Here is a 125,122-nt window from a genome sequence, read left to right as displayed (position 1 = left end):
CTGCTACATTTTCAGAACTATTGAGCTGTAAGAGGTTGTGTGTCATCCACACCTTTATCTCCTCTGGACTGGCAGTGAGTGTGGAAAATGATGATGATAGTGATGACGATGATGACCGAAGATGTGTATCTGTTTTCATGTAAAGTTGTGGGTCACTAGCATTGCATTGAAGTGTGATTCCAAACCGGCTGATAAGTTGGCCAACAGGGAGCAGGTACAGTGTGAACAGAATGGGTCCAAGCACCGATCCCTAAGGAACCCCACAAGTGACGTCTGAGTCCTGAACTTTGAGCTTAACACAGAAACATATTCAGTTCTATTAGAGAAGTAGGATGTGAACCAGGTTAATGCAGTATTACTGAGTCCAATGGTGTGTTGTCACCTGTTGAGAAGGATGTGGTGGTCAATAGTGTCCATGCTGCAGACAGGTCAATGAGGTGTTGCTCTTAGTTGTGATTTTGCCACTTGTGCTTGCAGGGAAATTAATTCCTCTTTTTTGCATCTCTCTCGTCCAATCTACAAATCTCTCAGTCCCCTTTTTTTCTTCTTCCTTTGGGACCTTTTTCTGTCATCTAGTCAAGGTGTCAAATAGTACCGACCCCGAAGAGCCGGGTTTACATGTTTTCCACTCATTGATCATTGTTTGTGACATATTTAGATATTTTTACACGTGTTAGTCAGAATGGGTGAATGGCTCAGTGCCCGAATGGTAGGACTCGTTTCAAGAAGCTTCTACACAGGCTCTAAATTCAAATTTATACTTTGATTTTTACTGATCAGAAGACATCTGAATTCAGACAACTTAATTTAGCTTGTCCAATGTGCAGAAATTTCACATATATTCATATATAAGAGGTTTTCTGCTCACCTTTTTTTCGGGCGCCTCGAATTGTCTGAAAAAAGGGTCCCCCTCGATCGGCTCCGGCAGTCCTCCCTTGGAGTCAGCCAATCTGGGTCACGGCACCAACTGTTAGCCCGATTCTTTTATTGGAAGCCCAAGAACAAGCTGGAGTAGTCTTAAATTAAACAAAGTATTTATTGGAGGTCACAGGTCAAGTATCAGCGCTGGACTTGGAGAGACAGAGTTCTCGCATGAAATCCGTCCGACCAAGTCCCGATATCCGGAAACATTTCATATTTATGTTCACCTCAGAGGTTGTACCTACATTTGACGACGTATCATTGAACATTTACTAGTGATGTGAGAAGGCCATCCACCATCTTCGTCATGTTCTTTGGATGTGATAAACGATGTGTGTGTGTGTGTGTGTGTGTGTGTGTGTGTGTGTGTGTGTGTGTGTGTGTGTGTGTGTGTGTGTGTGTGTGTGTTCGTGAGTGTTGTTTCAGGCGTGCATCTACTGTACCAGACCTATCTGTCCTAATAGAGACGCTTTATCTGACCCAGTTATTTTATCCCACTACGTCATCTTAAAGTCTTGGACATACATTGCTTGTATGAGCAGTGTACACGTACAAACTAGGAACATAGAATATTTAGTGAACTACAGAATATGAATACATAAAGTCTAAGAATAAAGCAAATTTATAACAGAGGACAAGGTGGAAAGGTGAACCTGAATCAGCTGTCATTAGCAGGTATTTGGTGAATCTGATCCATGCTGTTTCTGTGGTGTGAATGGAACAGAAGGAAGACTGAAATTTATCAAACAGGCTGTTGTGTGAGGTGGTCCTGAAGGTGGGCAGCATCTACATTTTTGAGAGAAATGGGTGGTATTCCAGGGACCAGTGCAGGTGACGTAGAATCCTATTTAATCCTACCGAACGCAACCACCGTTTGGCGGATGGGCACCGTGTTCCTGCCCCGTAGTGCATCCCTTGTCAGCCGCTTTGGTTGGCTACCAAGGACATTCCTTTGAGGTCTACCTCGAAGAAACTGGCTAAGTAAACCTAAACACATTGGTCGCTTCAAGATAGACTCTGTTATCAACCCCTCCACTGTCTGCCTCAAACTCCTGGCATCCATGCGCATCCATCCTACTTTTCATGTGTCTCTAATCAAACCTGTGTCTTCAATCATCGTTTTCCTCATTCTGGATTCCCATGCTAAGGACTAGCCTTCTCTGTGGAGTACATGAAACCTAGGGACCAGTGCATTATTCAGTTTTCTTGTCTGGACATTCCATCTCAGTGTTCCCTGACCACTCGGATCTTCCCCTAGTTTTCAACGACGTTCCAGTCTTAACTTTTACACTCTGTGTCCGCGTTTGCTCTTGGGTCTTGTTTTTATTTGTTACCCCACTCCAGTAGACCCTAGAACTGGTCCAGTAGAGTAAACAGTGTGTATTGGTGATACATATGCTGCAGAAGTGCAAAGAAGCATTGAAAAGCTTATTGTTGAAATGTCAGACGTTAAATTTCGCTAGCCATTTGATATTCAGAATTCATAAAGCATTGATGGTGAAACTTTATATATTATAACTTCCTTGCAATGTTTTAATTCAAAATTTCAAAGCAAAAATCAATACATTTTCATTGATGCTCTAATCCTGGACATGTCACTGAGAAGGAGCGTCTCTGCACTCCAGATGTTGAACTGCTGGCTGTGAGCTTCTGTCCATGTTTTCTGCTGAGAGAGTTACCTGCTGACGCTGTGTGTGACATCATCAGGTGAGCTGTTGCTAAGCTACAGAAACAACAGCCCAACCCACTGATGGAGACCTCTGAAGGTCTCTAACACACCTTCCTCTCTGCTACACTTCAGCTTTCTACATGTTTGTTAACTGGTTCATTTTATTCTATTTTGTTAACTATCTAAAACAATTATTAATATTGCAGCAGTATAATTTCGCTTTGGGTGATTAATAAAGTGTTTTTGAATGGAACTAAACTGAATTGAATTGTTTTAGAAACCTATTTTACATCAAGGCTGGGGTCATAATGGGCTAAAATTGAACTTGGTCAGTTAAGGCTTCAGATGTGAGGAGAAATATTTTAAATTCTGTTCTGCATTTGACAATGTGTGAATAAAGTAAAAATAATCAAATCTGACCTCTTCTGCTAACTTTTGCCTTGCCAAAGCATTTTAGATCAGCTGCAGGCTTGCTTGTTAAAGATTCAGCCCGTAAATAAAGATCTGCAGTCATCCAGTCTGACGGTAATAAATCTGTGGAATAGTTTTTCAGCACCACTGAGACAGAACACTCCTAGTTCTGGTTATATAACACGGGTTAGATTGTGTTACAAATGTCCCCACCTGTGTCATACTCCATCATTGTGTAAAACTTTTTTTTACTTTCTGTCTTGTCTTGAGTATGGTCCAAAAAGTCGACAGAAGATATAATCTTGTCTCTTGACTATATTTACAGTGCTAATATTGACACGGCTTACACTTGGGAAAACAAAGATACCCAACCTCAGCAGACTTCCTGTCTACTATGTAAATGTACCATGTAAATGACCCCAGAGATTTGCTGATTAGAAAAGATTTGTCAAGTTTAACTTGTTTGGACAACTTAACTCATAAGAACAAGTGAAGATTAAGATCAGATTTATTGTCATGTAGTGATACCCAAAATGTGTCCTCTGCTTTTAACCCATCCAGGTTGGCACCTGTTGACACACACACACGCATGTGCTCATAGAATAGAATAGAATAGAATAGAATAGAATAGAAAAATACTTTATTTATCCCCCAATGGGGGAAATTCAAATTCGTCAAGTAGCTCAACATTTTTTTAAATATTTACAATGATTGTATTAACAACAATAAAACAACAATAATAATTCTACTACTAACTAAATAATAATAAATGACTAAATGGCAAAATAAACAAATAAATAAAAATCAATCAATCAATTTGAGAAGAACTCAGCAGTCACTGTTATAAAGCCTTATGGCTGTGGGAACAAAGGACCTTCTGAACCTCTCAGTCCTGCAGCGCAGAGAGATCAGAATCAGAATCAGAATGCCTTTATTGTCATCATACGTGGTATAACGAAATTCAAAGCCACCAAAAACAGTGCAAAGAGTGCAAATATAAAAAAATATAAAATATAAAAATATATAAGTAATTTAAAAAAAGGGAGGATGTAAGGTGCACAGTTTTTTACGGTACTAAAATAAATAGAATCAAATAGGGTGTTAGTGGTAACATATGAAAAATAATTAAATAAGGTGTTAGTAGGTTCAAGTATGTGGATGTGGATGTATTGCACACAACAGAGTCTGGTCATAATTTGAATATTGCACAAGAATTGGGATTGTCCAAGGGATGATCAGTGAGTGTCAGAGTTTAGACTGGTTATGCCTTTGGGGAAAAAGCTGTTTTTAAGTCTGCTTGTCCTTGTCCTGATGCACCTGTAGCGCTGCCCTGAGGGCAGCAGGTCAAACAGGGCAGAGCCAGGGTGGGAGCTGTCTTTGGAGATTGCCTTGGCTCTGCTGAGGCAGCGGAGGTGTGGAGCTGCCGAACCATACTGTTATGTAGTATGTCAGCAGGCTCTCGATGGATGAGCGGTAGAAGGTCAGCAGCAGGTTGGAGTTGAGGTTGTGCTTCCTGAGAACTCTCAGGAAGTGTAGCCGCTGCCGAGCCTTCTTGATGATGGCTGTGATGTTCTCTGACCAGGAAATGTTGTCAGAGATGAGTACGCCGAGGAATTTGAACGTGTGGACCTGTTCCACGCGCTCGCCATTGATGTAGAGGGGGGCTGTGTCAGTGCTGTGCCTCCTGAAGTCGATTAAGTCGATGAGCCTCTCACTGCAGCTGCTCCTCTGTCCTGCAGGATGCTGTGGAGAGGATGTTTATTATTCTCCATCACAGAATCTAACTTCCTCCTCATCCGTTGCTCCACCACAGCACTGAGAGGGTCCAGCCTTCTGCCTACAACAGAACCAGCCTTTTTCACCAGTTTGTCCAGGCGCCTACAGTTTGTGTCTGTAGTGCAACTCCCCCAGCTGACAGCAGCATAGAACAGTGCACTCTCAGTGATGGTGTGATAAAACATGCACATCATATCACTGCAGACATTGAAGGACCTGAGCCGTCTCAGGAAAAAGAGACGGCTCTGGCCCCTCCTGTACACTGATTCTGTTAGCAGACCACTCCAGTTTATTATCCAGCACCACCCCCCGGTATTTGCAGGTCTGAACAGTCTCTATCTCCCCTCCATCAATGCAGACTGACTGGTATGGGGTTTTAGATCTCCTGAAGTCCACCACCAGCTCTTTGGTTTTGGTGGTGTTCAGGAGCAAACAGTTATTTTTGGTCCAGTCAGTAAAGGCCTCCACAAGGTCCCTGTACTCCTTCTCCTGTCCACCATGCACACATGCCACAACAGCCGTATCATCAGAATACTTCTGAATGTGGCAGGACTCTGAGTTGTACCTGAAGTCTGATGTGTACAGGGTGAAAAGAAAAGGAGCCAAAACAGTACCCTGCGGAGCCCCAGTGCTGCATTCCAGTGTTCCAGAAACACATTTCCCCATCCTGACATACTGTGGTCTGGCAGACAAATAGTCTATAATCCATGATGTCAGGGAGGGGGCCACACCCATACCTAGAAGCTTATCTTTCAGTATGGGAGGCCGTATGGTGTTGAAGGCACTGGAGAAGTCAAAGAACATGACTCTCACATATGAACCAGGCACATCCAGATAAGCATATGCCCGATGCAACATGTACAGAATCGCGTCTTCCACTCCTATGTGTTTCTGGTAGGCAAACTGGAGGGGGTCAAGAGCCTCAGCAACCTGCAATCTCATGCGACAAACAAGGAGTCTCTCCAAGGTCTTCATGATATGAGATGTCAGAGCCACCGGTCTGTAGTCATTCAGCTCCACCGGTTGCCCTAATTTGGGCACCGGTATGAGACAAGAAGTTTTCCACAGTACTGGGACTTTTTCCATCTGAATGCTCATATTGAAGAGCCTCTGAAGAGGGACTGCTAGTTGACCAGCACATTCCCTCAGAAGCCTTGGACAGACTCCATCTGGGCCTGAAGCCCTCCCTGGCTTAAGTCTCCTGAGCTCAGCTCCAGCCTCCTCTATAGTTAGAAACAGAGGTTGTAGCGGAGGGATGGCGACAGGAGTGATGTTGCTATCAACCATAGAGATGGGGGTGGGGGTGCAGCTGGACAGAGGAGAGCTAGTGGTGGGAGTTGCTGCAGAGGTGGAGGAGCAGCTGGACCGAGGAGGCCAGGCGGTGGGAGCTGCCGCACAGATGGAGGTGTGGCTGGGTTCAGGAGACCAGGCGGTGGAAGCTGCTGCAGAGGTGGAGGTACAACTGGACAGAAGAAGCTTGTTGGTGACAGCAGAGGTAGAGGTGCAGTCAGGCGGAGGAGGAGGCTTGGCGATGCAGGTTGCCATTGAGGTGGAAGTACAGCAGGGCAGTGGAAGCAGTATAGAGGAAGCAGCTGTAGTGGTGGGGGTGGAGGGAGCAGCAGCAGAGGAGGGAAAAGCCACACTGTCAAACCTGTTGTAATAATGGTTGAAAGTATTGGCTCTGTCCACATCACCTTCTACAGACTGAGAGTTCTTCAGTCTGTATCCAGTGATGGTCCTCATGCCCCTCCACACCTCTCTGGTGTTATTGTTCTCCAGCTGTCTCTCCACCTTTTACTTGTACTCCACCTTAGCTCGACGTAATCTTTTTAAGCTCCTGTTGTACACTCCTCCGCCTTTCTCCATCCCCATTCTGGAACGCCCTCTTTTTCTGGTTCAGGAGGTCTTTGATGTCACTGGTGATCAATGGTTTGTTATTTGGATAGCACCTTACAGTCCTCACTGGAATCACAGTGTCCCTACAGAAGTTAATGTAGTCTGTGATGGTGCTGACCCTCCTGTCCATGTCAATGTCCATTTCATCTTCCTCCAGCAGTACAGCCCAGTCTGTGACATCAAAGCACTCTCTTAATGCATCACTCGCCTCTGGTGACCACTTCCTGAAAGATCTGGTAGTAACAGGAAGTCTTTGTACACACGGTCTTTATGTGGGTTGTAGATAGACCATGCTGTGATCAGATCTACCCAGTGGTGGAAGAGACACTGTCCTGTAAGCCTCCTTCACATTAGCATAGAACAGATCTAATGTCTTTTCTCCACGTGTTGGACAGTCCACATACTGTACAAAGCCAATCAGGCAGGAGGATAGAGAGACGTGGTTGAAATCTCCTGTGATTGCAATGAATGCCTCAGGATGCTGGGTCTGTATCCTAGCAACGGCGTCATGGATGACGTCACACGCCGTTACAGGTGCCGCCCTCGGTGGAATGTAAACAACGATAACGACTGTGTATGGGAACTCTCTGGGCGCATAAAATGCACGGAAACCAACTGACAGCAGTTCGATGTCTGGACAACAAACCCTCTCCTTAACGGTCACATTGCGGGGGTTTACCCATCTCTGATTAAAGAACAGTATAACACCCCCGCCTTTCCGCTTACCGCTCGTACTCAGGTCTCGATCCGCTCGTACGGCTGTGAAGCCGGGTATGTCCACACATGAGTCTGGTGTGTTGTTGTTCAGCCAGGACTCAGACAGACAGATCAAACTGCTCTCCTTATACAGCCATTGGTTCCGCACAAGCGCCTGTAACTCATCACACTTGTTTGGTAGCGAGTTAGCGTTTCCCATAATCACCGAGGGCAGATGTGGTAGACTGAATGACTAGTCTTACAATTATGGTTTACGCCTCTAGGGGGAGCTACCTTCATATGTTAATGCTACACTTATGGGAACAGGATTAACAGAGAGAATAAGAGAGATCAAGCCACGGGCTTAAAGGAACAGTTCACTATTTAAGACCTTGAGTCCCAGTTCCAGCTTGTTTATCAAGAATAAGAAATGAGGAGACCATTTTCACAACAATAGCTCATTTCTATCCATTTTGGCTGTTTTCGCTGGTCCATCCTGCTGCTACAGACAGGGTTCCATTGGGCACTCTGTTCAATGTCCTTAAAACAATACTAATGTTAATTTTAAAGAAAAGGTCAACTCACCGGGTGGTTAGTGGTATTAAAAAAAAAAATGTCGGCGGATTTTATGGTTTTCCATCCGTGTAATCCGTGTTCTTTGCTGTTCAGGAACTATTTTTCATGCTAAATCACGACGCACGTAAACATCCGCTCTATATTTGAGTCTGAGGCTCTAGCCCTGGCGCAGTGATCTGACAGTGAAAGTGAAAGTGAAAAGTCTTCCAAACGGAATACAATTGGATTACAAAATGCTAAATAAAGCAAGAAATAACTTTTATTTCGCAACGCAATTTTTTTTGGGACACAGGAACATCCACGAACCACCCGGTAAGTTGACCTTTTCTTTAAAATTAACATTAACATTAACATCAAAGAAGGGTTAGGACGGCTCAAGGGTGTCACTGCGAAGATTAATGTGGACAGTGTAGCAGTCACAGTGCCGTGTGGATTAAGAGTTTTTCAAACTTTGACAAAACCAACATTCCTGTGGGGGATGTTTACGTATGTGGATATAAACCAGATCTTCATTTTCTTTCCACAAAGGAAAAAGAGACAGAAACTGCCTAATTTACGTTAACCTTCTACCCTTTTGAGAGTTTTTGGGGAGTCGAACTCGCAACAGACGCTCTCCATAAATTGGGATAAACTCGAATGAACAAAGAACCTCTCTGTTGGAAATGTGGGAGACTTACTATCTTATCTTCACCATGAATCGAATTGACATTTTAACACCCTCTCCCACCAGAGAAAGAGACCAGATGGCTACATACGAACTGAGAAGACTTCACTAAGACTCACTTTTAGTCGAATCTTAAAACTATATTAAATGTGTTTGATAACCGTATACAATTTCTTTCAGGTTTCCAGCTTGATCACAAGACGCATCTAGAGACAATTTGTACGATTCTGGCTTAAATATTGACAAAGAACTGATTTTGGTGGAAAATGCCCAACCTGCCTGATGGAACCACATTGCCCCCTAGTGGTCTGCAGTGTTGATTAGTTGAACATTTAAATCCCAGAGGACTCAGTAAAATGGACAAGATATATGCAACAATTAACTTCTAACGATGTCCCTTCGGTATCTATTTGGTATTTGTTTAGTGTCCCCATTGTTAACACAGAAAATTAACATTGTGTGGTTCACTATTCATATGTCACGATTTCATAGATATTCATCTGAATTTTGAAAGTCATAATCATCAATTACGTTGTGTGTTATTTTGATGTCTTTATATTACAAGTCTATGTTATATCTTTAATCTGCATATCTTAACAAGATGTGGTGTTTTCAGAATCACCGAGACAAATGTTCTATGAGACAGAGTAATGGAGAAATAAGAGTTTCTTTGTCTCATCCAGAAATCCCCACGCAAAACAGATCATCTTACACAGTTCAGGCATATCATTGGCTGAAAGAGTAATGTAAGCTTATGTCACGCCCCGCCTCCGAGAGTCAAAACCCGGAGCCCGCGAAAAACACACTCTCTCGCTCTCGCCCTCTTGCTTCTAGTTTTTGTTCCAGAAGAGTTCCAACCCAGAGTTTCAGAAGGAGATTTGAGCAGAGAACAGTTGCTCAGAGAGATTTGGAGATGGTTTGAGCAGAAGAGAAGAGCTCACCAGAGTTTGGGAGTTTTCCCATAATCTCAGGAGAGAGCGGAAGGACGTGAGGATGAGCGATGCAGAGGACGACCGGAAGGAAGCCCTCCAGAACCCAGTGAGACCCCGGAGAAAGACACGAACAAAGATAAGAACAGAATGAAGTTTTCCTACCCAGAAAGCCAACTCAAGCAACCTTTTATTAATCTTCTGTGAACTTAAGTTCACTTCATCAGAGAAGCAACGGACCCACTGACACTCAGAAGATTCGATCATCTAACCACAGCCCTCGGCACCATCGTTCCCGTTTCCCGGTGAAAAGAAGCAACTGAGAAGTCCGCTAAAGTCAGCCACCACAACCAGGAAGGCCCAGAGAGCGGAAGAGAAATCCCCTTGGACCCCCGTGGCCGCTGCCGTGTTCCGAGCTGACTAAGCAGAACTTCAGCACAGTAAGACCGACCCGTTTTCACCTTAAAGTGGGTTTGATGGATGTCTCGAGGCTTTCACAGAATGATACATTAATCCGAAATGTCAGTATTTAGCGTCAAATAGTCAGCCAACCTATTTGAATACATCCAGTATCTCCCATTCCCCATATTTTATTTTCCATTCACTAAGTGTTTTATATAATCACCCATATTCAATGCATCTCCTGTTTGTTTTAAAGGTTCATGTTTTGGTCATATCATTTTAATAAATAGTTCATATATCTATATATATGTTATAATCACAGATTGTGTCGTATGCTTTCTTTACGTAATGTCTGTCCAACCAAACGAGAACTTCACGAAAGTAGCGAGATATGAGACTGATTATTAATTGATTATTAATTGATTATTAACTGATAATTAATTTAACATACCAGGATCGTAATATTTCAACAGTTTTCCTACCTGACTGTAACTAAAGTTAAGATAACGGTAGGTGGTGCCCTTAATTCGAGGTTTAAGATAAATCCTTATATTTGATATATATAATTGCCCGATAACGCTACAACAGGGAGGCCCAACCACGATTCTGTAAACCCCGACCGGTTCCCTATGCAGTCAAGCCACTGGTCGAAAGTGAGCTACAGAGGCTCCTGGACGACAAGATAATCGAGCCAGTGCAGGTTGCAGAGTGGGCGGCGCCCATAGTCCCAGTGCGAAAACTGGATAGCTCCATTAGAATATGTGGGGATTACAAACTCACTGTCAATAGAGCGTCGCGGGTGGATCAGTATCCAATTCCCAAAGTGGAGGACCTTTTCGCACAGCTGAACGGGGGGCAGCACTTCACGAAATTAGACATGAGTCATGCATACCAACAGATAGTCCTGGAAGAAGAATCCAGAAAGTATGTAACCGTGAATACACACAAAGGCTTGTTTACCTACACACGCTGACCATTCGGAGTAGCTTCCAGTCCTGCTATATTCCAGAGAAACATGGAGGGCATCTTAGGAGGAATTCCGAATGTTGCAATTTATTTGGATGACATACTTTGTACAGGCCCAAATGAACAAGAACACCTGAAAACGCTGAAGGAAGTACTTCAAAGGTTGGAGAACAGCGGCCTGAGGTTGAAACGAAGCAAGTGTGAGTTCATGGGAAAAGAGTTGACGTTCCTAGGCCACAAGATCAATGCCAGTGGTCTACACCCTCTGACAGACAAAGTGGAAGCCATCGCGGAGGCGCCTGAGCCACAAAATGTTAGTGAGTTAAAAGCTTACCTTGGCTTGTTGAACTACTACCATAGGTTCCTCCCGAAGCTCTCCACGCTGCTGGCACCGCTACATACCCTGCTAAGGAAAGAAGATAAATGGTCATGGGGGGCCCAGCAGCAGAAAGCATTTGAAGAGTCGAAAGTGCTACTTCAGTCCTGTAGTGTGTTAGTACACTACGACTCAAACAAACCACTCATCTTAGCGTGTGACGCATCGGCCTACGGTGTGGGAGCCGTACTCTCTCATCGTATGGCGGATGGCTTGGAGAGACCCATAGGGTTCGTCTCAAGAACTCTCAGTGCGGCTGAGAAGAACTACTCCCAGTTGGACAAGGGAGGCCTTGCGGTAGTTTTCGGAGTGAAAAAGTTCCATAAATACCTGTATGGGAGGCAGTTCGCGATAGTGACTGATCACAAGCCACTAATTTCACTGTTCAGTGAAATGAGAGCCATACCCCAGATGACATCTCCGTGGATTCAGAGGTGGGCAGTCACATTAGCAGCGTATGAGTACACCATCATCTACAAGGCGGGCCGGGACCATACGAATGCTGACGCGCTGAGTAGGCTACCCTTGGATGGGGAAGAGAGAGCACGCCTGAGGAGGAGGAGAGAGTGCTGTTGTTTGAAGACATCGGCGTGCCACTGGTGAACGCACAGAAAATTAAGAAGTGGACAGACAAAGACCCTGTGCTAGCGAGAGTGCGTGAATACATCTTGCGAGGCTGGCCAAAGGTGAACAGTCCTGAGTTCATTCCATACGCCCGACGCCAGGATGAGCTCAGCACCCAGGAAGGATGTATCCTGTGGGGAGGACGTGTTGTTGTTCCACCACCTGGACGCAATGCCTTACTGAAACAACTACACCAAGCACACCCCGGCATCACTCGAATGAAAGGGTTGGCAAGAAGTTACATGTGGTGGCCAAACATCGATGCAGAGGTGGAGGCGCTTGTGAAGGCGTGTGCGACATGCCAGGAGAACCGGAACAGTCCTCCAGTGGCCCCATTACATCCCTGGGAAGTTCCTGATAAACCATGGAGGAGAATCCACATCGATTATGCGGGTCCATGGATGGGAAGAATGTTCCTGATCATAGTGGATGCGTACTCAAAGTGGATCGACGCATATTCAGTGAGTAGCTCTACATCTGCAGTTACCATTGAAGGTCTTAGAAAGAGTTTCAGTCAACATGGCATACCTGAAATCATAGTGTCAGATAATGGTACCTGTTTTACAAGTGAACAGTTCCAAGAGTTTGCTGAAAAGAATGGCATACGTCACATCACGACTGCGCCATACCATCCTTCTTCTAATGGCTTAGCCGAGAGGGCCGTGCAGACGTTCAAGTCACTCGTGAAGAAGATGGCAGGAGACTCTATTGAAACTAAAATGTCCCGAGCTCTGTTCAGCTATCGCATAACACCCCAATCTACAACTGGTAAGTCACCAGCTGAGCTGTTGTGTGGTAGGAAGTTGAGGTCAACTCTTGACTTAATACATCCAGACTTTAGAAACAGAATACATGACAAACAAGAGAAACAAAAAAGTTATCATGACATGCATGCTCGAGTGAGAATACTTGGAGAAGGAGACTTGGTCTACACACGCAACTTTGGCTCAGGACCAGCCTGGGTACCAGGAGAAATAACAGAGAAGACAGGCCCTGTGTCATTCCAAGTTACTTTAGGTAATGGACAAGTTGTGAGACGACACATCGACCAAGTACGTGGTAGAAGCTCCACACCACCGGCGATGACAGCAGAGGTGTTGCCTGACATCTCGCCTGAGGAAGACGTCGCTGAACCACCACTTCAGGTAGTACCTGAGGTAGCCGTCTCCACTGATTCTACTGGCAGCACTGCAGCAGAAGCAACTGTGGAGCAGCCTGAGCCTTCACCTGCAGTTGACTCACCAGCTGTGAGAAGATCTCAGCGAGCCAAGAAAGCTCCAGATTACTTAAAGGACTATACTTAGGTTAGTAGTGAGTTCCCCAGCCACAGGACAAGAATGCGTCCTGGAACCTCACTGGAATGCGGTAGTCAACCCAAATTCCTAGTTAAAAATGTTATGTGTTGTATGTATAAAAAAAAGAAGAAAAAAAAGAAAAAGAAATGATATGTATGACACATGTGTAAAAAGATGTTATAAAAAAAGTAACTGTGATAGTTAAGGGTTAATTGGGAGTTCCAGGATGTTTAGTATAAAGGTCTAGTGTAAATGGCTAGTAAGTGTAATTAAAGTAGTTTAATCTAGAGGGGAGGAATGTGGTAGACTGAATGACTAGTCTTACAATTATGGTTTACGCCTCTAGGGGGAGCTACCTTCATATGTTAATGCTACATTTATGGGAACAGGATTAACAGAGAGAATAAGAGAGATCAAGCCACGGGCTTAAGACGTACATTAGTTGTTGTGTTATGTTGAAGAATAAATGGCACGAAGCCAAAGAGACACAACCCCAGTGTGATTATTGCTACACGCCACCGTAGGATATCACAGCAGAAAAGGTTTGTACCTCCACCTCCTGTTGTGCCTCTTTGCCTTTAGTTTCGCTCCAGCTCTGCATCCACGGTACAGCTTTTTAAGCTCGGTCGGAATTGGATGTTTAATTCCGCGTCCAATCCTTGACAGTGCCAACAGTTCTTCTCTTGTGTACACTGCTTTAGTAGTAGTGCACATTGTCAAAAAATTAATTAAAACAAAAAAGCAGATCAATAAAAACTAACTAAAAATGTTTAGATAGAAACAAAAAATGAAAAATGACAAATAATCATATAAACGATGAGAAAAATTGAGAGCTACACAGACTTGCTGCCGATAAGGTCGGCGCATAGCAACCGTTAATATAGAGACAGATACCATACACTGGAGTGGAGCAGCAATTCACAGGGTACTGCACCCCCAGTGCCTTGTTCAATTCAATTCAATTCATTTTTATTTATATAGCGCCAAATACAACAAATGTCATCTCAAGGCACTTAGATAATAAAGTCCAATTCAACCCAATTGGAATTCAATTAATTGTAATCATAATTATTCATAAAATAATCCAATTCGTTCATATAGAGCCGATTCAAAAACAATTTCCTAGCTAAGGAAACCAACAGATTGCACTGAAACTTGTTCACCCCTCCAGCTATTTCACCAATCTTTTTGAGTGGTGAGAGTGGAAATCAAAACGCCAACCTTGCGGTTATTGGGCAACCCACTCTAACCATTGAGCCACGGCCGCCCAGGTCAGTCAGTCATTTTTCAAGTATGACGGCTTAACCTGCACCTCCATATAACCCATGTCATACATAAGGGATACCATCTGGAATAAACGGTTGTTTGAACGGTTAAAATGCACCGTCTCTGTTGTTTCCTGAATTTTTAAAGATTATACAAAAGACAAGACAGCAAACACTTTAGTGACTTAGTCATGTTGAACAATTGTGCTTTGAGATGCATTTATATGAAATATCCGTTCATACATCCATCCCTTTTATATACCTGCTCAATGCAGGGTCATGGGGAGTCTATCCCAACTGTTGAATATGAAGAATGTTAAATATTAATTCAGTAGTATTCTAATGACTTTGTACACAGCATACAAAGTTCTTGGGTGAATTTGTTACCACCAACAGTTTCGCTCATTGGATGAAAATTCCTTTACATGGTGAAACAGGAATAAGCTGGAGGGTTTAAGAAACATTTGCTAAAGCTGTGACACAGAAAGCCTGCCTTGATGAAGTACTTCTGTATTTTTGATAATAGTCTCCTGTAACATTCAAATTCATAGGTTGAATAGTAATAAACAAATGAATGAATAAACAATAATGATCTTCTGTAGTGTCCTACACCTTGTAAACAAAGACAGCTATACTGCAACACTTACACTAAGCTGTGATGTGGGTCTGCAGTAATACCACCTTAAAAAATAAGCACACTAAGTTCTTCACCTATGCTTGCATACAAAACCTACAGTTTACAAATCATATCAGTACATGCTGCTCCCACACGCTTCCCTGTTCGCATATTTATTCATATTAATCACAGTTAGTGTGACAAAGAAAATAATCACTCTGAATGTTAAAACTGCAGGGGATTGTGGGGTGGAATTACGTCCTTTTTGACTATAGAAGTTAGACCAGTGTGTCTAATGATGAAGAAGTTAATGAAGAAAGCACCAAAAACTCCTTTTCCTTCCTCTTATCATGACTGACATCTAGATACTTCCAGGTCATTTCACTCCATTTGGAGCTTTCCTTTGAAAAACAAAAGGAACTATTCAAGTGGACCCAATGTGTGTTATATGTGAGAACAGTCCTTTTAGGTCCTTACTGTCAGACTGGAGGCTCCATCTAGTGTTATGATGGCACAACAACATTCAGTCCTGCAGGAGGTTGACAGTCTGATTGGTTTCATGACTCCAAATCAACTGATAGTACACATTCTTGTCTCATCAGCGGGTACTTAACCTCAGGTGTGTCTGCAGCTCACTTTTAATCACTTTGTCTGTTGTTTGGTGCTTTGCTTCTCCAAGTTCTCAGTAAGGTAAAGTGACTTTTTATTTTATTTCATCACAATTCAAGAAAGAGAAAAATGCATATGAAATAAATGCTTGACTTTTAGGGTGGCAAAATTGTTATGAGCGCCATCGTGCCATATTGCTGAATCATTGTCCTCAAATTATTTTACAACTAAATTCCACAGAAGTCTCACTGACAAACTGAACATCCGAGCCCTGAAATCATATTTGTTACGACAGTATTTCCAAAGTGTGTGTACGATGGAGGATAAAAAACAAGACAGTCGTGACAAATTCTATAGATAAAGAAATGGTCTTCATCTACCCCCCCCCCCCCCCCAATTTAAAACCTCTTTCTGTGCTCCTGTATATCGACAACTTATTCGACAACCGTTAACCTTCCTGATACTGATATGTGTCCTAAAAGTAACAAAGTCTTCTGTAGAGCTGTAAAGTTCAAAGTTGAAAAGGTTAGATTACTAGACTTTTCCTTGAAATGAACCCAGATCCATGAATATGCAGTGTTCCCTGCAGAAGACCGCTAAAACAAGTCTATGCCCTACAATACCAACTTGTAAATGTTGGCTTTATTTAGCCATACGTCATTAAAGTGGAGCCTTGAGTCTTGTAGAAATTTATATATCAGAATGGCAATATGTTTGCTAATGTACTGCTATTGTTAGATAAACTTTCAGTTTCTAGTTCGATCTCTCTAATTAGGTTAGTCCTGTCTGAAGCCCTGGCTGAATCAGTGCTCTAATACCATCAACAGAATCCCACAATAATGTTTATTTTATTTTTTTAAATGTCTCTCCATTTTTACATTCCTGTATGCAGTTTTTGCTGATTCATGCAGATGAGGGGGTCTGTCTTTGAGCATGTCATGGGATGTTTGCTTCACTGCGGAACTACAGACTGGAAGTGGGGAAGGCTAATTGCACAGCTTTTTGTTCAAACTGTACTAAAACCTGTACTTTAAGCAGACCAAGGTAGTGACTGAGGACAGATGAACTGCCTTAGTCTTTTGAATTGACTAGCATGCAACTCCAGTTTGCAGTCGTATGATGTAAAACTTTTTAATAAGTAATGATGATCCATGGTGATGGATTTGGTATAAACTGTGCTGTCCAAGCTGAATGTAATCTTGTTCAGCCACTGTCCCAGGATGAGCTAATGTCTTAATTGTAAGTGAGTAATTGTAGTGTTGTGAAAGGGTATCAGTTTTGCATTTGAGAAATGAAGTGAACATTGTAGATATTTTGCTGCCTTTGTGGCTCACAGGACCTCAGTCCACTCTTTCACTGGCCTGAAGCCACAATATTCTGCAGGCTGTGATCCTTTAGGAATTTTGAACAATTTCCATCTGTCTTTTTGGTGATGCGTAAAGTTAAGTTTAGTTATTACTGTTTAGGAGATCAACTCTGCCAAACAAACCAGCTGCTTTCTGCCCCTAGTTGCATGTACATCCCTGTGATGACTTTTCACAGGAACCTATTTGCAGTGCATCTATCTGTCAGCATGTACTATTTTTGCCAGTTCTGGTATCCTTTTATGAAGTAAGATCTCTGCTCCCAGATCAAAAAATAAGTGAAAACCTGAGCCCATGATGACCCCCCCCCCCCCCCCCCCCCCCAAGAAAAACAAAAAAAACAAACATGTTTTTATTGTGTAGAGATCATCGTCTTGAATCTTGTGTAGCCAGAAAGGTCCACTTGAGATACCACATCTCCTGTTCCAGGGGGTCCTGGCCTAGAATGAAGCAAAAATACATTTTTCAAAAGGAGTTTTGAATAAGACACTTTCAAATGTAACATAAATTTACTAAATGCAGGATAAATGACAGATTTAAAAAAAAAAAAAAAAAAGAAATGAAGAACTGATCAATTAAATGGTATGGTAAATATGCAGGGATGAAAACCTAAAATAAATGGATACAGATGAAAATTAAAGCAGAAATGTGAATCCATGTTTTGTACATCCATTTTTTTTCTTTGTTGCATTTATTGACAGGGATTTTATTAATCCATTCATATAGCTTTGTATTCAATCTGATTGTAGCTGTTTCAGCCATCCCATAGACCGCTCCTATCCTGACATTACACAATGGAGTCTGTCTCCCTTCCCCTTTTTTAAGGTTGAGAATGGCAGCAACATTTAACAGACCTGGCACAGCTCTTCCGGGACCTGATGGGGGACACCCAGACTCTCGTATTAGCAGTGGTGTGACAAACTCTGTGCAGCAGGATCCAGGTCCACACGATTCTAGCCAGGAACCAGGAGCATCATTATCCCAGCCACAACATCCTTTCTTTGCCAGGCCTGTCTTCTATGTTCATGCTCCACCTCCACCACCTTTCCTCCAATACCAGTGGCCTGTGCCCTTCTCTTATAACCCCTTCGCAGGCTTTCCAGGCATGAGTGAGTTGTGAATCTTAAGAATGTCTTCTTTTGTAGTTCAGGATGTGCTGTAACAGTCAATCTTGAAGAATACTGTACCTTTTTTTTTTTTTTTTTTGTTTTTAAAAGGTGAAGGCTAAAATTACTTACTGTCAGCTCATTTTCTCATTTCTTTATTTTCTAAATGGCGGTCATCAGAACAGCTTATAGTATAATGTCCCTGTAGAGGTGTCCAAACTTAACTACGGATTTATAGAGTGGTATCTATTCTTTTTGCACAATGTTTTTCTTGAACAATAATTTGTTTTTGTTTTTTTGTTTGTTTGTTTTTTTCTCTCTATTTAGGCTATGGTATGGTCATGCCACCTCCATTCCCCCCGCCCCAATTCATGGAGGCTCCAGCCTACATTCTTCCACACCCTCACATTCAACCAGTCGACTACAGACGTTTTCTCTACCCACAGGTCCACACTCACGGTGCACTGCAACAAAACCCAACCCAGACCCGCAGAATTCGCCTGCCTCATACTGCCCCTGTAACAGAAACTGTGAACTCAGAGGTCCAAACAGAACCGACACAGAGGGGCACAAGTGTGTATGATGGATGGCCACCAGCCAGCTCGGATTCTGGGCAAGGAACTGCCCCAAACTCTCCATGCTCCCCAGGCTCCAACTCCCAAAAACAAGCCTCAGTTGAGGTTGTGAACTACAAGTTCCCAGACAGTGATGGAAGAAACACCCAGGTTAATGAGCCCTGCACAAGTGGCAACGTCAAACAAGGCTTTAAGAAACTTCCTATAGCGACAAATGCAGTTGAATCCTGTACAACAGCAACACAAGATGTGCAGGTGGATAATGACAGTATTGGTCAGGAATCCCCCCATATTCCTCCTTGCAGAGACAGCCACTGCAGTATGTGGTTGGCAAGTTCTCCAGATAGCGTGGTTCCTGTAAGTAACTCATCTCAGGAGGATGGGGTCTTCAAAGAAAGGCGCATCTCTGTTCCTGACATTCTCATGAGTTGGGGAGGTGGCACACCACAAACAATGTTAAAAGTGACAGACAGGGAGCTGCCTCAGAGTAATCGCCACCAATCTTACAAACCAGAAGAAGAGCGCAATGAACCTGTTAACCAGTGTTCAAAGACCAAGAATGATTTTGTGGTGTCCGACAGCACCAATGTCAATGATGGTATCACAAATCCTAGGGACGGTGAAATGCTCTTCAAGATCCTCAGACTGCATTGTCCTGTTCATGAGTCTTTTTTGGAGTCGAGAGAAGATGAGCATGTAGAATTGGCTGGTTCTGAGAGACCCTCTTTTACCTACAGAGATGAACTGCAGTATTCACCAAACACCAAATTCACATACAATGAGAAAGAAAGCAGTGATAGGACAGATCCATATGACGATAGGACGGAGAGCATTCTTTATAAAATGCCTTTTAGTACCTGTCAGATGAAAAGGCAAATGAATGAGTCCGTTTGGTCTGTGGAGTCTCTAGCCCCCTTTATCCCCACCAGAGAGTGGCTGTTACAGAATGGTATGTTTGGGACTGAAGTGAAAGAGATGATGGAGGAAGCTGAAAATGTTGAACCGTCAACCAAAATTGACAACCCAATTGTTATAGTTGGTAAGGAAAGGAGGCATGGTTGCAGATTTCCCTCATTTGACTCTGTTCCAATGTCAGAAAGCTGGCTAAATTTGAATAAGCTAGATGAAGGGGAAAGCCCTCCAAAGAAGCCAGAAATGGAAAGTCAAATCCCTGAAATAAGTGGGCCAGAACAAGGCAAGTGCATGGCTCCCTTAAAAAAGGATGCCTCATGTTCCCCAACTCCACTGCTGGACAAAATTGTATCTACCCCTGTTGATGAGCATGAAAATGGGTCTTCTGAACCAGAGGCTAATCAAAACCAGAACCAGGAATCGTTCATCGTAAATGAGCTGCGGGAGAAAAACCTTTGCTCTCCTGAGGAGGTAACACTTCTTAACTCTGCAGCAGAAGAGATTATTTTATCAACTGGCCAGCTGATTCCCCAAAATGGAATGGATACTGATGTGGATGGAGCTTCACTAACTACTCAGAAGATGGCTCAAGTGTCGCTATTAAAGGGAAATTTAGTGGACTGTGGTATCCAATGTAATAAACTACAGGAACGGAAATGTTTATGTCAGGAGCTGAGCAGCAGCACGGGACAAAACGGAAAGCAACCTTTTAAATATTCAGGTTGTCTGATTTATTTATTTTTAATTCAACAATGGATGTTTTGTCTCTGCCTATTCAGTATCAAACTGTGTAATGGAAGTACAATTTGTTTCATAGATGTGAAGAAGGCAAACAATAGCTCTGCTGAAACATTCTGCATTGGTGGACAAGTGCAGAAAAAGAGGAATGGTCAGTGGCGAAACAGAGGTCAAGGTAATGCTAATCCATCAGGTGAAGTTTGTTTCAAATTCCTGCAAACTGGAATTAAGAAAAAAAAAAAAGCATGTTGTCATGCAGAGTGTTGGGCAGAAGGCGCACTCTGCATTAATTTGAAAGAAATTACCAGTGGGTTTTCTGCCTTTTTAGAATATATGCCGCCATGCATGATGGGCCAGAAACTATCGGTTTTCTCAACCATAACCATATAGTTTTTGATGCCTGAGTGTAACCAGTGACTTTTTAATGTGTAAATCTCACTATGCACTTTTTAAATGCCCAAACTACAGTGACTGAAAGTGGATGTAAATGGTGACAGCCATTTTCATGTCCACATTCATCTTAAGGAAAAAGTTTCATGAATTTGAGACTACTGAAAATGACAAAACCTCTGCTTTGGCAAACGTTTCTGCTGTGAAATAAATCAAAGATGGTCTCTTCTGAAATGACTATTGTTGGCTAATGTCGGTGTAATTTATTATTTGACTTGGTGTGATCAGATTAGTTCCCAAGTGTATAACTCTCAAAGACCTTGGGTCTTCCTAAGGTCCAGCTGGAGAAAGTAATGGAAATATTAGTAATGGTCTGGCCTCTAACTCTAAAATGACATTGTTTTTCTCCAGTGTGTCCGAGTAGCAATCTAAGCAGCACTTGAAAATTAATACAAAACTCTTTCTTAAATCAAATTGCAATCAAGTCCCTATCAAACCCAGAAAATGTCTAATAGGTTTTGTCTGGGTCCTTTAAAAACACTGCTTTTATCTGCAGAAAGGCCCAGCAGCCAACAAGAAATCTACAATGGATCCAGCAAACCAGGTAAATCAAAAGGTGAGGATGGCTCTTTCTGCTGTGTCCTAGGATGGTGGGCATGCTTCAGATTTCACTAGACTGTGCCAAAAAAAATAGTGTGGGACGCCTATAGTAGGTGAAGGCTTTATTTTTTCTTACAGGTGGAAATGGAAGGAACCCCCGACACTGATTGCTGATCAATTCCTACAAGTCTATTGGTTTTAAAGAGTGAATTTGTCAAAATTAAAATCTATGTAATATTTATCATGTCATTTGTTACATTTCTTCAAATAATAAAGCTTTAACAGAAGCTAGATGATTCCCCACTCTTCTTTTTCTTGTGAAAGCAGACCTCAGATTTCTGGGGGGGGGGCAAGATACCCCACACTTAACATGTTGTCAGATGTTAAGACTGTCAAGTTGACCTCTGGAATTGAAGACAAGCACTCCGACGAATATGAGAACATTACCAATATCATCAAAAATATGGAAGATGCCATTCAACCCCCACCAGTAGTACATGACTCATGGTCCTCTTGGCTAAAGTCTTGGGGCCAAGGATGGCCAGCATTGTTTTTAACAATGATAATCCCATATGTGATGATTTTCTTTTTGCTCTGCACCTTCATTCCGTGTTCTTTGAAATGGCTAACGCGCTCATGAAAAAGATGATTCATTCCTCCACATATGTTCATGTGAACGCCAATAATGCTGATCAAAATTCCACTTCTCTTCACATTCCTGACCCCTGTCATTACCACAGCTCAGACTCTGACATTTTATTTTTTTTATTTATTTTTTTTTAAGTTTTCTGTTAGTGATTAATAATAATCAAAAGGGAGAATTGTAATGGTAAATTCAATCACCAAGTCTGCACATCAATTATGTTTAACCATTTGTCTCTTAACACCCAGACAATAATTGTTTTAAACTATTTGTCTTTTAATTATCAACGAGACCACATCCTGTATCCTGCTCCAAAGTGTGGTAAGGTGGCGGTCGAACCACACACACCCAAAGAACAAAGCCCCTTCCTCAGGTATAAATGTTTTAGCTTCCCTGATAGGTGTGAGATTGACCTCTCCTGCAGAGGAAAATAAAGACGTGGCCGGCCGGCAGAAAAAGAAAGGTCTCTATTTGATTTCTCATCAGAGGTGATAGGAAGGTAAGGAAAACTTCCACGACAATTCATAGTTCATAATTCAACATTTTGAACTAGTTCATAGTTCTCTTATTTTTCTTCTTTTTTTAAATATTTTGATGTGAGGGCAGCACGGTGGTGTGGTGGTTAGCACCGTCGCCTCAGAGCAAGAGGGTTCCAGGTTCAACTCCCGGCTGGGGCCTTTCTGTGTGGAGTCTGCATGTTCTCCCCGTGTATGCGTGGGTTCTCTCCGGGTACTCCGGCTTCCTCCCACTGTCCAGAAACATGCAAGTTAGGTTAATTAGTGTCTTCAAAGAAATTGTCCTTAGGAGTGAGTGTGTGTGTGGTTGTTTGTCTCTGTGTGGCCCTGTGATGGAGTGGCGGCCTGTCCAGGGTGTACCCCGCCTCTCACCCTGTGACTGCTGGGAGAGGCTCCAGCCCCCCGCCACCCACCGACGGATTCATCGGGTATAGAAAATGGATGGATGTTGGTGTGACCTATTACCCTCAGAATATGTGGCTGTTTCCCACTGCTAGAAGAGTCTTTTTTAATGAGGAATTATTAAACAATCTGAGGTAGGTGTAGCAGTCACAGTGCCGTGTGGATTAAGAGTTTTTCAAACTTTGACAAAACCAACATTCCTGTGGGGGATGTTTACGTATGTGGATAAAAAACAGACCTTCATTTTCTTTCCACAAAGGAAAAAGGGACAGAAACTGCCTAATTTACAACAACCTTCGGCCCTTTGAAAGTTTTTCGTGGAGGGGAACTCCAACAGACGCTTGCCATAAAATTGGGATAAACTAAAATGAACAAAGGATCTTTCTGTTGGAAAAGTGGGAGACCTCAATATGTTATCTTCACCATAAATCGAAGTTGACACTTTAACACCCTTTCCCACCAGAGAACCGACCAGATGGCTACACACGAACTGAGAATGCTTCACTAAGACTCACTTTTAGTCAAATCTTAAACTGTATTAAATGTGTTTGATAACCATATACACGTTCTTTCAGGTTTCCAGCTAGATCACAAGACGCATCTAGAGACAATTTGTACGATTCTGGCTTAAATATCGACTGAGAAATAATCTTGTTGGGAAAAGACAAACTCGCCGATGGAACAACATTGCCCCCTAGTGGTCTATATTGTTAAATAGCTGAACATAAGGACTCAGTAAGATGGACAAAATATATGCAACAATTTAACTTTTAACGATGTCCCTTCAGTATCTATTTGGTATTTGTTTGGTATCCCCATTGTTAACACAGAAAATCAACATTGTGTGGTTCACTATTCATATGTCACGATTTCATAGATCTGGTCCATCTGAATTTTGAAACTCATCGTCTCTATTATGTTGTGTGTTATTTGATGTCTTTATATTGCAAGTCTATGTTATATCTTTAACCTGCATATCTTAACAAGATGTAGTGTTTTCAGAATCACCGAGACAAATGTTCTATGAGACAGAGTAATGGAGAAATAAGAGTTTCTTTGTCTCATCCGAAATCCCCACATAAAAGGCTGAGTAGATCATCTTACACAGACACCCAGGCAGACGTCACCACAGTTCAGGCATATCATTGGCTGAAAGAGTAGTGTAAGCTTACGTCATGCCCCGCCTCCGAGAGTCAAACCACGGAACCCGCGAATCCAAACAGAGATCAGAAGAAAGAAGAAAGAGGACAGAGAAGAAGGAGATTTTGAGCAGAGCAGAGAATGGATGAGATCACAGTTGCTCATGGAGCAGATTAGATGTGATTTTCAGTTGTTCAGTTTCTCAGATCTGGAGAGATTTGAAGAGAGCGGAAAGATGAGAGGATGAGCCGTGCAGAATACGACAAAAGGGAGGAAGGAGATGGCAGAAGGACCCAAGGAAGAAAGACTCGAAGAAAGAAACAGAATGAAGTCTGAAGATGCACGTTTTTCGTGTTTTTGTTCGTCCATCGCCATCCATGTCCCTTTTACGTCGCACACTCTAACCTCCGCCGTTACACGCCACCATCACCTTTTCCTACCAAGAAGCCAACTCCAAGCAACCTTTTATTAATCTTCTGTGAACTTAAGTTCACTTCATCAGAGAAGCAACGGACCAACTCTGACACTCGGAAGATTTGATCATCTAACCAAAGCCCTCGGCACCATCGTTCCCGTTTCCCGGTGAAAAGAAGCAACTGAGAAGTCCGCTAAAGTCAGCCACCACAACCAGGAAGGCCCAGAGAGCGGAAGAGAAATCCCGTCGGACCCCGCGTGGCCGCTGCCATGTTCCGAGCTGACTAAGCAGAACTTCAGCACAGTAAGACCGACCCGTTTTCACCTTAAAGTGGGTTTGATGGATGTCTCGAGGCTTTCACAGAATGATAAATTAATCCGAAATGTCAGTATTTAGCGTCAAATAGTCAGCCAACCTAAACTATTTGAATCCAGTATCCCTCCATTCCCTTTTTTTATTTTCCATGCACTAAGTGTTTTATATAATCACCCATATTCAATGCATCTCCTGTTTGTTTAAAGGTTCATGTCTAAGATCATATCATTGTAATAAACAGCTCATATATCTATATATATGTTATAATCACAGATTGTGTCGTATGCTTTCTTTACGTAATGTCTGTCCAACCAAACGAGAACTTTCACGAAAGTAGCGAGATATGAGACTGATTATTAATTGATTATTAAATTGATTATTAATTTAACATACCATCGTGAGATTTTAACAGTTTTCCTCCCTGACTGTAACTTAAAACAAGTTAAAATAAAGGAAGGTGGTGCCCTAAATTCGAGGTTTAAGGTTTATTTGAGACAGTGAGAACGTCTTATAAATCCTTATATTTGATGCATATATAAATGCCCAATAACGCTACATAGGAAACAAAGGATGTACCTCAAAGTGCAAAACATTTAAACATATTTATCTTTTCATTGTCACTTTTCAATTTTTTGTGAATGTATTTTTTCCAGACTATTTTGCCCAAAGAAAAAGGAAAAGTTCTAGAACTTGTGTCATAAAAGTGCATTATTCAGCCCAAATGAATAACTAAAAAACAAAACAAAAAAAAACACCCAATAACTTAAAGAGTCAGTCAGAGTCCAAGGCCATGGACAGTGCTACTACTTTCCAACCAGTGAGTGAAAACACCTTAACTGAATGAAGAGCTGACACTGGTTACAGTCCACATAAATAACTAAAATCATCATAATAATAATCATTAATGGGAGCTGACAACAACGGAGCTGCTACTGTACGCTGTTATTTGGTTTTGGGCGGTAGAGGATTTGTTTTGGCATGCTGTTGCCATGTCTTTTGATTTCTTAGTGACTTGGGTGAGATTTTTCCCACCTGGATCGTCACTGACCTTGTCAAAGAATTATTTCAAGTGATCATAACAAGATGCTGTATTAATCATTGAAGCAGAGTCTGAGGTAGTGCTAGTGCCTTCATTTGATTTTGCCTCCATGCTTTGCAATTTGATGACGCATGCGCTGTGCGACTCTGTGGTGGGCGGTGTTGCCAGATTTGGTGTTTTCCCTGTACATATTAAGGCCTGTTTACGGTGTCTTCTTGCCGGAATTTTGCCTGGTATGCTCCATGGAAATCTGGCACTCTTGAAGAAAGTTAAACTGTGAGAGAGCACCGTTCACAAATGCCAGAATGAGCGCGCTCACAATAACGTTCGTCAGGCAGAAATACAGTACGTTCAGTTCACGTTCACCCAAAATATGAACGAGTTCATGAACTCGTTCAGGCAAAACACTCTCAGCTTTAGCCTCTAGTCGAAGTGAGGAGATATCTTCACGTAGTTCATTTGTAAATCATCCTTGTTTATTTTTACAGCAGATAACAAATTGTCCCGAAGACATCGTAGTTCGCTCTATAGTGTCTTCACAAAGATGGAAGAATCTTTCTCGGGCCCTTGTTTAGCCTCCGCCATGTTGCTGTCATTTCCCAGTGTCTTTTTTTGCTGGCATTTCAAAGGTTAAGCCACTAAGGTACAATATGTCACAAGATTATCGTCGTCTGTCTGGTCTAGTTGGTATAAAATCAATCATTTCAGCGGAGCTGCCCTAACCTGCTGCTCACTCCATTGGCCAGAAGTGGAAGTCCCGGGAGTTTCCATTTGAACCACCTTTGGGGGGTTGGACAGAAAATCCCTGCTTTTAAGATTAAGATCATTTATTTGTCATGCATACACACAAAATTTGTCCTCCACTTTTAACCCATCCAGGTTGACACGCACACGCACACATGCACATGCACAGGGTCACACACTCATAGCACCCGGGGAGCATGGGTCTTCTGTCGCTCTATTTGCCCTGAAGGCAAACTGATGAGAGTCCAGGTTCTGTGGGACATAGGGCAAGTGATACTCACTATTTTTTTCACAAGAGCCACATTGGCAGAGCAAAATCTAGGGAAGAGCCACTTTTACGACAACATACTAAGTCCCCTTTTGCAAATATGCATTTCTACATAAATATAAAACATCCCACAAAAAAAGAAACAACACAGCCAATACATTTTCAATTCAGACCATATTTACCCTAATACTGGGATGAGCTGAAGCTGGCGTGCATGTGCTTGACTTTCTTCATGTTGTATTTGTAGTTTGTTGTTGTAATCATAGTGAGACATTTAAGATGAGCATGGTTTTTATGCTGGTTTTTGCCCTTTTTTAATTAAAAACCGATCCATTGTGCTAGCGGTCCAAGGAGCTAGCGTGCTCTGCGGTCAAGTGTGAGGTGGTTTAAGCGGGCTGCGTTGCCAGGTTTAACAGTGCCCCCTTTAGGAAACACCATTAAGCCTTAATTGATACTTAATAAAAATACTTAATACTACAAAAACGCAAACTTAATACTTAATACTGTGCAGTATTCGCTGTATGTTATTTGAAAAAATGTATTGTTATTGTTACCATATTGTTATAAGCTACTATGCGAGTGCGAGCCACAACTAAAGCTTGAGGAGCCGCGCAATGAGTATCTCTGGACATAGGCTTTAATTTCCGCAGGATGAGCCTCTCGAAGTTGATGACAACAGACCTTAGGGTGAAGGGTCTGTAGTTGTTGAGACACTTTGGGGCAGATGACCACCAGACAACCAAATTAAAAGATGACTAATTTGCAAAAATAATTCCTGTCTTCCTGTCTGAACAAATGTATCACTTGGAGTTTTTCAAGGCTGGACATCATCAAAGTTTGAACTAGATATTTGCAATTTCCTTTTTTACCCAAAATGAACAAAGTTCATTTTTAAAAGAGTAAATTATATTGATCCATCTTGTGACCCTTTGAGATTAAGGTTGAAGGTGGGTAGTAATAAATGTACATTTTACCAAAAAGATATTTTCAGCTGCTGTACTGTTAAAGGTGGGGTAGGGGTTCTTTTTCTGGAGCATTTTTTTTTACATATTGCTTGCAATACTCTTCACACCCCCATTGCAACCAAAAGTTTTAAAAGTTTTGACACAAAAATGAAAAGTTTTAGTGGCCTCTAGAACGTACAATCTAGGAAAAACACTATCCAATCATACTGAATGGACCGTTAACGATGATTGGATTCTGATGCGCCTATCAAACTGCAATCTGCTCCTCCCTCCCCCTCCTTCCCCCTGTGCGCGTACCCTGCTCCGTGAACGAATTACGTGTCCAGAAGCTTGGCAGGAAGCTAAACTAGAGCCAGCTTGGCTAGCACCTAGCATTATTAAACGTATAGTTAGCTAATACTAAATATGGCAACGATCGATGCTTGCTGTCAGAACAGCGCTCGTGCACCTTCGTGCTCGTGCGCGTTCATGTACTCTAGAGGCGTGGCTTTGGGGGGAAAGTGAAGAAAAGGGTTGGGACTTTTGACCTGTGTATTTTCAAAATGCAGCTTCGCTGGACTCAAAATCCAGGATCTCCTACCCTACCTTTCACTCTCTTTGGGACAGGGTTCATGTGGGGTGACCTTTAAAGAATATAGTAACTGTGTTAGATTAGAAATTGCTTAAATTACGTGTTTCTTTGCTAAACAAAAACATTACATTTTTGTGTGATAATCTTTTTATTATTGGAACATTTATATGCATTAGGGTAGATATTTAAAGGTTGCTCCAATTTTTCTGTTATTTATTCAATTCAATTCAAATTCAAATTCAATTCAATTCAATTCAAAAATACTTTATTTATCCCAGAGGGAAATTAAATGTTGATGTAGCTCAATTAAATCAAGGAGTTATTATAGCAGGAATGATTTCCTGTAGCGGTCCGTTTTGCATCCAAACTGAAGAAGCCTTTGACTGAAGAGACTCTGTTTTCTGATAACAGTCTCATGGAGAGGATGTTCAGGGTTGTCCATAATTCTCTTGATTTTATGCAAAATCCTTCTTTGCATTATTGTCTCCAGAGGTTCCACAGTCGTCCCCAGAACAGAACCAGCCTTCCTTATCAGATTGTTGAGTCTTTTTAGGTCCCTGGTTCTGATGCTGCTGCCCCAACAGATGACGCAAGAGGAAATGACGCTCTCAACAACAGACTTGTAGAAGATCTGCAACATCTTGTTGCAAACCTTGAAGGACCTTAGCTTCCTCAAGAAGTACAGTCTGCTCTGTCCTTTCTTGTAGATGGCTTCACTGTTGTGTCTCCAGTCCAGTCTGTTGTCCAGATGAACACCAAGGTATTTATATTCCTCAACCACCTCCACTTCTTCTCCCATGATGGAAACAGGGTTTGATCTGACCCTGTTTCTCCTGAAATCTACAATCATCTCCTTTGTTTTGTTAACATTCAAGATGAGATGATTGTTCCCACACCATGCCACAAAGCGGTCCACCAGCTCTCTGTACTCAGCTTCTTGTCCATCTCTGATACACCCGACAACTGCAGACTCATCTGAATAGTCTGACTTGTACTGGAAGTCTGAAGTGTACAGAGTGAAAAGGAATGGTGAAAGTACAGTCCCCTGTGGTGCTCCTGTGCTGCTGATCACCTAATTAGACACACAATTCTTTAGTCTGACAAACTGTGGTCTGTTTGTCAGGTAGTCATTAATCCAGGTGATTGTTGAGGCCTCCACCTGAGTCTTCTGGAGTTTCAGACGAAGCAGATCAGGCTGAATTGTGTTAAATGCACTGGAGAAATCAAAGAACATGATCCTCACAGTGCTACCTGCTTTGTCCAGATGACAGTGGGTTTGTTGAAGCAGGTGTATGATAGCGTCTTCAACTCCAACTCCATGGCGATAAGCAAACTGCAGGGGGTCCTGATATGTGCTGGTTTGCTCTTAGGTCAAGCTGAGGTTGAAAAGGTGTTTCAGAATCCCACAGAGCTGCTCTGCACAGGCCTTCAGGACTCGGGGGCTGACACCATCTGGACCTGCAGCCTTGTTCCGGTTCAGTCTCTCCAACTGCCTCTTCACCTGACTTCTAGAAACAGAAAAGTGGGAGGGGGAGGCAAAGGGGACAGCAGCATCTCCTGATTTGGTTGAAGACAAACTAGTGGAAGCAGAAGAATCCATGACTGAGGTGGAGGTGGAGATGTTACAGGAAAGCTGTGGGTCAGAGGAGGGTGGGATGTCTCTTTGGCTGGGAACAGGAGGGGAGGATGGTGAGCTTATTCCTGAACTGAACCTGTTGAAGAATGTGTTCAGCTCATTTGCTCTGTCCAGACTTCCATCCATCCGATCCTCCCTCTGCTTGAGGCCTGTGATCTTCGTCATTCCTGACCACACATCTCTGATATTGTTCCTCTGCAGTTTACTCTCAAGCTTCTTTCTATACACCTCCTTGCTCTCTCTGATCTTGACTTTGAGCTGCTTCTGTATACTCCTCAGTAACTTCCTGTCTCGCTCCCTAAAGGCTTTTTTTCTTGTTCAATAGTTCCTTTAGCTCACTGGTGATCCAGGGTTTGTTATTAGGGAAGCATCTCACTGTTCTGGTGGGGATGGTGTTGTCCACACAGAAGTTTATATAGTCAGTCACACACTCAGTCATGGCATTAATGTCCTCTCCATGTGGCTTACAAAGAGAAATCCAATCGGTTGCATCAAAACAACCCTGTAAGGCTTCTTCAGCTTCCTGTGACCACTTTCTAACAGTCCTTTTTGTGACAGGTAGTCTCTGGACAAGGGGTTTATATGCTGAACAGAGAAAAACAAGGTTGTGATCTGATTTACCCAGGGGAGGTCTTGATTTGGAAATGTATGAATCCTTGACATTTGTGTAAAACAAATCCAATGTCTTGTTTTCTCTGGTAGAGCAGCTGACAAACTGTTGAAAAGTTGGCAGTGTAGCAGAGAGCGAGGCATGATTAAAATCACCAGATATTGCCACAAAAGAATTGGGGTGTTGTGTCTGTATCTTAGCAACAACGGAACTGATGACATCACATGCAGTGTCGGCAACAGCTGAGGGTGGAATGTAAACAGCCACCAAAACAACACTGGTGAACTCTCTTGGCAAATAATATGGACGAAAACTTACTGCCAATAGTCCAATGTCAGGACTGCAGAGACGACTCTTCACAGTAACATGTCCTGGGTGACACCATCTGTTGTTGACAAGCACTGCCAATCCACCCCCTTTCCTTTTCCTGCTACTCTTTAAATCTCGATCTGCTCGTACAGTCAGGAAGCCCAGCAGAGAGACACTGGAGTCGGGGATATGATCCTGCAGCCATGTCTCAGTAAAACACATAATGCTACATTCCCGATATTCTTGCTGAGTCCTTGTCAAGGCTAGAAGTTCATCCAACTTGTTAGCTAACGATCTTACATTGCCCATGATGACGGATGGCAGAGATGGTTTGAACTTCTTCTTTCTTTCTCTCCTCTTTGCTCCTGCTCTGCATCCACGACGCCTCCTTTTCAATTCCAGTGGGATTTCTGGCTTCAGTTGTCGAATTATTTCTGCTTTTCCAATGTTAATCAGCTGCTCCCTGTTGTAAACCACCTTGTTGCTATGGTTATGCATCATAACAAAAGAGTAAAATATACAAAAGTATTGGGAAAAATCAATCCAGCTGCACAGCATCCAAGGCAGGAAGGAACAGTCCAATAACAGGAATGAAATTTAGAAAAAAGAATAAATCTCAATGTGAGGTACAGAGCTACTCCAACGTGCTGCCACCCTCAGCAGCGCATTCTAGAATGGTTTAATGGTTAGAATGGTTATGAATGATTTCAAAGGTTTCTATTGAGAATGAGGAGTTGTCGTCATAGTACAGAGCCCCGCCCCTATCCGCCATGTTGGCAGAATGCTAGCGAGAAAACGCCATTCTCTCCGTTCGTTTACATTGTACGCGTGTGTTTTTAAATCAGTAAGTTTAAACAGTGCGGAATTGCAAGAACATGCCTGGAAATCACTGCTGTGTGAAGAACTGTTCCAGTAGCTCACATAATACGTTTGGGAAACATAGGAACAACGAAATACATTTTTTTCGGTTTCCTAAATGGATGCAGCATCAGGGAGAGCAGGCGTCTGACCTGACGAGGAGACGCCGGGTTGCCTGGCTGGCTGGACCTTACTTTCGATTGCACCCCTCCGTCGATGAGAGTGTGTTCTCTACATTTTCACTCGGGTACGTTATCTAAAAATCTCTTTATGTTGTTGTCTCTTAAAGCTGCGAAGTTACTTTATGTTGTTGCAAACCCTGAAGTGCACCTGACGTTGCTGCCTAGCTAGCTAACTAGCGAACTGTTGCCTCTTCGAAAATGCTCAATTTGCAAACTGTTGCCTCTTCGAAAATTAATGTTAACTACCCCCTAATGTGGCTAATGTGTTAATGTGTACCCCTTCAGCCCTTTTGTCATACCATGAGCAGCGTTACCCTCTCAGTCTGTATCTTTATTTTGCATGTGTTCTGTGATGGGTTTGCCATTGATTGCATAGATTTTTTTCATAAACTATTTATTCTGTTGTAGGTAAGCCATCATATGAGATGTTGGAGAACCACGCTGACTGGACAAATTCAGATTTTTACATTCAACTGTACCTGTGCACATGCTGCTCAAATGTGAGGTTGAAAACCTAATGCCTTTAGATAAGATTGTCACTGTTTGCTGTGCCTTAAGGAACATGTGCAAAAGTGTTGTTTGAGTTCATTCCTCATTGTTCATTACTTTTTAATTTGTTTGAAATAAATGTTTGAGTGCCTTGTTCATTACCTTTTAATTTGTTTGAAATAAATGCTTGAAACAACTTGATATGGCTTAACAATGTTTATTAACAGAACAGGAAAAAAGAATAAGGGCGCAAGGTGCAGAATGCAATATACCTCTAGGAAAAGTTAACAGTGCAAAAGAACATGTGTGCATTCAGAATAAAAAGTATAAAAATTTCCAGCATGTAAACATTGACAACAAGCAATAATAAAATAATACTGTTACTAGTGCAAAAGAACAAAGAAACACTATTCAGCACAAGAAGAGCAAAACCATGGCGTGTCAGCGGAGGGTCTGTCCACAAGCCCCACACAACTGAAGTGATACCACTGGACTGGTAAGTGGAGGCTCAGAGTCTCCGTGAATGCAGGACCTGTAAAAGAAATAAAGTGAAATAAACTAAACAGTAAAAAGCATTTATTTCAAGTTACAGTCTACACTTTAGACACATTGATAATGGCTTAAATCTAACCAGGAATGTACGCCTTGCATTCACACATAAGTACCCTAGCCAACCCAGAACTGGTTTGTTCACTTTGCAGCCCCCAACACCCAACACAATAACCTGCTACAGTATGTGTCGTTGGGCTAAAATCTAATGACAACTAAATACCTAAACATAAGCTTTAGCATACATCAAAACATTGGAAACGTTTGTGTACATTGAACGTCTCGTTAATCTAGTGTTTACAAAACAAGTCGCAGTTAATTACGTTGTCATTTTGGTCAAGAAGTGTCTAAATGCAATGTAATTACAACACACTAAAATGCATGACAAGAACCTTACCTTTGCCAGTACAACGCTGTTATCATCACCAGAGCCACCTGGAGGCTTGTAGATGGCCAAGTCCTGCACCCAGCCACAGCAGAAAGTCTCGTACGATTCCAAAGATTTATGACTTTTAAACTCCTGCATAGTGTAGTAACTTACACCAAAGACAAGATAATTGACTATGTCCATATATGTGCACGGAGGTAACTGGTCCAGGTCTCTGTGCCATTCTGCTGCAGGGAGCTCGTAAGGATCAATATTTTGGATGCTGGACAGTTTCTCCAAATACCGCTGCTTTGCGCTTGTAATAAGCTTGTCCCTGCAAGGTCCCTTTTCTTTCGCCTTATCTCTCTGCATTGCTTTGCTTTCTTTCTTTCTTTTGTATTCGTCTCTGCCCTGCCGAAATGACAAATGCGGGAGGATATCCGTTAAGTTAATGGCGTTGCCCCTGGCAACCAATAGATTCTTCTGCCAACATGGCCGACCGGCCGACCGGAGTCACGTGACTCCTCATTCTCAATAAGTCTGTTAATAATTTGGATGCAAATTGCTGGTTGGGCGATATCCTAGCCTTAATTGGATGAGGGGCAGGGTACACCCTGGACAGTTCCAGTTTCTCAGACGATTAATTTACTTACTCTCTCACTCACTAATTTATTCATTCATTCAATGTTGGCTGTTACCACATTCTATAGTAGTTTAGTGGTAAAAATAATTTATTTTACCACACAAGTGCCATGTTCTGAAGCTTACACGCCGAAGCATAGGTTGGAGGTAATGCACACATCGGCTATCAACCACTGTTAAGAAATAGTAGAAGAAGAAGACGAAGGCAACGAGCAGCAGCCGAGGAGCTGCCGAACAGCAGCCGAGCAGCAGCCGAGGAGCAGCCGAGCAGCAGCCGAGGAGCAGCCGAGCAGCAGCCGAGGAGCAGCCGAGCAGCAGCCGAGCAGCTGCCGAGGAGCTGCCGAGGAGCTGCCGAGGAGCTGCAGCCGAGCAGCAGCAGGTACTGGGCGGAGCTGTAAGGAGGAAGTAGCTCCACAGCATCCCGAGGCCGTCTGAAGTTGAATTGTCGTTCTTTTTTTTGGAAGACATGCATTTTTTTAATCGTCACGTTTATGTTATTAGTGCCTGAGGTAAGAATATTTTTCGTTTTTTTTTTTTATAGTGAGCTTATTTAACTGGCGTCGAGTTTGTGTTAGCCTTTTCCGTGGTTAGCTTAGCATTATTGCAAATGATTAAATGATCGAGCTTGGAATTTATATGAATTTATAAGTAAGTACTTTAAGGAATCCGTGTGTATATTCCGCGCTGTAAAAACGTTGGCTGACACAGTCCTGTCTGTGCTGACGTTAAGGTGCTGGAGCCACGGACGACATTAAAGAGTGTAAAACATAGCAGGTGGAGTTTAGCATTCTACTGCGCACAGTTTAGCTGCACTGATGTGTTAGGAGAGGAATAAGAGCCATTTCATAAACAGACAGTTTATAAAGCGTTTTCCAATGTTAAAGAGGTATGTGTGAGGTCCACCTGACATATATTGCTGTTGTCAGTCCCTTGTATCTTTATTCAGTTGCACCGATTTAGTTCAATTAGCTGCTGTAAGTAAATGTTGACTAGAACAGGGGCGATTTTAGGATCTGGTCTTTAGGGGTGCCCAGCCCCCAGTGCTCACAGGCACATTATTTCTCACTAATTGAGGCAAACTAGTACATTTATAAATTTTGGAGCCGTATTAGTTTTGCTTTGAGTAGTGTTTTCCCCCACAACATTCAATTTTGACCTCTTCATTTCAAGAGACTGTGGCTCGACAGGGATAACAGAGAGCCTGAGACAAATATTGAAGATAACTCAACATTTAATTTGGGAGTAAAGAGTTAAAACAAAAACAAATGCTAGAAAATAAATAAAATGGTCACTAACATAATGCATCCTTGAGCAAAAAGAATGTGTTTTTGCATAATATAATATTTAAAAAATGTGCTGAGCCAGGGGTTGCCGAGCTATCTCACGGTGGTGCCTTGCACCACTAAAAGTACCCTAGCCTCGCCCCTGGACTAGAATATTTCTTGTTTCCCAACTTCTTTATTCATTGTTGGTGTGTAAAAACAACAAAAAAAGGAGTGTTTGCATGCAGCCTTAGGACACATTTGATACAAGTGAGCACAGCAATGGAGGAGACGAGTCGCGAGGCAGTTGCCACTGCAGTGCAGCGTGTGGCCGGGATGCTGCAGAGGTCGGACCAGCTTGACAAAGTGGAACAATACAGACGCAGAGAGGCCCGCAAAAAGGCCTCAGTGGAGGCCAGGCTCAAGGTAAGAGAAGTTCACTTCACACTCTCATTATTCAGGCTGCTATTTTGCAACAGCTGTGTTGTCAGGTCTCTTTAAATACCTACCATCCACATTCTCAACATAATCAATCAAAAAAAGTACTTTATTGCAGCTACAAAGTACTGCTAAGAAGGCGAGCCAGCAAATGAATTGAGTTATTCACCTTTATCTGTCTTATGATACCTGATGTTGTGCAGGCGGCCATTCAGTCCCAGTTAGATGGTGTTCGCACAGGTCTGACCCAGCTGCACAGTGCGTTACTGGATGTTAAAGACATCCAGAGCTCACTGGCTGATGTGAGTAAAGACTGGAGGCAGAGCATCAACACAATAGAGAACCTAAAAGATGTCAAGGATGCTGTAGTTCAGCACAGCCAGCTGGCCTCTGCTGTGGAAAACCTCAAAAATATTTTCTCTGGTAAGTTTAGTTCGAACCATCCCTAACATGTCAGTGGGTGTGCCCATTACTGTCAGTCTAGTTGTACTGAAAGAACTATAAAAGTTAGTTATTTTGCTCCGTTTGTCTCCAGTTCCAGAGATAGTGGTGGAGACACAGCAGCTGATCGAGCAGGCAGAGCTGTTGCAGGCCCACAGGAAGCTGATGGAGCTGGAGTGTTCGCGGGATGACCTCATGTACGAGCAATACCGCATGGACAGCAAGAACACCAGCGACATGAACCTCATCTCAATCTACTTTGAAGATGTAAGTTTAACAGATTTGAGTCAAAAGAGAGTTTTCAAACATGACCGGGAAGGATCAGAATGTGACACATCAGTGTAATTAAATCACTCCTCTCCAAAACTGATCTGATACTAGAGTTTTCTGATAATAATTTCTTTGCACTCATCTCTTAAACAGTGTATTCTATAACAACAGAAAGAAACAGACATTTACTCTGGCACAGCCTTGTAGGTTTATAACTTGTAAGCCTTTGCTCTTAATTTCCGAGGTCCAAAAAAAAATCAGTGCTTCCATTTGTGCCTGTTGTCTTGTGTGTGTGCTGATGCATTGATAACATGACGGTAAGTGTTAGGGTTGTCAGAAAAAAATCCATACTCGGACACTAATCGAAACTAAGATTTAGTATCTAAAAAGAAATTAATTTGCAACAACATCCATAATGGTTTCTGTGTCTTTGCCACCTGCTGACAGACAGACGCTGTTACTTTCACTTTGCTGCGTTTGCTCATTTTCGCGTCATATTCATGTCCCGACGTCTGCCATTCTGTACATCAACACCGTCCACACACGTTACCAAAAGCCTGCTTCCGTCTCTTTCCCCTTTGCAGCGAATGCATAGCCTGTTTTCTTTTTTTTGATTTAGCCATTACTTAACCAGGTCAGTCCCATTGAGACAATGATCTCTTTGCCAAGGGAAGCTCTTTCCTGTCTTCTCAAACCCCAGCTGGTGGAGGCGGACGGCCACCCTTCCTGGTTCTGGTTCTGCCAGAGGTTTCTTCCTGTTCAAAGGGAGTCGTTTCTCTCCACAGTCGCCTCAGGCACGCTCAGGACGGGAGATTGGACTGAAGACAAGTTTCAGTGCAATCTGTTGGTTTCCTTAGCTCGGAAATTGTTTTTGAATTGGCTCTATATGAATGAATTGGATTCATTTGAAATTAATTATGATTACAATGAATTGAATTCCAATTGGCTTGAATTGGACTTTATTATCTAAGTGCCTTGAGATGATATTTGTTGTAATTTGGCGCTTTATAAATAAATTGAATTGAATATATGGAGAGAAGGACATGGGAGTTGTAAGTAGTTATTTACATAAGAAACAGTTTTGTTTGTCACAGAAACGTTTATACTTGTCAGTTGATGACCGTTATCAACAAAACATGTTAGGGATGTATTTAAGCTCTTATTACTCTACTGCAATGTCACACTGGAACCACATCAACAGTAAAGGCTAGCTTGCCTAGATAGCTTGCCTATAACTACTGAAACAAGTGTTTCCCAACATTACAGCAGTAAACTAAATACACTTTAACTAGACAGGGGAAAGAGAGCCAATCGATGGTGGAAAGCTCCATAGCTGCCAGAAATCTCAGCTCACTGCTATTCTTGAGAGCCTTGTTAAGATCCCAGATGTGGATCCAGAGGCTGATTACATTATCATTGATAGTTCTGCATTGGTCAACAGTCTGCTACCACAAACTTCAAAGACATTTGATGACTATGCAGCAGTGGATGTTTTGCCCATGGTAAAAGCATACTCTGCCAAGTACAAACGGACAGACATTGTATTTGATGTGTACAACTAGTGATGCTCCGATCAGCATTTTTTGGACCGATCACCAAAATCATGATCTGCCCGATTGCTGATCACTGCCGATCACGGAAGGAATCGGACATTTCCATGCCTTTCATCTAGCAGAGAGTGCACCATTTATAGAAATTAAACCGCCAGAGGTAGCTGGGGACATGTAGAACAAAAATCTGGTGGAGTTTGCAGAAAACAATTGTTTTTTTTATTTTCTATTAATATTTTAATCTGCCCATATACATCATCCACTGGGTATGATTTCAGCATCAGCTTATTAAACAATGATGCAGTGAAATGACTTGAAAATCACCACAGAGGTAGCTGGGGACATGTAGAACAAGAATCTGGTGGAGTCGGCAGAGAACATTTTGATTTGGTTCTAAATGAAGTTTTCAAATCTGACTATGCAGAAATGAGTTTGATTCTGAATATGCTTCAATAATTTTGTTCTATCATTTTGTTTTAATCATTAAAAAGAATGTAGTAAAAAAAAAAAACAAGTAATGATGAAGGTGTATGTATTCCAACAAATGAAAAATCAACTTCGATATAGATTTCTGAGTTTACGGGGTGCACTTGAGTGCACCATAAATCCGCTCACACGCTTTACCGTACGACGCGATGTAAACGGGCACTCGATTTTCAAGTGTAGCTAACGCGACCGTGCCTCTCCGAAGCGCAGATGGCGTGACCGCAGTAAGTTTCACATCTTTCTGACACACTGAAGAAATTCCAGACAGGACACGTCATGTTGTCGAGGTGCACTGTAGAGGTTTTGCCTGTTCGGTTCTGTACACACGTCACGTACCACATTAGAAAGTGGTCGCTAATAATTTACGTCACGTGATCGGTTTTTTGATCGGCATATTTTTCCGATCGCCGATCAGGCTATTTTTGGGCATTATCGGCCAATCATGATCGGCAGCCGATCGATCGGAGCATCACTATATACAACCCATCAAGTCTAAAGAGTTAGACGAGGTCAAAGCGAGGACATGGAGTCAGACGCCGGGTAATGAGCACCAGTAAAGTCCTCTCAAATTGGCGCAACTTCCTAAGAGAAAACGACAACAAAACTGGAATCTTCAAATTCTTGGCAGACAAGATAGCTCAGATGTCTGCCACAACCATGATCATTGTGACCAAAGAAGATGGTCCTGGTGAAAATGGCCCCCTGTAGTCACGAGGATATTTGTGCATGCCAGGCAAGCAGTAGAGGAGGGCTGCAAACACATCCTCATCAAAGCCAATGACACTGACATTCTCCACATAGCAGTTGGTGTTCTGCCAACCCTTCAGGAGATTGGGCTTCAGAAACTGTGGGTTGCCTTTGGCCAAGGCCGCAATCTGAGATGGATTCCCATCCATGAACTCTTTTTGTCCACAGGCATTCTCTTCTTCCATGCCTTCACTGGCTGCGATATTGTGTCAGTCTCCCATGGTAAAGGCAAGAAGACTGCATGGCAAACCTGGGATGTTTGTACTGAGGCTTCTGTTTTCAGCAAACTCAGCCAGTACCCACCAACAATACATGATGCTGACATGAAGACATTGGAAAACTTTGTGGTCATGATGCATGACCGATCCCGTACAGCTGATGGTGTTGATGATGCAAGGCTGGACATGTTTGCTCGGAAGCAGAGGCCATACCAAGCCATCCCTCCTACTCGAGCTGCTCTACTCCAACATGTAAAGCGTGCCGCCTACCAGGCAGGATGCATATGGGGTCAATCACTAGAAATGCAGTCCTGCTGGCTGGGGATGGACCAAGAAAGGTGATCTGTGGCAGATCATGTGGACCGATCTCCCCCCTATCGCAGAAAGTTGCCAAGAACTGACTAAATGTGGTTGCACATCTGAATGTCGTGGAAGGTGCAAATGCTGCCGCTTTGGTCTTACTTGCACAGCACTGTGTAGCTGCAGATGTGAAGATTAAGTTCTGTTCCATATGTTAGTTAGAGCACGGTTTAGATTATTATGTATTTTAACACGACTGTTGATCGGAGAATGTTAAGGTTATTCGCATTACAGATGTGAATGTGAAATTTAATAATTGATTCTAAAATGTTCAGGTTATAATTAGTTCTAACATTTTGTTTGTTGTATGCCATGCTGTACAAATGATATGTACAGTAAGCAAAGTTTTCAGCTCCTCATGAGCAAATAATTTGACCTTTTATGTACATTTGTAACGTTTTGCTGGAATAATGTTGTGTTTATGCATATTTTGTACATTTTGTACAGAAAACAAGTGCTCAGTTTAGGGAGGCCATAGCTATGTTACCAACAATGAGCGCAGAGTCTGTTGAAGGACTGCTGGATCATTTCAACGTGAAAATTTTGAATGTAATGGAAGCTGTTGCACCGATAAGAATCAAGAGCACCTTGATCAAACAGAAAACCCCATGGAGAAACACCACTACGGTCACAAACCTGAAAAGAGAATGCAGGAAAGCTGAACGTAAATGGAGGAAAACAAAGCTTCAGATTCACTATGAGCTGTACAAACAAAGCCTCCATAGTTATAACAATGAGCTGTGCAAGGCCAGACAGCTGCATTTATCTGAAATGATTAATAAGAATGTCAACAATTCTCGAACTCTGTTTGCTATGGTTGAAAAACTCACAAATCCTCCTAAACAGTCAAACCCAGACCTCCTCTCCACTGAGAAATGCAACGAATTTGCCAACTTTTTTAGCCAAAAAATCAAAACAATTAGACAAAACAAGAAAACTAATCTGTGTCTAAAACCTAGAAATAACTGATGTTATGTCACAATTTAATATTGTTGATTTAAAAATCCTAGAGGAAACAGTTCGGCATCTGAAATCAACCACTTGCACTCTGGACATAATACCATCCGACTTTTTTTGAAAAATTATTTTTTTCTTTTATGTATTTTTAATGCTTGTTCCACTCCCCGCTGCAATGCTTTTATTTTATGTAAAGGACTTTCAACTGTTTTGTACATGAAATGTGCTATAAAAATACATTTGACTTTGACTTTGGAGGCTGTTGCAGAGCTAGAGGCTGGTAGCCTGGTGGAGGCTAACTTCTTCAGGGCTGGTGGATGATGACTAGATAAGTAGGCCTCACACAGTTCTGAGACAACTGGCATAAATGTATCTCAAAAATAAGACCCAGATATATCAGAGTGGGGAAATCAAAGATGGCTTGCAATGTGTCCCATATTCAAACCTTTGAATGACTGATACTGAATTAAAACATTAAATTCACAGACCTCACAAACAAGGAGTTCAGGTAGCTGCCATCTTGGATTTCCTCATCTGAATTGGCTGTAACGTAAGCACGTTGTATCACACTAAAAAGAATCTGTGCGAAACGTGAGCTTTAAATGGAATTAAACGAGGCTTCGAGGCAGAGGAAATTCCTCGATCATTTTTTGTGATCGAGTTACTCTTCCCTGGTCTGGTTCAACGGGCGTACAGACCACCTACGCTTCCTCCTTCGTCTTTTCACCAACTCCAATAGCAGAATCCTTTCTTCTTCAAGGTCGAGCAACTCCATATCTATCTCCATAGTATCTTGCAGACGCGCCATTGTTTTTTTGACCAGGATCAGTGTGTCAGCGGAATATATACACTCCCCCCACCGAAGTTCTCGCGACTCGCGAGAGTCATGTTATGGTTGCAGAACCATAACATGAAAAGTGGTTCGCGACCAGAGCAAAGCAACACGTCAAGACGATAGACGCAGAACTATAATCTGCCCTTCAGTCCACGGTTAAAAAAAAAAAAAAGCAGATAGAAGCTTGAAAGCAGAATTAAGTATGTTTTAAAGTTATCATGTTTTAAATGCCATGTAAAGCTAAATCAGAAGTACAGTGTTGAATATGAAATCATGGCTACCTTACTCAGTGATTATTTATAAGTAAGCCACTTTCTCTTTCCACACAATAAATGTATCTACGTTTACGGTCGAGGGACATTGGATCAAACTGTAATCTTATGGTAGGTGTCTGACTCGACCAAGCATAAATATATATGTTGTGGGAAATAAAGCTCACTTCAGAGGAGACGATTAACATGAGACTGGAAATCTGTCTTTTTCTTTGTTTATTCAGCCCAGACCCTGTAAGGGAGGGTCTCCAACCTCATCAAAGTGCAATCAATTCAATTTCTTGTATTAATTTTTTTTAGCTTGCTTTATATTGACCCAATGGCCTTGCCAGAGAACATTTCATTAAGTGCTTTTCAATCTGTTTGGGTGCTTCTCCAAGGTCCAAGCGTTATCGGATGAGCTGGCCAAGCAGCTCTGGATGGTACTGCAGAGGTCCATGGTAACAGTTCGTCGTGACCCCACAATGCTGGTGTCAGTAGTTCGTATCATCGAACGGGAGGAAAAGATTGATCGCCGGATGGTTGACCGAAAGAAGCAGAGTGGATTTATCCCACCTGGGCGACCCAAACGTTGGAAGGACAAGATGTTTGAGGTCAGTAAATGTAAATGTATTTTATTTATACAGCCCTTTACAAACCATCATTACGATATACCAAAGTGCTTTACAGTAGATAATAAATAAAAAGAAGAATAAGTAAAAACAAATAAAAGAACAGTGAAAGTAAGGATAGGGATGGGTCCTAGTCATACTTCTTAAACAATCAGATAAAGTATATGAGTTGAGCAATTTGAATAAATGAGCTAATATCTTATGAGGTAGGCTTTTTAAATCTATGTTCACTACATGTAATGTGAAAGCCAGGCTGCACCGTTCACTGTGCGTCATCCAATCCTGATCAACCAACACCTGCTGTGGGACTGTGACCTGACAAAGTTTTCATTTCAAGTTTTTAAGTTTGGCTTCACCATTTAGAATTTCAGTAACTCCATGAATGTATTTTTCTGTTTTAGTTTCCAGAGTTGTATACTACACTTTTACACTAGCCTGATTAACATAGACTTTCAAATCTCTTCGAGATTCTGGTCTGACCAAGACCATAACGAATACGATTCGAAATGGCCTGGTCAACCCGCCTCCCTCGGGTTGCTACTGGTTGTGGCCAGAAAAGGCTGTGCCTAAGCTTAAGCCAATCACACCCCTCTTTCCTCTGACGTATGATTTAGCTACCAGCGGGGCTAACTGGTAGGTCTTACCAAAGCCAGTATCAAGGCGAAATGTCTTTCCTGTCAAGAAATGATTCAAGGGCTGTTCTTTGCTCGATTTTTAACGAGAATCTCCCGTCGAACACTTTCATTACAGCATCTACAGCAGTGTCAAAAGCTTGACGCTGCTCCATGTTGATATTGAATGAAGCGCTTCCGTGTACAATCCATGGGTTGAGTGGCAGTTCACCACGTCACTACCTTGAACACGCCTCTACCCTGGGCCGTTGGCGCTGCTCAAAGTTGATTGCTTCCCGACAAAGTGGGTGGAGTTCCCATTTTTTTGGGAACTCGAATCCACCTGAATGAGCAGTTTGCCTGAGTAAGTGTAGCAGAGCCGAAGGTGTTGCGTCACTGCGAAGGCGAAGCCTGGGTACTTTTACACATCATTTAGCATCTTTGTAACCTGTGAACAGCAGACAACCGAAGTGAACAAAAGACTTCACTGGGATTAATACGTTTAACCTTTTAAAGAAAGATGATCAGCTCATGATAAAGTGCACAAACTCAGTGATCAAAGAAAATAGCGGCCAACAAAAAATACGGGGACCCAGCTCTGTATGCCTCACAGTGAGAAATGAACAGGTGATTCCCACCCATAAGCATGTCACCTGCTATTCCACTACTCGATATGAGCACATAATAAATGATACTATAACCAAAACAAACAAGACAAAAGAATATTAATATCCATTCACCTTAATAACAGAAAAACACCTACTAATTCATTCATACTGTGCTCCTACACATGTAATGTCACAAAAATGAAGCCATTCCTATTCCCATTGGTTACCCACCCTCCATCCCACCATTTAGTACTGGTCTTTTTCCATGACCTGGCACAGTTCGGTGTGGCTCGGCGTGGCTCTTCTGTACTTCATTTCCACTGCAGACAGCATCACCTCCATGCTGGGATCATTTCTTTATCATGGCAGCGTGGCTGCAGCTTTGGTGACACAGAGAGCAGTGCATATGGGTTTGATGTTACACTGATGCAGCAGACACTTTTATTCAAAGCAAGTTAACGTGAGGAGCATGGAGAGTTCAGAGTTGTTACCAAACTGATACACTTTCAGGTTAGAAGAAGGTCCCATGGGGATACAGCGGCATCACATATGTTCAGCAAACATTTCCCACATGTTTCTTTTATTTTAAAACCACCAGCGACTGAGGAGCGGGTGCCAGAGCCATGTCCCGGGCAGTCTCTGCTGATAGCGAGGTGCTTGCATCAGGCACCATTCATCTGTTTTCACACAGTATGCACATGTGCAGCCGTGTCCTAGTGGTTAGGGAGGTGGACTTAAGATCAGAGGGTTGCAAGTTCAAATCCCGCCATTACCTCTCCCTACACCTCTATCCATGGCTGAAGTGCCCTTGAGCGAGGCACCTAACCCCACATTGCTCTAGGGGCTGTAACCAATACCCTGTATCTAAATAGCTGTAAGTCGCTTTGGATAAAAAGCGTCAGCTAAGTGTAATGTAATGTAATGTAACATGTGACAATTACAGTGTGCAGTAAGTCCACCTTAAAAGAAATGGCAAGTTTCTGACATGTTGAATGTCTCTGCCTGTGCAAGGCGACGTAGTGCAGAGGTATGTACCTAAAACAATAACCATAGCTGGAGACCGTATTGATGGGAAGGCAGTTAAAATAGGTAGAAGTAAGTAGTAGTGTGTGCTTTATGTTTAAGGGTGCTCTGACTTGGCACCAATGGTTGTTGGTTGATGCTCCTAATTTTATCCTATGTGTAGCTGTTATGTGTTTTCAGCTGTTAAGGCTTTCCATCCAGGTCAGTTCTGTCTCTCTCTCTCACACACACACACACACACACACACACACACACACACCCACACACACACACACACACAGACAAACGTGTGCAGGTAGATAATAAAATCAAAAAACCTTGTGCTCACCTGATAATGTCAGCAGCAAACACCAACTTTATTGTGACTTCATTTAAGATGACCTCAATCCAGGTGTTCTCATCAGTTCAAGCGACGTTTCCAAAGGAGTGTTAATCCTTTATATGATGGGCAGACTTTACGGCTTTGTGGTTGGACTTCTGGCCTCCACAACAGCAAAATCAAATGGAAAGAATGAGTAGGCCACATGGAAAAGCTCCGATTTTATTCCCTCAGTAAAATGTATTGTAAACTTGTGTCACGGTGGGTGGTGATGCTAAGCGTTGACAATAGGACACGGATGCAGATTTCCCAAAACAAAGTTGATTTATTTCCAAAAGGTCAACATACAGCGCCGCTGAGCCGGATAACAAAACTAATAACTATGAAGAAACAAAACTGGACTGTGGCAAAAGACTAACCTGACTTGACTTTTTTTTTTTTTTTTCAAAAGGGTCTCAAAGATTTTGGAGTCAGACCTGTTACTGATGGTGAACTTGTCTTTAATGTCGGGTGTGTTTCCAGAGCCACTAAAAACAGCTGTAATCAAACCTCTGCTGAAAAAGGACAATCTTGACAAGACACAAATGAACAACTACATGCCTTTCTCAAATCTCCAATTTTTAAGTAAGATCATTGAAAAAGTGTTTTTTCAACAGCTTAATTACTTTTTAACACAAAATAACTGCTATGACACCTTCCAGTCAGGTTTTAGACAGCACCACAGCACTGAGACTGCTCTGACAAAGTGTTAAATGACATATGTCTGAATACAGACGGTGGAAAAATGTCAGTCTTAGTCTTACTGGATCTCAGTGCTGCATTTGATACAGTTGACCACAATATATTACTGAAACGACTGGAAAACTGGGCAGGTCTTTCCAGAACTGTACTAAACTGGTTCAAAACATACTTAGAGAACAGGAAGTACTTTGTATCAAAAGGTAACTTTACATCTGAGCACACAAGAGTCACATGTGGAGTTCCCCAAGGTTCCATCCTGGGACCTCTTCTGTTTAACATCTACATGCTCCCACTGGCACAGATTATAAAAAACAACAGAATAAACTACCACAGCCATGCAGATGACACGCAGATATGTATTACAATGTCACCAGGAGACCGAGGCCCTGTACAGGCTCTTGGTAAATGCATTGAGGAGATTAATGACTGGATGTGCCACAACTTTCTCCAGCTAAACAAAAACAAAACTGAGGTAATTGTCTTTGGAGCCAAAGAGAAACGATTACAGGTCACCACAGAACTTCAATCTATACACCTAGAAACTACCAACCAGGCCAGAAATCTGGGTGTAGTGATGGACTCAGACCTAAATTTGGAAAAACACATTAAGACAGTAACAAAGTCAGCCTACTATCTAAGAATATATCAAGGTTAAAGGATCTGATGTGTCAGCAGGACCTGGAAAAACTAGTCCATGCATTCATCTTTAGTAGGCTTGATTACTGTAACAGCATCTTTACAGGTCTACCTAAAAAGTCAGTTAGACACCTGCAGCTTATTCAGAACTCTGCTGCTCGAGTCCTCACTAAGACCAAAAAAGTGGACCACATCAGTCCAGCTCTGTGGTCTTTGCACCGGCTGCCTGTCCATCAGAGGATAGACTTTAAAGTTCTGATGCTGGTCTATAAAGCTCTGAATGGTCCAGGACCAGAATACAGTGACATCCTGACCCAGTATGAACCTTCCAGACCCCTCAGGTCATCTGGATCCGGTCTTCTATCAGTTCTCAGAGTCAGAACCAGACATGGAGAAGCTGCATTCAGCTTCTATGCTCCACATGTCTGGAACAAACTCCCAGAAAGCCTCAGATCAGCTGAAACACTCAGTGGATTTAAGTCCAGGTTAAAGACGCACCTATTTTCAGCTGCGTTTGAATAAAGCTCAAAACTTAATCACATTTTAACTACTGATTTTATCTATTGTTCTTATTTCTTTCTTTTTTGTTTAAAATTTAAATCATGCTTTTTATTTCTACTGTTTTAATGTCTCTGTAAAGCACTTTGAATCGCCTTGTAGTTTAATTGTGCTATACAAATAAACTTGCCTTGCCTTACGGTGACGGTGAGAATCTGGCCCTGGTGCATGGGAAACCTGGAAACTAAATACTGAGGGAGTGATAGTTGACTGAGTGTAGCTGAGGGGAACACACAGGTGTTGAGTGAAGGTGATGGCAGGGCAACAGAAACTGTGGGAAAACCTGGCAAAACTAAATAGAAGACCTGGACTAGAAAACTAACAAAATGAAGGCATGAGAGAAAACTAAAACCTGGCAAAACTAAGAACTAAACACTAAAAACATGACAAACTCAGAGACGTGACAACTTGGTGTGTTGACTTTGAATTTCTACGATCTCATTCAGACTTCTGTCTGTCTAAATGATTATCTGTTTTTCATTTTTTTTATTTGGTCAAGTTTTAAATTCTATACACCCTGGGAGGAAGCCCAAATTGAAAACTTTGAAGGCTATTTACTGGACTGGACTGTAATTGCAACACTGAGCTGTGTACAAGAAGGGACAGAGCAGATTTGACCTTTTGAGGAAGCAAAGGTCCCTCTGCAACAAAATATTTCATATCATCTCCAAGTGTGTGGTGAAGAGTACAATCTGCTTTCCAGCATCAGAGCCAGAAACTGAACAAACTGATAAAGAACACTCAGTGGATCTTCATGATGAGAAGAACCACTGGACTAATTCAAAATGAGTCCAATTCATACATGCAAAGCCCAATTTCTTTTTGGATTCTGCCAGTTTCAGTCCTCCGGTACACACCACTGCTGAAGTCTTTGATTTGTTTCCGTTGAAGGTGTTGGAGGGGACCGTCAGCACCCGCATTGAGGGTACCCAGTCAGTGACCAGAGAGGCTGATAAAATGTGGCTGGTTCGTCTTCTAGAAATAACAAGGAAATATGTTCTGGATGACCTTGTTGTTGTGAAGAATCTCATGGTGCAGTGCTTCCCCCCACACTACAACACCTTTAACAGGCAAGGGATGCAAACATTACATGAATGATCCATTGCATTTTATCGCTAAATGACGGAACACTTTTCCAGTATCAGGAAGGTTTTTATGACATGTCTCTGTGTTTATGTTGCAGATTTTTTAGCCTCTACCACAATGCTGTTTCCACTCGTGTCAAAGAACTGGCCTCTGAGGACCTGGAGGCTAATGAGATTGTGTCATTACTTACTTGGGTTCTCAATACATATAAGAGGTTTGTCCAGCCATCATCCACTCTCTCTACCAGCTTCATCCTGCTCAGGTTTCCAGACAAAGACCCATAGACTCACTCTTGTGGTCAATTTAGAGTCTCAAATTACCATGACATGAAATGAATTGAGAAATGCTTTATTTATTTTATATTTATGTATATATTGAAACACCAGCCCATGCTCCTTTCATTCACTTAGTGCTTTAGAGGCTTGGAGATACTGATGTTTTTTTTTTTTTTATTTTGTCAAAAAATTTTGGGTGAACCCATAACATGTTATCACATGTCCACTGAATTCATTTTGCACCTGTAGATTGAATTGAATTTTACTTTTATAGTGACAAATTACAACAAATATCATCTCAGGGCACTTAAGATGCAAACCAATTAGAATCCAATTCATTGTAATACAGTCATAATTCAATCAAATCAAATTCATTCAATTTCCTGAGCGTGCCTGAGGCGACTGTGGAGAGAAACGACTCCCTTTGAACAGGAAGAAACCTCTGGCAGAACCAGAACCAGTGTTTCCCACAGATGTGAAGGCAATGTGTGGTGGTGGGTGGTGGGCGGGGGGGGGGGTGCGTGTAAAAAAAATAAAAAGTCTTCAAAATAATTTCTTCGTTAATAATTGGTCACACAAAACTTTATTGTATTAACCCTTAAGAGCCCAGACCCATTTCTACTTAAATGAAAATTAAGGGGGTTATAACACAGACTAAATAGACCACATAGAACCCATTTCAGAATTTTTTTCCAAAATACCACCCTCCACTGTCAGAGATCTGTAATGTGACATATATGTCACATTGGGAGTTAAGAACCTGGATAATTTCTCCATCAAGGAAAATTATGGGGGACGTAAGGATGTGTGACACCTGTGTCACGGTGGGTAACACAGGTGCGGCTTATCTGCAGATATTCACATCTTCATTGTAAACAAATTAATAACATAGCTAATTACACTGGTGGGACTGTTCAGCTCTGTTTCAGACTGATACCTCCGGTTCAGGCTGGTCCTCATCCTCAACACGCACTTCTCTTTTTCAATCGCGGAAAATATTTTTCAATACTCATCTGGATTGAAGCAGCAAACATTCAGTGTAAGAGTTTAAAAAAACTACTTTATTTGATTCACAGCTGCTAGTGTTATGACCTCGACAACCCAACTACATTTTTTTTTTTTTTTACGGCAAACTTGCGACTAGTTAACTTTATAAAGAAGGCGTAATCGCTTGTTTATAAATATATAAATATATATTTTTATAGGACTTTTTAATGTGTGATTTTATAAAGGTGCACGTGATACCAACCTTTGAATTCTTTCGGTTGAGCTAATCTAACGCAACGCTGAAGCTAGCAAGCTTCCACGCTTCCAGGGAAACACGGAGGGGAGGGGCTGTGTGTGTGAGTAGGCTATGCGAGAGAGACGCGAGGGACAGAGAGACGGAGGGAGAGCAGGGAAAGGAAATGCAGCTTAACGAATACGAGTATTTTTTAAATAGCGTTAAAAAAAAATAATAATAACGAAACGCAATATGTGGCGGCCGGTGTTTAATCTGTGGCGCACCGCCACGAATTAGTCTAAGTGTGGGAAACACTGCAGACTCAGGAAGGGTGGCTATCCGCCTCGACCAGCTGGGGTTAGAGAAGACAGAAAAGAGGGGACAACAAACACTGTAACACCATTCAAAGGATATCTCTTGGAACATGGAAACATGAGTTAATGACCACAATAATGTTACATGTACATAATATCATTTGAGAAATTAAACGGGGGAAAAAGAGAGTAAAGTGAGGAAAGGTGTGACAGATGAGGCCCCCCAGCAGTCTGGGCCTATAGCAGCTTAACTATGGGATGTTTCAGGATCACCTGAGCCATCCCTAACTATAAGCTTTATCAAAAAGGAAAGTTTTAAGCCTAGAAAGGGTGTCTGCTTCCTGAAGCCAAACTGGCAGCTGGTTCCACAGAGAGGGGCCTGATAACTGAAGGCTCTGCCTCCCATTCTACTTTTAGAAATTCTGGGAACCTCAAGTAAACCTGCAGTTTGGCAACGAAGTGCTCTGTTAGGAAAATATCTTACAATGAGATCTTTAAGATATGATGGAGCTCGGTCATTAAGAGCTTTATATGTAAGGAGAAGAATCTTAAATTCTATTCTGAATTTAACAGGGGAGCCAATGAAGAGAAGCTAAAACTGGAGAAATATGATCTCTGCTGTTAGTTCTCATCAGAACTCTGGCTGCAGCATTTTGGATCAGCTGAAGCCTTTTCAGAGAATATGTGGGACAGCCCAATAATAAAGAATTACAGTAGTCCAATCTTGAAGTAACAAATGCATGGAGCAGTTTTTCTGCATCACTCTGAGACAAGATGTTCCTGATTTTAACAATATTACAAAGATGAAAGAAGGCAGTCCTAGAAACTTGTTTTATATGCGAGTCAAATGATAAATTCTGGTCAAAAATAACTCCAAGGTTCCTCACTGTAGAACTAGAAACCAAAGAAATACCATCTAGAGTAACTATATAGCTAGACAATCTCTCACTGAATAATGTTACCTAATGGAAGCATGTTTAAAGTGAAAAGAATCGGTCCAAGCACAGAACCCTGGGGAACTCCATGACTTACTCTGGTGTGTGAGGAAGATTCTTCATTTACAAGAACAAACTGAAATCTATCAGATAAATATGACTTAAACCAGCCTAATGCAGTTCCGTTAATCCCAATAACATGTTCAAGTCTGTGTAATAAGATACTGTGATCGACCGTATCAAATGCAGCACTGAGATCCAACAGGACAAGCACAGACACAAGTCCGCTATCAGAGCCTAAGAGGAGATCATTGGTAACTTTCAGCAGTGCAGTTTCTGTGCTATGATGCACTCTGAATCCTGACTGAAACTCTTCAAACAGATTATTTCTGTGTAAGTGATCACAAAGCTGAGCTGCAACTATTTTTTCAAGAACTTTAGACATAAAAGGGAGATTGGATATAGGTCTATAATGAGCTAACACTTCTGAATCAAGAGTAGGTTTTTTAAGTAAAGGTTTAATTACAGCAACCTTAAAAGCCTGAGGTACATATCCTGTCAACAAAGACAGATTGATCAAATCCAATATGGAAGTGTCAATTAAGGGGAAAACCTCCTTGAACAGTCTGGTTGGGATTGGGTCTAAAACACAAGTTGATGGTTTAGAAGAGACTATTTTTGCTTTTAGATCAGAGAGATCAACTAGACAGAAACACGGAAGTGAATAGATAACAAATCTGGGTATCTTTGAATGTTTCAGTGTGGAGATGATGGGCCATCCAGATCTCTCTTCCGAATGTGACATCAATCTGCTGGAGGCTCTGCTGCCGCAGAATGTGGTGGACGACCTGCTCAGCAAATATGTCCAGACTTTTACAGTAAGCAGCACACACAGTGAAAGTAGCACTCATGAATGTCTCATTCAAGTTTTTTACCCTCTTGTCTTTGTTGAATTGTGCGTCCCTGTATTTTAATTGTTGGGTGTTTCCTCATGCAATTGAATTGTTAAGTATATCACTTTAAATGTGTGTGTAGCCACATTTATATTAAAGTCTGCCCCGGGTTTCGCCCGAGGCGTAAATCATTGTCGGATCGCCACTGTATAACAGTAATCAATATTGCATCAGTATAATTTCCCTTTGGGTGATTAATAAAGGGTTTTTAAATTGAATGTGAAAAGCACAAATGTGTTATCATAAAAATGTATTTGTAATGTAACAAACTCGTGTTTTTGGGATATGTATGCAGAAATTGTCTTTGTCTTTTCATGTTTCAGTCCAATATTACAGGCTGGTTACGCAAGGCTCTTGAAACGGATAAGAAGGACTGGCAGAAAGAAACGGAGCCCGAGGCTGACCAGGATGGATACTATCAGACAACACTTCCGGCCATCGTCTTTCAGGTAACACGCATCATTCTGCATTACTCACGGCTCTCAGTGAGAACTGCTGAAGGTGGGGGAAATCGCACACATTGTGCCCATTTAATGCACTATACAAACTTACAATTGAATTTATTTATATTTCAGTTTCCCACTTATTATTATTTTTATAGGGAAGATTATTCTATTGAAGGAATTCTAACCACCGGGCAGTAATTTATCATCCATTTTAAAAATCACCTAAGTATTTTGGAAGTTTGTGTTTCAAAAATATTCTTTTGAATTTAAACTAGTAGCTGTTAACCAATTTCTTAATTATTTAAAAGACTAAAGGGGACTTGTTTGAAGAAACTCGATCAAGCCTGAGGGATATTGCTTACTGCATAAGAAACACGAGAAGTTCGTTAAGTATTCATCAGCTGCCTACTTACTACAGACAACATTAAACAGACAAAACAGATCATCAGTGGCATGGTGTGGCTGTGCATGTTAGGATCAACTCAAATGACTTGGAGAGATTAACGTTGAAGCTGCGTGGCTTCATTAAAAGAAATTTAGTTCAGATATATTAGACTTTATAAGTAGAGGATTCAATTCAAACATATCAGTTATGAGCACTGTGGAGGAACACCACTCAAGTTACACTTGTGTGAGATCAAGAGTCTGGAAACGATCTTCCAATTCAGATTCTGTTTGATTTCATGGAAAGAAATGCCACACCAGTCTGAAGCCCCAGTGTATATTTACTACCACTATTATTTCTTTAAATAATAGATGAGACACAACAAGCCTTTCAAAAGACAAGTGTCTTGTGAGCAGTAGAAAAATGTAGCTTTCAGTGACTCAGTTATTGCATGTTGCTTCACACTCCCATGGATCTAAAGATCTTTGTGCACATCCATTTTTAGCTGCCTGTAGGTGTTGGACACTTTTAGGGAATGTGCCAAACTGACCATAGCCTTTGAGAACAAGTACAAATGTCCCCATGTGCAAACCATTGCCTTTGTCTACTGGACAAGAAACTCACTCAAACCAGATGTGACTTCAAAGGGTGCAGTCAGCAAAACAAGACAGTCAGGTGGACACGCTTCATTTCTCCGAGTTTACCTAAACCTGACAGTGATGTGAGCATGAAGTTAGGATAAACAGGATGCACACTGTTTTACCCGTCACATGGGCAGCTAGTAGCTCACTCTGTCCTGCTACGAACAGCTGATTCTGGCTTTCTGTCTAAAATGGTGATGGAAGGGGCGGAGCCAGGAGCAAATCACCCTGTTTTATCAGCTGGAAACACTCAGAAACATCTGATTTGGTATAAAAATGGTTTAGGTAGCTTTTTCTCAGTAAATAAGGCAAAAGCTACACGTTTGCTTGAAAAATGTTTTAAATAGTCCTCCATTGATGGAGTATTTTGAATTCTTGACATTGTACACCCAACTTCCTCTGAAAAAGATGTACAACATAAAAAATCTCAAATGTGGGGCCTTGATTGACTTCACATGTAATATCCCACTGATGTTGTTCCCCTTAAGTGTGTGGAGACCAAAGCAGAGCTATACCTGAAGCTAATACCTGAAGCTAATACCTGAAGCTTATCATCACAGCTCAGGGACTTGTGATGATAGATGATGTGACAGTATGTTTGCATTTGGATCCTTGATGTGAGAGTTTTGACTTGCATTGCAGTACTGATCTGGCTCATTCCCTTTAGCTGTGATCTTTATCATCATCCTTCAACTCTTTTTCAGATGTTTGAGCAGAATCTGCAAGTTGCTGCCCAGATTGATGGAGACTTTAAAGAACAAGTTCTGAAGCTGTGCCTGAAACAAATGAATTCTTTCCTTATCAGGTATTTTATTAAATACGTTTTAATGTTGGGAATTTAATTAATTGAATCAAGTCAAATATTTACTGTTTTTCTAAATAATATCTTTATAGTGCCTGAGTAATTACCGCTGAGTCTCCAGTTTTTCTGGGGTTTCATTTCTGTCCTGCAGTATGGTGCAAAATCCAGTGTTCCTGCTAAAAAGGAGAGTTAGTGCAGTGGAGGATGGAGTAAGGTCGGTTATGTTGCAGTAAAATTAAATGAAGGCATGGTTAATCTTCCACAAGGAGTCTGATAACAAATGTGCAATTTTCAGTTCTTATATTAATGCCAGCAAGAGATAATGAGCTTTAACGAATGAAAGCGGAGCCCCCAAAATGATATTTGCCTGGTCTTTGTCTCCTGACTACTTTGGAGTACTTTTGAACTTAAGATGATTTCTTAAAGTCCAGATTGGCAGAGGTGACTGAGAGAAAATGTAGTCCCATGACAACACAATGCCAAGGAGGAAAGACATCAGCAATGATCTTAGAGAAGCAAATGTTGCTGCCCATCAACCTGGGAAGGGTTAGAAGGCCATTTCCAAACTATCTGGAGTCCATCGTTCTACAGAAAGAAAGATTATTCACAAGTGGAAAACATTCAGGACAGCTGTCAGTCTTCCCAGGAGTGGACGTCCCAGCAAGGTCACCCCAAGGTCAAAAAGCCAAGAGCTACATCTCAGACTCTGCAGGCCTCAGTTAGCATGTTAAAGGTTAAAGGTCATCCCAAGGTCAGAAAACCAAGAGCTACATCTCAGACTCTGCAGGCCTCAGTTAGCATGTTAAAGGTTAAAGGTCATCCCAAGGGCAGAAACCCAAGAGCTACATCTCAGACTCTACAGGCCTCAGTTAGCATGTTAAAGGTCACCCCAAGGTCAGAAACCCAAAAGCTACATCTCAGACTCTACAGGCCTCAGTTAGCATGTTAAAGGTTAAAGGTCACCCCAAGGTCAGAAACCCAAAAGCTACATCTCAGACTCTGCAGGCCTCAGTTAGCATGTTAAAGGTTAAAGGTCACCCCAAGGTCAGAAACCCAAGAGCTCCATCTCAGACTCTGCAGGCCTCAGTTAGCATGTTAAAGGTTAAAGGCAGTGTTGGTCAAGTTACTTTTAAAAAGTAATTAGTTATAGTTACTGCTCCCAAAAAGTAATTGAGTTAGTAACTCAGTTACCACATTGTAAAAGTAATTAGTTACTCAGCAAAGTAACTGTGGCGTTATTTTTTATGTTCTATAATGCTGTTACGTTCTATAACATCTTTAACATCAAATATGTTTATATTAACTGATTTAATTAATTCAAGGTAAACACAAGAAACTTGTGCTATAGGAAAAAAAAATGGACCAGACTCAGTGAATATTTCCCTATACTCCCTATATAGAAGATATAAAAACACTAAATACAGTAATTTAGAACATTCTGTATTTATTTGAACTCAATAGATTGCAGCCTGCCATATGATGCATAGAAATAAATTAATAAATTACCCGAAAAATCGAGTGTTGTTTGTTTTCGAGTGGCTCCGTCTCCTTCGCTGGGGCTCACGCTAGCTGCATTTGGGCCTGGGGTTGGGTTAGCTAGCTGCATTTGGGCCTGGGGTTGGGTTAGCTAGCTGCATTTGGGCCTGGGGTTGGGTTGGCTAGCTGCATTTGGGCTTGGGGTTGGGTTAGCTAGCTGCATTTGGGCCTGGGGTTGGGTTAGCTAGCTGCATTTGGGCCTGGGGTTGGGTTAGCTAGCTGCATTTGGGCTTGGGGTTGGGTTAGCTAGCTGTATTTGGGCTTGGGGTTGGGTTGGCTAGCTGCATTTGGGCTTGGGGTTGGGTTAGCTAGCTGCATTTGGGCCTGGGGTTGGGTTAGCTAGCTGCATTTGGGCCTGGGGTTGGGTTAGCTAGCTGCATTTGGGCTTGGGGTTGGGTTAGCTAGCTGTATTTGGGCTTGGGGTTGGGTTAGCTAGCTGTATTTGGGCTTGGGGTTGGGTTAGCTAGCTGCATTTGGGCTTGGGGTTGGGTTAGCTAGCTGCATTTGGGCCTGGGGTTGGGTTAGCTAGCTGCATTTGGGCCTGGGGTTGGGTTAGCTAGCTGCATTTGGGCTTTGGGTTGGGTTAGCTAGCTGTATTTGGGCTTGGGGTTGGGTTAGCTAGCTGTATTTGGGCTTGGGGTTGGGTTAGCTAGCTGCATTTGGGCCTGGGGTTGGGTTAGCAGCTTCAGAAGCATCAAGTGCTTCATATTCGCATGGGTTGATGTAAGGTGCTTCATTAGATTTGAGTTACTTGAGGCAGACGTGGATAAAGTTTTTTTCCCTGGGCATAGCGTGCATGTTACATACACATTGCCTTTTATCTCCACGAGTGAGAAGTAGTGCCGGTACTTCCAGTTAGAGAACGCTACCTTTGAACTTCCCTGGCTCGTCGCCATTGTCGCTGTCTCGTGTGTGTTTAGTAGTAGTCGTCAGCGCGTGCAGTGAGACAGCGTGAGCAGTACATCCGCCCACCCAGCCAATCATCATCGCATTTGCAACGGTGTCATCATCCCCACCCCTGCTCTCTCCAGGCAGCGTGCAGCTGATGTGTAGCCGAAAGCCTACAACCAAATTGTAGTAACGCGCCACTTTATATTCTCAGTAATGATAACGGCGTTGTAATGATGGGAAAAGTAATTAATTAGATTACTCTGTTACTGGAAAAATAACGCCGTTTGTAACGCCGTTATACTTAAACGCCGTTACTCCCAACACTGGTTAAAGGTCACCCCAAGGTCAGAAACCCAAGAGCTACATCTCAGACTCTGCAGGCCTCAGTTAGCATGTTAAAGGTTAAAGGTCATGACAACACAGTTAGAAACAGACTGAGCAAGTATGGCTTGTTTGGAAGGGCTGCAGGAGAAAGCCTCTCCTCTAACAATAGCATGGCAGCACAGCTTAGGTTTGCAAAGCTGCATCTGAACAAACCATAATGGCGTTGAAGAAAATTAACTTGTGCAATCTTCCAGTGATTAATGTGTGACCCTGATATTTGTGTGTTTGCAGATACCGGGAGGAGGCCATAGGCTACAAAGAGGAGCACCTGAGAGATAGACAGCTGCCTCAGTGTTATGTACAGTATATGATAGCCATCATCAATAACTGCCAGACATTCAAGTAAGAAGTCATTTTCATAAAATAATATTAAAAACAAGGATATTTAATAGTTTTATTTTTTCACACGTCATTGTGGAAAAATGATGAAATGATGAACCCAAACCATTCCAGTTTGTTCCACCTGCTCTGGCCTCTGACAGCTGGCATTCTTCTCACATCTTTGGTGTGCAGAAGCTGACTGTTCAGCTCTGCAGGATGGAGCTTCTGTTTTTCTGTTTTTTCTGTTCAGACCTGTTGCTTTGACTTCTCTTCCCCGACCTGTATGTTTCCCTATTTAAATCTTCCTATTTTGATAATACTTGCTCCAAATTTTAGAACCATTTGACTGGGAACAAGCAACATGTTTTTTTTTAGTAAATGAAACAGCTGAATTGATATTCTCAGTGTGGTGTGGTGAACCATACGTTTCGCCGGGGACATGAGAAAGAATTCATGGAGCAGTTTTTCTGCATCGTTCTGAGACGGGATGTTCCTAACTTCTGTAATATTACAAAGGTGGAAGAAGACAGTTCTTTAACCCATTTAGGCCTAAAACGCCTGGAAAAGAATGCCTGTAAAACCTATGGGCGATTTTTCTGGAAATTGTGTTAACGCCTACTAAATGATTGATTTCTCAGCCTCTGTAGCAGATAGAAACAAAATTCAAAAAGTATTTGAGAGCTTACACCTGTGGCTTTCTTTGGAAATTGAGTTTATTTACATACACCTTCACGAAAATAGAAAATGTAAAAAGTAAAGTGCAGGAACAGCACTATTTTCAATAAAAAAACAGTAATAAAATAAAAAGTAAAGTGCAGGAACAGCGCTATTTTCAGTTAAAAAAAACAGAAATAAAATAAAATTTAATTTTATATTTAAATTATTTATTTATCTATTTATTTTATTGCCAGTAATCTCTTCGTACTGGCAGCACAAGGAGCCCCATGCCCATAGACATTCCAATAAACGTTTTCATCTCCGGCACAGTTACGTGTGACCACCTTGCCATCTTTGCTCGAGCTGGAGTCTGAAGTACCTGGTCACTGTATCTATTCGTCTCGGACACGAGATGCGCCCAAAGCTCCTCAGTAAAAATATTGTAGCAATGGTAGAGGTGCAGACAGGAAAAGTCTCAGTCCAGACTTTCTTGTGCAGCAAGCACTTTTATTTTGACAGGCAATTCACAGGAACAATAGTGAATTACAATCACCTCACATGCATTCGAACAAGTGGGGGTAACTTTCTGTCTCACCACTTTCAGTTATGGTGCAGATTTAGTTAAAATGCAACACAAACAAAAACCTTGTACTACACAGTCACTGCGTACAGAACATAAACACATACAAACTCTACCACAGCACTAAATACAGCACATAAACGGGGAACAGAGAGCACCCTTAATGCAATGCGGCAACACACCCACAGCACACCACAATATGATTAAATGCCTGCAACGGTGTGGCATCTGCAGGTAAATCCACTTTCACCCCTGGTGTGCGGTTGAAATCTCTCCGTCGATTACGGTGGTAATTGTCAGTCTTCCACTCACTTTCAAACCCTTCAAAATCATCCTCGTCGTTATCGTCATCTTCAAACATATGTGCTAGCCATAAAGCTCGATCAATTGGGTCAGCACGTTCATCAGCATCATCAAAGCCAAGAAACTCCTCACAATCGCTACCGTCTGAAATGTCTTCCCACTGAAAGTCCTCCATGCTTGTTCGATATAACTTAACTTCAAAACAATGACATGAGGAACATGACGACACTCTCATGTGTCTATTATAATGCATTTAATTGGCGCAGAGGTCAATAATTGGTGCAAAACAACCTTATACAGGAAAAAAGCCGTGTACGTTTTCCCGGCCTTAAAGGTAGAATAACGCAACAGCGCCCCCGGCTTTAAAGGTAGAAATGCGGCAACGCTTTCCCGGCCTCAATGGGTTAAAGGACAAATCCTAGTAAAGAAAAAATGTGCTTGTATGATTAGACCAAATACAATAATTCAGTTAAAAAGCAGAATCTCACTGAAAATGTCAAACTTTATATACATTTTGAATAGTTTTTACTTAACTTCAGATAAATGAGACAAGTTGCTTTAGGACTTGTAGCCTTGGGAAGAATGTGAACAGAACACAGAATTGTGTAGTTCACTCCCTCTGAGCAGCTACGGAATAAACGTGTCCTCGTAGGTTTGGGGAGTTTGTTACTCAGATTAAAATGAGAGATGGCTTTAATATATTTTCAAAGAAAACAACTCATGTGCTTAAAGTAGTTTGAAGCAAATTGTTGGTCTCTGTGTAAGCTGAGATGCCTGATTATAATGGTTGAATGGAGCTTTGAAAGTTGATAATGGTTTATCAGTTGTTGCTGACTCTTTGGTCAGACGTAACAGAAACCGAAGTGGTGCCCAGCTGTTTGAACACGACAGTGTATTAGGTTAGTGATGAGCAGTTCATACATCTCAGCATGCTCCTATCATAAACAGTAGAGCCATGCCTCAATCATAACACACTGATAAGGTATTAAATAAGTGTTAGTGAAATAAAGGTACACTTCGGACTAATGGGATTTGAACTGAAACTGTCTGTAATGAAATTAGATGATGTCCAATAGAAGTTGTTTTTTTTAAACTGATGAATATTTTATGTCTTAAGGTATTTTATTGAGAACATTGTGTGGTTTTGTGTTTCAATGGCGTTTGTCAGAGAGTCCATCAACAGTTTGAAGAGAAAGTACTCCCAGTCCTCACTGCCCACTGACAGTGATGCTGCCATAGAGAAGACTCTCAATGAGGTGGCCAAGGAAGGCTGTCAGTTTTTACTGGATGAAGTCTTCCTCGACCTGGAAGTAAGAACAGCTACTGTTAGATTGGACTACATTTGCTGTACAGCTGATTTAATTGGGGGTCCTATCAGCGAAGCTGCGGAGGAACCCATTGTGTTGGTAGCTTTTCCTAAGTATTATTGATCCGTTTCCGCTGCAATTGAAGTCTATGGCTGACCCATGAACGCTGTGGTAAAAAGTTTGGCACACGTATTCAGGGCAGTGCCATTGTCAACGTCAAGAATTTTCATGTTCGTACAGTGAACTATTTAGCGCCACCAACATGTCAAAGTTTGAAGTACACCCTATGACGTCAATTTCCGCCCAGTTAGATTTTCCGTCATTTTGAATTTTATCATAAAACTTCAAAAAGCATTTCAGGTCACGCAGATTCAGACCAAGCCGCACAAAAGTTATGGTGTGGGTTTTTTAATTTCGCTTCCGTTTGCCCGTAGCAGCCAATCAAACTTGGCGGCGGCGACGCCAAACAGGAAGTGAGGCCATATCTCGGCAACCGTTTGGTCTTTTGACTTCAAACTTCTAACACAGACTCATGACCACATCTTTGAGAGGCCCAAGAATGTTGGTCACCTTTGACCTTTAGGGGGCGCTATATGTAGCAAAAATAAATATTTGCTCATATCTTTGGACCCGTTGGTCCATATTTCACAAATGAGGTACCGTTGGAATCCCTGGATCAAGACGAGGTCATCACATCCTGTGATTTCATTTGTTCCATATTGTATTTTCCACCATTTTGAATTTGATCAAAAACCGAAAAGCAAACATCCTGAAAAAGCATTTCAGGTCACGCAGATTGTCCGATTTCCACAGGAGTTGACACATAGAAACTTCAGACCAAGCCGCACAAAAGTTATGGTGTGGATTTTTTAATTTCGCTTCCGTTTGCCCGTAGCAGCCAATCAAACTAAAAGGCGACTCATGACGCCTTCTTGAGCAGCCATAGGCTTGCCTGCTGTGCAGCTATGCTGCTAGGCCCCCCATCCCTGCTTGCAGCTATATATTATTGTATTTTTATTTCAAAATTTGACACCTTATGTCTATGACAAAGAATTGTGATATTTTTTGTATGTTTCTAGGGTGTTCAATGCATTGCCCAACACATGGAAATGTATTGTATCTAACTTCTTAAGAAGGAAAGTAATTGTATTATGTTATACTGGTTTCCTCTGTCTCTGCCCACAGAAGCAGCACACGTGCCCTAAATTTCATGTCATATGTAACAACCCCTGAAAATGTCATGTTTGTGTGACTACTTGAGAGATTAGACTGAGGCACAATAACATTCCTGAAATGGAAGCCATCACAGCAGATTTGTGAATGACTTTTAGCCACAAACCTTTCTCCATCTCTGTAGGAAAAGATTGAGAAGGACAAGAAAAACTAGATGACTAGCATTTGGTGTTTTAGCTGCTTTGTGAGAACCGCTGTCGTAGGATAACAATGCTGAGTGCATGCTTGTAACATGACATGTTGCTTTTTCTTGTTTTGGATGTGTATCTGATGTAGAACTAGATACTTATTAGATTTGAAAATTGGAGAGACCATTGGAATCACACATTTCTGGAAAAAAGCAACATAAAAACTGTAAAACGTTACCATAATTTCCCCTGGCCAGAGAGTTAAAAGGTTTCAGAAAATGTTGTTCACTACAGTAAGATGCAATCAGCTGTTTGCAAAGCAGTTTTCTGAAAAGCAACACATTTCCCAATGCTTCAGTAGACTTTCATAATGTCAGTTATATTGAATTTGATTTGACAATGCGTTACTAAACCCTAATTAGTTTAAGTTACTCATTTGTTTTGTAAAGATAGTAAGTTAACAGCACAACCATCCTAAATTGTATGGAAGTCCTTTCCACTTTGCTTTTCATTTATATTCTTTGGACAGTTGGAACAAAAACATAACATTTGAATATTCTCTCCTGATGAAAAAGATTCCAGTGCATTTAATGGTTTGGATTTTGGCATTGTTTTGATCAGCATCACCTGTATGAGCTGTTGACCAGGAAGTGGCTGACAGGGTCTCATGCTGTGGACACCATCTGTGTGACAGTGGAGGACTATTTCAATGACTTCAACAAGATCAAAAAACCTTTTAATCAGGTGGGAAAATAGTTCATTTTATCTCCACATATAAAGAATGTCATGTTTTTGTTGCTGTTGTGGTGTAAGATGGAACCAAGTGGCATTGAACAAATCTAACCTGTGGAAGTGTGTCATTCTGTGGAAGAGCTCTGATTACTGACCTACTGAATCTGCTGTGTGCAGGAGATGACCAACGAGGCCTTGCGCAGGGTGGTGGTAGAGTACATCAAAGCGGTAATGCAGAAGAGAATCACCTTTAAAAATGCTGACGAAAGGAGAGAGGGAGCTGAGAGGATGATCAAAGAAGCAGATCAGTTCAAGTTCCTCTTTAGGAAACTGGCAGCGGTGAGCTCACACCTGTATACTTCTCATGGACTGAAACATTATTGATGTTCAGATTAGAGCTGGGAATATTTGCCCGAACCCGACGGGACCCGTGGGTTCGGGGCCCTACTTTTATTATTTCAATCGGGCCGGGTTCGGGCCGGTCTAAAAACCGTTATTTGCGCGGTAAATAAACAATTGTGTGATAACGTTCTTGTGGAGGGGGCGTGGTGCATCAGCTCCAGGAGAGAGGTGTGGAGAGCGCTCAGGGGAGCGGCACCAGGTGAGTGATTAGTACACCAGCATCCACTTGTCTAATCACTCTCCTTTATAAAACACAGTAGCGTGCTGGAACCAGACGGGGAAGAGAAGGAGAACAAACCGGCTCGAAGCGCAGGAAGCGCAGGAAGGAGGCCGCGCTGAAAGAGCCGATCGCCGAGCAAAAAGAAAAGAAAAGAAAAGAATAAAAGCATTACACTGCCACAAGGTCTCAGTCATCCATAGTCTAACAGCTGAAAGAACCCGCAGTGGCTGTGAGAACGCCACAGTTCTATTTATACGCATAGATGCAAAATGGATGTTGCAGAAGTGAAACGGCGATTAGCTAGTGGTGATTTCGTGTTGGTTGAGCAAGCAAATGCAAGGTCGGAGGTGTGGAAAAGTTTTGACCATATTCACGATGAGAACAACGAATACAATGATTCATTCTTGACTGATAAGATATGCGCACATTTGAAAAATGTCGGGCTAAAAATGGGTCCGGGCTCTACAAAGCTGTCAATCAAAACAGGCCGGGCCGGGCACGGGTCGAGTTCTTTCGGGCACGGGCCGGTTCGGGTCTGACTTTTAAGGCCCGTTTCATGCTCTAGTTCAGATTATTGATGTTCATTCCAGACAGTTAGAACTTGGACTGCCACAGTTAAGGCCCATATCATAGGTATCCAAAAGTAACTGGACAGATGGCTGCACTTTCAGTGTGATTTTGCTGTGTAGATTGAAGCGTTGCATATCAGAATGTGGGAAAACAAGTTGTACCTCCTTCAGCCCTTAGTCATTTTTCAGGCTTCATGTTGGTTGGCCACCCCCTGTCTGGATCTGGGTGTCCCACCGGATCTCAGCTCTGTCATTCTCCACTACCTTTGGAGGTGTCTCCCATTAGAGGCCTGCGCGGGACAGAATTTACAGTCCCGCGCCCGCCCGCTCCCGCAAAAAGATAGGATTTTTAGTCCCGCGCCCGTCCGCACCTGTCATATTTTGTCCCGCTCCCGCCCGCAATTCCCGCATGATTAAGACGTTCGCGTTACTTCTCACGGAAGTTCTTGTCATTGGCTTGAGGAAAGAAACATGATCTTAGCTGCGCACACCACTGTCCGATCCTTCACGTGGGGCACATAGTGCAGGAGCGCATTAGATGGCACAAGCAGCTGAGGCTTTACAGCAATAAGCCTACCCAACATACCTACCAAAATCTACCGTGAATATTAAGAATAATACATTGCACATATGTTTAATGCCACTCGTCACATTTCCATTCTTGGAAGTAAAAGTATATATTTTTAGTTGTTATGATTTTAAACACAGAGTGATGGAGCCCCGCCCCCTACTTTGAGTGGATTTGAGCATACATATCTAAGCCTACAGCTCACGTTACATTGATTTAAATGCAAATAAGTGGAATGAAAACAATATGTGTTATTAATTACCCTACCTTTTCTAAACCCAGAATGTTGAAAATGTAACATGTAATCCAATTATTATTTAAGTAGGTTAACCATGCCCTGTCCCTCGTCGTTGTGCCTCACGTTTTTAGTCAGCGGGACTGCAGCTTATCACCGCTCCCGCACTAGGCACTCCCCCTCCCGCCCGCGCCCCCAATGAGCTTTCAAAATGTGTCCCGCGCCGCACTGCTTTGCGTTGGGTCCCGCGGGAGTGCAGGGCTCTTATCTCCCATTTTGGCTTTAGTTCTTCCAACCCATACTCACATACGCCACTTGGTTATGGCGTTCCATGTATGCCTTACCTGCCTGCATCTTACACCCTGCTGCTATGCGCTGGACAGTGTCAGAGGGCTCTACATAGCCCACCTGTCTGGTGTGGTGGACCAGACAGGCCTCTATACTTCTTGTGCTCAGGGCCTGTTCTTGAGCTGCCATTATTAGCACCTCTGTGCTGTCTTTCAGAGCAGCTTTTTCTAGCCACTGATAGGACTTGTTGGTATCAGCCACTTCTTCAGTATGTCAGTGGTGCATGCTGTGCAGAGGCTTATCTTTCCATGATAGTTCCTCCTCTTCTTTCTCCCCTCCCCTGGGTTTCAGCTGCCTGACACATCCGTCACTGGGGGCCATCTTCCTGATGTGTTCCTGGATCTTTGTTGTTTCATCCTGGATAATAGCTCTGACGCTTTAACATGGAAAAAGGAAAGCTTCTGATGACTTTATTTCATTACAATCTCAGGGTGCTGGACTTGGGTTAAGCCCTCCATGCATTGTGAGGAGCTTCCTGCTCTTGATATCAGTGTATGATATCATGTTCCACCTCAGTCTGCTTCCTAATGACAGGGAGACGAACTTCTGCTGTTCCACCTCAGTCTGCTTCCTAATGACGGGGAGACGAACTTCTGCTGTTCCACCTCAGTCTGCTTCCTAATGACGGGGACACGAACTTCTGCTGTTCCACCTCAGCCTGCTTCCTAATGACGGGGACACGAACTTCTGCTGTTCCACCTCAGCCTGCTTCCTAATGACGGGGACACGAACTTCTGCTGTTCCACCTCAGCCTGCTTCCTAATGACAGGGAGACGAACTTCTGCTGTTCCACCTCAGTCTGCTTCCTAATGACGGGGACACGAACTTCTGCTGTTCCACCTCAGTCTGCTTCCTAATGACGGGGACACGAACTTCTGCTGTTCCACCTCAGTCTGCTTCCTAATGACGGGGACACGAACTTCTGCTGTTCCACCTCAGTCTGCTTCCTAATGACGGGGACACGAACTTCTGCTGTTCCACCTCAGTCTGCTTCCTAATGACGGGGACACGAACTTCTGCTGTTCCACCTCAGCCTGCTTCCTAATGACAGGGACACGAATTTCTGCTGTTCCACCTCAGCCTGCTTCCTAATGACGGGGACACGAACTTCTGCTGTTCCACCTCAGTCTGCTTCCTAATGACGGGGACACGAATTTCTGCTGTTCCACCTCAGTCTGCTTCCTAATGACGGGGAGACGAACTTCTGCTGTTCCACCTCAGTCTGCTTCCTAATGACGGGGACACGAACTTCTGCTGTTCCACCTCAGTCTGCTTCCTAATGACGGGGACACGAACTTCTGCTGTTCCACCTCAGTCTGCTTCCTAATGACGGGGACACGAACTTCTGCTGTTCCACCTCAGTCTGCTTCCTAATGACGGGGACACGAACTTCTGCTGTTCCACCTCAGTCTGCTTCCTAATGACGGGGACACGAACTTCTGCTGTTCCACCTCAGCCTGCTTCCTAATGACAGGGACACGAATTTCTGCTGTTCCACCTCAGCCTGCTTCCTAATGACAGGGACACGAACTTCTGCTGTTCCACCTCAGCCTGCTTCCTAATGACAGGGACACGAATTTCTGCTGTTCCACCTCAGTCTGCTTCCTAATGACAGGGACACGAACTTCTGCTGTTCCACCTCAGTCTGCTTCCTAATGACAGGGAGACGAACTTCTGCTGTTCCACCTCAGTCTGCTTCCTAATGACAGGGACACGAACTTCTGCTGTTCCACCTCAGTCTGCTTCCTAATGACAGGGACACGAACTTCTGCTGTTCCACCTCAGCCTGCTTCCTAATGACAGGGACACGAACTTCTGCTGTTCCACCTCAGCCTGCTTCCTAATGACAGGGACACGAACTTCTGCTGTTCCACCTCAGCCTGCTTCCTAATGACAGGGACACGAACTTCTGCTGTTCCACCTCAGCCTGCTTCCTAATGACAGCGACACAAACTTCTGCTGTTCCACCTCAGTCTGCTTCCTAATGACAGCGACACAAACTTCTGCTGTTCCACCTCAGTCTGCTTCCTAATGACAGGGACACGAATTTCTGCTGTTCCACCTCAGTCTGCTTCCTAATGACAGGGACACGAACTTCTGCTGTTCCACCTCAGTCTGCTTCCTAATGACAGGGACACGAACTTCTGCTGTTCCACCTCAGTCTGCTTCCTAATGACAGGGACACGAACTTCTGCTGTTCCACCTCAGTCTGCTTCCTAATGACAGGGAGACGAACTTCTGCTGTTCCACCTCAGTCTGCTTCCTAATGACAGGGAGACGAACTTCTGCTGTTCCACCTCAGTCTGCTTCCTAATGACAGGGACACGAACTTCTGCTGTTCCACCTCAGTCTGCTTCCTAATGACAGGGACACGAACTTCTGCTGTTCCACCTCAGTCTGCTTCCTAATGACAGGGACACGAACTTCTGCTGTTCCACCTCAGTCTGCTTCCTAATGACAGGGACACGAACTTCTGCTGTTCCACCTCAGTCTGCTTCCTAATGACAGGGAGACGAACTTCTGCTGTTCCACCTCAGTCTGCTTCCTAATGACAGGGACACGAACTTCTGCTGTTCCACCTCAGTCTGCTTCCTAATGACAGGGACACGAACTTCTGCTGTTCCACCTCAGTCTGCTTCCTAATGACAGGGACACGAACTTCTGCTGTTCCACCTCAGCCTGCTTCCTAATGACAGGGACACGAACTTCTGCTGTTCCACCTCAGCCTGCTTCCTAATGACAGGGACACGAACTTCTGCTGTTCCACCTCAGCCTGCTTCCTAATGACAGGGACACGAACTTCTGCTGTTCCACCTCAGTCTGCTTCCTAATGACAGCGACACAAACTTCTGCTGTTCCACCTCAGTCTGCTTCCTAATGACAGCGACACAAACTTCTGCTGTTCCACCTCAGTCTGCTTCCTAATGACAGGGACACGAATTTCTGCTGTTCCACCTCAGTCTGCTTCCTAATGACAGGGACACGAACTTCTGCTGTTCCACCTCAGTCTGCTTCCTAATGACAGGGACACGAATTTCTGCTGTTCCACCTCAGTCTGCTTCCTAATGACAGGGACACGAACTTCTGCTGTTCCACCTCAGTCTGCTTCCTAATGACAGGGACACGAACTTCTGCTGTTCCACCTCAGCCTGCTTCCTAATGACAGGGACACGAACTTCTGCTGTTCCACCTCAGCCTGCTTCCTAATGACAGGGACACGAACTTCTGCTGTTCCACCTCAGCCTGCTTCCTAATGACAGGGACACGAACTTCTGCTGTTCCACCTCAGCCTGCTTCCTAATGACAGCGACACAAACTTCTGCTGTTCCACCTCAGTCTGCTTCCTAATGACAGCGACACAAACTTCTGCTGTTCCACCTCAGTCTGCTTCCTAATGACAGGGACACGAATTTCTGCTGTTCCACCTCAGTCTGCTTCCTAATGACAGGGACACGAACTTCTGCTGTTCCACCTCAGTCTGCTTCCTAATGACAGGGACACGAATTTCTGCTGTTCCACCTCAGTCTGCTTCCTAATGACAGGGACACGAACTTCTGCTGTTCCACCTCAGTCTGCTTCCTAATGACAGGGAGACGAACTTCTGCTGTTCCACCTCAGTCTGCTTCCTAATGACAGGGACACGAACTTCTGCTGTTCCACCTCAGTCTGCTTCCTAATGACAGGGACACGAACTTCTGCTGTTCCACCTCAGTCTGCTTCCTAATGACAGGGACACGAACTTCTGCTGTTCCACCTCAGTCTGCTTCCTAATGACAGGGAGACGAACTTCTGCTGTTCCACCTCAGTCTGCTTCCTAATGACAGGGAGACGAACTTCTGCTGTTCCACCTCAGTCTGCTTCCTAATGACAGGGACACGAACTTCTGCTGTTCCACCTCAGTCTGCTTCCTAATGACAGGGACACGAACTTCTGCTGTTCCACCTCAGCCTGCTTCCTAATGACAGGGACACGAACTTCTGCTGTTCCACCTCAGCCTGCTTCCTAATGACAGGGACACGAACTTCTGCTGTTCCACCTCAGCCTGCTTCCTAATGACAGGGACACGAACTTCTGCTGTTCCACCTCAGTCTGCTTCCTAATGACAGCGACACAAACTTCTGCTGTTCCACCTCAGTCTGCTTCCTAATGACAGCGACACAAACTTCTGCTGTTCCACCTCAGTCTGCTTCCTAATGACAGGGACACGAATTTCTGCTGTTCCACCTCAGTCTGCTTCCTAATGACAGGGACACGAACTTCTGCTGTTCCACCTCAGTCTGCTTCCTAATGACAGGGACACGAATTTCTGCTGTTCCACCTCAGTCTGCTTCCTAATGACAGGGACACGAACTTCTGCTGTTCCACCTCAGTCTGCTTCCTAATGACAGGGAGACGAACTTCTGCTGTTCCACCTCAGTCTGCTTCCTAATGACAGGGAGACGAACTTCTGCTGTTCCACCTCAGTCTGCTTCCTAATGACAGGGACACGAACTTCTGCTGTTCCACCTCAGCCTGCTTCCTAATGACAGGGACACGAACTTCTGCTGTTCCACCTCAGCTTGCTTCCTAATGACAGGGACACGAACTTCTGCTTTTCCACCTCAGCCTGCTTCCTAATGACAGGGACACGAACTTCTGCTGTTCCACCTCAGTCTGCTTCCTAATGACAGCGACACAAACTTCTGCTGTTCCACCTCAGTCTGCTTCCTAATGACAGCGACACAAACTTCTGCTGTTCCACCTCAGTCTGCTTCCTAATGACAGGGACACGAACTTCTGCTGTTCCACCTCAGTCTGCTTCCTAATGACAGGGACACAAATTTCTGTTGTCTGTTACCTGCAGGGTGAAGACACAGACCGCCTTTGTGGTGCTATCACTGCTATTGCTGAGGTGTTCAAGTTGACTGACCCCACACTACTATTCCTGGAGGTAACCACGCTGGTGTCCAAATATCCAGATATCAGGTGAGTACATTCAGTGCACACTTCCTGTTTGCATGTGTCATCAGTTCAGGGTGCTGCTTTCTACTTAACTAAACTATCTCAAGCCCTTTTTCCACGTCTTTATTTGGTATTAATCATCATCTGCTAACATCTGTGCAGAGTGGAAGTGTTTCACCAGCGTTCAGTGCTGTGTGAAACGACTCTGCAGTAGGCATGGGTTTTATTGGCTCCAGTCTGGCACAGCGTTTAGAAGAACTGGCTGAATCCAAAATCATTTCAGTGCTGTGATTTGGCAGGAAAATGGATAAAGCTCACCTTTTCTTTTCAGAAATACACATCTACTGACTGTAATTTCTAACTCTTCTTATCTTGATGCGCACATTCAGTTTTATTTATATAGCATCAAATCACGACAAATGTCATCTCAAGGCACTTCAACGATACAGTCCAATTCAAGCCAATTAGGGTTCAATTCATTGTAATCATAATCCAATCAAATCCAATTAATTCATTTCAAAATAATTCATTTCATTCATATAGAGCCAATTCAAAAACAATTTCATAGCTAAGGAAACCAACAGATTGCACTGAAACTTGTCTTCAGTCCAATCTCCCGTCCTGAGCGAGCCTGAGGCGACTGGAGAGAAACGACTCCCTTTTAACAGGAAGAAACCTCTGGCAGAACCAGAACCAGGAATCAGAGGCCTCCCATTCTACTTTTAGAAACTCTGGGAACCTCAAGTAAACCTGCAGTTTGGGAACGAAGTGCTCTGTTAGGAAAATATCTTACAATGAGATCTTTAAGATATGATGGAGCTCGGTCATTAAGAGCTTTATATGTGAGGAGAAGAATCTTAAATTCTATTCTGAATTTAACAGGGAGCCAATGAAGAGAAGCTAAAACTGTAGAAATATGATCTCTGCTGTTAGTTCTCATCAGAACTCTGGCTGCAGCATTTTGGATCAGCTGGAGGCTTTTCAGAGAATATGTGGGACAGCCCAATAATAAAGAATTACAGTAGTCCAATCCTGAAGTAACAAATGCATGGAGCAGTTTTTCTGCATCACTCTGAGACAAGATGTTCCTGATTTTAACAATCATGGATTCCCACATTCTGCACTGACTCCTGTGAACTGGCACACCTAAGATGATCTACTCCTCATGTCTTACTGATGACATTTGACACACGTCTTTTGCTTGTTGTGGCTATTTTTCCTTTCTTTTTTTGTCCCTCCTGCTCTCCGTAGGGAGGAGCACATCCAGGCGTTGCTCGCAGTGCGGGGGGATGCCAGCAGAGAGATGCGACAGATGATCATCGGGACCCTCAGTGAAAACAAAGTGTCCTACTCTGGTGTCACACAGCCTATTTTTAAAGACATTACTGTGCCCACCATGACCATGACTACCATGACCTCCATGGCAACTGGGAAGCTGCTCAAATAAAGCCAGACACCATGACATAATCTGCCCCTTCAGCCACAAAAGCAGACAGGCTATTTTTCCAAATGCTTCTCATTTCTCATAGTTTAATGCAGCCTGTTGTTTTTTCTTCTTGTTTGTCATACTTATCTCATGTGTGCTTCAACAAAACAATAAAGCTAAAGTTGTAAAAATGCACTGCAGTATTTTTTAACTTTTCCTCTTTTCTCCGCTGCAGTACTCGCATCACATGTTAGCTTTCAGGTAACTTTCATCAAGTTAATTTTTCTCTCTCAATGCTTCAAATTAGATGCACAAACTAAGTAAATCAACAGAAATGCAACTAAACTCAGAATATATGACAGAGGACCTCCAACAGTTTTAATATTTCATTTACTTAAGTTTCCTATTTAATCTGATTAGAATTTATATATTCTTTTACAATGTAACAGTAAGTTTACATGAAGCAGACACACCTGAAAGGCTTTTTAAAAGTATTATATAGTTTTTGGATATTTAGTTAATGCACTAAAGACTTTCCTGACCCAGCTTGTGGACTGTAACATTATCCCTGTTTGGGCAAAATGACAATGGGAACTCAGCTAAAATGGTGAAAAAGAATTGCTCAATCAGTGAGCATTTCAATTGTGTGTCTGCGCATCGGATTGAAAAAATAAATTCTCCACAGGAAAAGAGGTTAAAATAGCATGAGAGATGATATTTCTTCAGTTTTAGCACCTTGTCGGTTCCAGAAAAGAGGTTGAAATTCTTCTCCCATACATCCAGTTAAAGGGATAGTTCGCCTCTTTTGACATGAAGCTGTATGACATCCCATATCAGCAACATCATTTATAAACATCTTCTTACCCCCTGCTGCGTCCTGTGAGCAGAGTTCCAGCCTCGTTTTGGTGTTGATGAAGGTAGTCCGGCTAGTTGGCTGGGGTCCCGAAAATAACGCGTCTTGCTTCTAAAAACAATATGCGTTCAAAAGAGTAATACATTTGCATCACAAAATCCTCCCTCCAAAAGTCAGGAGTAGCCCCTGACTGCAGACCGGAGATCAATGTTGAGGGGGCGGTGCTCAACATAGAACAACACATTGAACCACAGAAGAAGAATGTGTGGAGGAGAAGAAGTAGATTAGTTTTTTAATGTGCTATTTTGCAATATTTGTGACAGACAAGGAAGAAAGTAAATTTTTTTTCATTTTAAAATATGCTATGCTCTCTGTGACGATACACTGTGTTCTTAGTTATTAGCTTAGTTATTATCTTACACCACGGAGACGACTGAGAAACTCAGCGCTAACTTTCAGCAGCATGTGGTGACTTCCGGTTTTCAAAAATAAACGAGAACTGTCAATTTTTTATTTAAAAAAAGAGAGATGTGTGTCTCATAACACAAGTTATAGTACTATGCCCCTACACTCGTTTTTTTTTTTAAATAAATAACACCGAAGCTTCGAAACATGCTTCAAACTCGCTGGAGAAATTGTCTCAAAAAAAAAGAAACCGTTACTGTGCAAAAACGACTTTTCTTGAATAAAAACACGTGAAGTAACACAAGCACCCTCTTTATTACACCAAGCACACTCCCAAAGAAAATATGAATGACAAACAAAAAAATTTCACATTGTTTTTAAATTATTGTGTTATTATATACAGAAGAGATGTATCATATTTGCTTTATTTGGTGCAACAATTGCTACTGCCCAGATACATGCCCAGTAATATTGTTGTAATGTTTTAAATACTTGAACGCAGTTTTTCTAGAGAAGATAATTGCTTTGTATATGGGAGTATCGTCCATTGACTGTTTTGGGCTTTCACATGCGCGCGCATACCGACAAGAGGTGAGTGACATGCTGTTTATAAAGTTGTTTTGTAACGTCCCCATGCCAGTAATGTGAGAACCATGCATATGGTTTTGATGGTAAGGCTTGTGACTTTATTGTCGGATGGTTTATAAAGTGGTGTGACGTTTCTGCAGTGTGCAAATTGTTGTTTTACGTGGAAGGGTTAGCGCTTGCCCCTTAGCCACCACGTATTAGCCTCGCATGACAGGCTGCGCAATCAGCGCAATCGCCGCACAGGGAGCGCAGATTTGCACCAGTCTGTGTCCTACTATCAGTATTTGACAACCTCTAGCAATAGAAATGCGCTTCAAATGCCCCGGAGTTCCCCTTTAATGTGCTTTGCTGAATATCAGATCTCTCCTTTCGAAGTCTCTGTTAGTGAATGAGTTGATTTGTGATCATCATATTGATATATTTTGTCTTACAGAAACCTGGCTGCAGCAGGAGGATCATGTTAGCATTAATGAAGCAACTCCCTCTGACTGTTTAAATGTTCACGTTCCTGGAACCACAGGCAGAGGAGGAGGAGTGGCAGCTATTTTGAGATCAGGGTTACTAATCAGTCCCAGACCCAAGATTAGTTTGAGCTCTTTTGAATCTCTGATTCTCAGTTTTTCCCACGCAAAGTGGAAATCCCAGAAACCTCTTGTGTTTGTTGTTGTGTATCGTCCACCTGGCCCTTATTCTGAGTTTCTGTCTGAATTCTCAGAGTTTTTATCCCAGTTAGTGCTGAGTACAGATAAAGTCATTGTAGTGGGTGACTTTAATATTCATGTAGATGTTGAAAATGACAGCCTGAATATGAACTTTAATTCTATATTGGACTCTATTGGATTTTCTCAGAGTGTTCACAGACCGACTCACTGCCTTAATCACACCCTTGATCTTGTGCTGACTTATGGCATTGAGAGTGAACAGTTAACAGTGTTCCCTCATAACCCTGTCTTATCTGACCATTTTCTGATAACCTTTGAGTTTACATTACTTGACTATACAGTTTCTGAGAAGAAATTTACATATAGAAGGTGTCTATCAGAGGATGCTGTAACCAGATTTAAAGAATTAATTCCATCATCCTTTTCTTCACTGCCATGTGCAGATATGACAGAGGACGACTACCTAAACTTTACTCCAGCAGCACTTGACTCTCTTGTTGACAGCACTATAGTTTCAATGCGTACAGCACTGGACAGTGTTGCCCCTCTGAAAAGGAAGGTAATCAGTCAGAAGAGGTTGGCTCCTTGGTATAATTCACAGCTGCGTGCTTTAAAGCAGACTGCAAGAAAGCTGGAGAGACAGTGGCGTTCCTCTAATTTAGAAGAGTCTCAGTTAGTCTGGAAAGATAGTTTAATAACATATAAGAAAGCCCTTCGTAAAGCTAGAACTGCTTATTATTCATCATTGATAGAAGAGAATAAGAATAATCCCAGGTTTCTTTTCAGCACTGTAGCCAGTCTGACTAAGAGTCCGAGCTCTGCTGAGCCAGTTATTCCTTTAACTCTCAGCAGTGATGATTTCATGAGCTTCTTTATCAATAAAATTGTTTCTATCAGAGAGAAGATTGATGGAGTCCTTCCCACTATTATCAGTGATGTATCATCAAGTACAGCAGCTTTAGAAGTATCTTTAGAACCTGATTTGTATTTAGACGGCTTCTGCCCAGTTGATCTCTCTGAACTAACAACAGCAATAGTCTCTTCTAAACCATCAACTTGTGTTTTAGACCCAATCCCAACCAGACTGTTCAAGGAGGTTTTCCCATTAATTGACACTTCCATATTGGATTTGATCAATCTGTCTTTGTTGACAGGATATGTACCTCAGACTTTTAAGGTTGCTGTAATTAAACCTTTACTTAAAAAACCTACTCTTGATTCAGAAGTGTTGGCTCATTATAGACCTATATCCAATCTCCCTTTTATGTATAAAGTTCTTGAAAAAATAGTTGCAGCTCAGCTTTGTGATCACTTACACAGAAATAATCTGTTTGAAGAGTTTCAGTCAGGATTCAGAGTGCATCATAGCACAGAAACTGCACTGCTGAAAGTTACCAATGATCTCCTCTTAGCCTCTGATAGCGGAGTTGTGTCTGTGCTTGTCCTGTTGGATCTCAGTGCTGCATTTGATACGGTCGATCACAGTATCTTATTACACAGACTTGAACATGTTATCGGGATTAAAGGAACTGCATTAGGCTGGTTTAAGTCATATTTATCTGATAGATTTCAGTTTGTTCTTGTAAATGAAGAATCTTCCTCACACACCAGAGTAAGTCATGGAGTTCCCCAGGGTTCTGTGCTTGGACCAATTCTTTTCACTTTATACATGCTTCCATTAGGTAACATTATTAGACAGCATGGCATAAATTTCCATTGCTATGCTGATGATACTCAGCTGTACTTATCTATAAAACCAGATGAACCCAATAGGTTGGTCAGACTACAAGCATGTCTTAAAGACATAAAGACCTGGATGACTCAGAACTGTCTGCTTCTAAATTCAGACAAACTGAAGTCGTTATCTTTGGACCTGAGCGCTTCAGGGAGAAACTGTCTAGCTATATAGTTACTCTAGATGGTATTTCCTTGGCTTCTAGTTCTACAGTGAGGAACCTTGGAGTTATTTTTGACCAGAACTTATCATTTGACTCGCATATAAAACAGGTTTCTAGGACTGCCTTCTTTCACCTTCGTAATATTGTTAAAATCAGGAACATCTTGTCTCAGAGTGATGCAGAAAAACTGCTCCATGCATTTGTTACTTCAGGATTGGACTACTGTAATTCTTTATTATTGGGCTGTCCCACATATTCTCTGAAAAGCCTCCAGCTGATCCAAAATGCTGCAGCCAGAGTTCTGATGAGAACTAACAGCAGAGATCATATTTCTCCAGTTTTAGCTTCTCTTCATTGGCTCCCTGTTAAATTCAGAATAGAATTTAAGATTCTTCTCCTCACATATAAAGCTCTTAATGACCGAGCTCCATCATATCTTAAAGATCTCATTGTAAGATATTTTCCTAACAGAGCACTTCGTTCCCAAACTGCAGGTTTACTTGAGGTTCCCAGAGTTTCTAAAAGTAGAATGGGAGGCAGAGCCTTCAGTTATCAGGCCTCTCTCTTGTGGAATAAGCTGCCAGTAAATGTCCGGGAAGCAGACACCCTTTCCACTTTTAAGAACAGGCTTAAAACTTTCCTTTTTGATAAAGCTTATAGTTAGGGATGGCTCAGGTAATCCTGAAACATCCCATAGTTAAGCTGCTATAGGCCTAGACTGCTGGGGGGCCTCATCTGTCACACCTTTCCTCACTTTACTCTCTTTATGTATATGTGATATTATTGTGGTCATTAACTCGTGTTTCCCTGTTCCAACAGATATCCTTTGAATGGTGTTACAGTGTTTGTTGTCCCCTCTTTTCTGTCCTCTCAAACCCCAGCTGGTGGAGGAAATTAATTAATTGGATTTGATTGGATTATGATTACAATGAATTGAACTCCAAATGGCTTGAATTGGACTATATTATAGAAGTGCCTTGAGATGACTTTTGTTGTAATTTGGCACTATATGAATAAACTGAATTGAATTGAAATCAATTCAATTCAGTGTGTGTGCTTTAATAGCCTGCCTGCAGCCCACATCATTTATCTCTTTGTTGGCCACCTCAGACTTGCCTCATTTATCTTTGTGAACAGTTCAAATGTGATGCTACCCACCCAATGTTTGTCTTCTGAGATATCATAATTGATTATGAAAATTGATGTACACTGTTGTTAACTGTATTAACTGGGCTTTTCATATATGTAATTGATACCGTGCCTCTTTTATCCAGCATGGTTTTCAACTATTCAGCTGTTCAGTTCAGTCTTATTTATATAGCGCCATATCACAGCAAAGGTCATGTCACTACAAAGACACAGTCCAATTCAAGCCAAAATCAAAACAATTAATTCTAATCCAACAATAATCTAGTCAAATCAGCTTAATTCAAATCTAAAGTAGCCCATTTCATACAGATCCAATTTAACCTTCATCTTGTGTTAGTTCCCTGTTACCATCTCTTATGTTAACGGGTCGGTTTTGACCCGTGTTTTAATTTAGTTGTAAAATACACTAAAAACAATGATCTATCATCCAATTTGTTTCTCATCTCTTGGTTACCTTGTTAGGCTTCCTTATCCATAAAAAATATTGGTTTTAATATTTTTGGTGTGGGCCCCTGGGCCTTGTTTTTGTCAGTATACCCCTCGATTTCAATAAAAAAAAATGGGTTAGGGTTAGGGGGTAACCCTAAAACAAGGCAAAATGAGAATCCCCTAAAGCTCACATGATTGGGAGAGGAGCTGGCTGTCAGTGTGTTGGCTGACAGTGAACTTGTGATTTCAGTTTTGGCTCTAATATTGCTTTATAATCTTATTTTTATAACTGGGTCGAAACCGACCCTAACAACACAAAGGTCTTAATTTCAACTAGAGCATTTTATAATTTAGTGAAAACAATTTTTTTTGTTTTATTTTGTTGAAATAGAGGTTCCTGACAAAGTCATAAAGCCTTGATGCAATAAACAAATTTATATGGTTATTTTATGCATTTAAGACCTAAAAACGGGTCGGTGCCGACCCTAACACAAGACGAAGGTTAAAAAGAAAAGTAGCCTTTCTAAGGAAACCAACAGATTGCACCGAGACTTCTATTCGATCCAGTCTCCCGTTCTGAGCAAAGCGACGGTAGAAGAGAAAAAACTCTCTTTGAACAGGAAGAAACCTCCATCAGAACCAGGAAGGGCGGCCATCTGCCTGGACCAGCTGGGGCTGAGAGGACAGAAAAGAGGGGACAACAAACACTGTAACACCAGGCCAGGGATACCTGCTGAGAGAGAGAAACACAAGTTAATGACAGCAATGATGTCACATGTACATGGAGAGGAGAGAGAGGAGAGGGAGGAGAGGTGCATCATGGGTGCTTCCCAGCAGTTCTGGGGATATTCTGACACTGCATTCAGTGGCTGTGGCTCAGTGGTTAGAGTGGGTTGTGCAATAACCAGAAGGTTGGTGGTTCAATTCCTCGCCACTCAAAAGTGGCAGCCCACTTTTGAGTGGTGTCCTTGAACGAGGCACCGGACCCCCATGCTCCTTGGGTGCTGTGAATGGCTGCTAACTGCTCCAGTGTATGGCATCTGTCTCCATGAGTGTGTGTTTAGCAGGTGCCAATGATTTAAATGTGGAGGAAAAAATTTAATGTATTTCACTGCACATACGTGACAATAAAATTTGATCTTAGATATCATTGTTAGGTTGATAACTATTTCCAGTTGGCTCACTTCTCCCTCACACAGCATGAACTACCTGGGACAAAAAGTTTAATATATTTCAGTGAATTTTTTTCTGTTTTCCTTATCAGGCTGCTCCTCAATAGAATAATCCACACATGTGGTCACTAAATAACAAGCAACACAAAGGACACCTTTTAAAAGGTTCTGAGGTGACTTTAAGAGGTCCCTAGAATGTGAACATTCTGTCTGCCCGTTGTAATTATGCTGCATAAAAAATTCAGTGGCAAAAGAACCAGACTCGGGGCAGTTGGTGGCGTAAGGCAAGGCAAGGCAATTTTATTTATAGAGCACAATTCATACACAGGGCAATTCAAAGTGCTTTACAGCTACATAAAATCACAAGAAGGCAATAAAACCATTAAAAAGTAATAAAAAAAATAAAAGAAATTAAAAAAGAAAGAAATTTAAAACCCATTAAAATAATCATTAATTAATTAAAAAGTGAAGAGTGCAGATAAAATACTTTCAGGTGTCATATGCACAGCTGAACAGAACTATTTTCAGCCTGGATTTAAACATTGTCAGGGTTGAGGCCTGTCTCACATCTTCTGGAAGACTGTTCCAGATTTTAGGAGCATAAAACTGAAACGCAGCCTCACCTTGTTTAGTCCTGACTCTGGGCACCAGCAGGAGACCCCTCCCTGAGGTTCTCAGAGCCCGAGTTGGTTCATGTGGCTTTAACATGTCAGAGATGTACTTTGGCGCTTGACCGTGAAGAGACTTGTACACAAGCAGAGCTGTTTTAAAGTCTATTCTCTGAGCGACAGGAAGCCAGTGCAGAGACCTGAGCACTGGACTAATATGGTCTTATTTCCTGGTTCTAGTCAGGACTCGAGCAGCAGCATTCTGGATGTACTGCAGCTGTCTTACAGCCCGTTTAGAGCCCAGTGAGCAGGCCGTTACAGCAGTCTAACCTGCTGGAGACAAACGCATGGATCAGTCTCTCTAAGTCTGGTTTAGACACTATTCCTTTGATTCTGGCAATGTTTTTTAGATGGTAAAAAGCTGCTGATGTTACAGATTTAATGTGGCTGTTAAAGTTCAGGTCTGAGTCCAATATTACCCCGAGATTTCTAACTTGATAGTTAGGTTTTAGAGAGAGAGTCTCAAGGTGACTGATGACACTTTCTCTTTGTTTCTGTGGGCCACAGACAATGATTTCAGTTTTGTCTGAGTTTAGCTGGAGGAAATAGTTTTGCATCCACACACTGATCTGTTCGATGCAGCGACACAATGTATCTACAGGCCCGTGTTCTCCTGCCGTCAGTGACACGTAGATCTGAGTGTCATCTGCATAGTTGTGGTAGGACACATTATAGCTGCGTATTAGCTGGCCTAGTGGAAGCATGTACAGATTGAACAATACGGGTCCCAGGATTGACCCCTGGGGAACCCCACAGGTCATAGCCATTTGGTCTGAGACACAGTTACCAATTTCAACAAAATACTTCCTGTCCTCCAGATAGGACTTGAACCAGTTTAAAGCACGACCAGAGATTCCCACCCAGTCTTCTAACCTCTGTAATAAGATCGCATGGTCAACTGTGTCAAAGGCAGCACTCAGGTCCAGCAGAACTAAGACTGTGACTCTACTTGCATCTGTGTTCAGGCGGATGTCATTTGTCACCTTGATCAGAGCTGTCTCAGAGCTGTGGTGGGGCCTAAAGGCTGATTGGAAAGTATCAAAAGCATTGTTAGACAGGAGAAAGTCACTAAGCTGTTGGTATACAACTTTTTCTAGGACTTTGCCTAAGAATGGCAGGTTTGATATGGGCCGGTAGTTGTTCAGTACTGTGGCATCAAGATTGCTCTTCTTTAGAAGAGGCTTAATGACAGCAGTTTTTAAGGCCTTTGGAAATGTTCCAGTCTGGAGTGAGATGTTGACTAGATGAGCAAGTTGTGGTAACAAACTGCTCAGCACAGACTTTAGGAATCTAGTGGGCAACTCATCAAGGCAGCACGTTGATGAACTCAGACTGCAGATGGTCTCTTCGACTGTTTTGTCAGTAACAGGTGTGAAATGTGTCAGCTCTAGGTGTCTAGCTGGCTGCAGAGTAGTTATTTGTGTTGTGGAAATTATTGCATTTTTAATGCATTGAACTTTGTCATTAAAGAATATTGCAAACTCGTTACACTTGGATGTAGAAATGAGTTCTAAAGGCAGTGAAACTGGAGGGTTTGTTAATCTGTTTACTGTAGCAAACAGGACACGAGAGTTGTTACTGCAGTTTTTGATGATTTCAGAAAAATACCTCTCCCTTGTTCTACGCAAAGTCTGGTTGAACACACATAGCTTTTCTTTGTAAGTCTCATAATGAACCTGGAGCTTTGACTCTTCTTTCCTCCATGGCGCCCTTTGCCTACTTTTAACCATTCTAACCTTAACAGGAGCAATGGTATCCAAAACATTTAAGAGACTTGATGTGTAAGAGTTCAACAGATCATCAACATCAGAACACAGGGTGTTCTCAAACCTAATCATTTCCATAAACTGTGTCCCTTTCTGTCATTTATGAGTCTTCCCTGAACAACTGCAGACCCAGCTGCTGGTTTGGGTATAACAGATAGGTCGAAGAAAACACAGAAATGATCAGATAAAGCAACATCGACAACATCCACGTTTGAAATAACAACACCCCTTGAAATGAGCACATCTAGAGTGTGCCCCCTGCTGTGGGTGGGCTCAGTCACATGCTGAGTTAGACCAAACATTTCAAGGACAGCAGTGAGCTCTTTAGCTTCCTTGTTATGCGCTACGTCCACATGCACATTCAGGTCCCCTGTTATGACTAAACAGTCAAAAGCAGTGCACACAATTGAAAGTAGTTCAGTAAAATCATCAATAAAACAATTCTGTGGTGGTTTATAAATGGTGATATAAAGTATGGAAGATTGTTTTATCTCCATTTTGAATGACACATACTCAAATGATGAAAAAAACCCAAATGACAGCTTGTGTGTGGGTATATTGTCCCTGAACATGGCACAAACACCCCCACCCCTCTGGTTTTCTCGTGTTTCAGACACAAAATTGAAGTGAGGTGGACTAGACTCAATCAGGACTGCATTTGCTGTGTTTTTGTCGAGCCACGTCTCAGTTAAACACATAAAATCAAGATTGTGAGAGGAAATAAAACTATTAATTAAGAATGATTTGTTACTTAAAGATCTGACATTGAGTACTGCGTGTTTGAGATTAGTTATAGTTGAACTGGATGCTGTGTTCTTGCAAGGGATATGGAAAAGATTTCTCTGATTGGACAGTCTGATTGTCCCTGTCTTCACTCCATCCTTGGACCTCTGGTTGAGATGGTGTTTACCAACACAGAGGCCCTAGTGGGTTAAGCAGCCGCCCCATGTACAGAGGCTGCAGTCCTCGCTGCAGCTGGCCCCGGTTTGACTCCCGCACTGAGCGGCCCTGTGCTGCGTGTCTTTCCCCTCTCTCTGCCCCCTGCTTCCTGTCTCTCTCCAACTGTCCTAACATTAAAGGCATAAAAAGCCCAAAAAAATACTTAAAAAAAAAAAAAAAAAAAAAAAAAATGAACCAAACTCAACATCCGGGTAAACAGGGAGAAGCAATCGATCCCTGTCTCAATTCATCCAACGGCAGCCAATCAAGTTACGCTCCATTGGACAGATCAGCCATGTCCACCAACGCGGGTGATGGTGCTTCGGTGAGTGAGTTTACTTTATTTGCCATTTGTGTGAATAAAATTGAGTAATAGATATTACTCAATATCTATTGAGCTGATCTGATGAATTGAGACAGGGATCGATTGCTTTTCCCTGTTTACCCGGATGTTAAGTCTGGTTCTTTTTCCACTGAATTTTTGGAAGTTGAATTTTTTTCCACTGAATTTTTTTTTTCCACTGTTGATTTTTCAAATTCAGAGTCTGATTTTGATGCTGTAAAAATTCCATATTTGAAATTCGTATTCAAACTCTGATGGCACAGAAAAACTTCCATACAAAGTCATCCTGGTTTTAGATAAACCGAGGGAACCTGTAGTGTATAAGGTATGCCACAGGGTGGCGGTAAAGCGCCTGTAACCTGGAGTAACCGTCGACATATTATAGGCGAAGAAGATGAAATGGCAATTAGATGTTGCTTCTAATTTGAGAATCTGAACTGTTGGATATGATTAGCCCTTGCTAGCTTCTGTGCAGCCTTATACTTGCCTGTGGCTCTGTCCTACACACCCGCCGACACCGCGGACACCTGACTGCACCAGGTAGGACTGCATCCATCATTTCATGTTTACGTCGCGCAGAGTTAAGCTAACGTTCCAGCCAGCTTCCGCTGGGCTCGCTGATAGCACCTCAAACACCTCAAACCCCTCCGTCTCAGCGACACGACCTTTCCCACCGGCGTTGGGCTGCTGTGGTGCACTTGTCACGGGTGTTTTTCAAACGCCACGGTTCCTGGTACTTTCTGTTCCTTCGTGTCACCGAGCAGCAGCTACCCTGCCAGGTTCAGGAGGGAAGCTGCATGGAATGGAATTGTACTTTTTTCATCCCCAGGTGGGACAGACTTGGGACTTTCTGCCCAAAAAGATCCAAATAAAATGTCATGCAGAGGTGTTGCGGTGGGCATGAATGAGCTGCACTATTCTGTGTTGCTGAGGGGGTGAAGAAGCCTCTGATGAACGCAGACTTTCTTTAATCTGTGTTATGCGGAAGTGTTGTTAGGCTGATGAACAGCTCGTGCAGCATTGTTCTTTGAACAACCAGCTCCAGGGGCCCAGCTCCAGGGGCCCAGCTCCAGGGGCCCAGCTCCAGGGGCCCAGCTCCAGGGGCCCAGCTCCAGGGGCCCAGCTCCAGGGGCCCAGCTCCAGGGGCCCAGCTCCAGGGGCCCCAGCCCAGAGCCAGCCTTATTTATCAGCTTCTCTGAGTCTCTGGCTCTGATGCTGCTGCAGAGCAGATGGTACTCTCCACCCCTTCACCTCGGATGGAAACAGCATTTGGCTTATTCCCGGTCCACAATCATCTCTTTTGTTCTCACTGTGTTTAAGATGAGGGAATTGTTCCGACACCATGCCACAAAATCGACTGGCACCTGTAGCTCAGGATGAAAAGCAGTCGCCTGCCAACAGGTCGGTGGTTCAACTCCCGGCCTGCCTGGGCCTCCTTGGGCAATACACTGAATCCCACACTGCCTACCTTTTCATGGGTGTGTGAATGTGTGTGAATATCTGAAATAAAGCAGCCTTGGACTGTTACCAAGGCTCCAATCATTCCAGGGGCCACCAGTTTCCATAGCTCAGGGGCCACCAGTTTCCACAGCTCCAGCAGCCAAAGTAACTGATATCTAGGACGATGAACTGGGGCTGTTCAGGATTCAGCTCATTTGGGCCCAGTTGGATGTGCTGCCCACTGGGTTCTGTGGTGCATCCAGTCGGACATGTGATGTCCACTGGGCTGAATGGATGACATGGACTCCTGCTGCAGTCTCACCTGCCACCAGCCAACTTCAGTGGCTGCCCTCCAGCTGCTCTTTGCAGAGTTTTGAGGAGTGGGAAACTGTTGCGAGCACAGGACAGTCCACCGGCTGGGCATTTCGGCCTGGCACACATCACACAGTGCTGTTGTGTTGGCTGCAGGGTCTTCAGCTGAAAGCCAGCAGATGCTCTGACATTTCATGCTGTTTTCTCCGAGAACTGTCAGCAGGAAGAATCAGTGCTACGAGTTGAAGAAGTTAGCTTGAAGGCTCAGTAGGTCAGTGGGTGGTAGATGCCTGTTTGTGAAAGGCAGAGCTCAGGCTGCCTGTCTCAGACAGATTTTCTTTTTGATTCTCCAGTAACATACGTACTGTGTCGGTTCTTTGCTCTTTCAGGTGCATCGGGCTTGCTGAAGCGTCTCCATCCCCTGATCATGGTGGAGTACTACCAGATTTTAGGTGTACGGAGGGATGCATCTGCAGAAGACATAAAGAAAGCGTGAGTTCCTAAAGTTTTCCAATGTTTACTGTGGTAAAAGGCTTATCGAATGTTACCACAGAGGTCGTGTGTTCGCTAAAGGCCTTTGACTACAGACATAAAGCCAGTCTGAGTAAAGCCATCAGAGATGTGAGTGGGAACTTGTTTCATGTGTTAGTCAAGAACTGCTTAAAATGCTAAAAGCCCCAGGACCAAATGTTTTACTGAACTGTGGAGCTGGACTGTTGGGCTCCGGATATATCAGGGATAAAGTAGATGGATAGATGAACAGCTTCTTGGTCCCGTGGTTAAACCCTCTGCAGCCAGGGAAGGCTCGCCATGATGATGTTGGGGGCTCACCCGCAGCTGGGAGGGAACTGAAATATCTGTTTCTTTGTGTTTATGCTGTTTGCCTCAGTTAAAGCTCCTTAGAGCTCCTCCCCCCGGATGGTGGAGCTCCTCCCCCCGGATGGTGGAGCTCCTCCCTCCGGATGGTGGTGCTCCTCCCCCCGGATGGTGGTGCTCCTCCCTCCGGATGGTGGAGCTCCTCCCCCCGGATGGTGGAGCTCCTCCCCCCGGATGGTGGTGCTCCTCCCCACGGATGGTGGAGCTCCTCCCCCCGGATGGTGGTGCTCCTCCCTCCGGATGGTGGTGCTCCTCCCCCCGGATGGTGGTGCTCCTCCCTCCGGATGGTGGTGCTCCTCCCCACGGATGGTGGAGCTCCTCCCCCTATCTCTAAGGTTGAGGTAAGGGTTGGATCAAAGATGGAGCAGTAACCTGAAAGCTTCTCCTTTGACTCAGCTTCTTCTTCATAAAATAGGACTGATCCACTTTTATTACTGCTGACGGAGCCCCGATCCGTCTGTCCATCTCTGACTCCAACTCACCATCACTGAGAACCAGATCCAGAGGTACTGAAACTGCTTCAGCTGAGGCAGAGACTCATTCCTGACTCAGAACCAGGGCGTCAGATCTGGAAGAGCTGACTTTCATCCCGGCTGCTTCACACTCGGCCGTGAACTGAAGGTCATGAAGAAGCCAACAGAACCACATCATCTGCAAAGAGCAGAGATGTGACCCTGAGGTTCCCTTCTCCTTAACAAAATCCTGCCCATGAAAATCCAAACAGGAAGTTCAGCGCACGCTGTAAAAAAGCTGGACTTTGTGCTGAGAATGTGGGGCTCTTCGTTTGGTTACAGGGACCAAAGCGCCGGTGACATCCTCTGATTTAATCCTGAGTTCTAATTCCCATATTCTTGAATTCTCCTTGTTTTTCTTATTTGATGAAAAAGAGATTATTTTGCCTCTTCGTTGCTGCTTTTCCTGCTTCCCAGAGAACACAAGCTGACATTCCTGGCAGGTTATTATTATTATTTTTAAACACTTTATTTTGGAATTTTTCATCTTATAAACAAAAACGATACAGAGCATGTTGTTAAGCAGTCCCACACCTACAGCATATGGTATAACGAACAATTCTACCAGACTGCCGAGATAAGCGATCTCGTATTCCCCCCACCCACCTCCCTTCACAAAGAAGAACAATTAAAAAAAAATTGCAGTTCCTAACAATGGTGACCAAAAAAAAAGAAAAACAGACAAATAAATACATATAAGAAAAAGAAAAAAAAGGGGGTCAAAATAAATCAGTCGCAATCAATTAGAATTGGTGCGTCCCACACCACGGCAACACTCAGCTCTAGACACAATTCTCAAATTGTTAAATCCAGCCCGCAGTTCTCTACATGTGTGATGAAAGGCTGCCAGGCCTTGTAAAATCTGTACGTTGATCCCTTCAAAGTGGACTGGATTTTCTCTAGCTGCAAGAACTGCATTAGATCTTGAATCCAGTGGTTATGTGTGGGTGGTGCTTCGTCCTTCCATTTGAGAAGAATTAGCCGGCGAGCAATCAGAGATGCAAAAGCAATAGCATTTCATTTATAATTTGGAAGGTGAGCTTCTTCAGTCACTCCAAACAGAGCTGTCAGCGGAGACTGATTGAGAGGAATCTCAAATACTATTGAGAGAGTTTTAAATGCATCCTCCCAGTACTTACAAAGCTTGGGACAAGTCCAAAACGTGTGGATAAGAGTCCCCGCCTGATTTTTACACCTAGCACATAAGGGCTCACATTAGGATAAAATCTGGCCAATTTCTCTTCAGTATAGTGAAGACGGTGGAGAATTTTAAACTGCAGATAGATGAGGAGTGGACCCTGTGTAGAATTGAATCCCATGTGCCCTCGTCCAGTTGTAACTGCAAGTCCTCTTCCCATTGGTCCTTAATTATAGATAAGGAGGGACAGTCAAGTTGTGAGATTAGATTATATATTTGAGCAACCACACCCCTTCCAAGTGGGTTAATATCCAAAATATGGTCTAATATGTTTTTTTTGGTGTATGAGGGAACTGAACTAGATTAGTTTGAGCGAAGTTTCTAACCTGCAGATATTTAAAGAACTGGTTGTTATGAAGATTATATTTTTGCTTCAGCTTGGTGAATGAGGCAAAAGTGCCATCAATATATAAGTCTCCAAAACATTTGATACCTTTTGTCTTCCAGATTTTAAAAGCCAAGTCTTGCAGTGATGGGGGGAAGTAATGATTTTGATGAATTGGTGCTGAGAGGTAGCCTGGCTGACGCGTCCACAATCTCGATGAGATGGTGGTCTGGGAACTAGGTGTGCATTTTCTCGTATTTGAGGCGTGGTTTACGAATGCCTAGAGCCGTTTATTGGGCGCTACGAATGTCTATCAAATGACGTCAGGTATTTCCCATGCTGCTTTGCGCGCGATTCATAGCCAATTGTATCACTTATACCAGATGACGACAGAAATTCGACGAACAAGAAGAAAAAAATGGAAAATAAAAGTAAACTTGCGCTCTAAGCTACTTAAATTGACAACAAAGTAGGCCTATATGCTATATTCTACATGAATTTTTATGTTGTAGAGTTGTGAATTTATTTTAATAATGGAGAAATTGAGCAGCCTTGCTTTGTTGTCTACAGTAGTAGCTCAACCCTCATCTTACTTTGAAGCTCCCAGCTCCCAGAAGTGACGTCGACGCAGCTTTAGCAGCAGAAAAGCTATCAGGCTTGTGTTGATGATAATAATAAACTCCTGGACTATGTACAAACTTCCAAATGCATCGTTTTGTGAGTACAGACCATATTTGTACTACTGTAGAAGTTTGGTTTCATGACATGTGATTTTAGTGTGGTAATTTTGGAGATACTGCCAGGGTCCGTTAGCGCTTGTACTAAGCTATTCGGGATAACTCAGTAACTCAGCTGATGTTCAGCCAATATCGGAAAAACTGCGGGTGGGCTACTTGGCTGGATGTCACGGTTCAAATGACCCCAGGTTGAATCTACTCCGAACTATCACTTTCTAAGGCTGCATTGAACGGTAACGTTGTGTCCGCTGTCATGTTGAATTAACACTCTACAAGCTTCGGTGTAGCGCATAGACGTCGTCATCGTCTTGCTGCCCCCCCCGTTCTGTGATTGGTTCCCAAACTCTGGCAAAAATAAGGGCGGTGGTTTCCAGGCTGACTTTGCAGTGAGAATGAAATCGAGCGCAAAGCAGCATGGGAATTCCCAGGCTAGCTGAGAGGGGCATTGATAAAAGTCCAAATCTTTTCCTAAACTGTACCAAGGTCCTAAGGGAATGTCCAAGTGTTGGGTTATTTTTATATGCAGAGAGTTCTACCGGTATGGAGCATGTCAAGAGAGCAGAAAGTGAGGATAATTTAGAAAATGAGGCCTCAGTTGTTGTTTATCCAACAACGTTTTCCAGAATAGCATGCTACGAAAATTGGCAGCCCAGTAGTAATGTTCAAATTTAGGTAAAGCCATTCCTCCTAATGGCTTTGGTCTTTGCAAAAAAGCCTTCCAAATTCTTGCAGATTTATTATTCCAAATAAAGTTTGCGATACATTTGTCAAGAGCTACAAATATTTTTTTTCTAATCAGTACTGGCACACATTGAAACAAATAGAGAAATTTTGGTAAGATGTTCATCTTAACCGCATTGATTCAGCCAGCCAGGGACAGGGGTAGTGTACTCCATCTCTGTAAATCTTTCCTGACTGATTCTAAGAGGTTAGTAAAATTCAGGTCAAAGAGTTTGTTATGCAGTTGGGGAACTCTGACTTCCTGTAGTACTGCACCTGTCCACTCCTGAGTCAGGTACCATGTTAAAGTCCCTCCTATGATGAGGCCTAAAAAAAAAATTTTTTTGGTTCCGGTTTCCGACCGACCCAAATTATTTTATGAGCTTGGGGAAGAAAAAAAAAAAAAGAACACAAATACATTTTTTTTAAATGCAAACTATAATTACGTTTTCGTACAGCACCTCTTCATCCTGTACAAGGATGAGCGCATGCTCTCGTGAAAACAACGACTTCACGTGAGATCTGCATGCAGACTGGATCGGTAGCGCGTGTTATATGGTTGCGGGAGAAAGATGGATATGCGTGATCTCCATTGTTTCTCCATGCAATAGCGTGACAAACAAAATTGTAAGATTGGGTAGGAAATCTTTCGAAAATGTTTGTGTCAGCAGCCGGTGTTCATACGATTTCTCCTACTTGTCGAGAATTGCTACTTTGTGGTTTTGCGCATGCGCCGAGCCGATTTTCTAAGTTTCGTTTTCACGCCCATAATGTTTTGCAAAAAATAAGATATTTTTCATATCATACTATCATTATCATTTTTATGAATATATATAGGCTACATAATATATAAAAAAAATATTTCAATTGCTTTGTGTTAGGCAGAATAGTAGAAGCAGGCAGTAATGTTGGACAACAGGGCTATGAGTCGCAGAACACCAGTGACACTTTAACTAAGCTATTACATTTATTTATGAAATATTGCTTGGGATGTCTTCAATGCCAATGGTCCAGGTTGTATCGACTACATATTTTGTTCATATAAAAATGTGTGTGTGTGTAACATGCTGGGAGTATCCATTGCTGCTGTAATAAAAAAAAAAATTTAAAAAATCTACCTATCACTCGCTGCCACTGGAAAAAAATAAAAAAATAAAATAAAATAAATTCCCTACCTACCCATGAGATCAACTGACAACCAACAGGAACCAAACTTTTTTTTTTTTTTTTTTTTTAGGCCTGAGTGTGTTATCTGAGTGATCAGAGAGTGAAGGGGAAAAAGGAGTGAAAAAATGAGGGCTCATCAACACTTGGGCCATATACAGTGGTGTGAAAAAGTGTTGGCCCCCTTCCTGATTTCTTATTTTTTTTGCATGTTTGTCACACTTTAATGTTTCAGATCATCAAACAAATTTTAAGAATTGTGAAAGACGACACAAGTAAACACAAAAAGCTTTTAAATGAAGGTTTTCAGCGTTTTTTGTGCTGATATTTTCTGCTGTGCCTCAACTCTGCACCCGTTGCTGGCTGCACCTGTTGCTGCACCTGTTGGTTGCTGCACCTGTTGCTGCACCCGTTGCTGGCTGCACCCGTTGCTGCACCTGTTGGTTGCTGCACCTGTTGCTGGCTGCACTCGTTGCTGGCTGCACCTGTTGCTGGTTGCACTCGTTGCTGGCTGCACCTGTTGCTGGTTGCACTCGTTGCTGGCTGCACCTGTTGCTGGCAGCACCTTTTGCTGGCTGCACCTGTTGCTGGATGCACTCGTTGCTGGCTGCCCCTGTTGCTGGCTGCCCCTGTTGCTGGCTGCCCCTGTTGCTGGCTGCCCCTGTTGCTGGCTGCCCCTGTTGCTGGCTGCACTCGTTGCTGGCTACACCTGTTGCTGCACCCGTTGCTGCACTCGTTGCTGGCTGCACCTGTTGCTGGCTGCACTCGTTGCTGGCTGCACCTGTTGCTGGCTGCACCTGTTGCTGGCTGCACTCGTTGCTGGCTGCACCTGTTGCTGGCTGCACCTGTTGCTGGCTGCACCTGTTGCTGGCTGCACCTGTTGCTGGCTGCACCTGTTGCTGGCTGCACTCGTTGCTGCACCTGTTGCTTGCTGCACCCGTTGCTGCACTCGTTGCTGGCTGCACCTGTTGCTGGCTGCACTCATTGCTGGCTACACCTGTTGCTGCACCCGTTGCTGGCTGAACTGGCCTCATTGCGAATTCTTTTGGAACTTGAAGATGTTTTGCTGGTAGACGGAGTCTGACGATCCGGTCTGAAATCCTTCAGGCTGTTCAGACTTTTTCACTGTGCTCCAGAGTGTTTGAGAGGGGGCCCTTTTTTCTAAAAATCTATACATTTGTAACTTTAAGGTTAAGCTGGCGAAGTTATTCAGTTGCTGTAATTATTCCTTGTTCAGTTCAATTCAAATCATTTTTATTTATATAGCGCCAAATACAACAAATGTCATCTCAAGGCACTTAGATAATAAAGTCCAATTCAAGCCACTGTAACACCATTCAAAGGATACCTGTTGGAACAGGGAAACACGAGTTAATGACCACAATAATGTCACATATACATGAAGAGAGTAAAGTGAGGAAAGGTGTGACAGATGAGGCCCCCCAGCAGTTCAGAGGTGAGCCGTGTTTGATTCTGTCAAAAGGCCCCGGGGTCAATTTAGAATCAGCCATGAACGTAACATGCATGTTTTTGGACGGTGGGTGGAAGCCAGAGTGGCCGGCGTGAACCCACGCATACTCCACACAGAGAAGCCCCAGCTGGGATTCAGACCAGCAACCATCTTGATGTGAACCCCATGCAGCCCAAATGCATTTAAAGTTAAACTCGTACATGTATAAAAGCATATAAGCATGTACGCTTTCTTCATTCCAAAATAACTGTTGGTCACATTAAGCTTCCACAGAGGTGATTAGCTCCACTGAACAGCCCATCAGGGGGATTTGGCTCATTCGCTGACTTGATGAGGTCCAGCAGAGTTGTTGAGTTACACACCTGGAGACACGGGCTCTGGTTCTTAAACAGGACTTTGCTGCTTTGGTTGAAAGGTCCACCAAGGCCTTCTGGTGTCCCTGAGGAACAGCTAACTTTGCTGAATCTAGAGATTTATTACTCCCTTTCCATCATGTCAGCCAACTTGCCAGCTTCAACAACCTTAAAGGTGACTTGCAGGTACAGCTCAAAAATGAGAATATCATGAAAACGTTTTTCACTCATTTCAGAAAGTGAAACTCCTATACTTTATAGATTCATTACACACAGAGGGAAATATTCCAAGCCTTTATTTCTTCTCATTTTGAATATTATGGCTTACAGATATAACAGATATTCATATTACAGAATTCAGTGTCTCAGAAAATTAGAATATTGTGAAAAAGTTCAATATTGGAAACTCATGGTGTCACACCCCAATCAGCTAATTAACTCAAAACCTCCTGCAAAGGTTTCCTGAGCCTTTAAACCAGGGGTCCCTAAACTTTTTTTGTGTGGGGGCCACATCAACTTTCCTTTCTGTGGATATGGACCAAAGTGACAACCAGTATTATTATGGAGATTATAATGATCGTTTGTTGTAGCTGCACTTCGCTTGGCTTTGGCGCCACCTGTTGGTTTGTGAAAAAAAAGTAATAAAAAGTCTTCACGTGTTTATTTGAAGTACCACAGATACTCTTTTTATTTATAGAAAATAAAAACACAAGCTAATGTCAGGTAACACTAAGGTGATGGGATTTTGTAACGGGTACAGGTGAGTTAACAATTGGTAGGTATTTTGTCTTTACAGGTAGTGAAATAATGTTAATACAGAATAATAGTAAAAATCAGGTGAAGAAGTCTTATCTAGGTGAGCTGACTTTGTATGTACAGAGTAAAGTAAAAGTGAGTTAACAATAGTTAAGTATTTTGTCTACACAGGTATATTTGTTTACTAAAGCTACAGTGAAATAACATTAATACAGAATGATTGTAATAAATAGGTCTATAAGGTGATCTGATTTTGTGTTTACGTGACTGTTGGATGAGGTTTTTGTGCTGCGATGATGAGGATTTCTGGCTCCAGGGTGGGAGCGATCAACCACAATCTCTCCTCCTCACTTCAGGGTGGTCCTGGAAGCATGCAGGCCCTTCAGGAATGGCAGAAAAAAAAACACAAGCAGCCCATCAGCAGATGACATGCTGCAGTCTCATTTTCTCTGTGACATCACTGGTCAATAAACATTTTGGCTATAATAAGAGCATTACTATACTGACATTTTTTCATATTCATAGTTATTGAAATCAGCAGGCTTACCATGTCAGTGTGGGCTTGCTTCTGACTGGTGAGGAGATGGATGGCAGGTTCTATTCCAGTTACAGCCAGCCTCAGAGACTGATGCAGGTGTTGGTCTGAGAGTCTTGATCTCATTGGATTTTTTTTATCAGCTTCATGTGAGAAAAAGTTTGCTCACAGATATATGTGCTCCCAAAAACTGTGGACATCTTCATTGCATGCTTTCTTATGTTGGGGTAGGACTCGTTTGGGAGGGAAGCAAAGTACTCTGAGACAGCTGGGGTTGAATGCGTCTTTCAGCACATCACAGGTCTGCAACTCAGCCAGTTCAAACTGAAGAGAAGGCAGGGTGTCATTAATGTCGGCAGCAAAAGGGTTCTGGAATACGCACATTTCTTTAACGTGGTCATGAAGCTCACGGAACCGCACACTGAACTCCGCCCTCAGCGTTTCCAGTGCGTCCTTGCACTTCTCGGTTGGGAACGGGACCGCTGGTTTCTCAGCCCAGAGGCTTCCAGTAGCAGGGAGATTGGTGAAGTCTTGTTTTTGCACTTGTCCAACAAGCAGCACCAGTTTAACCTCAAATGCTTTGATGTGGGAGTACAGGTCACAGATTAATTTCCCCATGCCATGCAGCTGTAAATTGAGGCCGTTTAAATTTTCTTTCACATCTGTTAAAAAGGCGAGGTCCCATTTCCATCCTGCGTCGATCAGCTCTGGGACAGTTTTTCCCTTTGTCAGGAGAAAGGCGTTGATTTTGGGCAGTAAGTCGTAAAAACGCTTGAAAACTCTGCCCCAGCTTAACCATCAGACTTCAGTGTGGTAAAGCACGTCTCCATGGGCAGAGTCCAGCTCGGAGAGAAAAGCTTGGAACTGCTTGTGATTTGAGACACCTCTACCCCTACACATGAATGCGCAAAACGGAGGGGTAGGGGTAAGGGTTAGGGCCATGGGGTGAAATGGGATTGGGCCTAAGTCCGTTTGCTCTGATGAAGTTTATGCAGGACACAACCACCTTCATGACAGATTCCCACTTCAGGACTTTACAGCACAGTGCTTGCTGGTGAATCAGACAGTGGACTTGTAGTGGGGGGGTGAGACCTCATCCCTGCATTTCGCTTTTTATGCGCCCCACTAGCCCCCTCGACGCACCAATCATACTCGGAGCACCGTCTGGTTAAAATTAGCTACAACTGTAAATAATTCGTAAATAAGGTAAATCTTAATTGGAATGCCAACCTTAATAATTAAGTGCAGATCTTTTATAATAGGAAAATACAATTTAAAAAAAATAGGCCATGTTTAAAGGGATTGTTTGGGATCGTTAGGTGGGCCACTCCAATTGTTGGAAACTCGCTGCAGCTGGCCCCGGTTTGAGTCTCACACCGGACGGCCCTTTGCTGCATGTCTTCCCCCTCTCTCTGCCCCCTGCTTCCTGTCTCTCTCCAACTGTCCTCTCATTAAAGGCATAAAAAGCCCCAAAAAATATTAAAAAAACAAACAAATAACATCCTTTTTTAAAATTGATCTTATGTAGTATTCTAATTTTAGAAAAGTGTAGATGTATATCCGACACTGAATTTTGGCTTTTCATTATTTCTAAGCCATAATCAGAGTTAGACTGTGGATGTGCAGCAGCCACTTTTCATCCCACTGTTTGAACAACTTGGTCCAGTTCAACGCTGGACTGAAGAAGCTGAGCCACAAAGAGGGATCAGTTCCAACTCTCTGAGCCTGAACTTCAGAGCAGGGAAATGGAAGCATCTGAGAAATAACTCCTCATGCTTTATTTATGGATTTATTTTCTCCTTTAGCAGTAGCTAACGCTAATAGCTTAGCTAATCAAGATAATAATAATAATAATAGTATATTTTATTTATAAAGCACTTTACAATCAATTTAATGACCTCAGAGTGCTACATTTTAAAACTAGCAAAAAAAAAACAGTAAAATAATATTAAGATATTTCAGGCAAACTAAAGGCTTTTCTAAAAAGGTGAGTTTTCAGGCCTTTTTTAAAAGAATCCACAGTCTGTGGTGCCCTTAGATGGTCGGAGAGAGCATTCCACAGACTGAGTGCAGCTGAGCTGAAGGCCCGGTCGCCCATAGACCTGAGCCTTGTCCTTTGGAGCTGGAGGAGATTGGCCTGTCCAGAGCGGAGATGACGTGAGGAGGAATGGGGGGCGATGAGTTCTTTGATGTGGGGGCGGGGGCAGTGCCATGGAGGCACTGGTGGGACAGAAGGGAAATCTTGAATTCGATCCTGTACTGGACAGGTAGCCAATGGAGGGATTTGAGGATGGGTGTGATAGATGACGTACACCAGCTTCTGAGGAGTTATTGCTGTTCCTTTGTGAAAGATGAACATTATTGTTCCCACATTACTTTGTTAGCTGAAGCTTTCTAGCTGAACGGTTCCGTTCTGTAACTCATCAACCTGCAGCTGTGTGGATAAGGTGTGTTTCCAACACAACACCGCTCCTCTCCTCGCTCTCGGTGTGTTAGCGTTCCATTATCAGCATGTTTCTGATAAAGATGTAGGTCTCAGAGTCCAACTGTTTAATGAGGTTAATATCTCCAAAGTGTTTAAACGCAGTAATTAACGGTACACATGCATTACTACGAGTTACGCTGTGTACATCTCCGGCTTGGTCCATCACTGTTGATGAGAAAACATTGTTTGCTAGCACAGATACAGCTGGGATGGGCTTTTCTGAAAAGCCTGACAGAATTAACACTGTCCTTTATTTCTCAGCTTTTGTCTAATCTGTAAAAACCAAACTGAGGTCAGACTTTAGGCTTTTATTGTCAGTGACTGTTACCTTTTACTTTTTACTTACTAACTTGAAACTGCAATTGGAAAAAAATCTTTTCAACCGTTTTCATTGATAGTGTTTTCATTTTGTGCTGTTAATTATTAAAGTACCAACTTACAGGAAGGTTTTCTTCTAATTCCGGTGCCAAATGTCAGATACAGACCAGGGGAAATAAAGCAGAAGTGCAACCCCTGGCAGAATAAAAGTTGTGACAAGCATTGTCTGTGTGAACTAGTAGAAGCGTAACGCACCCTTCAGCGCCCCGAGCGGAAGTGGAACCGGCCTCTGTATATGGGACACCTGATAAACTCGTTGAGTTAACCGGCACCCCAATACAACACTGAAATTAAGGACAAGAGGAGAAAATTCTGTTTCCACCGAGAGAACAGTGTTTATTGTTATAATCAGTGCTAAATAAGTGCATAAGCACTCTTTTATTTATTTTTCAAGCATTGATCATCTTCCTTGTGTCCTATGGCAGGTACAGAAAGCTCGCTTTGAGGTGGCACCCAGATAAAAATCCAGACAACAAGGAGGATGCTGAGAAGAAGTTTAAGGAGCTGTCGGAGGCTTACGAAGTCCTGTCAGATGGTTTGTATCACAAGATGAATATAATTGCCAGATGCAGAATACTGTAGATCTCTTTTTTTTTTTTTTTTTTATGTGGGGCTGTGTGAAGAAGTCGCCTGCAGCTAGGGATGGAAATCGAGAACCGGTTCTTGTTGAGAACCGGTTCCTAGTGTTTCAATTCCTTGGAATCGTTTGGCCATTTTTCAAACGATTCCCTTATCGATTCCAGTGGGCGCGAATGACGTCACCACGCAACGTTGCGTGGCGAGTCCAGTGCAGCCAGCAGTCAACAGTAAACATGGCGCCCAAGCGGTACAAACGCTCGAAAGTCCCTAAAAAAGACGACAACAGGGCAACTTGTAAAGTGAATATTTCACCAAAGGGAGGAAATACTACCAACATGCAATAACTATGAATGAATGTCGCGTTTTCGATCTGCTCCGGACTAACGTTGGTGAATCTGAACCCAGCAGCAGCAACGTTAGCAATGTTAGCATGTCCTCGGCTAACATTGCAGGTAACTAACAAACACTGCCTATCATGGTAGCTCCATTTGCCTCATTGTAAAAGCTGCTGTTAGTAACGGTTAAGGTTAAATGAATGCCTTCTCAGGCATTACATTTAGATGAAATCATGAGAGACAGAGCCTGACTGGCTCAGAGCCAGAGGCTGGTGGTACTACCCCCAGTTCACCTCTACCTCCAGCTTCTCCTTTCACCAGAGCAGGGAAGAGTTAAATTACCCAGGCCAGGATAGACCAATGTGGACCTCACCGTTGTTGGGTTTGTAAGGTCATGACTCGTGTTACTTCTAACTAAACAGAGTTGATGCTAATCGACCGGTTTGTTGTCCTTTTTCTCCAAATGAGAATCGATAAGGGAACCGACAAAGAACCGAATCGTTAAGCAGAATCGAAAATGGAATTGGAATCGTAAAAATCTTATCAATTCCCATCCCTACCTGCAGTAGACTGTAGGTCAGATGATGACTACTCAAAGGAACTTCATACAACACCACTTTACAAAGAAAAAGATGTCTCTGAAGAAGTCAGCAGTGTGAGGGGATCGGATACAGCATCTCTCTGTCATCTTCACAGACTCTTGTTGAATATTGGGATTCTCACTTTTGTTTTCTTCTTTTGTTTTCACATGTGCCTTTCTTCTTCCAGCCAACAAGAGGACCATATATGATCGTTATGGCAAAGAGGGGCTAACGGCAAATAATGGAGGCACAGGTAAACTTAAAGTTACCCTCAGTCATTTCTTTGTGTTTGTCTTTAGAATAGAATATAATAGAAATAGAGAAGAAAAATACTTTATTCATCCCCCAATGGGGGAAATTCAAAGTAGTCGAGTAGCTTAAAATTTTGTTTATATATATTTACAATGATTGTATATTAACAATAACAATACTACTAAAAATAATAATAATAAATGATGAAATAAATAATAAATTTTGAGAAGAACATGTCAGCAGTCCCTGTTAAAAAGCCTTCTGGCTGTGGGGACAAAGGACCTCCTGAAGCTCTCAGTCCTGCAGCCTCTCACTGCAGCTGCTCCTCTGTCCTGCAGGGTGCTGTGGAGAGGATGTTTATTATTCTCCATCACAGAATCTAACTTCCTCCTCATCCGTTGCTCCACCACAGCACTGAGAGGGTCCAGCCTTCTGCCTACAACAGAACCAGTTTGTCCAGGCGCCTACAGTTTGTGTCTGTGGTGCAACTCCCCCAGCAGACAGCAGCGTAGAACATTGCACTCTCAGTGATGGTGTGATAAAACATGCACATCATGTCACCGCAGACATTGAAGGACCTGAGCGTCTCAGGAAGAAGAGACGGCTCTGGCCCCTCTTGTACACTGCGTCTATGTTGGCAGACCACTCCAGTTTATTATCCAGCACCACCCCCAGGTATTTGCAGGTCTGAACAGTCTCTATCTCCCCTCCATCAATGCAGACTGACTGGTATGGGGTTTTAGATCTCCTGAAGTCCACCACCAGCTCTTTGGTTTTGGTGGTGTTCAGGAGCAAACAGTTCTTTTTGGTCCAGCCAGTAAAGGCCTCCACAAGGTCCCTGTACTCCTTCTCCTGTCCACCGCGCACACATGCCACAACAGCCGTATCATCAGAATACTTCTGAATGTGGCAGGACTCTGAGTTGTACCTGAAGTCTGATGTGTACAGGGTGAAAAGAAAAGGAGCCAAAACAGTACCCTGCGGAGCCCCAGTACTGCATTCCAGTGTTCCAGAAACACATTTCCCCATCCTGACCTACTGTGGTCTGGCAGACAGATAGTCTTTAATCCATGATGTCAGGGAGGGGGCCACACCCATACCTAGAAGTAGGGATGTCCCGATCCACTCACGTGGTTTCAGACTCGATCAGAATCGAACGTTTTATCCCCATCAGGGATAGGATATATAGCCTATCTATAAATGTATATTTATTCTCATTATTTTTTTTATCATAACTATATTTCAAAACAAATGGGAAAAAATAACAGCTTAGTATTTACTGTTACGTGGTGGTACAGAGTCAGACCGTGTCAGCTCCACACAGAAACATGCAGCATGACGTCACTTTGCTGCCGTAAAGCGAAGCAGAACACGGCAGCAGCTTGAACCTGGGGGCCGAAAGTCTGCGGTACACTTCCTCCCTCATCCCAGATGTGTAATGTGTTCACAGCCCAAGTCTCGAGAACCTGCTTTCTCAAAAAAAAAAAAAATCCAGGAGTTCAGTAGACACCTTGACCAAGAGCTGCTGTCCCGTGCCGAGCAGCTCCAGAGTTTACCGGCCAGCTCCCAGAACGCCTCCAAGTCCGCCGCGTCCATGTTTGGTCAGATGAAAACACTTAGCTTGGTTCGGCATGAAGACGTGGCGTGAATGTGCAAGGATCTGACCCCGTGCATGGGGAAATCTGGAAACGAAATACTTTTTGATTTTCAATTCATTTTCCCGCCCCCATCATATCAAGCTAACGTTAGCTAACTACCGACTAGGCTAACAGGATAATATTAGCTAATTTGACAAGCACTTACTGGTCAGAATGGATATTCAAATGACGAACAAAGTTGGAAGTTGTCGTCTGGCTGTCCGAGATGTTGATGCCGCATGTCTTGCACCGTGCTGTTCATCTTTTGTTGTCAATGTTGTAATTATGAAAGCCGAAGACAATGACTCTCGGTCCCCCTCCCGCTGACATGTTGATGCGTATCTGATATGAGAGGGCGGGTCTCTCCAATAAACACTAAGGTATGAGAGGGCATGACTGATTGACAGGGTAGCGATCCAATCATGACGCCATTCTCAGCCTGCGCTCCTACCGGGTAATCGATATTATTTTTTAAATTAATTTATTAATTTTATATTCAAACTGAAAACATGAACAGAATAACACTCAAATAATTCAAGTCATCGTGTCTCAAGTCAAGTCCCGAGTCTTCAAACTTTCAAGTCTGAAGTCTTTTATTTTGTCAAGTCAAAAGTCATCAAAACAGTGACTCTAGTCCCCATCTCTGCCTTAGAGTAACTCAAAACATGGTTCCATTTGCGCTATCAGCAAAGTGTTCTCAGCTGACACAGAACAGGGGTTCTGTCTTCCTGCAGTTACAGAAAACACTTTCTGCTTTGTGAAGGCACCCACTTCATTCAGTGTGGTAGTCAAGGTTCATGCCAAACATGCTTGACACAGTTCTTTCTTTCTTTTAAAAAATAATAATAATAATTTTTTCATTATTATAAATATTGTTGTTATAATGATGCAGATTGTAGAGATTGACATGCACAGCGGCTTGCAAAAGTATTTAAACATTCATTCAGTTAATTCCTAATCTTCCTTAGCATGTCAGCAAATTGTGTAACATTCTGACACTGTCAGGTTTACAGGATTATAACTTTCGTTACAAGTTCGATACATCATGTTAGGCTGTGTATGTGCAGTCTGAGATCAGGTGCTGCCAGGCTGCAGAAGCAGTCTGATGCTGAATGAAAGGGATACACACTGACTGCAGAATTGCCTTTGGTCTGAGTATACACTGTTAACAGCAGTTTTCATGATTTTTCAGGGGGACCTTTCCATAATGGAGACCATTTCCATGAACCGTTTACATTCCGCAACCCTGAAGATGTTTTCCGGGAATTCTTTGGTGGCAGAGACCCATTTGCAGATTTTTTTGGTAAGATGTGCTAGCAAGGTAAAGAAATTGATGCATTGCTGAAATAAAGCAGATCAGCCGGCTGCCTGTTCCGATTTGGAAGTTTGGACCAAACCGCAAATGTGTCAGAGTTTCAGGATAATCATCCTCACCTTATTATGCATTTTCAATTTACAGTCCTATTAAACAGTCTCAACCTTTTCTCTTGTGCCCTGTCTTCTCAGGAATAGATCCATTTAATGATGATCCCTTTTTCAGCAGTGGCAGACGGAACCAAGGCCGGGCAAGTCGTAGCCGGGCAGGAAACTCATTGTTTGGAGGCTTTGGTTTTCCTCCATTTGGTGCTGGTTTCTCACATTTTGACCCAGGTAAGAAAATTATTCACTGAAAAAGTTACTGTTGCCAGTCGCCGGAAAAAGTTACCCTGAACTGTTACCACTTACTGAAAAAGTTATCGTTACCTTTATCATTTACTGAAAAAGTTATCATTAACCCTTATCACTTACTAAAGCGTTACATTTAATTGCCACCTGTTATTGAAAAAGTCACTGAAAAAGTTACCATAACTGTTACCAGTGACTGAAAAAGTCATTGAAAAGCTTACTGCTGTCACCAGTCACTAAGAAAGTTACCATTAATTATCATCAGTAGCTGAAAAAGTTGCTGTTAACTGTCACAAGTTGCTGGAAAAAGTTACCGTTAAAGCGACACTCCGGAATTTTCGACATTGGACCTCATTTCCGAGTCAACCAGAGTGTAAGAAATGTGTACAGATGTTTTTTTTTGTTTTTTTTTTTAATTCCATGCAGCCCTTGTAAAACCACTGGTCGCTGTTGCTAAGCTAGCGCAAGTGATCCACTTTTGGTAGCCTGCCACAAGAAAACAGTCTTGCCCAATTCAATAAACACTCAAAGCACATCAATTGTCTTGCCAGGCTATCGATGCAAATATCTACGTTGATAGAGAGATTTAGGGAGTAAAACCAACCTTACAATTATATTTTATCACCCGCAGCCATTCGTGCTTCCTGGTTTGAAAGTTTGGCAGCCGCGGACTAATATCTAGCACCAATCTTACCGGCAATACTTTCACATAACTTCTGATACCCATTCTTACAGCAATTACAGAAACCAACAGTAAATCACTATAGCAGGTAAATACAAAAGCATAGCAAAGGTTATAGGTAATGTAAGCTAAGTCATCATCACTGAACCATGTGCTACCATCATGAAAGCAGAAAGCCTGTACCAACCTGTTCTTCAGAGACTGTTTGCACCACAGTGGCTATCCTTGGTATACCTGGGAAGGCGGATGGCACTGCAGACGGTTTCAGAATTTTCTTTGCGGACTTTCTGGACTTTATGAAATCATCGGCGCTGAAGTGATCACTGCAGATGACCCGGATACGCAGCGTCTCCATCGGCGTTTGTACGTCTAATCCTGCAGTTAGGAGCCAGAGTTTTGTTCTTTCCGGATCTTTTAATGGAAAATAATGAAAACTTTTCGGAACCCATCTATGGGCTCTATTGTTGCAATTAGCAAAGGGACACTGATTTACCATGTTGCCACGTTGTTGGTTTATAATCCGCTCGCAGCAAACTCGCTCGATCCAAACGCAGCAGATGTAGAACTAGCTTGGAACTAGCAGCTCCCTATAGAAGTGAGTTACATCACAACTGCCGAGAGTAAGGTAAAATTCCGCTGACCACTAGAAACTAGTCCCTCATATGATAAAAATCCATGTAATGCAAGGTCAGTTTTATTTCAAACATTACTCTTATCACCACAAACCTTTACATGCACTGCCTGACATAATAATTGATGTGCTTTGAGTGTTTATTGAATTGGGCAAGACTGTTTTTTTGTGGCAGGCTACCAAAAGTGGATCACTTGCGCTAGCTTAGCAAAAGCGACCAGTGGTTTTACAAGGGCTGCATGGAATTTTAAAAAAAAAATCTGCATACATTTCTTACACTCTGGTTGACTCGGAAATGAGGTCCAATGTCGAAAATTCCGGAGTGTCGCTTTAACTGCTATTACTTACTGAAAAGGTTACTGCTGTTACCAGTCACTGAAAAAGTTACCATAACTGTTACCAGTTCCTGAGAGAGTCAATGAAAAAGTTACCATAACTGTGACCAGTTCCTAAAAGAGTCAATGAAAAAGTTACCATAACTGTTACCAGTTCCTGAAAGAGTCAATTAAAAAGTTACCATAACTGTTACCAGTTCCTAAAAGAGTCAATGAAAAAGTTACCAGAACTGTTACCAGTTCCTGAAAGAGTCAATGAAAAAGTTACCAGACCTGTTACCAGTTCCTGAAAGAGTCAATGAAAAAGTTACCATAACTGTTACCAGTTCCTGAAAGAGTCAATGAAAAAGTTACCATAACTGTTACCAGTTCCTGAAAGAGTCAATGATAAAGTTACCAGAACTGTTACCAGTTCCTAAAAGAGTCAATGAAAAAGTTACCGTAACTGTGACCAGTTCCTGAAAGAGTCAATGAAAAAGTTACCATAACTGTTACCAGTTCCTAAAAGACTCAATGAAAAAGTTACCATAACTGTGATCAGTTCCTGAGGGAGTCAATGAAAAAGTTACCATAACTGTGACCAGTTCCTAAAAGAGTCAATGAAAAAGTTACCATAACTGTTACCAGTTCCTAAAAGAGTCAATGATAAAGTTACCATAACTGTGGCCAGTTCTTGAAAGAGTCAATTAAAAAGTTACCATAACTGTTACCAGTTCCTAAAAGAGTCAATGAAAAAGTTACCATAACTGTGACCAGTTCCTAAAGGAGTCAATGAAAAAGTTACCAGAACTGTTACCAGTTCCTGAAAGAGTCAATGAAAAAGTTACCATAACTGTTACCAGTTCCTGAAAGAGTCAATGAAAAAGTTACCAGAACTGTTACCAGTTCCTGAAAGAGTCAATGATAAAGTTACCAGAACTGTTACCAGTTCCTAAAAGAGTCAATGAAAAAGTTACCGTAACTGTGACCAGTTCCTGAAAGAGTCAATGAAAAAGTTACCAGAACTGTTACCAGTTCCTGAAAGAGTCAATGAAAAAGTTACCATAACTTTTACCAGTTCCTAAAAGAGTCAATGAAAAAGTTACCATAACTGTTACCAGTTCCTAAAAGAGTCAATGAAAAAGTTACCATAACTGTTACCAGTTCCTGAAAGAGTCAATTAAAAAGTTACCATAACTGTTACCAGTTCCTGAAAGAGTCAATGAAAAAGTTACCGTAACTGTGACCAGTTCCTGAAAGAGTCAATGAAAAAGTTACCATAACTGTTACCAGTTCCTAAAAGAGTCAATGAAAAAGTTACCATAACTGTGACCAGTTCCTGAAAGAGTCAATGAAAAAGTTACCATAACTGTTACCAGTTCCTGAAAGAGTCAATGATAAAGTTACCATAACTGTGACCAGTTCTTGAAAGAGTCAATTAAAAAGTTACCATAACTGTTACCAGTTCCTAAAAGAGTCAATGAAAAAGTTACCGTAACTGTGACCAGTTCCTGAAAGAGTCAATGAAAAAGTTACCAGAACTGTTACCAGTTCCTGAAAGAGTCAATGAAAAAGTTACCATAACTTTTACCAGTTCCTAAAAGAGTCAATGAAAAAGTTACCATAACTGTTACCAGTTCCTGAAAGAGCCAATGAAAAAGTTACCATAACTGTTACCAGTTCCTGAAAGAGTCAATTAAAAAGTTACCATAACTGTTACCAGTTCCTGAAAGAGTCAATGAAAAAGTTACCATAACTGTGACCAGTTCTTGAAAGAGTCAATTAAAAAGTTACCAGAACTTTTACCAGTTCCTGAAAGAGTCAATTAAAAAGTTACCATAACTGTTACCAGTTCCTGAAAGAGTCAATGATAAAGTTACCAGAACTGTTACCAGTTCCTAAAAGAGTCAATGAAAAAGTTACCGTAACTGTGACCAGTTCCTGAAAGAGTCAATGAAAAAGTTACCATAACTCTGACCAGTTCTTGAAAGAGTCAATTAAAAAGTTACCATAACTGTTACCAGTTCCTAAAAGAGTCAATGAAAAAGTTACCAGAACTGTTACCAGTTCCTGAAAGAGTCAATGATAAAAGTTACCAGAACTGTTACCAGTTCCTAAAAGAGTCAATGAAAAAGTTACCGTAACTGTGACCAGTTCCTGAAAGAGTCAGTGAAAAAGTTACCAGAACTGTTACCAGTTCCTAAAAGAGTCAATGAAAAAGTTACCATAACTGTGACCAGTTCCTGAAAGAGTCAATGAAAAAGTTACCATAACTGTTACCAGTTCCTGAAAGAGTCAATGATAAAGTTACCATAACTGTGACCAGTTCTTGAAAGAGTCAATTAAAAAGTTACCATAACTGTTACCAGTTCCTAAAAGAGTCAATGAAAAAGTTACCATAACTGTGACCAGTTCCTAAAGGAGTCAATGAAAAAGTTACCAGAACTGTTACCAGTTCCTGAAAGAGTCAATGAAAAAGTTACCATAACTGTTACCAGTTCCTGAAAGAGTCAATGAAAAAGTTACCAGAACTGTTACCAGTTCCTAAAAGAGTCAATGAAAAAGGTACCGTAACTGTGACCAGTTCCTGAAAGAGTCAATGAAAAAGTTACCAGAACTGTTACCAGTTCCTGAAAGAGTCTATAGCCGCTTTCGGACAGACCGTTCTAAGAAAGTAGTTATCAGAACTACCCTCCTCGAATTTCGTTCTGATAACTGTCCTTCCCCAGCGGAACTGTTTCAGTCTGCATTCGCACATGAGTCGGGACCTGATAGGGACTGATGCGCCGCGCGCAGCCGTCTGCTTCAGTGACGTGTTAGCCGTTAGCCGTTTAGCGCTACATTCAAACACAAAACAAAACGGTAAAAGTAAGGAGAGTAGAAAAAACACCACCAAGAAGCTAATATGGAGAGTGGGGAGGCCACTGTGTTTATGGTCTGCATGATGGTGATATTAATCATGGACAATCACATCAGGCGTCTAATATCGAGGCTGGAAAAGCTCACAGAGAGAGTCAGGAGATACTTTTTCATTTCATGGAGGAAGAAAGGAGAGCAGAGCGCTGCAGACAAATGAGACCAGTGTAAGTTTAACTTATTAAACACCCCCCGGTTGTGTCAGTGTATGAGTAAACATGGGGCGTAGCTACCGACCACCACACACCTCCGTCAGATCGTTCTATAGAACCATGAAAAGACCCGACCTCAGAGAAGGAGCTAAATAGTTATAGGAACTAAGGGAGAAAGCCCCGAGTTCCTGTATGTCCGAACACGGGAGAAAACGGCCCCGCGGATTAAAAGGTTATTAGAACTGCCAAAGGTTCCTACAGTCCGAAAGCGGCTAATGAAAAAGTTACCATAACTTTTACCAGTTCCTAAAAGAGTCAATGAAAAAGTTACCATAACTGTTACCAGTTCCTGAAAGAGTCAATGAAAAAGTTACCAGAACTGTGACCAGTTCCTGAAAGAGTCAATTAAAAAGTTACCATAACTGTTACCAGTTCCTGAAAGAGTCAATGAAAAAGTTACCAGAACTGTGACCAGTTCCTGAAAGAGTCAATGAAAAAGTTACCATAACTGTTACCAGTTCCTGAAAGAGTCAATGAAAAAGTTACCATAACTGTGACCAGTTCCTAAAAGAGTCAATGATAAAGTTACCATAACTGTTACCAGTTCCTGAAAGAGTCAATGAAAAAGTTACCAGAACTGTTACCAGTTCCTAAAAGAGTCAATTAAAAAGTTACCAGAACTGTTACCAGTTCCTGAAAGAGTCAATTAAAAAGTTACCATAACTCTGACCAGTTCCTGAAAGAGTCAATGAAAAAGTTACCATAACTGTGACCAGTTCCTAAAATAGTCAATGAAAAAGTTACCATAACTGTGACCAGTTCCTGAAAGAGTCAATGATAAAGTTACCAGAACTGTTACCAGTTCCTGAAAGAGTCAATGAAAAAGTTACCATAACTGTGACCAGTTCCTAAAATAGTCAATGAAAAAGTTACCATAACTGTGACCAGTTCCTGAAAGAGTCAATGATAAAGTTACCAGAACTGTTACCAGTTCCTGAAAGAGTCAATGAAAAAGTTACCAGAACTCTTACCAGTTCCTAAAAGAGTCAATTAAAAAGTTACCATAACTGTTACCAGTTCCTAAAATAGTCAATGAAAAAGTTACCAGAACTGTTACCAGTTCCTGAAAGAGTCAATGAAAAAGTTACCATAACTGTTACCAGTTCCTAAAAGAGTCAATGAAAAAGTTACCATAACTGTTACCAGTTCCTAAAAGAGTCAATGATAAAGTTACCATAACTGTTACCAGTTCCTGAAAGAGTCAATGATAAAGTTACCATAACTGTTACCAGTTCCTGAAAGTCAATGAAAAAGTTACCAGAACTCTTACCAGTTCCTAAAAGAGTCAATTAAAAAGTTACCATAACTGTTACCAGTTCCTAAAAGAGTCAATGATAAAGTTACCATAACTGTTACCAGTTCCTGAAAGAGTCAATGAAAAAGTTACCAGAACTGTTACCAGTTCCTAAAAGAGTCAATTAAAAAGTTACCAGAACTGTTACCAGTTCCTGAAAGAGTCAATGAAAAAGTTACCATAACTATTACCAGTTCTTGAAAGAGTCAATGAAAAAGTTACCGTAACTGTTACCACTTCCTAAAGGAGTCAATGAAAAAGTTACCATAACTGTGACCAGTTCCTGAAAGAGTCAATGAAAAAGTTACCAGAACTGTTACCAGTTCCTGAAAGAGTCTATAGCCGCTTTCGGACAGACCGTTCTAAGAAAGTAGTTATCAGAACTACCCTCCTCGAATTTCGTTCTGATAACTGTCCTTCCCCAGCGGAACTGTTTCAGTCTGCATTCGCACATGAGTCGGGACCTGATAGGGACTGATGCGCCGCGCGCAGCCGTCTGCTTCAGTGACGTGTTAGCCGTTAGCCGTTTAGCGCTACATTCAAACACAAAACAAAACGGTAAAAGTAAGGAGAGTAGAAAAAACACCACCAAGAAGCTAATATGGAGAGTGGGGAGGCCACTGTGTTTATGGTCTGCATGATGGTGATATTAATCATGGACAATCACATCAGGCGTCTAATATCGAGGCTGGAAAAGCTCACAGAGAGAGTCAGGAGATACTTTTTCATTTCATGGAGGAAGAAAGGAGAGCAGAGCGCTGCAGACAAATGAGACCAGTGTAAGTTTAACTTATTAAACACCCCCCGGTTGTGTCAGTGTATGAGTAAACATGGGGCGTAGCTACCGACCACCACACACCTCCGTCAGATCGTTCTATAGAACCATGAAAAGACCCGACCTCAGAGAAGGAGCTAAATAGTTATAGGAACTAAGGGAGAAAGCCCCGAGTTCCTGTATGTCCGAACACGGGAGAAAACGGCCCCGCGGATTAAAAGGTTATTAGAACTGCCAAAGGTTCCTACAGTCCGAAAGCGGCTAATGAAAAAGTTACCATAACTTTTACCAGTTCCTAAAAGAGTCAATGAAAAAGTTACCATAACTGTGACCAGTTCCTGAAAGAGTCAATGATAAAGTTACCAGAACTGTTACCAGTTCCTGAAAGAGTCAATGAAAAAGTTACCATAACTGTTACCAGTTCCTAAAAGAGTCAATGAAAAAGTTACCAGAACTGTTACCAGTTCCTAAAGGAGTCAATTAAAAAGTTACCATAACTGTGACCAGTTCCTAAAGGAGTCAATGAAAAAGTTACCAGAACTGTTACCAGTTCCTGAAAGAGTCAATGAAAAAGTTACCAGAACTGTTACCAGTTCCTGAAAGAGTCAATGAAAAAGTTACCAGAACTGTTACCAGTTCCTGAAAGAGTCAATGAAAAAGTTACCATAACTGTTACCAGTTCCTGAAAGAGTCAATTAAAAAGTTACCATAACTGTTACCAGTTCCTGAAAGAGTCAATGAAAAAGTTACCAGAACTGTGACCAGTTCCTGAAAGAGTCAATGAAAAAGTTACCGTAACTGTGACCAGTTCCTGAAAGAGTCAATGAAAAAGTTACCATAACTGTGACCAGTTCCTGAAAGAGTCAATTAAAAAGTTACCATCACTGTTACCAGTTCCTGAAAGAGTCAATGAAAAAGTTACCAGAACTGTGACCAGTTCCTGAAAGAGTCAATGAAAAAGTTACCATAACTGTTACCAGTTCCTGAAAGAGTCAATGAAAAAGTTACCATAACTGTGACCAGTTCTTGAAAGAGTCAATTAAAAAGTTACCATAACTGTTACCAGTTCCTAAAAGAGTCAATGAAAAAGTTACCAGAACTGTTACCAGTTCCTAAAGGAGTCAATGAAAAAGTTACCGTAAAAGTGACCAGTTCCTGAAAGAGTCAATGAAAAAGTTACCATAACTGTTACCAGTTCCTAAAAGAGTCAATGAAAAAGTTACCAGAACTGTTACCAGTTCCTAAAAGAGTCAATGAAAAAGTTACCATAACTGTTACCAGTTCCTAAAAGAGTCAATGATAAAGTTACCATAACTGTTACCAGTTCCTGAAAGAGTCAATGATAAAGTTACCATAACTGTTACCAGTTCCTAAAAGAGTCAATGAAAAAGTTACCATAACTCTGACCAGTTCCTAAAAGAGTCAATGAAAAAGTTACCATAACACTACCAGTTCCTAAAAGAGTCAATGATAAAGTTACCATAACTGTTACCAGTTCCTGAAAGAGTCAATGAAAAAGTTACCAGAACTGTTACCAGTTCCTGAAAGAGTCAATGAAAAAGTTACCATAACTGTTACCAGTTCTTGAAAGAGTCAATGAAAAAGTTACCGTAACTGTTACCACTTCCTAAAGGAGTCAATGAAAAAGTTACCAGAACTGTTACCAGTTCCTAAAGGAGTCAATTAAAAAGTTACCAGAACTGTTACCAGTTCCTGAAAGAGTCAATTAAAAAGTTACCATAACTCTGACCAGTTCCTGAAAGAGTCAATGAAAAAGTTACCATAACTGTTACCATTTCCTAAAAGAGTCAATGAAAAAGTTACCATAACTGTGACCAGTTCCTAAAATCGTCAATGAAAAAGTTACCATAACTGTGACCAGTTCCTGAAAGAGTCAATGATAAAGTTACCAGAACTGTTACCAGTTCCTGAAAGAGTCAATGAAAAAGTTACCAGAACTCTTACCAGTTCCTAAAAGAGTCAATTAAAAAGTTACCAGAACTGTTACCAGTTCCTAAAAGAGTCAATGATAAAGTTACCATAACTGTTACCAGTTCCTGAAAGAGTCAATGAAAAAGTTACCAGAACTGTTACCAGTTCCTGAAAGAGTCAATGAAAAAGTTACCATAACTGTTACCAGTTCCTGAAAGAGTCAATGATAAAGTTACCATAACTGTTACCAGTTCCTGAAAGAGTCAATTAAAAAGTTACCATAACTGTTACCAGTTCCTGAAAGAGTCAATGATAAAGTTACCATAACTGTTACCAGTTCCTAAAAGAGTCAATGAAAAAGTTACCATAACTGTTACCAGTTCCTAAAAGAGTCAATGAAAAAGTTACCATAACTGTTACCAGTTCCTAAAAGAGTCAATGATAAAGTTACCATAACTGTTACCAGTTCCTGAAAGAGTCAATGATAAAGTTACCATAACTGTTACCAGTTCCTAAAAGAGTCAATGAAAAAGTTACCATAACTGTTACCAGTTCCTAAAAGAGTCAATGATAAAGTTACCATAACTGTTACCAGTTCCTGAAAGAGTCAATGATAAAGTTACCATAACTGTTACCAGTTCCTGAAAGAGTCAATGAAAAAGTTACCAGAACTCTTACCAGTTCCTAAAAGAGTCAATTAAAAAGTTACCATAACTGTTACCAGTTCCTAAAAGAGTCAATGATAAAGTTACCATAACTGTTACCAGTTCCTGAAAGAGTCAATGAAAAAGTTACCAGAACTGTTACCAGTTCCTAAAAGAGTCAATTAAAAAGTTACCAGAACTGTTACCAGTTCCTGAAAGAGTCAATTAAAAAGTTACCATAACTCTGACCAGTTCCTGAAAGAGTCAATGAAAAAGTTACCATAACTGTGACCAGTTCCTAAAATAGTCAATGAAAAAGTTACCATAACTGTGACCAGTTCCTGAAAGAGTCAATGATAAAGTTACCAGAACTGTTACCAGTTCCTGAAAGAGTCAATGAAAAAGTTACCATAACTGTGACCAGTTCCTAAAATAGTCAATGAAAAAGTTACCATAACTGTGACCAGTTCCTGAAAGAGTCAATGATAAAGTTACCAGAACTGTTACCAGTTCCTGAAAGAGTCAATGAAAAAGTTACCAGAACTCTTACCAGTTCCTAAAAGAGTCAATTAAAAAGTTACCATAACTGTTACCAGTTCCTAAAAGAGTCAATGAAAAAGTTACCAGAACTGTTACCAGTTCCTGAAAGAGTCAATGAAAAAGTTACCATAACTGTTACCAGTTCCTAAAAGAGTCAATGAAAAAGTTACCATAACTGTTACCAGTTCCTAAAAGAGTCAATGATAAAGTTACCATAACTGTTACCAGTTCCTGAAAGAGTCAATGATAAAGTTACCATAACTGTTACCAGTTCCTGAAAGTCAATGAAAAAGTTACCAGAACTCTTACCAGTTCCTAAAAGAGTCAATTAAAAAGTTACCATAACTGTTACCAGTTCCTAAAAGAGTCAATGATAAAGTTACCATAACTGTTACCAGTTCCTGAAAGAGTCAATGAAAAAGTTACCAGAACTGTTACCAGTTCCTAAAAGAGTCAATTAAAAAGTTACCAGAACTGTTACCAGTTCCTGAAAGAGTCAATGAAAAAGTTACCATAACTGTTACCAGTTCTTGAAAGAGTCAATGAAAAAGTTACCGTAACTGTTACCACTTCCTAAAGGAGTCAATGAAAAAGTTACCAGAACTGTTACCAGTTCCTGAAAGAGTCAATGAAAAAGGTACCGTAACTGTGACCAGTTCCTGAAAGAGTCAATGAAAAAGTTACCAGAACTGTTACCAGTTCCTGAAAGAGTCTATAGCCGCTTTCGGACAGACCGTTCTAAGAAAGTAGTTATCAGAACTACCCTCCTCGAATTTCGTTCTGATAACTGTCCTTCCCCAGCGGAACTGTTTCAGTCTGCATTCGCACATGAGTCGGGACCTGATAGGGACTGATGCGCCGCGCGCAGCCGTCTGCTTCAGTGACGTGTTAGCCGTTAGCCGTTTAGCGCTACATTCAAACACAAAACAAAACGGTAAAAGTAAGGAGAGTAGAAAAAACACCACCAAGAAGCTAATATGGAGAGTGGGGAGGCCACTGTGTTTATGGTCTGCATGATGGTGATATTAATCATGGACAATCACATCAGGCGTCTAATATCGAGGCTGGAAAAGCTCACAGAGAGAGTCAGGAGATACTTTTTCATTTCATGGAGGAAGAAAGGAGAGCAGAGCGCTGCAGACAAATGAGACCAGTGTAAGTTTAACTTATTAAACACCCCCCGGTTGTGTCAGTGTATGAGTAAACATGGGGCGTAGCTACCGACCACCACACACCTCCGTCAGATCGTTCTATAGAACCATGAAAAGACCCGACCTCAGAGAAGGAGCTAAATAGTTATAGGAACTAAGGGAGAAAGCCCCGAGTTCCTGTATGTCCGAACACGGGAGAAAACGGCCCCGCGGATTAAAAGGTTATTAGAACTGCCAAAGGTTCCTACAGTCCGAAAGCGGCTAATGAAAAAGTTACCATAACTTTTACCAGTTCCTAAAAGAGTCAATGAAAAAGTTACCATAACTGTTACCAGTTCCTGAAAGAGTCAATGAAAAAGTTACCATAACTGTTACCAGTTCCTGAAAGAGTCAATTAAAAAGTTACCATAACTGTTACCAGTTCCTGAAAGAGTCAATGAAAAAGTTACCAGAACTGTGACCAGTTCCTGAAAGAGTCAATGAAAAAGTTACCGTAACTGTGACCAGTTCCTGAAAGAGTCAATGAAAAAGTTACCATAACTGTTACCAGTTCCTAAAAGAGTCAATGAAATAGTTACCAGAACTGTTACCAGTTCCTAAAGGAGTCAATGAAAAAGTTACCATAACTGTTACCAGTTCCTGAAAGAGTCAATGAAAAAGTTACCAGAACTGTGACCAGTTCTTGAAAGAGTCAATTAAAAAGTTACCATAACTGTTACCAGTTCCTAAAAGAGTCAATGAAAAAGTTACCAGAACTGTTACCAGTTCCTAAAGGAGTCAATTAAAAAGTTACCATAACTGTGACCAGTTCCTAAAGGAGTCAATGAAAAAGTTACCAGAACTGTTACCAGTTCCTGAAAGAGTCAATGAAAAAGTTACCAGAACTGTTACCAGTTCCTGAAAGAGTCAATGAAAAAGTTACCAGAACTGTTACCAGTTCCTGAAAGAGTCAATGAAAAAGTTACCATAACTGTTACCAGTTCCTGAAAGAGTCAATTAAAAAGTTACCATAACTGTTACCAGTTCCTGAAAGAGTCAATGAAAAAGTTACCAGAACTGTGACCAGTTCCTGAAAGAGTCAATGAAAAAGTTACCGTAACTGTGACCAGTTCCTGAAAGAGTCAATGAAAAAGTTACCATAACTGTGACCAGTTCCTGAAAGAGTCAATTAAAAAGTTACCATAACTGTTACCAGTTCCTGAAAGAGTCAATGAAAAAGTTACCAGAACTGTGACCAGTTCTTGAAAGAGTCAATTAAAAAGTTACCATAACTGTTACCAGTTCCTAAAAGAGTCAATGAAAAAGTTACCATAACTGTTACCAGTTCCTAAAAGAGTCAATGAAAAAGTTACCATAACTTTTACCAGTTCCTAAAAGAGTCAATGAAAAAGTTACCATAACTGTTACCAGTTCCTAAAAGAGTCAATGATAAAGTTACCATAACTGTTACCAGTTCCTAAAAGAGTCAATGAAAAAGTTACCAGAACTGTTACCAGTTCCTAAAGGAGTCAATTAAAAAGTTACCATAACTGTGACCAGTTCCTAAAGGAGTCAATGAAAAAGTTACCAGAACTGTTACCAGTTCCTGAAAGAGTCAATGAAAAAGTTACCAGAACTGTTACCAGTTCCTGAAAGAGTCAATGAAAAAGTTACCAGAACTGTTACCAGTTCCTGAAAGAGTCAATGAAAAAGTTACCATAACTGTTACCAGTTCCTGAAAGAGTCAATGATAAAGTTACCATAACTGTTACCAGTTCCTAAAAGAGTCAATGAAAAAGTTACCGTAACTGTGACCAGTTCCTGAAAGAGTCAATGAAAAAGTTACCATAACTGTTACCAGTTCCTAAAAGAGTCAATGAAAAAGTTACCATAACTGTTACCAGTTCCTAAAAGAGTCAATGAAAAAGTTACCATAACTGTTACCAGTTCCTAAAAGAGTCAATGATAAAGTTACCATAACTGTTACCAGTTCCTAAAAGAGTCAATGAAAAAGTTACCATAACTGTGACCAGTTCCTAAAAGAGTCAATGAAAAAGTTACCATAACTGTTACCAGTTCCTAAAAGAGTCAATGAAAAAGTTACCATAACTGTGACCAGTTCCTAAAAGAGTCAATGAAAAAGTTACCATAACACTACCAGTTCCTAAAAGAGTCAATGATAAAGTTACCATAACTGTTACCAGTTCCTGAAAGAGTCAATGATAAAGTTACCATAACTGTTACCAGTTCTTGAAAGAGTCAATGAAAAAGTTACCGTAACTGTTACCACTTCCTAAAGGAGTCAATGAAAAAGTTACCAGAACTGTTACCAGTTCCTAAAGGAGTCAATTAAAAAGTTACCAGAACTGTTACCAGTTCCTGAAAGAGTCAATTAAAAAGTTACCATAACTCTGACCAGTTCCTGAAAGAGTCAATGAAAAAGTTACCATAACTGTTACCATTTCCTAAAAGAGTCAATGAAAAAGTTACTATAACTGTGACCAGTTCCTAAAATAGTCAATGAAAAAGTTACCATAACTGTGACCAGTTCCTGAAAGAGTCAATGATAAAGTTACCAGAACTGTTACCAGTTCCTGAAAGAGTCAATGAAAAAGTTACCAGAACTCTTACCAGTTCCTAAAAGAGTCAATTAAAAAGTTACCATAACTGTTACCAGTTCCTAAAAGAGTCAATGATAAAGTTACCATAACTGTTACCAGTTCCTGAAAGAGTCAATGAAAAAGTTACCAGAACTGTTACCAGTTCCTGAAAGAGTCAATGAAAAAGTTACCATAACTGTTACCAGTTCCTGAAAGAGTCAATGATAAAGTTACCATAACTGTTACCAGTTCCTGAAAGAGTCAATTAAAAAGTTACCATAACTGTTACCAGTTCCTGAAAGAGTCAATGATAAAGTTACCACAACTGTTACCAGTTCCTAAAAGAGTCAATGAAAAAGTTACCATAACTGTTACCAGTTCCTAAAAGAGTCAATTAAAAAGTTACCAGAACTGTTACCAGTTCCTGAAAGAGTCAATTAAAAAGTTACCATAACTGTTACCAGTTCTTGAAAGAGTCAATGAAAAAGTTACCGTAACTGTTACCACTTCCTAAAGGAGTCAATGAAAAAGTTACCAGAACTGTTACCAGTTCCTAAAGGAGTCAATTAAAAAGTTACCAGAACTGTTACCAGTTCCTGAAAGAGTCAATTAAAAAGTTACCATAACTGTTACCATTTCCTAAAAGAGTCAATGAAAAAGTTACCATAACTGTGACCAGTTCCTAAAATAGTCAATTAAAAAGTTACCATAACTCTGACCAGTTCCTGAAAGAGTCAATGAAAAAGTTACCATAACTGTTACCATTTCCTAAAAGAGTCAATGAAAAAGTTACCATAACTGTGACCAGTTCCTAAAATAGTCAATTAAAAAGTTACCATAACTGTGACCAGTTCCTGAAAGAGTCAATGATAAAGTTACCAGAACTGTTACCAGTTCCTGAAAGAGTCAATGAAAAAGTTACCATAACTGTGACCAGTTCCTAAAATAGTCAATGAAAAAGTTACCATAACTGTGACCAGTTCCTGAAAGAGTCAATGATAAAGTTACCAGAACTGTTACCAGTTCCTGAAAGAGTCAATGAAAAAGTTACCAGAACTCTTACCAGTTCCTAAAAGAGTCAATTAAAAAGTTACCATAACTGTTACCAGTTCCTAAAAGAGTCAATGATAAAGTTACCATAACTGTTACCAGTTCCTGAAAGAGTCAATGAAAAAGTTACCAGAACTGTTACCAGTTCCTGAAAGAGTCAATGAAAAAGTTACCATAACTGTTACCAGTTCCTGAAAGAGTCAATGATAAAGTTACCATAACTGTTACCAGTTCCTGAAAGAGTCAATTAAAAAGTTACCATAACTGTTACCAGTTCCTGAAAGAGTCAATGATAAAGTTACCATAACTGTTACCAGTTCCTAAAGGAGTCAATGAAAAAGTTACCAGAACTGTTACCAGTTCCTGAAAGAGTCAATTAAAAAGTTACCATAACTGTTACTAGTTCCTGAAAGAGTCAATGAAAAAGTTACCATAACTTTGACCAGTTAGTGAAATAGAATGACAAAAGCAGTTTGACTTGTGTCCCTTTTGTCTTCTTCACAGGGTTTGGTTCTTTTGGCTCAATGAGTGCTATGGGCCACATGGGTCACATGGGTCAAATGGGTCAAATGGGTCATATGGGTCATATGGGACATATGGGACATATGGGACATGTGGGTCATGTGGGTCCAATGGCTCACATGACAACTATGGGCAGTCTGGGAGGTGGAGGCTTCACCTCTTTCTCTTCAACGTCCTTTGGAGGAGGTGGTGGAGGAAACATGGGCAACCTCCGCTCTGTGTCCACCTCCACTAAAATCATCAACGGCAGAAAGATCACTACTAAAAGGTAGATGATGACCATAAGGTAGTATCATGCTAATACTAAGGGAAACTAATGGAGTGCAGATTGCCTTATTTTGTTTGTGTGTGTGTATAAATATATATATATTTATGCAGTTGATGTGTTTTTTCTTTGTTATTGTGTATATTCAGAAAATGAATTATTGAACTCATGTCAAGACGAGGCTTAAATAGACTGTGGGTTCTGAAAACTTTCAATCAGCACAATTCTGAAGAACAGTACTAAATCTCCTCTTCCAGAATTGTGGAGAATGGTCAGGAGCGGGTGGAGGTGGAGGAGGATGGGCAGTTGCGATCATTAACCATTAACGGTAAGGAGCAGTTGCTGCGACTGGAACACAAGTGAAGACGGACCCACCCCCCACTGGAGAAGTTACCTCAGCACAAACAGAAGGAAAAAAAAAAGCAACAAAACAACGTAGTCAGAATAGTGATCTACTATTAGTCTGATGTATATACTTGAGTTGTGTTTGTTAAAATTCATGTCCTCCCCAACTGCCTCTCATGTTCTTATCAGTGATTCAGATCACCTAGTTTCAATGCAGACTTTTCTATGCATTTTGTTCAACTTTTCAGAATTGAAGCTGTCTTTCCATTCTGCCTCAGGGTGGTGTTATGTTTTCTGCCTGGGACCACGGTATTATTCTGCTATGACAGGACACTTCTCTCTGTATGCATTTCACTCTGTCATTCTGTGTGCAGATTGCACACCAGTTTCAGAAAAGAAAGCATTACTTTGCTTTTTTATCTGAAATAAAAATGTGTTTTCTTTGACTTTTGAAAAGTGGGAATAATTCAGGCATGTCTCTCCCCGCCTTCCCTTGTTTACTTCTTGTCAAGAATCCTCTTAGTAATTATTCATTTTTATTGAAAAAAATAAATATCTGTAAAGCTGGTTGGATGAATTAATTTTTCTTTTTTTTATGTCCTAATATAATTTTTTTTTAATTTGAATTAAGCATGTACACCTGTTAAGTCTTAATGTTCCAACTGCATTATGATACACACGTGATGGAAGGCATTCTGTAAATGACATGAATACAACAAAAAAATTGTGTACTTTGGAAACCAATAAATCTTAAGTCTCATCCTGTCAGGATGCTAAAATCTGGGCTACTGCTAGTATTAGTTTGCACTAATGTAGACTTGTTCCAAAATGAATTTGTAAAGAGTACCATCAGTAACGCACATGCCAGTGCCACTTTGTTAGATTTCTAGAAATGTGTTTCTGAATTTCTCTTTTCACTGGTATAAAATGAGGTACTCCCTTTTCCTAAGGTTTGCGTATCAGGACGTCGTAAAACATCATTTAGTCTTTACCAGCTCTTGAAATTAGGAAAATAAAACCACAGATGGACAGCAAGTAACAGATTTACTAGCTCACTATTTAATGACAAAAGGCAGAAACTGAGAAACTAAGTGAACCCCTGATCCTGCAGCTGGTAGCAGCAGTGAGTGAGAAACTAAGTGAACCCCTGATACTGCAGCTGGTAGCAGCAGTGAGTGAGAAACTAAGTGAACCCCTGATCCAGCAGCTGGTAGCAGCAGTGTGTGAGAAACTAAGTGAACCCCTGATCCAGCAGCTGGTAGCAGCAGTGAGTGAGAAACTAAGTGAACCCCTGATCCAGCAGCTGGTAGCAGCAGTGAGTGAGAAACTAAGTGAACCCCTGATCCAGCAGCTGGTAGCAGCAGTGAGTGAGAAACTAAGTGAACCCCTGATCCAGCAGCTGGTAGCAGCAGTGAGTGAGAAACTAAGTGAACCCCTGATCCAGCAGCTGGTAGCAGCAGTGAGTGAGAAACTAAGTGAACCCCTGATCCAGCAGCTGGTAGCAGCAGTGAGTGAGAAACTAAGTGAACCCCTGATACTGCAGCCGGTAGCAGCAGTGAGTGAGAAACTAAGTGAACCCCTGATACTGCAGCCGGTAGCAGCAGTGAGTGAGAGACTAAGTGAACCCCTGATACTGCAGCTGGTAGCAGCAGTGAGTGAGAAACTAAGTGAACCCCTGATCCAGCAGCTGGTAGCAGCAGTGAGTGAGAAACTAAGTGAACCCCTGATACTGCAGCCGGTAGCAGCAGTGAGTGAGAAACTAAGTGAACCCCTGATCCAGCAGCTGGTAGCAGCAGTGAGTGAGAAACTAAGTGAACCCCTGATACTGCAGCCGGTAGCAGCAGTGAGTGAGAGACTAAGTGAACCCCTGATCCTGCAGCTGGTAGCAGCAGTGTGTGAGAAACTAAGTGAACCCCTGATCCTGCAGCTGGTAGCAGCAGTGAGTGAGAAACTAAGTGAACCCCTGATACTGCAGCTGGTAGCAGCAGTGAGTGAGAAACTAAGTGAACCCCTGATCCAGCAGCTGGTAGCAGCAGTGTGTGAGAAACTAAGTGAACCCCTGATCCAGCAACTGGTAGCAGCAGTGAGTGAGAAACTAAGTGAACCCCTGATACTGCAACTGGTAGCAGCAGTGAGTGATAAACTAAGTGAACCCCTGATCCTGCAGCTGGTAGCAGCAGTGTGTGAGAAACTAAGTGAACCCCTGACCCTGCAGCTGGTAGCAGCAGTGTGAGAAACTAAGTGAACCCCTGACCCTGCAGCTGGTAGCAGCAGTGTGTGATAAACTAAGTGAACCCCTGATCCAGCAGCTGGTATCAGCAGTGAGTGATAAACTAAGTGAACCCCTGATCCAGCAGCTGGTAGCAGCAGTGTGTGAGAAACTAAGTGAACCCCTGACCCTGCAGCTGGTAGCAGCAGTGTGTGAGAAACTAAGTGAACCCCTGATCCAGCAGCTGGTAGCAGCAGTGTGTGAGAAACTAAGTGAACCCCTGATCCAGCAGCTGGTAGCAGCAGTGAGTGAGAAACTAAGTGAACCCCTGATCCAGCAGCCGGTAGCAGCAGTGAGTGAGAAACTAAGTGAACCCCTGATCCAGCAGCTGGTAGCAGCAGTGAGTGAGAAACTAAGTGAACCCCTGATCCAGCAGCTGGTAGCAGCAGTGAGTGAGAGACTAAGTGAACCCCTGATACTGCAGCCGGTAGCAGCAGTGAGTGAGGAACTAAGTGAACCCCTGATCCAGCAGCTGGTAGCAGCAGTGAGTGAGAAACTAAGTGAATCCCTGATCCAGCAGCCGGTAGCAGCAGTGAGGGAGAAACTAAGTGAACCCCTGATCCAGCAGCTGGTAGCAGCAGTGAGTGAGAAACTAAGTGAACCCCTGATCCAGCAGCTGGTAGCAGCAGTGAGTGAGAAACTAAGTGAACCCCTGATACTGCAACTGGTAGCAGCAGTGAGTGATAAACTAAGTGAACCCCTGATCCAGCAGCTGGTAGCAGCAGTGTGTGAGAAACTAAGTGAACCCCTGATCCAGCAGCTGGTAGCAGCAGTGAGTGAGAAACTAAGTGAACCCCTGATACTGCAACTGGTAGCAGCAGTGAGTGATAAACTAAGTGAACCCCTGATCCAGCAGCTGGTAGCAGCAGTGAGTGAGAAACTAAGTGAACCCCTGATACTGCAACTGGTAGCAGCAGTGAGTGATAAACTAAGTGAACCCCTGATCCAGCAGCTGGTAGCAGCAGTGTGTGAGAAACTAAGTGAACCCCTGATCCAGCAGCTGGTAGCAGCAGTGAGTGAGAGACTAAGTGAACCCCTGATCCTGCAGCTGGTAGCAGCAGTGTGTGAGAAACTAAGTGAACCCCTGATCCTGCAGCTGGTAGCAGCAGTGAGTAAGAAACTAAGTGAACCCCTGATACTGCAACTGGTAGCAGCAGTGAGTGATAAACTAAGTGAACCCCTGATCCAGCAGCTGGTAGCAGCAGTGAGTGAGAAACTAAGTGAACCCCTGATACTGCAACTGGTAGCAGCAGTGAGTGATAAACTAAGTGAACCCCTGATCCAGCAGCTGGTAGCAGCAGTGAGTGAGAAACTAAGTGAACCCCTGATACTGCAACTGGTAGCAGCAGTGAGTGATAAACTAAGTGAATCCCTGATCCAGCAGCTGGAAGCAGCAGTGAGAAACTAAGTGAACCCCTGATCCTGCAGCTGGTAGCAGCAGTGAGTAAGAAACTAAGTGAACCCCTGATCCAGCAGCTGGAAGCAGCAGTGAGAAACTAAGTGAACCCCTGATCCAGCAGCTGGTAGCAGCAGTGAGAAACTAAGTGAACCCCTGATCCAGCAGCTGGAAGCAGCAGTGAGAAACTAAGTGAACCCCTGATCCAGCAGCTGGTAGCAGCATTGAGTGAGAGACTAAGTGAACCCCTGATCCAGCAGCTGGTAGCAGCAGTGAGTGAGAAACTAAGTGAACCCCTGATCCAGCAGCTGGTAGCAGCAGTGAGTGAGAAACTAAGTGAACCCCTGATCCAGCAGCTGGTAGCAGCATTGAGTGAGAAACTAAGTGAAACCCTGATCCAGCAGCTGGAAGCAGCAGTGAGAAACTAAGTGAACCCCTGATCCTGCAGCTGGTAGCAGCAGTGAGTAAGAAACTAAGTGAACCCCTGATCCAGCAGCTGGAAGCAGCAGTTATTGAGAAACTAAGTGAACCCCTGATCCAGCAGCTGGTAGCAGCAGTGAGTGAGAAACTAAGTGAACCCCTGATCCAGCAGCTGGTAAAAGCAGTGAGTGAGAAACTAAGTGAACCCCTCATCCAGCAGCTGGTAGCTGCAGTGTTTGATAAACTAAGTGAACCCCTGATCCTGCAGCTGCTGGCAGCAGTGTGTGAGAAACTAAGTGAACCCCTGATCCAGCAGCTGGTAGCAGCAGTGAGTGAGAAACTAAGTGAACCCCTGATCCAGCAGCTGGTAGCAGCAGTGTGTGAGAAACTAAGTGAACCCCTGATCCTGCAGCTGGTAGCAGCAGTGTGTGAGAGACTAAGTGAACCCCTGATCCAGCAGCTGGTAGCTGCAGTGTTTGATAAACTAAGTGAACCCCTGATCCTGCAGCTGCTGGCAGCAGTGTGTGAGAAACTAAGTGAACCCCTGATCCAGCAGCTGGTAGCAGCAGTGAGTGAGAAACTAAGTGAACCCCTGATCCAGCAGCTGGTAGCAGCAGTGTGTGAGAAACTAAGTGAACTCCTGATCCTGCAGCTGGTAGCAGCATTGAGTGAGAAACTAAGTGAACCCCTGATCCAGCAGCTGGTAGCAGCAGTGAGTGAGAAACTAAGTGAACCCCTGATCCTGCAGCTGGTAGCAGCAGTGAGTGAGAAACTAAGTGAACCCCTGATCCAGCAGCTGGTAGCAGCAGTGAGTGAGAAACTAAGTGAACCCCTGATCCTGCAGCTGGTAGTAGCAGTGAGTGAGAAACTAAGTGAACCCCTGATCCAGCAGCTGGTAGCAGCAGTGAGTGAGAAACTAAGTGAACCCCTGATCCAGCAGCTGGTAGCAGCAGTGAGTGAGAAACTAAGTGAACCCCTGATCCTGCAGCTGGTAGTAGCAGTGTGTGAGAAACTAAGTGAACCCCTGATCCAGCAGCTGGTAGCAGCAGTGAGTGAGAAACTAAGTGAACCCCTGATCCAGCAGCTGGTAGCAGCAGTGAGTGAGAAACTAAGTGAACCCCTGATCCAGCAGCTGGTAGCAGCAGTGAGTGATAAACTAAGTGAACCCCTGATCCAGCAGCCGGTAGCAGCAGTGAGTGAGGAACTAAGTGAACCCCTGATCCAGCAGCTGGTTTCCTGTGGGACGTCATCAGTGTCTCTCATGGCTGAGGAGCAATCTCGGCCCACTCTTCTCTCCAGCGCTGCTTCAGCTCATTGAGGTTTGCAGCATTGGTTTCTGTTTTTCACACACTGCTTCTGTGTTTTTTTGTCTAAGTTCTCAATAAAGATTGACGGTGTATTGGTTGGATAGACTGGAGCTGAAAAACAAAAAGTCCCAGAAATGTCTTCCAGGTATAAATGGATTTGACAAGGAGTTAATGTTTGTGAGTTAATGAGACTTTCTTTATGCAGAAACATAACATCACAAAATAAGCCATGAAGCCACTATGAAAAACAGTAATTTAACTCTTGTTACATAATAACCGCACTTTAAGTCTTTAAACAGAATGAGTATATTAACGAGTACATAGAAGCTGAAGCTAAATGGATATGAAGACTATCAATTTGTGATTTAGATGTTCAGATGGTCATTGATCGACAAAATTTAAACCATTAAGTCTGGCACACAGAAGACAATACAAATAGCCTTCATACCATTTAAGTTAAATAAAGTAGCACATTTGAAAAGACTATTTAAGAAATTGTAAAATTAACTGACAAGAATTTTTTAATTATATGGCTGTAGAAATCTCAATAATATTAGAGTTGACTTACTTAAAGCCACTCATTTACTTCCCTCTGGTTGCTGTCACAGTAATGCGGAGACCTTTGCCTGGCCTTTGGGGCTGTGTTGACTCTGACTGGCGCATGCGCGAGCGGCGACACAGTCTGTTGGGCGTCTCCTCTTACCTGTATTGTTTGTTTTAAATGTTTGTCTACCATACGCAACAAAGTAGCAAGCTTTTTATGGCGTGATCTTTGTGCCACCAGGTTGAGCGCGCAGTGACACTGATTTGAGGGCACAGATCTATCTGAAGGAACAATAATTTTAGGCGTGTGCGTATGAATCTCACACACGCTCGCTCATAGGTGCTCGGACACGCGCTCAACTCTGACAAACTGCTCGCTCGAACGGCTCACTCTGCTCGCGCTCGGCTCTGTCTCTGCGCTCGCAACTCTGTGAGTTTTATGTAAATGAGGCACGCCACCAGCCAATCAGTGCAGAGTCTGCAGTGCAGACTCAATTGAACTTCTACCATCACCCTAAAGGAATTAAACTAGATGTTATATTTTTTTGTCAAACCAGTAACCATTACAGATTAAACCAATAACACAATTGATCAGTTTAAAGTTTAAAAGTTTAAAAAACCCACTGTGGGTCAGCTGCTATAGTTCATAACTTACTAGGTAAAAACAACCACTTCAATACTTCAAACATTTAATTTCCTAAGCTGGTGTAGTTTTATTTTTCTACCGTTTTAGATTTTGATCAAATCAAATTTATTTGTAGCACATTTCATGTACAAAACAATTCTTTACATAAAATAAAAGCATTGCAGCAGGGAGTGGAAGAAACATTAAAAATACATAAAAGAATATAAAGAGAAACTAATAAAAAAAAGTTGATGTTAGGTTTCTTTCTCTAAAATATTTGTGACACCCAACAGTAATCAGTAGGCTAACTAGCTAGCACCCAACTACACCAGTTTTAACATGATTACTACAATTCTTCCTCTTTATTTTTTTTTTATTATTTATCACACAAATACCAGTCTGTGAAAACTACCAGTCTGTGATTGGCTGGTGGTGTGGCTCATTTACATACAACTAACAGAGTTGCGAGCGCAGAGACAGAGCCGAGCGCGAGCACTGTGCCCTCAAATCAGTGTCACTGCGCGCTCAACCTGGTGGCACAAAGATCACGCCATAGCTTTTAAGTTGGTAAACCGTCATCGTATAAGCTGCAAAAATGAAACTGGACTCGGTCGTTACTGTTGGTCTTGATCACTTTTTTGGCTGATCTCGCCAGATACGCAGCAGGCCACAATTCAAACTTCAAAGATGGCCAAAATCGCATCACCTACACAATGGAATTTCTGTTAAATCTCAGACCATCTCCTGTACTTTCTCGCTTGGATGACACATCGTTGCTGTCACTCGATTGTGTCAAAAAGAACTCTAAAGCAAGAAAACGCGGAAGGAAAGGTGGGCTCTGCGAGCGGATTAAAAGGAAACCTTACCGACAACCACTTCCATCGATCATGCTCGGTAATGTCCAAAGTTTAAGGAATAAGGTGGACGAGCTGCGGGCCAGCAGCCAATATCTTTCGGACTACCGGAATTCCTGCCTCATATGTCTCACCGAGAGCTGGCTCACGGATGCAGACCCCGACTCATCAGTTGACATGGAGGGCTTCACGCTGGTGAGAATGGACCGCAATCAAAACTCCGGGAAAAAGCGAGGTGGGGGCGTGTGTGTTTTTGTAAACAACAAGTACTGTTATCCTGCCCATATAACAACGAAGCACAAAGTTTGCACGAAGGACATTGAATTGCTTTCGCTCTCCCTGAGGCCCTATCACTTGCCCCGGGAAATACACCAAATTAGGTGCCGTTTACACATACCCGGGTATTTTGATAAACGAAGACCTTTCCCTTCGTTTGTGCCTTTCGTTTATACACAAACGGAATTTTTTCCTCCGAAAACGAAGCTAAAAAAAAACTCCGGCAAAAGTGGAGATTTTTTAAAAACTCCGTTTAGCGTTTGTGTGTAAACTGGTTGAAAGAGACAAACGGAGTTTTGGGAATGGAATGCGGAGTTGTCGTCATAGTACAGAGCCCCGCCCCTATCCGCCATGTTGGCAGGATGCTAGCGTGATAACGCCATTCATTGTTTATCTGGCAAGCATGGAGGTACTAGCAGCATTTCTGTTGTTGAGAGCTATACTCGCTTGTGTGAATTTGAAAATTACAGTCATACAATGTATTGAACAACAAAGTCATTTTTCACGGCTTTAGCAGTTTTATAGTCCAGCGCAACGTGTAAAAGTAGCTCAGTCTCGCTATCAGTCCACACACATGAGCCTGGCGCCATATTTTCTTCTTGAAAAGGATCCAGAAGTTCTTCCTGTCAGCGGTTCTCTATCAGGCTTCTGATTGGCTTGTGTGGAATTCTCATTGTTCTAACACTGCCACCGTCAGGCTTGGCGTAATTTAACAGCTCTTGATAGCATATTTATGCGGATCAATGTAGACGTGTTTTTTTTTTAAAACGGGGCTGTGTGCACCTAGTTTTTTTTGCAAACGAAGGTTAGAAAATATGCGTTTTTCAAAATACCCGGGTATGTGTAAACAGCACCTTAGGCTCTTCCTTGTGTATATTGCGCCCTCAGCCGACACACAGGCCGCTGCCACTCTGCTTCATGAACTGGTGTCGCAGGCAGAGACAGAGGCTCCTGATGCGGCTAACTTCATATTGGGAGATTTTAACCGTTGCAGTCTAAAGGAACTTTTGCCCACATACCAGCAATATGTCACCTACACCACCCGCGATAAAGCATGCCTTGACCATTGTTACGGTAACATACCCGATGCGCTTTACGCAAAAGCACTACCCGGTCTAGGGAATTCGGACCATAATATGATTAAATTAAGCCCTGCCTATGTGCCCAGGCTCAGGCGCAAGAAAGTGAGGAAAATGGACATTAAATGCTGGACTGCTACTGCGACAGACGCACTTCAGGACTGCCTTGCAAGCACGGACTGGGATGTAATAATGGATGGGACAGAGAATATCAATGACGCGGCGTTTGCCATTGCCGGATATATAAAATTCTGCAAGGACACAATAATTCCCAAAAAGACAGTTAAAATGTTCCCCAACAACAAACCTTGGGTGACGCCGGAATTAAAGCATCTTCTTAATCAGAAGAAGAGTCTTTTTAAATCAGGGGGTACTACAGAAGACAAAAAGACTGTACAGAGAAAGATCAAAAACCTGATCAAAGACTGTAAAGCTGCATACAGACGTAAACTAGAGGGTTTTTTCAACAGTGACCCAAGACGAGCATGGCAAGGGGTCCA

General features: G+C 42.3%; 2 protein-coding genes across 3 annotated transcripts; both read left to right on the top strand.

The window, feature by feature from the left end:
• Nucleotides 1-34,396: 34,396 nt before the first annotated feature.
• exoc3 (exocyst complex component 3) lies at nucleotides 34,397-71,011 on the top strand. Of its 2 annotated transcripts, none has more exons than XM_075484211.1 (16): nucleotides 34,397-34,544; nucleotides 35,546-35,723; nucleotides 35,939-36,158; nucleotides 36,271-36,443; nucleotides 42,252-42,464; nucleotides 47,870-48,048; nucleotides 48,162-48,278; nucleotides 51,571-51,688; nucleotides 52,087-52,212; nucleotides 53,940-54,040; nucleotides 57,080-57,190; nucleotides 59,878-60,019; nucleotides 61,999-62,121; nucleotides 62,287-62,448; nucleotides 69,295-69,416; nucleotides 70,644-71,011. In XM_075484211.1, exons 2-16 carry the CDS (start codon nucleotides 35,580-35,582, stop codon nucleotides 70,837-70,839), a joined length of 2,247 nt encoding a protein of 748 aa, XP_075340326.1. In that variant the 5' UTR covers nucleotides 34,397-34,544; nucleotides 35,546-35,579; the 3' UTR covers nucleotides 70,840-71,011. The 2 variants fall into 2 exon arrangements, with proteins under 2 accessions (XP_075340326.1, XP_075340327.1); XM_075484212.1 differs by having other exon boundaries at nucleotides 35,530-35,723.
• Nucleotides 71,012-82,059: 11,048 nt separating this feature from the next.
• Nucleotides 82,060-116,421, top strand: LOC142399494 (dnaJ homolog subfamily B member 6-like). Its single transcript, XM_075484210.1, has 8 exons — nucleotides 82,060-82,230; nucleotides 83,832-83,934; nucleotides 95,378-95,487; nucleotides 96,635-96,700; nucleotides 99,529-99,639; nucleotides 99,843-99,986; nucleotides 115,226-115,511; nucleotides 115,766-116,421. The coding sequence occupies exons 2-8, from the start codon at nucleotides 83,870-83,872 to the stop codon at nucleotides 115,869-115,871; spliced, it is 888 nt and encodes a 295-aa protein (XP_075340325.1). The 5' UTR covers nucleotides 82,060-82,230; nucleotides 83,832-83,869; the 3' UTR covers nucleotides 115,872-116,421.
• Nucleotides 116,422-125,122: the final 8,701 nt, after the last annotated feature.

This window comes from Odontesthes bonariensis, chromosome 14, assembly GCF_027942865.1.
Source record: "Odontesthes bonariensis isolate fOdoBon6 chromosome 14, fOdoBon6.hap1, whole genome shotgun sequence".
In the NCBI taxonomy this organism is placed as follows: Eukaryota; Metazoa; Chordata; class Actinopteri; order Atheriniformes; family Atherinopsidae; genus Odontesthes; species Odontesthes bonariensis.
Note: the sequence above shows the minus strand (reverse complement) of the source record. Positions and strands in the feature narration are given on the sequence as shown.

Bases quoted from the DNA above. Each gene is read 5' to 3' on its own strand.
- exoc3 (XM_075484211.1), top strand. From the start codon at position 35,580: ATGGAGGAGACGAGTCGCGAGGCAGTTGCCACTGCAGTGCAGCGTGTG. The intron at 52,213-53,939 runs GTAACACGCATC...ACTCTTTTTCAG, and splicing joins TTCCGGCCATCGTCTTTCAG to ATGTTTGAGCAGAATCTGCA. The intron at 60,020-61,998 runs GTAAGAACAGCT...TGTTTTGATCAG, and splicing joins AAGTCTTCCTCGACCTGGAA to CATCACCTGTATGAGCTGTT.
- LOC142399494 (XM_075484210.1), top strand. From the start codon at position 83,870: ATGGTGGAGTACTACCAGATTTTAGGTGTACGGAGGGATGCATCTGCA. The intron at 83,935-95,377 runs GTGAGTTCCTAA...GTCCTATGGCAG, and splicing joins GCAGAAGACATAAAGAAAGC to GTACAGAAAGCTCGCTTTGA. The intron at 115,512-115,765 runs GTAGATGATGAC...CTCCTCTTCCAG, and splicing joins AGAAAGATCACTACTAAAAG to AATTGTGGAGAATGGTCAGG.